The sequence below is a fragment of the Sminthopsis crassicaudata genome, chromosome 1 (assembly GCF_048593235.1).
Source record: "Sminthopsis crassicaudata isolate SCR6 chromosome 1, ASM4859323v1, whole genome shotgun sequence".
Taxonomy (NCBI): domain Eukaryota; kingdom Metazoa; phylum Chordata; class Mammalia; order Dasyuromorphia; family Dasyuridae; genus Sminthopsis; species Sminthopsis crassicaudata.
In genome coordinates this window covers 534,981,205-535,125,383 of record NC_133617.1, presented here as the reverse complement: position 1 = coordinate 535,125,383, position 144,179 = coordinate 534,981,205, and the positions used below count along the sequence as shown (strand labels likewise).

Sequence of the window (144,179 nt, the reverse complement as noted above, 5' to 3'; positions counted from 1 at the left end):
TTTTATCTTCTTTTTCATTTGGCCAATTGAGCTTTTACATTAGTTGTTTTGTTCATTGGGTTGTTTCCCTATTTCACAAATTCTGTTTTTCAATAAGTTGGTTTCTTTTTCCATTTCATCAAATCTATTTTTGTAAGGAGTTATATGGTTTTTACATTTCTCTACATCTATTTTAAAGTAGTTTTCTTCAAATCATTTCTGTTTCCTTTTCCAAACTCTCCTGCAAAGTTTTCATTTCCTTTCCTCATTTTTCTTTTAACTCTCTTTTAAGATATTTTTTTTTGAATTTTTCCAAGAGAGCTTTGTGCAATGGAGATAGATTCATATCACCTTTGAGGCTTCATCTACAGATTTTAAAAAAAGTATCCTCAGGTTTTGAGGTCTGCTCTTCCCTATTTCCTTATAAGCTATCTATGATCAGAGTTCATTTTGGTATTTTGCTTATTTTTAAAGGTTGAGGTCTACTCTTAGGGTAAAGGGACAGGTGACAATGACTTCATGCTGACCTTGAGCTTGTGCTGCTGACTTTCTTCTTGTACTGAATAGGTATGGTCAATCCTGCCTTATTCTAGGGTTCAGAGATCCACTATTTAATTTTTGTAGTTTTGTTGGATGTCACACAGCTAGTCTTCTGATTTACTCGCTTCTAAAACAGGACAGAGTACCCAATGTATTTTATTTTGACTAAGAGCCTTCTAGTAGATTCTCCTTATGGGCAGTCATCACACTGCCCTGGGCTCCTAAGCTGCACCTATATTCATCTGCCTTCTCCCACATCTTGTCCAATTGAAATAGACCTTTTCTGAAGTTCTTCCAAAATATTTTCTGCTGGAAATTTGTCACACTCCAAATATGTGTTGGTTTTCTCATTCCAAAACTAGTTCAAAGATTTGAACTGGTGTGGATCTGATGGAAGCCAGGAAGAGCTTAGACAAAGACCTATGTGTTCTGCCATCTTGGCTCTACCTCTGACAATCTAATTAAAAAGAATGAATATGTACAAAAAATAAAAATTTCCCAGCACATTTAAAAAAAATAGGATTAGTGAACAATTCAATTTTAGAAAAATAATTTAAAATCCATCAATGATTTTCCTAAGAAAAAGTCCCCAAGACCAAATGGATTCACAAATGAATTAGAACAAAAATTTAACCAAAAAAAATTACTTCTCATAATATATAAATTATTTGAAAAATAAAAAGGTTAAAAAAGGAGTCCTACTAAATTTCTCCTGTGACTCAAAAAGGGTGCTGATATCTAAAACAGGAAAAGTAGAAAAAGAAAAAGAAAACTATACTACAATCTTCCTAATGAATGCTGTTTAAAAAAATTTAAGTAAAATGCTGGGAAAATACTTACAAGAATATTTCACAAAAATCATAATTGTGAGCAGTTGGAATTTTTAGGAAAAGTACAACATAACTGACCATATCAATAAGAAAATTTAAAAAATAATATGATTATCTTAGGAGAAGTAGAGAACAGCTTTTGACAAAATATGATCCTAATTCCTATTAAAATATTAAAAAGCATATTTATAAATGGAGCATTTCTTAAAATGATAAGTAACAACTAGATAAATGACTTAGGAAGCATTATCTGTGATGGAGATATAATAGAAACTTGCCTAGTAAGATAAGACATAAAGAAAGGATGCTCATTATTGTTACTATCATTTAATATTATGCTACAAATGCCAACTATAGCAATGAGACTACTAAGAAATTGAAGGAATTTTTAAACATAATGAAAAAACAAAATTACCACTTTATTGAAATGTTATGATGGTATACTTGAAGAATCTTACAGGATCAACTAAAAACACTAACTGAAATAATTAACAACATTAACAAATTGGCTGTATATAATATTAACCCACATAAATCATTAGTATTTCTATTTAGCCACAAAGCTCAATAACAAGAGTTAGAAAAAATTCCATTTAAAATGATTTTAGACAATAGAAAATGTTATATAAACATGATTTCAAAACATTTTCACAAAAGGTCAGATCTAAATAATTCAAAAATATTAATTGCTTGTGAGTGGGCCAAGCCAATATAATAAAATGACATTTCTACCTAAAGTAATTTACTTATTCATTGTGTTACCATTCAAACTATAAATATATACAAACACACATTTTTTTAACAGAACCAGTGAAAATAACAAAAATTCATGTGGGAGAACAATTGATCAAGAATATCAAAGGAATTAATTGTAAAATAATATGCAAGATGATATCCTAGCCATAACATATATCAAACTATAGAATAAAGCAATATTCATCCAAATAATTTTATACTGTTTAAGAAATATAGTTGGAGTTCAGTGGAATAGATTTTTGAACACAATGCACCATAGGCAATGACCACACTAATCTAGTGTTTGATAAGCACAAAAACCCCAGGATTTAGAGACAAGAGCTTGCTTTTTGACAAATATTGGTGAGAAAACTGGGAAGCAATTTGGGAAAAGTCAAGTACAGAGCACCATCTCCCAAGATATAACAAGATAAGATCTAATGAGAATTTTTGATCTAGATTTTTTTGTTGTTGTTGAGGCAATTGAGCTTATGTGACTTGCCCAGGATCACACAGCCAAGAACTTTTAAGTGTCTGAGGCTGGATTTGAATTCAGATCTTCCTGTCTTTTTGACCAGTGCCCCTTGATCTAGATTTAAGGGATAATACTATATGTATTATGGGAAGCATGAAATATTTTGTGTGTCAAGTCTATGTATAAATAAACAATTTGTGACAAAAAAGTGATATGAGCTTGGCAATAAATGGACAATAAATTTTGAATAGACTAAACAAATATATTACCATAAGTAGACCTCTCACACGGGCAAGATTAGAAAGAAAGAAGAAACGGGGGGGAAATTTTTACTATAATTTTTCCTGATAAAGACATTTCCCAAATATATAGAGAACTGAATTAAATTTATCAAAATATAATGAATAAAGATACAACTAATAGGAACAGGCAATTTTTAAACAAAGTAATCAAAAATATCTATAGTCATGAAAAAATGTTCTAAATTACTATTGACAAAAGAAATGTGAATTAAAACAATGCTAAGTTATCACTGTATATATCTCAAATTGGCTAATATAACATAAAAAAGATATGTATGAGAGAATGTGGGAAAATATGATGTTAATGCATTGTTGATGAAGTTGTGAAATGATCCAACCATTCTGGGGGAATAATTGGAACTATATTCAAAGGATCTACAAATTTGATCTACAAATAAATTTACTAAAAATGTACCCCAAAGTGATCAAAGGAAAAGGCAAAGAACCTATATATGCAAAAATATTTATAACAGTTCTTTGTATGGTGGCAAAAATTTAAAATTGAGGGTTATGCCCATTGATTGTGAATGGCTAAATAATCTATGGAATGTGATTGTGCTGGAATACTAGTGTGCTTCAATGAATGATAATCAGGATAATTACAGAAAAAGCAAGAAAATTTTACATGAACTGAAATGAGCAGAACAAACACATCATACACAAAAACCAGGGTAAAGGAAGAAATAATGCCGAAGACATATAAGTGGTAAATGAGGAAGAGTATAGAAAAAATGTGCCCCCAAAACAGAGTACACTCTTTTGTTATCCAAGTACTTAGCACCTGAGGATAGTAGACTAAAACCTCAATGTGCTAATTACCAAACATTTACCTCACCACTTCTCTTCTGAGTATAGAACTGCCAAAAAAAAAAAAAAATGAGTCATTCCCTTTGATTACAGACTATAGTGGCTAGGAAAGCTGTTTTGATTATGTACTGGATGGAATCTATCAGGTCATTCTTTCACTAGTTCCATAATGGGATCAGATTACTGCATGTACTCTCAGACTTCAGATAGACTCTAGCTTTTAGACCACAGGTCCTTTCAAAGCTCACAAGGTCCTAACCTGGTCCATTACATCTCCAATATCCATTTAAGATCAGAAAATAATGCACAGAAGAAAACATCTGGGGTATAAAGAGTAGGAAGCTGCTGTACCTCTCTTCTCATCATGAGGTTTACAGATATAACAAGTTTTACCTTTTTCATCATTGAATCTTTTCTTTTAATGCCCAAGCTTGGCTCAGCAGTCCATTAACAAGTTTTTCAACTAGCATATAGCAAATAACATAAGGAAAAGAAGAATTTCTACATATGCTCTAGATAGAGGAAAAGAAAAGTTGGGATGAGAAATCTCTATTTTATGTTTAATAAATAATTCAAATACATTAAGGTCTTCTGATTAATTCTTCATATTTTCAAAATTATCCATTTTGTTGACATATACTGCCTACTACACAATGTGTACTAGACCTAGACTCTAATCTTTTTTTTTTTTTCTTCTCTGTTGGGATTTCACATAGTTTATTTCTTATGTTTAACTATCTTTCCTCCTTATTTTTGATCATTGTGAATAATGTTTGATTGATTTTATTATCTTTTTCAATACAATGTTGTGATAATATACACTTTTATTTTCTCAGCACATTTTTCTATTTCAAATTTCCCTTGTTTATTGTTATTTGCATTATTTATTTGTCTACATTCTATTTGTAAACATGTGCATATTAATCTTTTTCTCTAATTTTCTCTGCTTTGATAATGAATATTGTCAAAATGTTGGGGTTTTTTTATTCTCTTCAGAATAAATTTACCTGCTTCCCAGAAATTTTGTTATATTCAGTCCTTATCATTCTTTTTCAAATTATTACTACTTTTGAGATTTGCTCTATAATGCATTGATTTGTCAAGATAAATAACTTAGAGGGCAAATTAAAATCATTTGGACTATGAAATGTATAAATTTTGAGGGCAAATAAAAATTGATAAATCATCCTGATTACAAATATTTACCAGGATGGTATAAATAAGACTACATCTTTGTTTGCATTCTTTGTACTAATTATTCTTTTTATTATACTCTCTTGTTTTTTTTTTTTTTTTGTTTTTTTGTTTTTTTTTTTTTGTGTGTGTGTACATATATTTTCTGCTCTTTTACATTTGAAATTTCTATTTCTAGTCAATGGCATTAAAAAAGAAAAAAAAAAGTTACCATATTCTTTAATCTTTTCACATAGAAGTTAGCAAAAGACATTCTACTCTAAATCCCTTGAAAATTTTTAGTTTCATATTTTTCTTTAAACATAAACCATGTGGTGGGGCAGAGCCAAGATGGCTGAGAATAGACAGGTTTTTGTCTGAGCTCTTCCTGGTTTCTCTCAGATCAACAACAGATCAAGTCTCTGAACTGGCTTTAGAGTGACAGAACCCACAAATATTTGGAACAAATTTCCAGCAGAACATATTTTGGAAGAACTTCAGGAAGGTGTGTTTCAGTGGTGGGAGAGAGAAGAAAGTGGCTTTCTGCAGGAACAATGCAGGGAGACACAGGGCAGCCTAGGGCAGAAAAGCCTCCACACTGGGGGATTCTACTGGGAATCTCTTGGCCAAAATACAGCAATATTGGCTACTTTGTCCTTGTTCAGAAGCCAGTAAATCAGCAAACTAGATACAATATCTCCCACAAATCTACAGAAGGCAAATAGTAAACTCCTGAATTCCAGAATAATGTAGGACTTGGCCATGTCCACCCACTACAAGAAGAAAGGAAGGCAACAGGATTGGTTCCAGGGCTGTGTGAAGCCATTGTTATCTGTTGAGGAAGTTTGGGACAATCTCCCTTTTGATTCAAGAACAGGCCTCAGTCTTTAAAAATAAGCAAAAAAGCAAAAAAGAGATCCGAGCATAGGTTTTATGAAGAAAGGGAAGAACAGATTTCAAACCTTCTTCAGATGAAGCTCCAAACAGTTATATGAGTTATTTGTCGCCATCTGAGAATGCTCTTTCAGAAAAATTCAAAAAGCATCTTGAGAGAACAAAAACAGGGAAAGGAAATGAGAGCTTTGTAGGAAAGTTTGGAATAGGAAACACAGAAATATCTAAAGAAAACTACTTAAAAATAGATATGGTGAAATGGAAAAGGAAAACAACTCTTTTTTTTTTAATAATTTTTATTATATATTTTTTATAATATTATCCCTTGTATTTATTTTTCCAAATTATCCCCCCCTCCCTCTACTCCCTCCCCCCGATGACAGGCAATACCATACATTTTACTTGTGTTACAATATAACCTAGATACAATACATGTGTGTAAATACCATTTTCTTGTTGCACAATAAACATTAGAATCCGAAGGTACATGCAACCTGGGCAGACAGATATTAGTGCTAACAATTTACATTCATTTCCCAGTGTCTCTTCTCTGGGTGTAGCTACCCCTGTCCATCATTGATCAACTGGAAGTGAGTTGGCTCTTCTTTATGTTGAAGATTTCCACTTCCATCAGAATACATCCTCATACAGTATTGTTGTTGAAGTGTACAGTGATCTTCTGGTTCTGCTCATTTCACTCAGCATCAGTTGATTTAAGTCTCTCCAAGCCTCTCTGTATTCCTCCTGCTGGTCATTTCTAACAGAGCAATAATATTCCATAACCTTCATATACCACAATTTACCCAACCATTCTCCAACTGATGGACATCCATTCAACTTCCAGTTTCTAGCTACAACAAAAAGAGCTGCCACAAACATTTTGGCACATATATGTCTCTTTCCGCTCTTTAGTATTTCTTTGGGATATAAGCCCAGTAGTAGCACTGCTGGGTCAAAGGGTATGCACAGTTTGATAACTTTTTGGGCATAGTTCCAAATTGCTCTCCAGAATGGCTGGATTCTTTCACAGCTCCACCAACAATGTATTAGTATCCCAGTTTTCCCACATCCCCTCCAACATTCATCATTATTTGTTCCTTTCATCTCAGCCAATCTGACAGGTGTGTAGTGGTATCTCAGAGTGGTCTTAATTTGCATTTCTCTGATCAGTAGTGATTTGGAACACTCTTTCATATGAGTGGATATAGTTTCAATTTCTTCATCTGAGAATTGTCTATTCATATCCTTTGACCATTTATCAATTGGAGAATGGTTCTGTTTCTTATAAATTAGGGTCAGTTCTCTATATATTTTGGAAATGAGACCTTTGTCAGAACCTTTGCTTTTAAAAATATTTTCCCAGTTTGTTACTTCCCTTCTAATCTTGTTTGCATTAGTATTATTTGTACAGAAACTTTTTAGTTTGATGTAATCGAAATCTTCTATTTTGTGATCAAGAATGATCTCTAGTTCTCCTCTGGTCATAAATTCCTTCCTCCTCCATAGGTCTGAGAGGTAGACTATCCTCTGTTCCTCTAATCTATTTATTATCTCCCTCTTTATGCCTAAATCATGTACCCATTTTGATCTTATCTTGGTATATGGTGTTAAGTGTGGATCCATATCTAATTTCTGCCATATTAATTTCCAGTTTTCCCAACAGTTTTTTCCAAATAATGAATTTTTATCCCTAATGTTGGTATCTTTGGGTTTGTCAAAGATTAGATTGCTATAGATGTACCCTTTTTTGTCCTTTGTATCTAATCTGTTCCACTGATCTACCGGTCTATTTCTTAGCCAATACCAAATGGTTTTGGTGACTGCTGCTATATAATATAGCTTTAGATCAGGTACACTTAGACGACCTTCCTCTGAGTTTTTTTTCATTAGATCCCTTGCAATTCTCGGCCTTTTATTCTTCCATATGAATTTTGTTGTTATTTTTTCTAGGTCATTGAAATAGTTTCTTGGAAGTCTGATTGGTATAGCACTAAATAAATAGATTAGTTTGGGGAGTATTGTCATCTTTATTATATTCTCTCGGCCTATCCAAGAGCACTGAATGTCTTTCCAATTATTTAAATCTGACTTTATTTTTATGGCAAGTGTTTTGTAATTTTTCTCATATAATTCCTGACTTTTCTTTGGTAGATGGATTCCCAAATACTTTATACTCTCAACATTTGTTTGGAATGGAATTTCTCTTTGTATCTCTTGCTGTTGCATTTTGTTAGTGATATATAAAAATGCTGAGGATTTATGTGGATTTATTTTGTATCCTGCCACTTTGCTGAAATTTTGAATTATTTCTAGTAGCAGAAGTCTTTCGGGTTCTCTAAGTATACCATCATGTCATCTGCAAAAGGAAAACAACTCTTTAAGAAATAGAATTTGTGGGGGGGAAAAAAGAATGAAAAACCAACTCATTTAAAAGTTTAATTGACCAAATTGGCAAAAGGAGATAAAAAAGCAAATTGGAGAAAATAATTCTCTTAAAATAAGAATTGAACAAGTGGAAGTGAATGATTCAATGAGACATCAAGAATAAGTCAAACAAAAAATAAAATAAAATAAAAATAGAAGAAAATGTAACTCATTGGAAAGCCAACTGACTTGTAAAATAGATATAAAAGAGACAATATAAGAATTATTGGACTACTCATGATGAAAAAAAAAAAAAAGAGCCTAGACAATATCTTTCAAGAAATTATCAAGGAAAACTGCTCTGATGTGCTAGAGCTAGTGAGTAAAATAAGTCATTGAAAGAATTCACCAATCACCTCCTGAAAGAGATCACAAAATGAAAACTCCAAGGAAAATTCAGAATTATCAGATCAAGGAAAAAATATTGCAAACAGCCAGAAAGAAACAATTCAGATATTGAGGAGCAACAATCAGGATTACCCAGGACCAAGAAGATTCCACTTTAAAGGATCAAAAAGCCTAGAATATGATATTTTGAAGGGCAAAGGAGCTTGGAGTACAGCCAAGAATCAACTATCAGGCAAAATTAAGCATTATTTTTCATGGAAAAAGATAGACATTCAAAACAAAAGGTGAATTTCATTTACTTTTGATAAAAATACCAAAGTTAAATAGAAAATTTGATTTTCAAATACAGAACTCAACAGAAGCATAACAAGATTAAAAAAATCAAAGAAAAAACTAACTTTTTAATTCTTGAGAACTACATCTTTGTTAGGGGTATACTAAAAGAGTGCAAGTATAATTTGACTTTATTGTGATGATATAAAAAAGAAACTAAAGGTAGAAAGGGGATTGTACTGGAAGAAGAGGAAAGGGGAGGTACAATGGAGTAAATTACATCACATGAAGAGGTTAAAAAATAAACCCTGTTAGATGAAATCATTTCTAAAATGTGAGCATTAAAGTCTCTTACTATCATTACATTTTATATGTTTTATTGTTATTTGTAAGACTATATATACTCATATCTAGTGCATATAAGTTTTGTATTGATATATTTTCATTTTTTTCATGAACTATTTTTAACCATGATATGGTTTTTCCATATTTTCTTAAAATTTGGTGAATTTTTGTTTTTATTTGATATCAGGATTTAAATGCCTGGTATTTTTTTTTTTATTTATCTGATGCATAGTAAATTTTGTTAAAATCTAAGTTTTATAATTTATGAATTTTTACTTTTAGTGGTATTTTTAACAAATAACTAATTGTTGTTTTGTTTTGCTTGTATTATTCAATTGTCTTTAAGAATCTTTTTTTTTATTTTTCTGATCCTTTCCTTTCCATTATTGTATAGATCCTTATTCAGGACTGCTGGAATATTTTATCTCTTTCTTATTAGAAAATATGATGATTTACTGCCTGGAGTAATTTCTGGTAGAAGAGAATTCACTCAAGAATTTCCAATTCTCCTTCCTTCAAAAACGGTACTTCATTTCCCCTTAGCCTGTAGCTATCAATGCCTCATGTAGCATGTATTCTACCTTGTTTAATTTTTACGCTACTCCTCTTCATTTAATTTAAACAGTTGGCTAAAAGTGATGTATGACACTTTTTTTGTGTTTCAAGACACAGGAAGTTTGGACACAATAACTGTCATGAGGCATCTTTACAGCTAGACCTTGATTCACAAGTCTGAATATTTCCATCAGCTCTCTGCTGTGAGTCTATTTACTTGCATGGTGGGAGGAGATGAATACATAGAATTTTTTTTTTTTTGTATTGTGTGGAACAGGAGTATAGAGTTTTTATATTTTTATATTGAATTTTGAAGTCTGAAGAAGTTTAAAAATTGCAAATCATTCTGGTCATATTACAAATTAATATATCTCTTAAATTTTAGAATATGAAATCAAAACATTCCCTCCTTGCTCCTTTAATAATCCCCCATCTAGTTAATTTGTAATCTTTCTTGTTCCAATGACTCTTAACTTGCCTACACACACACACACACAATTAAAATTTAATACTGCAAAATTTGAAGGAACAAGCATGACTTGAAAGTAGAGATATATTAAGGAGAGAGGTTCATATATGATGCACATTGCCCATATTTTCAGGATTTTCAATGTATTGATTTAAAGATTGGTAGTGCTGATTTTTTCCTCTTTTTCTATTTTTTTTTTAATATCATGATCATATCATATCAATATCATAAATCAGATAGCCTTCTGATAGGAGAAAGAGGTTGTCAGGGGTTACTAATGATGTCAAAAGTCATCAACAAAAACAACAAAAATATGATTAGAAATTTTTTTTAATTCATTTTTCCAAATTATCCCCTCTCCGCCACTCCCTCCCCCCATGGCAGGTAATCCCATACATTTTACATGTGTTACAATATAACCTAGATACAATATATGTGTGTAAATACCATTTTCTTGTTGCACATTAATTATTAGCTTCCAAAGGTATAAGTAACCTGGGTAGATAGACAGTAGTGCTAACAATTTACATTCGCTTCCCAGTGTTCCTTCTCTGGGTATAGTTATTTCTGTCCATCATTGATATGATTAGAAATTAATTCCAGAATACATAATTTAATCCTAAAGATTGAGTAAAGCAAGGAATATAGCTGAGAAACAACCAACATTTTAATTAAAAACAATAACAACAATGAGGAAACATCTAATTTTTTTTAATACAGCAAAGGCAGTCTTTAGAGTAAAATGTATATATTTATAAACTCATAAACAAAAGAAATATTATTAAATATTTCATGAAACCATGAAATTAACTCCTAACTAAATACAAAAGTTGAAATTCTAAATATTAAAGAAGATATTAGGAAATAGGAAGCAAAAAAAAATTACATTGAATCAAAAATAAAGCAATTAGCCATTTAAAAATAAATTTATACCAACCAGATTGAAATAGATGACAAAAAAATAGTTATAGTAAACATAGTAAGAGTTTTGGTAAAATATGCAAACTGATGGTTTGTAAATATGTAAATTATTTGTATTTGGATTTTTCTTATTATTAGTGCCTTTGACCATTTATTTTATATGGTTGTAAATGTTTTGCAATTCTTTTGAACATTTTGGTCAGAATAAAATTATTTTTCAATCATTTCTTCATTGGCCCTTTAGGGCAGATAATTTTATGGCATTGTGGTACCTAAGAAAGAAAAAAAAACAAAATTATCAAATCCAAAAGAAAAATGTGAACTCATATTAATTAATAAGAAAAAAGAAAATTATAGGAAATTATTTTCCAAATTATGTGAAAATTAAACAAACAATTATATTAACAAAAATATAAAATGACAAGATTGACAGAAAAACAATATAGAAAAGTAAACCAATCTCAGGAAAAAAGTTGAACAAGTCATAAATGAATCTCCCCCCCCAAATATATATATATATATATTTTAAATCTAGGAGCAAATGCTATCAAAAATTCAAAGAACAATAAATTCCAAAATTATGTAAATACAAAAATAGAGAAGCAAATCTGTAAATTGCTCAGATTAACAGAAGAGGAAATATACTACTTAAACAATCCCATTTTAGAAAAAGGAGTTGAATAAGCCAGTAATTAATTCCCTAAGAAAAAGTTTCCAGGGCCAGATAGATTCACAAATGAATTCTATCAAATATTTAAAGAATAGTGAATTCCAATTCTATATAAATTATTTGGAAAAATAGACAAAGAAGGAGTACTGATAAATTCCTTCTATGACACAAATATGGTACTAATACCTAAGCTAGGAAGAGCCAAAACAGAGGGAAAAAAATTACAGATTAATCTCCCTAAAGTATATTGATGCAAAATTTTAAATAATATATTAGCAAAGAGATTATAACAATTTATCAACAGGATAATACACTTTGACCAAGTGGGATTTATATAAGAAATGCAGAGCTGGTTCAATATCAAGAAAATTATTAACATAATTGACCATATCAATAACAAAACCAAGTCTCAATAGATACAGAAAAAGTTTTTGAAAAAAAATATAGCATGCATTCCTATGAAAAACATTAGAGGGCATAGGTATAAAGGGAGATTTCCTTAAAATTATAGACAGTAGTTATCTTGTGAAGTATGGGCCAGCTCTCTGGAGGGCTTCAAGGTCAGCCAGAATCAGGATAAATCAGTCATTGGTCTTTAGGGGGAGAAGTGAAGGAGGCAGACAAACTACCCAGAGGCTTGCCAATGATGCATCCTAGATTCTTGAGATCAAGTAACCAATTTCTCTCCTCCTCATCCTTCTGCAAAGTGACTCTGGCCTGTCTCACCCCACCCTCTAATCTTTAACTATGATTATCTTAACATCAAACATTGAGCCAGGATCAATTGTGAGAAGAGCCATTTATCCAAACATATGCTAATAGAGTCATTGTCTCATATCAGATAGGTAATTAGCCTTAAGTGCTGGGTTATCTGATTCAAGTACATCTATTCAGAGTTTCAGCCCTCTACAAATCTAAAACCTTTCAGCAAGCATTACCTATAATGGAGAGAAGCTAGATGCATTCCCAATAAGACCAGTGGTGAAACAAAGATTCCCATTACCTACACTATTATTCAAAGTACTGGAAATGCTGGCTTTAGCAATAAGAAAAGACAAAGAAATTAAGGGAATCAGAATAGGTAATGAAGAAATAAAACTATCACTCTTTACAGTTTATGTGATGGTGTACTTAGAGAATCCTAGAAATCTATCCAGAAACTTAATGGAAACAACAGCTTTAGTAAAGTTCCAGGATATAAGATAAACTCCCACAAGCCACCAGCATTTCCATATATTACCGACAAGCCCATCAGCAAGAGATAAAAAGAGAAATTTCATTTAAAATTACTGTAGACAAAATAAAATACCAAGGGATTTATCTGCCAAGACAAAAATAAGAACCATATGAACAGTTACAAAACACTTCTCACACAAATGAAGTCAGGTCGAAACAATTAGAAAAATATCAAGTGCTCATGGATAGGCTGAGCTAATATAATAAAAATGACAATTCTACTTAAATTGTTCTACTTTTTCAGTGCCATACCAATCAAACTGTCAAAAATTATTTTCTAGAACTAGAAAAAAATTATAGCAAAATTCACCTGGAAGAAGAAAAAGTCAAGAATATCAAGAGAATTAATGGGAAAAAAATATAAAGCTGTGGTTTAGCAGTACCAAACCTAAAATTATATTATAAAACAGCAGTAATCAAAACCATTTGATACTGGCTAAGAAATAGAGTGGTGGATTGGTGGAAGAGATTATATACACATGATACAATAATCAAGATCTATAGTAATCTAGTATTTGATAAACCCCTTAACTCCAGCTTCTGGAATAAGAACTTGCTATTTAACAAAAGTTTCTGGGAAAACTGAAGGATTACAATGTCAGAAACTTGGAATAGACCCACATATAACATCTCATCCCCAAATTAGGTCAAAATGGGTACTTGCTTTGTATAGCGTCCCCTTAACGCTACCCTAACCTTGTAGCTCCCTTTTGAGCTGTCAACTGCACGGCTAGGCCACATTTAACCATTTTTGGGCACCAACCCGGATAATATAGAGACAGATACCAGGAGGTAGGGATGAGGGAAAGAGAACTTTATTCTTAGGTAGCACATATTTATACCCCCTGGTGGAAGGTAAGGTCCTCTAGAAACCTGGCATAATGGGATTAGCCAGAGAAGAGGGAGGGAGGCATGCTAGACTTTGAGAGCACAAAGGAGGGAGATGTAGTACCTGGGGTGGGGTCAGACACCACTTTTGGGGGCTATGCCCCACCTCCACATAGGACTTGCCTGTGCCTCTATTACCTATCATCCCTCGGGTCCTCCCCATTCCTTGAACTGCATTCCTTGCTCCTAGAGGCTTTTTAACCCTTACAATTTGGGCATAAACATAAAAAAAATTATGAGAGTAAGGGATAATTTACCTATCAGATCTTTGGAGAAGGGAGGTATTTATGATCAAAGAAGAACTAAAGAACATTATAAACGTCAAAATGGATAACTTTGATTACATTAAATTAAAAATGTTTTACATAAACAAAACCGACAGAAACAACACTAAAAGGAAAGTACAAAGCTGGGGAAAATCTTTACAGCCAGTGTTTCTGATAAAGATCTAATTTCTAAAATATATGTAGAAATGTGTCAAATTTATAAGAATACAATTCATTCTCCAGTTGATAAATGGCTAAAGGATATGAACAGAGAAGTGAAGCTATCTATTCTTCAATGAAAAAATGCTCTAAATAACAATTGATTAGAAAAATGCAAATTGAAACAACTCCGAGATTATTACCACATGTCTTTCAGGTTGGCTAAAATAACAGAAAAAGATAATGACAAATGTGGGAAGGGGATGTGATAAAACTGGGACATTAAAGCATTTTTAGTGGAATTGTGAAATAATCCAACCACTTTGGAAAGCAATATTCAACTATGCCCAAAAGACTATAAAAATATGCATAACCTTTGACCCAGCAGTGCCATTAATAGGTCTGTATGCCAAGGAAATTTTAAAGGAGGGAAAAGAACTGACATGTGTACCATGTTTGTTTGTAGCTGTGTGTAGCAGCTATTTTTATGGTAGCAAAAACTGGAAAATGAGTATATTCCCATCAATTGGAGAATGACTGAAAAAATTATGATATATAAAAGTAATGGAATATTATTGTTCTTTGAAAAATGATGAATAAATTAATTTTAGAAAGACCTGGAAAGATTCACATGAACTGATGCTGAGAGAAACAAGCAGAACCAGAAATACATTGTACACAATAATAGCAAAAATGTGCAATGATTAACTATGAAAGATTTCATTCTTCTCAGTGGTTCAGTTATCCAAAGTAATCCCTATAGACTCTACAGAAAATACAACTGCATTCAGAAAAAAAAGAACTAAGGAGATTCAATGTAAATCAACATGCTATATTCACTTCTTTTTTCTTTCTTTTTTAATCTCTCCCATGATTTTTCACTTTTGCTCTGATTTTTCTCTCCCAACATGATTCATAAAGTAATTTAAGATTAAATAAATTCACTAGATAAAAAAGAGAAGTAAACCTGTGGAACAGACTAAGAACAAAATATATAGAAGCAAAGCAAAATAGCACTGTTATTATTCAGTAATTTCTAACTTTTTGTGACTACACTTAAGGTTTTCTGGGCAAAGAAACTAGAAAAGTTTGATACTTCTTTGTCCTTTTACACATAAGGAAATTAGGAAAATAGGATTATACTCATCTAATGTGTAATGTCAGTTTTGAATTTAGGGAGATGAGTCTGGCTGACTTGAGGTCCAACACTGTGCTAGGTAGGCTACACACAAAATAGCCTAGTGTTTAATAAATTCAAAGACTAGTTATAGGGGCAAGTATTGCTGAATAAACTAGAAAGTTATTTGGCAGAAACTGGTTATAGGTAAATATCTCATACCTAATTCCAAGATTGCTCAAAATGGGTACCTGATTCAAACATAAGGTGATATTAAAAAAAAAAAAAAAAAGGAAGACAACTATGATGACAGCAATGATAATGATGACAACAACAAAGACAAAAAGAACAAAGATACAGACAGGGACAAGAACAACAAGAACAAATCCAATAGGAAGATATAGCAGAACAAAGAAAAAAATTACTTGTAATATCAATGGATAGAGAAAGAGTTAATGAGCAAAGGCTAGGATCACAGAAGATAAGACAGACATTATATATAATTGCACAAAATTGAATATATTTTGAAGAAATTAAACAATACAGCTAAAATTATAAGGAAAGCAGTAAAATGTGGAGGGTCTTTGCAGAAAATCTTGCAAATATAGATTACACACAATATATGTGTGTAAATCCAATTTTCTTGTTTCATGTTAAGTATTGGATTCTGAAGGTATAAGTAACCTGGGTAGAAAGACAGTAGTGCTAACAGTTTATGTTCAATTCCCAGTTGAACAGATAATTTTCAAAGAAATTGAAGCTATCAAGTTATGTGAAAAATGCTACAGAATACTAATAATTTGAGAAATGTTAATTAAAACAACTCAGATTCTACATAATACTCACTGTAAATAGTCATAAAAATTATAAATTTTGGGGAAAATTTGAGAAAACAAGTATATTAATGTTGTGTAGTTGGAACTGTGAAATAGTCTAGCCATTCAGGAAGACAATTTGAAATTATGCCCACAAATTAGTGAATGAGTCAAAACAAGAGAGGGTTCCACAATTAACTTTTTTAGCTGAAAACTGAGGGAACTTTTTTGTCATTAGGTGCTATTAAAAAAAAAAAAGACAGAAATGCTAACACCCTAGCCAGTTGCTAGACTAGATATAGGGATATGGAAATTTTGTTTATCAGTGGTTTGAATGGTATTATATATTGCTTCTTCAAAATGGGAATCATCCCATTGAAGTCAAACCCAGATGGAAACACTATAGATAACTACTAGTGTAATCAGATTTAAATCTGGCTCATGTTCAATGACTGTCTTTCTTCTTGGAGGATTGAACCCTCCATATGACCTAATATTTGTAGTTTGTGTAAATATTTCCTGTTAATGCTAATCCACAGTTCCACATGAAAACTTGAGTTAAGGGAAAATATTTTGGGTTTTAACAGACAAATACATCTTCTCTCTTCCTTCAAGAAAAAGGAAATAACTGATTCTTTGGGACCACATCAATCTCCTTTGACCAAACTATTGATATAACTTTCATTCAGAGATGATCCCCTCTATTTTTCTTCTCCTCTCTGCTGAGGAAATACCTTACTTAAAGAAAATAATTGTAAATTATAAGATCAAGGAATAAGCCAATGAGCTTTTTAGTCTAGGAAAAGATTTCTATTTCCATGTTAATTTCTCAAAAACTTAAAAATGCAGATTTTTAAATGCCAAAACTTTTCGAATCCCCTAGGAAATCAATTAATTGCCAATCCAGAAAGATAGTTTTCCAGTCCAGTTGAATCCCATGCAGACAATTAGTCACTAGATCTTCCCTAATATGTATTATCTAATCATAAAATCTAGTTCAGAACACAATAAAACTATCTTTCTCTTGAAAATTATCCTTGAAATGCAAACAACCATAAAATAAATTTAAGAGAAAAAACAGTTAATGGTAAGCGATGCTGACAGTATGCCGACAACAATGAAAACAATGAAACAAAAATAAAAAGGGAAATATGTGATTCATCATCATTCCAGCAATTTCTCTGATTATACATAGTTATTTTATTTTCTTCTAGGTTCTCTTAATAGGCCAAGTAGCAATTAAGGAAAAAAGCTAGGAATCTCTAGATGACAGAAAATTAAAGTCAGAATCCTGGAAAGCATTCTCCATTTACTATTCCTGGCTACAGTTGCTGTCATTCTCTGTCTTACTACTTTAGTCTTAACATTGTCTTTTTCAGGGCAGCTAGGTGGCTCAATGGATAGAGCACCAGCCTTGAATTCAGGAGGACTGGAGTTCAAATCTGGTCTCAGACACTTAACACTTCCTACTTGTGTGACCCTGGGCAAGTCACGTAACCCCAGCTTCAAAACAAAACAAACAAACAAAAAAAAACTTATCTTTTTCTATAGAGATTTAAAAACTGCAGTTGCAAAAGGAAATTACCATGCCAACATATTAATCCTGCAAAAGCTCACTTAATCTATTTTCTGCATGTGCAAGAACTAGAACTTTAGGTTTTTAGTAACAATCCTCTCTAGAAAGCAGCTAGTTCAGTCTTTGCCAGAATCACTGTTATACTGGGCACTAAAGGCTACCTCATTATAATATGGAATAAAAATATCGATAATTCACTGCTTGATTTCCACATGCTAAACTCCTCTTAGCCTACTCTTATAGGAAACTAAGGGCTCCGACAAGTTTTCAATTCCAAAACTTTTTGTTCTACTCTGCAAATAAATGGAAGAGAGAAAAATCCCTTAAACAAGATTATTGTCTTTCCATAGATAACAGAATTCTAGACCTTTCACACTGACATCTGCCTGGAAAATTCACAGGCTAGCCACCTGTGAAATTCAAAAAGAAAACAATAGAGAAAAACACAAGTCCAGCATTGATGCTTAATATCTATTTCTACATCTATATCTATATATTTATCTATCTATGTGTGTATATATGAGAAATATTTATATACATATGGACACAAATATATACATGCCTATATGCACATATGTATAAACACATATACATACATGTATATATGTGTGTATATTGATATTAGACAAAATAACTTGTTTTAAAGGAACTCTCCATGTCCTTATAATTATTTTTTCAACAATACTTGTATTTTCTTTCCCTTAGCATGTTATTTAAAAATATTCAAAAATAGTAACTAGTTTTATCAAAATGTACTAAAAAAATCAATCCTCAATTATTTCCCTGGTATCCACAAGTTATTAAAGGATTCAGAAGAAAGTTTTCATTATTTTGAGGCAACTTCTTCATGGAGATTATGGAAGGTTATGATTAAAATTCTTCATAATCAGAGATACAGATGGGTTATAATCTTCATGGTTTGGGGGAATACCTGAATTCATGAGAGTTACTAAGAACTTGGATATATGAATTCTCAATTTACCAAACATTAAAGTCCAGTCTATTTTACATTTACTACCTTTTTTTTTTTCCCAGCCACTGGAACCTTAGGCTAGCTAGGCTGTTTTTCAGAAGTGGTCTAATCAGGCTTGAGCTGAGGGCTGATGTGAGCCAGTCTGAATTGGTTCTGTGCCTCAGCAGAGAGAGTTCTGGTTTAGTAAGTAAACACTGCATTGACTTTCTGATATGTTCAGCTTAAGGAATGTTCAGTTTGCCTCCTGCTTGGCTGACTCAGATTCCTAGGTCAGTCTGGCCTCCTCTGGATAGTAAGGGAGCTCCTGCAAATAAGAGATTATTAAATTCACTAATCAACATCAAGGGCAATGTTATTGAGGCTAACCAGAATCTAAATAAACATATAAAATGCAGTTTTTGATCCCTATTTATCAAGATAAAAAATTACAATTCTAAAAATACATTACCACATAGACATTATTTTCACAATCAGAAATGAACCAAATTAAATTAAGATGTTCTCTGTTTCTTAAAACTGGAAACTCTTGGAGATTCAAAGTGTACATAATATTCTGAAAATACTAAATTGAGAATCAAAAAATCTGCGTTCAAATTCCAGCTATGTTACCTGTTAGTTATGTAAATCATTTCTAATCTGGCCTTGGTCTACTTACTTGTAAAATAATGAGAATGAAAAATAATTTTATGAATCCTTCCAGATATTAGTCCTCATAGCTACCTGTAGTTAACACCATTCTCAGAACTATGCATGATAGAGATTTAAAAGGCAATGTTTGTGAAAGAATGTAAACTGTAGAAAATTGCAATGAAGTTTGGAGTTATCATGGAAAGCTTCATAGAAATGATAGGCTCTGAGCCTATAAAGATAACTGGAATTTAGAAAGAAGAAAAAGAGAAAAGTCCTTACTGAAAAGGACAATATACATATAAATATATAAAGGAGAAAATAAGAATGACCACTGTAGATCTGTGGAACAGTAAAGAGGAAGTTGGCCTGACAGGAAATAAAGTTGGATAAATAGAATAGAATCATATTATGGTAGGCTTCAAATCCAGGTAAAAAAGGTTAAATCTGGTATAATGGAAAATGAAAATTTATCAAAGTTTTATTTTTTAATTACAAAATTGAAGTAATATGAATTGCATTTAAGGAAGATTAATATAGCATTAACATGCAAGATGAATTAGAGTGGAAAGATCCTAAAAGTATAAATAAGTGTAGAGAGGAGAAATAAACCCTAGGAAATGCAATAGAAAATTTGTCTTAACTGCTTACTGCTTAATAGATACCAGGGGTATTTGCCACTTATGAATTGGAGAAACATGAGCATCATTTCAACTTTTTGAGCCTCAGTTTCCTTACCAAAAAAAAAAAAATTAGAAGATTAAGTAAATTAAATTATTTCTAAGGTCTTAACCAATTCTAAATCTTGCATTTTAAAAAGAGACAAATCCTAATTTAGAATTAAACTGAAGGAATTTCAGTTTCTTGTGGAATTTCAAGTCAGATCATATAAGGTGAGAAAAGTTTATATCAGTGTGGGACATATTGAAAAAAATTATATTACCCCTCAAAGTACAATCTAACACTCATAGTGTGGTACATGAGTGGAGTGATATAACTGCAAGGGGTTGCTTACCTAGGTAATGTTATATCAGAAATTTTGTGTTTTTGAAGACTGAAAACAAAGCAGTAACCCAGAAATTATAGTAATTTCGGTCCTTCTTATAGCACTAAGTAGATGAGAAATTTGTAGGATGTGATGAAAATTTTCTTCAAAATAAGAGTTACATGTAAAGATGGTACATTATTGACATGATAAAGCATGTCAATTTCCCAATTCCTCCCTCTTTCATTGAAAAAAGAAACAAAGCAACTATGTTCCTTTTTAATTTATATACATACTCATATTACTCAGAGCACAGACTCAGATATACTTTGCTGCAGCCAGCCCTAATCAGCTTTGGAAAGATAATTGTTAAGTTTTTGGCATGAGCATCTACACTTTGAAAATAGGGAAATACTATAAATCAGGACAAGTTTTAATGTTCTTATTCTTTCTATTGTTTATAATTATTTAAAGCCTTAAAGTGATAAATTAAGTGTTAATGCAAAAAAAAAAAACCTTAAAACTTATTCACACAATTTAAGTTAGGCTTGGGGTACACTCACCAGGAAAGGGCGAACTCAAAAGTAATGCATAAAAGGATATAACAAAAAACTAAAACACTAAGTGGTTTATGAGAAAAATTAATAAAAGCCCAGGGTACAAGCAAATCAACAGAGAATATCCTAAAACAAGAAACGAATCACAAAAAGAACTACAAAGCTATCATTTAAACATATATATATATATATATATACATATATATATATATACACACACACATATATATACATATATACACATGTATATAGAAATATTTATATATATATATATATACATATATATATGTAAATAAAAGTGAGCCAGAGTGTCTTTCTCTTTAAAACAAAATGGGATAATAAGAAAAAGATTGTTTGTAAATAAAAATAAACAAAAGAAGAGATTGGATATGAATATCAGAATTTAGAACTTTCAAAGCACATTTAAGAAAATTGATTATCATATTAGAAAATTTTGAATCAGCAATGGAGAATTATCTTCAAAAGTGAGAGATTAATGCAAAACTATTGAATTGCAATGTTGTATGAAGATGTATTCTGATGGAAGTGGATATCTTCAACATAAAGAAGATCCAACTCACTTCCAGTTGATCAATGATGGACAGAAATAACTACACCCAGAGAAGGAACACTGGGAAGTGAATGTAAATTGTTAGCACACTGTCTATCTACCCAGGTTACTTATACCTTTGGAAGCTAATACTTAATGTGCAACAAGAAAATGGTATTTACACACATATATTGTATCTAGGTTATATTGTAACACATGTAAAATGTATGGGATTACCTGTCATCAGGGGGAGGGAGTGGAGGGAGGGAGGGAGGGAATAATTTGGAAAAATTAATACAAGGGCTAATATTATAAAAAAAAAATAAATAAATAAAAGAAAACTATTGAATTGAAAGAAAATCTGGCAGAAAATAAACAAAAGGCAATAATGCTAAAAGGAACATATATATAGACAAAATAACTTGCTGAAAATAGAAGGCTCAAAAATAAATAAATGAAAAAATAAAGGTTTGCCCATCAATTGAAGTATTGTTGAACAAGTTGAATCATATGATTTTGATGGAATTTATGGAACACTATTGCTATGAGCACACAATGAACAGAATGCTTTAGAATGATGATATGAATCCAACCAACAAAACAACTATCCCAATAGATAGTAGGTTAAACATTTGGTATATCCTATGTCTATCATAAACATACTCATTCTCCCATAATATTTCAAGATTTTCACCTAACTATTTGTATATGTATGCATACACATGTCTATAAATGGGTGGGGGTGGGGATATTGCCATGATGAAAATTATAGCAGAAAAGCTGGAACTCTCAAGATATTATCTTAGGGAAGTAGACTTATAGACTTATCAGAAAGTCTTGGAAATTTTAAATCAATATCTTCCTCACGCATTCAGTGAAAAAGTTAATTAAAAAAAAAAGAATTGTCAAATACAATCAAGGAAAATATTGAATTTTTTTTTATTTCCTTATTCAATAATTCAATAAAAACAAAAGGCTAAAGTGATGCAAAGAATTAAAGCATAGCAAAAAAAAAAAAAACAAAAAACAAAAAAAACTTTACCTCCAGTGAGGTACTCTCAAAAGAAATAAATAGTGAGCCTGAATATGAATCAAAAGTATTTTTATCATTGTTGGTGTTTGTTTGTTTGTTTGCTTGAGGGTTTTTCTTTTTTTTTTTTTTTCTTTTTCTTTGCATGTATTTGGAAAAATAAAATACTATTAAAAAAAAAAGAAAATATGGAAAGTGTCTCGTTTACCACATGATCATGAGAAACTCAAAACAACAAAATGCTATTTAGATCAAAATGGAAAAATTAGTAAAATGGTTGCAACTATAGTTTCTCCACAAATTTGGCAGATCTGGATAAAATCTGAAACTGCTGCTCAAATGCTTCTCTCTAGTGCAAGAATTAGTAGTAAGACATTTTAGTATATTTTTCTCAAACACAAACCTTGTCCCACCTTTCTTCACATAAAACATCAGATTTATCACTAAGAAAGGGGAAAAGAAATTAATATTTATATAACACCTTAGTGCCAGGCACTGTGCTAAACTCTTAAGAGATATTATCTGATTTGACCCTCACAACAACCTTATCAAGGAAGACCCTCACAACAATCCCTATCAAGGGAGCGTTGTTATAATCCCAACTTTATGTGGAAACCAAGATAAAGACAGGTTCAGACAGCCTTACCCAGAGTTATATAGCAAATGTCCGAGGCAGGGTTTCAATTCGGATAATTATGATTCTAGGCATAGTGCTCTATCTATTTATTGTGTCATTTAACTTTCCCTCACATCAAAATATGATAGTGACTTCCCTAAATTATGTACTTAAGGCACTTAATATATATAATTCAATCTTTCTTTTATCCCCTCAAAAATTCTGCTTATAGAATAGGATCAGACTGAGGCAGGAAAAATTCACATACTACAAATGCATGAAATAGATCCAAGTATAATGAAAATAATGAATGTCAGATGGAGATCTATTGAAAACTGTTTTCTACTTCAAACATATCAGTAACACAAGATGTCAAGAATAGTTAATATACAACAGGAGATTATTCAGAGAAATAATTTAAATCCATTTTAATTCTTTCTAACTTTACATCAATTTTTTTTTTCTCTTCTAAATAGAACTAATATGCTCTGAGTTAAAGAAGAAATGCAATTCTGTCTCTGTGTCTCTGTCTTTGTCTCTCTCTCTTTGTGTATGTATATAAATATATTCATTATACATATATATATCTGTCCCTGTGTGTATATATATATATATATATACCTATAAAGATACATACACATAAATATATACATATATGTATATATGTACATGTATTTGCATATGCATATATATGTTGCTTCATAAAATCAAGCTATACAATTAGTGAAAAACAACAGATGTCTGCAGAACATTAGATATAAAAGAATGATAAAATAACAAATGTATCTGACAGTTTTTATCTGAATCTTATAAAAATACAAGAAAGAAATAATGATTAACATTTTATAATGCCTTCAGATTGGAAAAGTGGTTTTCTCATAGTAATCCTGTGAGTAAGTAGTGAAATTTTTATTTTCCCCATTTTACAAATAAGGAAACAATTAAGGAAAAGTTAACTGCCTTGCCCTAAGTCAGAAAACTTATGTCAAAGCAGGAATCTGATCTCATGTCTCAAGGCTCCATACCACTATTCATTCAACTATGCCATAATCATGTCCCAACTCTATTCTGCAATAGCCATCTACAGATTAGCTCCAGTTTATAAAAATATACTGAACCCTATAGAAATTTGGTACAGGTTACACAAGAAGTTTGTGTACAACTTTAAATGGTTTAAGTACTTGGATCCTCAAATCCTTAGTGAAATACTTTCTTCACTATAATCCTTAAAGGAAGTTAGATGATTCACGAAAGCTATGCATGTGTGCTAATGGCAATAACAGAAGATGAAAAATGTGTCAATTGATAAGCTCAGAAAGGCTTGAAATTATTCAAGAAATATATAGTTTCATTAGATTCCTCTGCAAATAAAATTGTGGAGAGGGGTATGATCCATTTCTTCCAAATAAAAATTCCAAATTTCAATTCAGAATCTGCTAGAGCAAAATTACAAAAACCTTTTCTCCATGATTTCACACATCTGTGTAAATGGTCATATACAAATGCATATATTAAGATTGTGTATGCATAGTAATGACACATACATTGTGAGCTTTACTTGATGTTGAATTGCAACTATTTTCCATAGCACAGCATTTTTCTTAAGACATTATTGCAGAGGTTATTTTTAACATATGGCCTTTAAGAACAATTAGCCAGAATTACTGGTGCTGTAAAGTGTTTTTCAGTTATTTCCATTCGCAGTTGTTTTGCACATCACAGAATCTTTTGACATTCTTCTTGCTTAGGATGAATTATTGGTAAAACAAGGCATGAATAGAAAAGTAATTTAGATGTTTCTACTTAGAGATGTTCTTAAAACACTCCTAGGGTTTAAAAAGAAAAAAATTAGTTTCACAGACTGTGCTCAATTTCCCTGTGGAGCTTTTATTTCAGAAGCCAAGCTCTATTCAGTGCACCTAATCTAACAGCAGGAATGTTTAATATAGGTGTACACTAAGCAGCAGCTAGTCATAATCTGTATAAAGGAATAAATAAACATGACTTCAAATCAAAATATCAGCAAAATGCATTGAGGATCAGGAGATAAGGGGCATAAGGTTTTGTGAAGGATATTACGCACATATTTCAGTTAATTGCTAAGATGAAAAACAAATTCATTCAGTTCACAAGGTAATCAGTAGATAAATTTCACCTTTTTATTACTGATCCATTCAAAAAATTTAGCTATAGGTGCTTTAAAAGAATCCGAATGCACTACCTGTTATGTAATATTTATCTCCTAATGACAATATTTTTGCAAACTGATAAGCTGATTAATAAAAGACCCATATTTATTTCCTGTTAGGTCTTCATAATGACAAATTGCATGGGGATGTTTCATTTAACAGACTTGTGGATAAACTTAGATAAATTTGTTCTCTTTAACTGAGAGCTTTGTATAATGGTTTTATTTTGGAAGGTTTTTTTCCTTCATTCGTTCTTTCCTTCTTTCTTTCCTTTCTTTATTTTTCCTTATCTCCCTCCCTCCTTTTCTTTCTCTCTCTGTCCTTCTCTATGTCTCTGTGTCTCTATCTCTGTATCTTTCTGTATGTCTGTGTGCTATCTCTCCTTTCTTTTTTGGAGGAGGTAAAAGAATTACTTACTACTTCCTATCTCGGATTTGTTTTCAATGCACGTTTTTCAATGACTTAAAAAAAAAAAAAAAAAAAAAAAAAAAAGAAAAAACACTATGTTTAGGAAAGCATTTAGGGTCAGCCTTCTTTTTTCCCCCAGAAGGTAAGTTCTAGAATTACTTTTGTCAATTGCTGGTTGTGACAGTTCACGTAGCCAAAGGCATAAAGTAAACTTTAATCACTGTCACAACCATAAAGATTACATAAGCCACTCCAGCAGAAATCACTTGCAACTGTGTGATGTATATGTGTATGTTTGTGTGACTGTGTATGTGCAGCAGCTTTCTATCTACCTACCTATCTGGTATTGCTAAAATTGAATCTTCCTAGAAAGAAAGAAATGTGGCTTCACTTTGAAGAAGAATTAAAACAAATCTTAGAGCCCACATAAACTAAATTATTGAACAATTCAACAAAAATATTGGTTCAACTAAACTGATTATGTGTTATCACAAAGATGAAATAAACAATCAGCTGAACCTTTCATTTTTCAATTAGTTGTTTTGTTTTGTTTTGTTTTGTTAGATACAAGTAGAATTTTTTTCAAAAAAAATTAATAGCAGGTATCCAAAAATTCAAGAAATGTGTTTATTAATTTGTTGTTGATCCATGGTTGGTTGATTTGTTTGAAGTAGGACATGTTCACAGAGAAATAACTAGCTCACTTTCATATACTTGACATACATTTAGATAGGATATGTCATCTTTCTAAACTTGAAAATTATTTACTTTAACAGAATCTCTCTGGCAACAATTCTTATTTAAGTAAACCTAAACAGTTTGTGAAAGATTTCTGATTTTTTTTCTGAGTGCTAAAGGTATTTGAAGCTACTAAGTATGTTAAAGTCACTTACAACAATTTTCTCAAACCTACAAAGATAAATAAGCTATTATGTATATCATACTGAATATTGAAAAAAATTGAGATTAAATGATTTGTTTTTGACATATCAACTACAGCCATAAAGTAAATAGCTGTTTGTTTCAGTGATATGTAATGTTCTTTTTGATCAGCTGAATGTCTTCCTCCCAGCTGTTGGTAGTTTTTTTTCAGTTATTTCTGCTCTACATATACAATACATAGTTCAAATGCATCTAATAGTGGCACTCATGCAAAAATATTTTGAATTAAAAAAAGCTTTAACATTTTCTCTTTCAAAGCAACTTGTTTAATAACTTAAAATATAATAAGTGACAAACAAAACAAATTTATGAAAACTGTAATTAAATTCAAATTAGTTAAAATTTATATTTAATTCTAAATTGTTTTGGAAAGGCAATATAGTATGTTAGATCAAGAAATGGTCTTAGAGTACCCAGGCATTTCTGTAAGACAGGGATCCTGGTTATTTTTGCTAAAGCCTATATATGCTTTCTGAAAATAATTTTAATGCATAAAATAAGAATGAAGATTGCAAACTGAATTTTAATGAAAAACATTTATCATTTAAAAAAATTAATGGATTCTTGATTATGAACTCTTGTTAAAAAGATAAGTTGTAGGAAAAGTGCTTGTCTGCATTGGTAGAACAAGTTCCTTATTGGGAGGAAAAGAAGGGTGGAAAGAATGAAGGAAAAAAGAATTTGATAAGTGCCTACTATACTTCATGTATTGCGTTCCTTTACAGGAAGTGTTGTGACGTGGTCAGATTTTTTTTTTTTAAGAATATTATTTTGGCAGTGGTTTGGGGAAGTGTTTGAAAAGGAGACAATGGAAAGAAATGAAAACTGTGGAGGTTAACTGAATACTAACTCCTTTCAAACTACACAGAAATACTTTTTAAAGGCACCAAATAAAGTAGGGAATTAAGAAAAAGGAGAAATTTTTAAAAAAGAAATAGCAATTGAGGCAATCCTCACCAGAAGGAAAAAAATTATACAGTATCTTCTCAATCACCATTAAAAGTTGGGGCAAAGATCAACACTAATAGTATTCCCATCTCTTCAACCCTAACTACAAAATTTCCATCTCCACTTGTGTGATCTAATGCCGGATTTACTGAAGTGTTAAGTCCTGGCCCAAGTTTAGGATTTCAGTCCATGATTATGACAGAGAGCAGAGATCAGGGACCATCCCAGTCCCTGCTAACCTCCTCTGTCTTCAACTGTTACAAGGAACAGAGACTAGGAGTCATTTAATTTTCATTTTATCCAGACTACTCTCCTTCTATCCATGACCAAGATTAAAAGAGAGAACAAGACCAAGAAGCTAGTTTCTGAAGCAAGCTTTCTAGCTGCTCTCATTTGAGACTGAAAACTAGTTTAATCTGTTTTCCACTCTCTACTAAGAACTAGAATGGTAATAACTACAAAAATAGTATACTAATATAAGATACAGAATTTAAGTAATATATGATGACTATACTTGCAGAAATTACTGGATCTTAGTCAAAATATAGCAGAATTGGTTACTCTGTCCTGTTCAGAAACTAGTGGATGAGCAGACTAGCTGTGAGACATCCAATGCAACTACAGAAGGCAAAGAGTAGGCCACTAAACCCAAGAATAATGCAAGACTTGGCCATGCCCATCCAGCACAAGAAGGAAGGAAATCAGCAATAATGGCACCAATGGCTTCTAACATTTCTGCCTGATGAAATTTTGGATCTTTACTAGAAATCTGCATAGTTATCCAAATCCTGACAGGCCTATTTCTTGCCATACACTACACCTTTGACACCTAACTGCCTTCTCCTGCAGCATGAAGAAATTGTCACCTGTTGAAATTTGGGACAATCTCCCCTTTGCTCTAAGAGCAGAGTTCAGCCTTTAAAAATAAGCAAAATAGCAAAAAGAATGTTGACCACAAATATTTTCCCCCCCCTGAGGCTGGGGTTAAGTGACTTGCCCAGGATCACACAGCTAGGAAGTGTTAAGTGTCTGAGACCAGATTTGAACTCTGGTCCTCCTGCATTCAAGGCTGGTGCTCTATCCACTGCACCACCTAGCTGCCCCCAACCACACATATTTTTTATGAAAACAGCAAAGAACTGACCTCAAACTCTGTGGACATCAAAGGCAAAACATTTTCAGATGAAGCCCCATAAGGTGTTATGAGTTGGTCTCCTTAGTACAAAGTTCTCTTGGAAAAAAAAAAATCAAAAGAATTTTAAAAAGACAGAATGAAATGGAGAAAGGAAATGAGAAATTTTCAGGAAAGTTTAGAAAAGGAAAAATAAAAATTATCTGAAGAAAATTACTTTAAAATAGATTTAGAGAAATGGAAAACTGACAAAACAGATTTGACAAAATGGGGAAAGAAAACAACTTGATAAACATAATTTATGAAATGAAAAAAAAATCCAGTGAACACAAGTCATTTAAAAGTTCAATTGGCCAAATGCCAAAGGAGATAAAAAAAAGGTAACTGGTAAAATAATTCACTAAGAATTAGAATTGAATAAGTAGAAGTGAGTGACTTAATGAGACATCAAGAATCTGTCAAACAAAACCAAAAAATAATTAAATAGAAGAAAATATAAAACACATCATTGAAAAAGAGATTCAGGAGAGACAATCTAAAATTTATTGGACTATCTGAAAACCATGATGAAAAAAGAGCCTAAACATATATCTTTCAAAAAAATCATCAAGGAAAAGTGCCCTGATATGCTAGAAATATAGGGTAAAATATTTACTGAAATAATTCACCTACTGAAAGAGATCCCAAAATGAAAACTCCAAGGAATATCATAGTTAAATTTCAGAATTAACAGATTAAGAAGAAAATATTGCAAGTAGCCAGAAAGAAACATTTCAAATATCAAAAAGTCATGATCAGAATTACCCAGGACTTAGCAGATTCTACTTTAAAGGATCAAAGGGTCTGGAATTGGATATTCTAAAGGACAAAAGAATTTGGATTGCAACCAAGAATCAATTATCCAGCAAAATCAAGTATTATCTTTCAGGGATAAAAAATGGACATTGAATGAAACAGGTGAATTTCATTTATTTTTTATGAAAAAAATCAGAGCTGAACAGAAATTTTGATTTTCAAATACAGAACTCAAGAGAAGCATGAAAAAGAAAAAGGAAAGGGGAAAAAAACTATGTTTCTTTTAAAAATTACAAAGTTTACATCCCTATATAGGAAGATGATATGTTTAATACTCAAGAACTGTATCTCTGAGAGGGTATACTTAGAGGATGTAAGTATAATTAGATTTATTGTGATGTTATTTAAAAAAAAAAGAAACTAGAAGTAGAAAGGAAACTGTACTGGAAGTAGAAGAAATGGAAGGTACAATGGGGTAAATTACATCTCATGAAGAGACAAAAAAGAACTATTATAATTGAGGGAAAGAAGGAAGGAACGTGAGCATTGTGTGAACATTAATCTCATCAAATTTGGCTAAAGAGGAAATCTCAGATATATTTAGTACCATAGAGAAACATTTCTCACACAATATGGAGGTAGGAGGGGAAAGGGGAAAGGAAAGGAGTCAACTAATTTAAGGAAGAACAGAATTAGAAGAGGAAAGGGATAAGAAAGGTGGAGGAGCTGTAAATGGTGAAGGCTGTTTGAGGGCATTAGAGGTCAGAAACAAAATACTGATAAGAAGAAAAAGGGGAAAGGAAAAAAATATATAAAAGCAGGAAATAAAGAGTTAGAAATTTTAATTGTAAATGTTGAGGGGATGAATTGTCCCATAAAACAAAAGCAAATATCAGACTAGATTAAAAGCAAGGATTCTAAAATCTATAGTTTACAAGAAATGTATTTTTAATGATAAGGAATAAAGGAGAAAGGCTAGAGCATAATATATTTTCCTTTAACTGAAGTGGAAAAAGAATAACAGAGGTAGCGATCCTGATCTCAGAAAAAAAAAAAAAAAGCCAAAATGCATCTAATTAAAAGAGATAAGGAAGGAAACTATGTCTTGCTAAAGAATAACATAGATAATGAGATAATATCAATACTAAACACATATGCATATGCTATATGCATCCAGATTCCTAGAGAAGAAGTTAAGAGAGCAGCAAGAAGAAAGAGACAGCAAAACTCTACTAGTGGGGGATCTCAACCTTGCTCTATCAAAATGAGCTCTATCAAATCACAAAATAAATAAGAAAGAAATTATGGAGGTAAATGTAATTTTCAAAAAGTTAGTTCTAATAGGCATTGAAGAAAATTGAATGGAGATAGAATGGAGAATATGTACATTTTTTTCCTGGCAGTATATGCTACATTAAAACTGACCATGTATTAGGGCATTAAAAACCTCAAAATCAAATGGAGAAAACCAGAAATAGTAAATGCATATTTTTCAGATCATGATGCAAAAAATTATTACATGAAATAAAGAGCCAGAGAAAAACAGACTAAAAATTAAATGGAAACTAAATAATCTAATCCTAAATAATGAATGGATGAAACAACAAATCATAAAAAGAATTGATAATTTCGTCCAAGAGAATGAAAATAATGAGATAGCATACCAAAATTTATGGGGTGCCTCCACAGCAGTTTTTAGGGAAAATTTAATATCTCTAGAAATTTACTTGCATAAAACAGAAAAAGAGAAGCTCAATGAATTTGACATGCAACTAAAAAAGCTTAAAAAAAGAGCAAATTTAAAACCTTCAATTAAATAGCAAATCTGAATGCTGAAAACCAAAGGGGAGATGAATAACACTGAAAATAAGAAAACTATTGAACTAATAAACAAAACTAAGAACTGGTTTTGTGAAAAAACCAACAAAATAATATAAACCTTGTTTTACAAAAAGGAAAAAAGAAAATTAAATTGTTAGTATCAAAAATGAAAAAGGTGAACCTTCCACCAAATGAAGAGGAAATTAGAGCAATAATTAGGAGCTATTTTTCCCAATTATATCCCAATAGATAGTCTAAGTGAAATGGATTAATACTTTCAAAAATATAGATTGCCCAGATTAACAGAGGAGAAAATAGATTCCTTAAATGGTCCTGTTTTAGAAAAAGAAATTGAATAAGTGAAAAATCTCCAGACACAATGGATTTGCTTGTGAATTCTATCAACCATCTAAAAAACAATAAATCCCAATACAATGTAAATTATTTGGAAAAATAGTGAAAGGAGTTCTTGTGACACAGATATGATGCTGATATCTAAACTATGTGGAGTAAAACAGAAAGAGACGATTGTATACCAATTCCCCTAGTGGATATCAATACAAAAATATCAAATAAAATATTAGCAAAGAGATTACAAGTTATCACCAGGATAATACACCACAACCAAGTAGAATTTATATCAGGAATGCAGTGCTGGTTCAATAGTAAGAAAACTATTAGCTTAATTGACTTTTTCAATAAACAAATTAACAGAAATCACATGATTATTTCAATAAATGCAGAAAAATATTTGCTTATAAAAGAAAAAAATGAGAATACAAAAAAATCTAATATTTTTTCAAAGTTTTTTTGTTTGTTTTTGTTTTTGCTGGGATGTTACTTTCTTTTTACAAATTTTTACTATTGTGTGGACAGACTAGCATTGTCTAACAGTTTTTATTTATAGGTCAAAAGACAAGGTTACATTTTTGTTTTTCAGGATTTCTAATTTACGTATGCATCCTGGCTCTGTTCCTTCACAAAACTGTCTGCATAACATGTCAGCTATTCAATGAGTCTAAAGTCATTTTATTATACTAGTATGTATATCATGCTTCACATGTCAGAACATTTCAAAAACATCAACTAGTCAATCATTATTATATATTTATTAAACTTTCAGCAGCATATGTTTAATTTTTTAAGAGAAATAGGTTTCTACAGATAGTCTCTGAAAGATATTTTGTTGTTATATTTACATCTAGTCTATTAATGTCTAATAAAATGATTTGTAGTTCTATATCACATAGTGGATTGCAGCAGAATCCATTTTTTCTCCTGTATGGTACTAAAATTACAAGAACTTCAAGATTATTAATGACCAATAGAATTTATGCCAGGTGCAAATGTCCCAGGATACTTGATAACTACTATACATATTGTTGAAGCACATACCTTCTAGTACATCTAGTCTAAGACCTCAAATATTCTCCAAGGAAAGACATTTAGATATATTACTATTTTTTTATTTTCCCATATGTAGCAATAACTTCACTTGGTGGAGATGTAGGTATGACTAAATTGAAGCCAAACCTATATGAGTCCCTACATTCACATTAAATTCATGAGAATATATGGCCCAGCAGGAGTCTATCTACTATATTTTTTAAAGAATACTCTATAAATTTGGAGTTTCTCTCATGCAGGTCATGGATTTCTAAGTAAAATATGACTTCTAAATCAATTGGTTCTATTTTCCTCTTTTTAATCATCCCTTCATCTCATCAATTCTTTTAAAAAATATTTTTCCATATCTTCCCTGAATAGAATTCTTATAACTTACCAACATGTAGTTAGAAAGTTTTAAGTGGACCAAGAACACTAGGTTAAGAAAAAGGTCTATATGGAAATAGTCTAGTGAATTATCATCTCTAAGGTACAATGAAGAAAGATGTCATTATTCTATATGTAAGAAAAACAAGATTTGAGGGTTGATTATATGGTCTTGGTTCCAGAGACATATATTGAACTTGAATGAGTCATCCGTACAAAAAGACTCAATAATTCCACTCAGCAAGAGTTTATTAAATGCCAACCACAAATGATCAAAATAAAACTGCCTCTACTCTCAAGGAATTTGTATTTTACAGTATTACGTGGGTACAACATGTATTCCTGTGCATCATTTTGTGCCCAAGGAAGGTTATCTGTTGCTTGATGAAACTGCATTTTAAAAGAGACAATGAAACCTTTCTATGAATGAGAAGTCTCAAACTTCAGAGATGAGAGAAATAGATGTTGATATTGGAGAACATATGAAAGAAAACAGAGCTTCTGGCATTTGGGTATCCCCCAGAGATTAGCTGTAAGCCATGCTTGCCTCTACCTACCAATCATTGCAGAGAGAAGACCTTAAAAAGGAGATAAAATGTGTAACCTGGTGATTTGAATGTACTGATACCAGATGTTTATAATTATGTTACATCAAGTACTTTTCTATTCTTAAAAATTTGTTACATCTCTTTTCAATAAGGTAAAAGTATAGTAATCCATAACAATTTCTGATTTCAATGTGCTTAATTGTGGAGAAAAGGATATAAAAGAGAGTAGGTCAGTGAATGACATATTAGCCAGAAAAAAATGAGAAGTCAGAGAAAATAAACTATTATTTAGAAGTAGCTGGGATCCTTTCTTCCATTTTAGGGATTCTGTAACTAACTGAAACAGAATATTGATTAATATTTCATAATTTTCCTAAAACAGGGGAAATTAATGAATTTGAAACAATGAAACCATTAGGCAAAACTTTTTTGGCTCAAGTGGTAGAAGAAGGTGGATTAAATAGAAGTGGTAAGATATCCTAATTTCAAAAATTAATGGCAAAATATTGGAAAGAAGAGCATCTAGCACTATTATATCTCTGAGTATGGCACAAAATTGTTCCTATTGTTCACTTGTTTCAGTTCATGTCTGACTTTTAATGACCCCATTTGAGGTTTCTTTGCAAAGATACTGGAGTGATTTGTCATTTCCTTCTCCAAGTCATTTTACACATGAGGAAACTAAGGCAAACAGGGTCAAGTAACTTGCTCAGGATCACTGGGGCTTGATTTGAATTCTAGTCTTCCTGACTCCAGCTCCAGTGCTCTATTTACATATTGCAAAGCAATAATTATTAAAGCTGTTTGGTACCAGTTTTCAAAAGGACAGGTTGATCCATGGTACAAAATAAGCAAAAAAAAAAAAAAAAAAAAAAAAAACAAACAAACTCAGTAATCTGTCAGTGAATCAACAGATGTTTAATAAGCACTTATTAGGTGTCAGGTACTATGCTAAATGATGAGATATAAGCACCATTTTGTGGGAAAACCACCAAAAGGGAGCACCAAGTGCTACCATAAGGAATCACTTAATTAAAATGGAAATGATCTAACTGTTTAAAGGTGAACAAATAAACAAAATCTTTTTTCTTTTTTATTACAGATTTATATTTTCAAAACATATTCATGAATAATTTTTCAACACTGTTGCTTGCAAAACCTTGTACTCCAAATTTTTCCCTCCCTTCTTCCCCACCCCTTTCCCTAGATGGCAAGTAATCCAATATATGTTAAACATATTAAAATATATGTTAAATCTAATATATGTATACATATGTATAAAAGTATCATGCTGTACAAGAAAAATCAGATCAAAAAGAGAAAAATGAGAAAGAAAACAAAAGGCAAGCAAATAACAAAAAGAGTGAACATGCTGTTTTAATCCACCTTCAGTTCCCACAAGCCTCTCTCTGGATGTAGATAGCTGTTTTCACCACATGATCATTGGAACTGGCCTTGATCATTTCATTGCTAAAAAGAGCCACATTCATCAGAATTGATTGTTGTATAATATTGTTGTATAATGATCTCCTGTTTCTGCTCATTTGACTTAGAATCAGCTCATATAAGTTTCCCCAGGCCTCTCTGAAATTATCCTCCTGATCATTACTTACAGAAAAATAATATTCCATAATATTCACATGCCACAATTTACCCAACCATTCTCCAATTGATGGGCATTCATTCGTTTTCCAGTTTCTAGGCACTACAAAGAGGGGTGCCACAAAAATTTTGGCACATACAGGTCCCTTTCCCTTCTTAATTTTTCTTTGAGATATAAGCCCAGTAGTAACACTGCTGGATCAAAGGGTTTGCACAAATTGATAACTTTTGGGGCATAATTCCAGATGCTCTCCAGAATGGTTGGATTCTTTCACAATTCCACCAACAATGCATCAGTGTCCAAGTTTTCCCACATGCCCTCCAACATTCATCATTATTTTTTCCTGTCATCTTAGCCAATCTAACAGGTGTGTAGTGGTGTCTCAGAGTTGTCTTAATTTGCATTTCTCTGATCAATAGTGATTTGAAATACTCTTTCATATGAGTGGAAATAGTTTCAATTTCATCATCTGAGAATTGTCTGTTCATATCCTTTGACCATTTATTAGTTGGAGAATGGCTTGATTTCTTATAAATTAGAGTCAGCTCTCTATATATTTTGGAAATGAGGCCTTTATCAGAACATTTAACTGTAAAAATGTTTTCCAAATTGTTCCTTCTCTTCTAATCTTGTTTGCATTAGTTTTGTTTGTGCAAAGGCTTTTTTTAATTTGACATAATCAAAATTTTCTGTTTTGTGATCAATAATGATCTCTAGTTCTTCTTTGGTCACAAATTCTATCCTTCTCCACAAATCTGAGAGATAAACTATCGTATGTTATTATAATTTATTTATAATCTCATTCTTTATGCCTAAATCATGACCCATTTTGATCTTATCTTGGTTTATGGTGTTAAGTATGGGTCCATGCCTAATTTCTGCCATGCTAATTTCCAGTTTTCCCAACAGTTTTTGTCAAATAATGAATTCTTATCCCAAAAGTTGGAATCTTTGGGTTTGTCAAACACTAGATTACTATAATTATTGACTATTTTGTCCTGTGATTGTAACCTAATAATCCACAGATAAACTAATTTATTTCTTAGCCAATACCAAATGGTTTTGGTGACTGCTGCTTTATAATATAGTTTTAGATCAGATACAGCTAGACCACATTTGATTTTTTTTTTCATTAATTCACTTGAAATTCTCGACCTTTTGTTCTTCCATATGAATTTTGTTGTTATTGTTTCTAGGTCATTAAACTAGTTTCTTGGGAGTCTGATTGGTATAGGACTAAATAAATAGATTAGTTTAGGGAGTATTGTCATCTTTATTATATTCGTTCGGCCTATCCAAGAGCACTTAATATTTTTCAAATTATTTAAATCTGACTTTATTTGTGTGGATAGTGTTTTGTAATTTTGCTCACATAATTCCTGCCTTTCCTTTCGTAGATAGATTCCCAAATATTTTATACTATCGACAGTTATTTTGAATGGAATTTCTCTTTATATCTCTTGCTGTTGGATTTTGTTGGTGATGTATAAAAATGCTGAGGTTTTATGTGGATTTATTTTGTGTGCTACAACTTTGCTAAAGTTGTGAATTATTTCTAATAGCTTTTTAGTAGAATTTCTGGGCTTCTCTAAGTATACCATCATACCATCTGCAAAAAGTGATAATTTAGTTTACTCATTACCAACTCTAATTCCTTTAATCTCTTTCTCAACTCTTACTGCTGAGGCTAGCATTTCCAATACAATATTGAATAATAATGGTGATAGTAGGCAATTTTATTTCAGTTCTGATCTTACTGGGAAATTCAGGTTTACCTCCATTACAAATGATGCTTACTGACATTTTAAATATATGCTCCTGACTATTTTAAGGAAAAGTCCCCATTTATTCCTATACTCTCAAATGTTTTTATTAGAAATGGATGTTGGATTTTATCAAATGTTTTTTCTGCATCTATTGCGATGATCATATGGTTTTTGCTAATATGGTTATTGATATAGTCAATTATGCTAATAATTTTCCTAATATTGAACCAGCCCTGCATTCCTCATATAAATCCTACTTGGTTATACTATATTATCCTGGAGATGATATTCATTATGGAGATTGGTGTATAATTTTTTCTTTCTCTGTTTTCAACCTACTTGGTTTAAGTATCAGTACCATGTCTGACATAAAAGGAGTTTGGTAGGACTCCTTCAATCCCTATTTTTTCAAATAGTTTATATAGATTGGAATTAATTGTTCTTCAAATGTTTGGCAGAATTCACTTGTAAATCCATCTGGTCCTGGAGATTTTTTCCTAGGGAGTTGATTAATAGCTTATTCTATTTCTTTTTCTAAGATGGGACTGTTTAACCAATTTACTTCTCCCTCTGTTAATCTGGGCAAGGAATTATTTTGAAGGTATTCTTCCATTTCAATTAAGTTATCAAATTTATTGTCATAAAGCTGAGCAAAGTAATTCCTAGTTATTGCTCTAATTCCCTCTTCATTGGTGGCGAGTTCTCCCTTTTCATTTTTAAGACTAACAATTTGATTTTCCTTTTTCCTTTTTTTAATCAGGGTTTATCTCTTTTGTTGGTTTTTTCATAGAACCAACTCTTAGTTGTATTAATTAATTCAATATATTTTTTAATTTCAATTTTATTAATCTCTCCTTTTATTTTTAGAATTTCAAATTTAGTGTTTCACTGGGGGGTTTTAATTTGTTCCTTTTCTAGCATTTTTAGTTGCAAGTCCAATTCATTGACTTTCTCTTTGTTTATTTTATGCAAGTAGGCTTGTAGAAATATAAAATTTACCTTTATTACCATTTTGGCTCCATCCCACACATTTCGGTATGACGTCTCATTATTGTCATTTTCTTGGGTGAAGTTATTAATTATGTCTATGATTTGCTGTTTCACCCATAATTCTTTAGTATGAGATTATTTAGTTTCCAATTATTTTTTGGTCTATTTTTCCCTGGCCTTTTATTGAATGTAATTTTCATTGCATCATGGTCTAAAAAGAATGCATTTATAATTTCTGCCTTACTGCATTTGAATTTGAGATTTTTATGTCCTAATATATGGTCAGTTTTTGGATAGGTTCCATGAACTGCTGAGAAAAAAGTGTACTTCTTTCTGTCTTTATTTAGTTTTTTTGCAAAGATCTATCATGTCTATCTTTTCTAGTATTCTATTTACCTCTTTGACTTCTTTCTTATTTATTTTGTGGTTTGATTTTCTAATTCTGAGAGTGCAAAGTTGAGATCTCACACTATTATAGTTTTGCTGTCTATTTCTTCTTGCAGCTCTCTTAATTTCTCTTTTAAGAATTTAGATGCTACACAACTTGGTGCATATATGTTTACTATTGATATTGCTTTATTATCTATGCTACCCTTTAGCAAGATATATGCTCTTCTTTATCTCTTTTAATTAGGTCAGTTTTTGCTTTTGCTTGACCTGAGATCAGGATGGCTACTCCTGCCTTTTTGACTTTACCTGAAGCATAATAGATTCTGCTCTAACCTTTTATCTTTATTTTCTATATATCTCCCTGCTTCAAATGTGTTTCCTGTAAACAACATATTGTAGGATTGTGGCTTTTAATCTAGCCTGCTAACTGCTTCCTCTTTATGGGGGAGTTTACCCCATTCACATTCATGGTTAAAATTACCAATTCTGTATTACTTGCCATCTTGTTAACCCCTGCTTATGCTTTTCTCCTTTCCTTCCCTCTTCCCCCTTGCCCCAGCATTAAACTTGTTTCTCACAGCCCTTCCTTTTCAGTATTCCTCCCCCACCTTAGAATTCCTACCCCTTTCTTATCCCTTTTCCTCACAATTTCTGTATTCCCTTCTGCTTAGCTTACTCTTTCCCTTTTCCCTTTTCCCCTTCCACTTTTCAATGAACTGGAAGAAATTTCACCGTGAATCAAATATGTCTAACATTTTCCTCTTTAGCCAATTCCAATGAGAATAAGATACACACTGTGTTCATCCCCCTCCATCCTTTCTTTTAGATATAATAGGTTTCCTTTGACTCTTTGTGAGATGTAGTACCCCCATTTTACCCTTTCCTGGGTACAATTTCCTTTCCACCTCTAGTTTTTATATGTTTATATGTTTAGTTTTATACATGTGTTCTTTATATATCTTTATAGCAAAAATATAATTCTCAAGATTTATTTTTATCTTTTTAGGTTTCTCTTGAGTTCTATATTTGTAGATCAACTTTTTTTGTTTAGTCCCATTCTTTTCATCAGAAATAGATGAAATTCACTTATTTGTTCAATGTCCATCTTCTTCCCTGGGGGAAAAAAAAAGGCTCATTTTGGGTGGGTGAGTTATTTTTGGCTGCATTCCAAGTTCTTTTGTTTTCGGAATATCAGATTCCAGCCCTTAGATCCTTTAATGTGGATGCTGCTAGATCCTGAGTTATTCTTATTTTGGCTACTCCATATTTGAATTGATTTTTCTAGCATCTTGCAGTATTTTTTCTTTCATCTGATAGTTCTGGAATTTGGCCACTATATTTCTTGGGGTTTTGATTTCAGTAGGTATTCGATGAATTCTTTCAATGTCTATTTTACCCTCTGTTTCTATAATATCTTTGATAATTTCCTAGAAAATAGTGTCCAGGCTCTTTTTTTCATCATATTTTTCAGGAAGTCCAATAATTCTCAAATTATCTCTCCTAGATCTATTTTCCAAGTCTGCTGTTTTCCCAATAAGGTATGTGACATTTTTTTCATTGTTTCATTTTTTTGGTTTTGCCTGACTGATTCTTGGTGTGTCCTTGAGTCATTGAATTCTATTTGTTCAATTCTGATTTTTAATGAATTATTTTCTTCACTCACTTTTATATATCTTTTTTCTAATTGTACAATTGAGTTTTTAAATGAGTTGTTTTGTTCTATGGATTTTTTTTCCCATTTCACCAATTTTATTTTTTAGAGAGCTATTTTATTTTTCCAATTCACTAATTCTATTTTTCAAGGATTGGATTTCTTTATCCACTCTATCTTTAAATGAATGCAATGACTTATCCAATCTCTCTTGCCAAGATTCTCTTTCCTTTTCCCATTTTTCTTCTAGCTCTCTTGTGAGAGCCTTTTTAATTTCTTCTATGAGAGTCTTGTGTGTTGAGGACCAAATCATATACCCTTTTGGGGATTCATCTGGAGACAGTCTGTTTTTAGTTTCCTCAGGGTTTAAAGCCTGCTCTCTTTCAGTGTAGAAGCTATCAATAGTTAGAGTCCGTTTTAATTTTTTGCTCATTTTGTCAAAGAAGAGTCAAAGAAAACAAACTAAAAAAAAAAATGCAGTATGCTATTGGGGGGGGTGCAGCTGGATGATATTACCAAGCTTCCTCTACAGACTGTAGGGGACAGCAATGAGACACTAGCAGGACAGCAATGGCTGGACTGCATCTGCACTCTGAGACTCTGAGACTCTGAGAGTATGCTGAGACACTCCAGGTGGGTGTGACCAAGTCCCCAGAGACCCTAGCTTTTTGGGGTTTTAATCTTTACCCCCTGTGTTTACAACTTCTCTGCTGGTCTACTGGCTTGCTGCCAAGGCAAAGTAGCCACAGTGGGGTAAAATTATTTCTGCAGAATCAGCTGAGATTACACCCCACCCTGATCCAGTCTGTGCAGTGTGAGCTGCCTACCTTTCTCTCACTGCCTGTCCTCAGTCTGCACTAGATCTGACCTTCCCCATCTGTGAGCAAACACAGAACTTTTCTGGCAAATTTTGAGGATGTCTTCTGTTTGTAATTATTTATGGTTTTTTGTCTGTTTGTTTGTTTGTTTTTTTAATTAAGCACTAATTCCAAGGCTTATCATGAAATAAAGTATTCTGAGAACAAATATGGAGTTTAAGTAGATGTGTGTGTCCTCTCTCTGCCATCTTAGCCGGAAGTCCCTGCAGCCCATTGTTTCTTGAAGAAAACCTTCTTATTGACCTCCTTCCCATTCTCTAGAATTTTGAATTCAGCTAGATCTTTCTCTTTCTCTTTCTCCTTTCCCCTTCTGTGTTTTTCTTCAGCTATTTAAAAAACCTTACCAGCTATATTTCTTTTTTCTTCTTCTTTTTTTTTTTTTGTAATATTTTTGTTGCTGCCTCCTTTACAAAATTGTGACCCTCTGCCCATAGTTCTTCAGACATTCTATTTACCAGATCTAATCTCTTCAATTCATTTACCTCATGATGTCATAGATCCTCTTCAACAATGAAGTATGAAGTGACAGGATTCTGTGATAATGTTGGAAAAAGTCAGAAAATCTCAAGTTCTCCAAATTTGCTCCACAAATAAAACAAAATAGAACTTCAGGACAAATGTAAAGTAGGAAAAATAAGCAAGAGTAGGGACAGAACAGTGGTTCTCCTGGGATAACCAGAGAAGATTCAAAGAAAGATAGGAGGATAGAGGTTTGCCCCTTGTGAAGTATAAACACCTCTTAGCTAGCTCTGCTGAAATAGCTAGTGGTAAAACCTGGAATTAGCTCTTGGGTAGCTTTGGCCCAAGCCACAGGAATTTTCACCTCACAGAAAATAGGGGGGGATCAAAAGTCTGACCAGGGGGAAATTAAGATAATCTTAATAAAAATAATAATAACCTTAATAAGGAATACCAGACCCAGCTGTTCTTTGAGATATCTCCCTAAAATGGAAGGAACTAGCACACACTCAGTGAGTGCAGAAGCAGTGGCCCAGAAATGCTGCTACCTGTGGACTAGCAAGAGGGTGTAGTTCTTGGTCTTCTGTTCCAGGACTACAAGAAGCCAGAAGCACTATCTGTCACATCCCAGTATTAAATCTAATTATAATCATAAGCTGTTATTTTTTTTTTAAGTGAGAAGTCAAAGAAGGGAGAATTCAAACTTAGGAAGTTGAGTAGGGGAGACAAGAGTTCCTCTGCAAAGGAGGATACTGAAGCAAAAAAAAAAATTCATATATATATATATATATATATATATACATATATATATATATATATATATATATATATATATGTATACATATATATATATATATATATATATATATATATGTATACATATATATATATATATATATATATCCCCTCTGCTTCTCCAAAGAGTAATATTAAATGATCACTGGACTAAAAACAATTCAAAAAAGAACACACACAAAAGATTTTTAAATCCATTGAGAGAGACTGAGTGTGGGAAAAATAAGAAAAACACAAACATTATGAAAAGAAAGCAAACCAACTGGAAAAGGTGATCCACAATTTTAAGGAAGAAAATGATTCCTTGAAAATTAGGATTGGGTAAGGGGAAGCCAACAAAGTTGTAAGAGATCAAGAAATAATAAAACAAAATGTAAGTATGAAAATGTATGAAAAATGGAAGAGAATGTGAAACATCTCATAAGAAAAACAACTGATCTGGAGAACAAATCCGAAAAGAAAAAAATTAAATAATCATACTATGTTAAAGTAAAGATTTCAAAAAGAATCTAGATACAATAATATATGAAATAATTAAAGAATACTGTTCTAAAACCTTAGAACAAAGGAGGAAAGTAGAAATAGAAAAAAATTCACCAGTCACCACCTGAAAGAGATACTACAAGGAAAATCTACAGGAATATTATATACAAATTCTGATATCATCAATTCAAGGAGAAAATATTACAAACAACAAGGGAAAAAAGGCATTAGAATATTGTGCAATCACAATTAAAATCAAAGAAAACTAAAAATGGCTAAAATAAAAGATCACAGGTCTTGGAGTACTATATATTGAAAAAACAAAGAACTGTGGATGTAGACAAAATACATATCATACCTATCACAGTAAAGCATAATCTGAAGGAAAAGAAATGGATTTTCAATGACTTGCCAGACTTTTAGAAATTCTAAATGTATATGCTTGACTGAATTTAATAGAAAATTTGACACAAAAGATCTAAAAGAAATATAAGTTAAACATCAAAAACTAATTTCAAGAAATGCATTAAAGAGAAATTGTGCAAAAGTAAACCACATCTTTGAGGTTGCCATTAGTAAATGGGTATTTAGGTTAGGATAGAGCTGAGTCTGATGTATTTTTAAAAAGCAAAACTGTGGTAAGAAAAGGTAAAAAGAGTCATCTTATACAATAAGGTGCAAGCACAAGAAAGGAGAAGAGAGTTGGTAGTTCTGAAATCCTACTCATATTAGGAATGAGTTGAAGAAAGGAAAATACACATATATCTAGAAAGCTATGAAAAAAACCTTTTAAATTCAGAAAGAAACAAGACAGTAAGAAGATGGGGGAATTAAGAAGATAAAGGAGGGATTTTTAGAGGGAATCCTACTCTCAGAAGATCTGGAGTAAAGAGAGAATAACATATATACATTTAGAAGGTCATTAAAGTTTTCTAAAATGGAATAGGATAAGGTGGGAGTATGATAGAATAGTATATAAATAAGCAGGAATGGAATAAAGAGGGAACAACATTTTGTGTGTGTGTGTGTGTGTGTGTGTGTGTGTGTTGTATTTGGAAGGTTATAAAAGTCTTCCAAATTCAGATAGAAAAATAGTGCAAGGAAAAAGGAGGAAAGAGGTTAAAGGAGTGATTCTTAGAGGAAGGTAGGTTAAGTAATGAGAAGGCAAAGTAGCAGGTAGAAATAAAGCAGAGGTGTTAGGATGATAGGACCTAAAGATATATACACAATATAAAATAAAGATAAGAAGTAGAATTTATTAGGTTAAAAAAATCAGGGGTGATAATCATGATCTGTCAAAATTAAAGCCAACTCATGGATACACATCCAAATATATGTGTGTAAACATATGCATCTGTACATATAATTATTATAATTATAGCCCACTTTAGGAAGGTGAAGAAAAGGAAAGAGAAAAAGTAAAAAATACACAGTAGAGAACAAAAGAAAATCTATAAAAAAGCAAAGAAAAGATAGATATATCTGAACACAACGTGCAATATTTATTAAATAGGCATTCTTGAAATAAAATGTTATTGCCTCATATTTTGAATCCTTTATTCTGCTGTACACATAGAAATATTTTTCCTATTTTATATTTAAATTTTAAATAAATATTTTTTTCAAAAGAATGAAGGATGAATAATTATCTGTGAGTAGTAATAACTATCCCCGTGGATTTAATTTGGTGATTTGAGTTGGTCAATGCTTCTTCTTCTTTCTAGTCTTCTTAAATTTCATTCTTCTCCATGTATTCTATGATCCAAGGACAGAGCCCTTCTTCCTTTTCTCTTACGTAATAGTACACAATTCCATTCCTTTTTGCTAGCTGGAAATATCCCCTTCTTCACTTTCATCTTTCACATTTCCTGGCTTCCTTCAAAACTCAAATCAAACTTCATCTTCTGCAAAAGGTCTGTCTTAATTCTCTCTCTAACCTTCCCATTCATTGCTACTGATGTGGTGATCTTTGGTTTATCGTACATCTATGTTATGCATACAGAGTTGTTTGTTTGCATTTTTTCCTCCATTGGAATATGAACTCCTTCAAAGAAGAGTCAGTTTAAACCAAAGTATACCAGACTTTGAGGTCAACATTTTATCCATTATTTCATGCTAATAAAGTATTATATGAATACTTCCAGGATTTGTGATTTTCTTGGAGAGCATACTCCCTTCAACAATTCTACTCATAGCTTCTACAATTTATATGATCTTTAAGAACTATTCTAGTCACTTCCCCCTCACAAAAGTATTATTCTGCTGCCATTGTGATGATAATTCTCTATAAATTTAGCTACTCTTTGTTTTACACCATCAAATATTATTGGGCTAGCCAAATCCTTACTCTGATGTCTCATTATAGTATGGAAGTACCTGGAAAATGTCCCTGCTTTAGGCCCTTTCTGCCTCTCAACTGAATTTACACAAGGGAGTACTATAATGGAAGCAATATTCATTATTTACATCAGAAGATTTTTTTTAAATCAGAATGCATGTGGGTATATATATATATATATATATATATATATATATATATATATATATATACACATAAAATTCTCATATGAATTTAACAAGCAACCACAAACATGAAAACTTCAATGTACAAAAGTCACATCATTAGTTAACATATTTTTAATTAAAGCTTTTTTATTTTCAAAATATATACATAGATAATTTGCAACATTCACCCTTGGAAAACCAAAGTTTGCAAGATTATGTTGCAAATTTCTCCCTCCTTTTCTCCACCCCAACCCCTAGATGGCAAGTAATCCAATATATGTTAAACATGTGCAATTCTTCTATACATATTTCCAGAATTAACATGCTGCACAAGAAAAATCAGATCAAAATTGAAAAAAGTAAGAAAGAAAAACAAAATGCAAGCAAACACAAAAATAATGAAAATACTACTCCCAGTTACTTTACTAATTAATCTACCTATATATACACATGAAACAACACACATATAGTTTGAGTTGCTTTTATTTTCATTTACTATTAGTCTATACAATAAACCTAAAAGTAAAATATATTTTAAAAATGAGCATAATCTTATTAAAAATCACATATACATATGGATGTGTACATATACATTTGTTTATATATATATATATATATTTATATATATATAAACTTAAATAGCCTTTCATGCTTCCTAGAAAACATTTGTTATTAGTTGAAGACATGACACATTAAACTCACATCTATATAATATTTGCCCCATTACAAATCACTCTCCTCCCAACCATATACTGAGATAGGTAGTTTAAGTAATATAACCTCCATTTCATAAATAAGAATTCATTATAGCATATAGTAAAGAGTTGGCTAAAATGTACCATCTCTTTTACTAATCTCAATGTAATTCATTAGCATATTTCCCGCACAGATTTCACACTGATCCCAACTTCTCTGTTGTGATGCAAGTTTCTCAAGTCATGCAGAGTAATGATCTTTTGGAAGACAGCTCTGGATGAAGGCCATATAAAAGCAGAGGATGATACACCATTAAAGTAGAGTGATAAATTGATCAACTAGTAAATCTCCAAAAAGGAAAAGAAAATGATGGCCCTTACCTATGACTCTCTGTTAGTATAGCCCAGATTGTCTTGTGCTAGTTTTGTCTCTGAGACAAAGAAAACATCATTGAGTTTAGCAGTTGAAAGGCCAATTTCATTAGAATCTGGGATCAAAAAACAAATTCCACATAATTGCATAATGACAAATTGATGAGAACAATTTAAGACTAGGAATTTGGAAACAAAAAAGATTAAAGAGATATACAGAATAATCACTGGACAACAACAGGAACAAGTGAAGGTAAAGGTGTTTTACGATCAGGTGTCATGTGTGCTTTGGGCACATAACTTCCAATAGATAAGATGATAGAGGAGAGAGAGAGACAAAGAGATAGAGACAGAGCAAGAGAAAAAGAGAGAGATATAGAAAGAGAAAGAGAGAGAGAGATGGGAAGATAAGTTTAAAAACATATGGTAAAGGATTTACCTGGACAAGAAACAGCCCCTCTTCTTCAGAAATTAAAGCAAAGAAGGAAGAACAGATAAATATATACAACAGTTTTGATAAGTGGAAAAATAAAGAATAACAACAAAGTGAAATTTCCTTGAAGATAAAACTAAAAAGGTCTTTCTTACCTTGGCATTGGATTTAACCATGACAATAGTTCAGAAGCTTAAAGTTTACTGTGATTTATATTTTAAGTCTTTCCAGTTTTATCACTTTACAATGGAAAAATGGAATGGTCACAATTTAGATCTTCCAAACAAAATATAACACATCTCATGGGTCAACAGGTTAAAAAAAAAAAAAGGACATAAAAATAACTTTTAGATTTGTGAGCAGCAGAGACTATGTGTCCTCCATTGATTTAACCAGAGAATCATATTTTTTTCTGAATTCTTTGGGGGGAGCTTCATTGTGTGATGGATCACTAGAGAGCTTTAAAGTTGAAACAAAACTACTGGGTTTTGCAACATAAAAAGTGTGGATAGACCAGAATGATCTCACAGCATCAATCAATGGAAATTTATAGTCTTATCCCACAGTGATACCAAAACCTGTTAAAAGCTTCAGGCTTCTATTCTCTGATAAAACTTTGAAAGCTCTTTAAATGTCAATCTAAGAGAAAATATAACACAATTCATCATCCTTTATTCATTTTTTTCAGTACTTAATCTACATTGAAATGTAATACTATATTTTTAACTAAATGATAGTGCAATGTTGTGTTTTTTATTTTATGTCTTACTAAAATTCTGAATATTATTAATTAGACTAAAGTCATCTAAAATTTTGATCAAGTGTCACTGAAAAGGGTTGAATGTTATAGGTGGGTGTTTTTGCACATGTTTTCTAAGAAGAAAAAAATCTATAAAGGTAATGAATTTGAATGCTAAGATTCAAGAGGTCAATGTCAGCAATTCTGGTAAATGGTCTGCAGGTAAAAATACTTCATATAGGAAAGAGAATCCAAAGATATAATTTACATCCTTTATAACACATTTAAAAAAAATTCTATCTCACTTTATCATCACTCTTTTTCTCCCAGGAAAAAGATCATTTAAACAGTTGAAATTTCTTTACATTATATCTACTAATAAATGGAGATAGGTGATAACAGACCAAGACTAGCATTGTATGTTGGCAGAGAAGGCATCCCAGTGATAGTGTGATTTGCCCTCTTACACAAGAGTTCAGACAAAATGCTTCTTTGTACCTTCTAATTGCTCAGAAATGCATAAGATTCCATAATCAGAAATTAAATATTACATCATAAAGCCTTCCTCCCATTGGAATGTAAATAGTTCTTCAAAGCCTTGTCAATGAAGAACACTGTAGTATAAAATAATTTAATAGATCTTTTTTATAGGGGGGGTGAGAAAAGATAGAGAAGTAAAAGAGAGACAGGAAAGTGGGAATAACTTTGGATGACCAGAAGGAAAGAAAAGGAATTAAGCATTGGGTAAATATAGGGAACAGCAGAAGACTAACTTCATCCAATAAAGACTAACTTGACAAGTCATAAAGGACAAATCCACCTTTACTTAGGGCTGTTTCTGCCCTGGCTATAGCTTATGTAAGATTTATGAATAATGGCAAGATTTCTATAGCTTCTACACAAATCTTGCCTGGGGTCTGACGTTTATTTAATAAAATGTGAAACAGCAGGAAAGCCATGTAAGCCAAATAGTAGTCTATTTTAACAACTCAGTGTTAGGAAATTTTTCCTCATGTCTAATTTAAATCTGTCCCTGCCAGATAAGACTTTTAAGCCCATTCCCTCTTGTACTATAAGTTGGTACATTTTCTCTTTTTCTGTTGGTCAGAACTTTGTATTTTTGAAGTACATTTCAACCAATTTTACAAGTTATTTTTCACAATTAAGGTCCTGAGATATGATTTAATGATTTTTTTTTACCACTACTTTACAGGTTAAAATATTGAAACACTGAGACATTGAGTGACACAGCCAAGGTCACACAGCAAATTAGAGGCACAGCAGGAAATTGCAATTCATAACACCAATATTTCAAGCCTGCTGCTTAGCCAACTAAGCCAAGAACACCATGAATATTTTAGGGTGGAAACTGAATTCTATATAAATGGAATCTATTATTAGAATCACAATTTCATTTCCTAATCACTGATCTAAGCAAATCATCTTGCAATGCTTCTCCATCTAGCTTCTGGTCAGCTCTGGGAGACTAACTAATCAGATATTTTTTAAGCCCAAGTTTTTGCATCTATTACCACTGAGCCATAAAATGACACAGAATATAATGGGTGGTATGTCCATAAAGAGAGTTCTGTCCATTTCATTGTCCTGTCTATCATTTTAAGAAATATTTATCTGTGACCTCTTTCTGAAATTCATAGTCTTGCTTGTCAGCGACAGTGTTTGTGCCTGACTTCCCTTACATGCATCATACACTTCTCCATGTTTCTCACCATAGAAGAGTTTTTTAAAAATGTTTATAGATGTGGGACAAAGCATAAAGTTTGGGAACCAGGACTTGGAAATAAGTTTCTGAAAATTGAGAGGCACATAGGCCTTACTTATAGACCAGATCAACAGACTCATGAGGTTATCCAGTAGTTTGGTTCTTAAAACAGGAATGAAAATAGTATTAATTTGCTAGTAACTTGTTAAGAAGTGCATATCTTTAATAGATTACTTTTAAAAGATATATAACAATCAAGTAATTGGTAAACAATGCATAATCAGAATCAAATTTCTATTATATCCCCTATAGGTAATGCAAAACCAAATTGAATTGTCATTATTTCACAGCAGAAAACATTTTTATAAATGCATTCTCTATTATTTGTGGTTATGGGAAATAGATTGCATTGCATTATTTTAAATTTATGTTTGTATATTTTAATTGTGTTTATGAATAAGCATGAGGAACAGTTTTGATTGAACCATTTAGGAAAAGACAATGAGAAACGAGAAAGACAATGACTAGAAAGAGAGCCTGAAGCTAACTTGTAAAAAAAAAAAAAAAAAAAGCTTTAGCTTTGAAACACAGGAGTATATACTTGATCCTAGAAACAACAGAAGCTATGGTCAGAATTGAATTTAGGAAGATCACTTTGTCGGTTGGAAAGGGAAAGAATATGAGAGAGGATAGAGGAGCAGAAGGACAAATGCCAACACATAAGCTCTAGTACAGATGAGAAGTTTCAAAAGTCTGAACTAATGTGTCAACTGTAAGAGTGGAGTAGAGATACTTTTCTAGGGATGAATTGAAGATTTGACAACTGTTTGGACATTTTGGAGGTGAGTCTAAGTGAAGAGTTGAAAAGTAAGCCAAAGTTGTAAACCTGGATAATTATGGGGACTTTTACAGAAATAATGATGTACAGAAGAAGGGTAGGCTTAAAGACATAACAGTATTTTAGCAGTTGGATGGTATCATGATAGAAAGTCCATCATGGAGTTAAGAAGACCTTATGTTAACTGAGTCAGATAATTTATACTTATCAGTCTCAATTTCATTATCTATAAATTGGCAAGATTAATAGTAACAATTTCATAGATTGTTGGAACTTTGAGTGAGATATATAAGTAAAGTGCTTCGCAAATCTAAAAGTGCTATATATTAGCTAATATATGATAAAAATCTGTGATATAGGTTGCAATCCCTCCATGTCTGTTCATCAAATGTCCAAATCAGGAAGAAAGATCCTAAGTCAGGACTGTTAAACTATTGGTCATTTCTCTCAACTGTTATGCCTATTCTATCCAGCTCTATTCACTATATGGATTGAGAATCCAACTATTCATTTGTTATTTCACTCTTGAACCTTTTTTGAGCTTTCTTTCAAATAAAAAGCTCTGGGAAATAGGTATGATAAGATTTTTGATTATGGCTTTTTCTGTGGGAAAAAGATAGTTTTGTGATCTACAAAGTCATCATTGAACTTAGCTAGCAAATAGTAATATTTATTAAGTGTGCATTATGTGCTTGTCACTAAAATCAACATAAAGAAGTAAAAGTGATGAGAATTAGATAAAGGGTGCCTGAATGAAATTATGGTTAATTGAGGTCTAGTGGCAGGTTCTGGGTACAAGGTGTCAAATAGAGATGTCCTGCAACCCCTTTGGATTCAGCGCAAGGATACAGAGTTAAATTTGGTCTAGTAGCAGCAGAGTCCCCTGTAAAGGAATTTACAGGCCCGAAAACCTAGATTGATAAAAGAAGTTTATTGTGGGGTTTGGAAGTAAAGTTTAGTTAGTAAAGTTAAGGGTAGAGATAAGAGGGCACCAGAGTTACAGGTCTGGTGGGCAGAAACCCTTGACATCGTAAGGATGCCATATTTGGGATTTCTGCAGAGTGGACTCCAGGATTCCTTTTTTATAAAGGGGCTCCTGGGTGGAGTCCCAGGTTGCCCTCCGGCTTGAGCTTCAGCCAGGGTTAGAATTTGAATAGAATTCAAAGGATTTTTAGATAAGGAGGAAGTTGTTTGTGGAGGTTGGGGAAATCTGAGCAGATCATTAAAATGGGGGCTGGGACATCCCGAGTTAGCTCAGATCCGATGGGGCTGGGAATTAGAAAGGAATCTTAACCCACATTAAAAGATTTTGTGACATCATGCCTCCTGGCTTGAGAAATGGATACAATATATTCACTGATAAATAATATCAAGCTATGTAAAACTGAATATGAAGTGATAAAATTAAGGAACAGGCACTAACAAATGGATGGAATGAGGAAAGAATCTTTAAAGGAGGTAGCACTTTATATGAGAGTCTTCAAGAGGACTAAAAATTCTGAGGTGCAGATGAAAATGGAGAGAGTCAGAGCCAAAGTCAACATGACAGAGTGAAAGCAGAAATTTGTTCAACCTCTCTTCTAAACTGCTCACTCAATATGAAAATAGATATCTACCTCACCCTTCAGGAAAGTAAGAGGGGAATGATATAAGCAATGAGGGCAGAATGATAAAAGAAACAACATCTTGGGGTTGGAACTAGTAAGTTACAAAATATTTTTGAAAATTGACAGGGTAAAAGGAGAGGAAAAAAAATAAATGGAAAATATAGTTAGCAATATAAATTGTAAAAAAGAATTGTGAAGCACATTTCTCTAATAAGACTCCATTTCTCAAACATAGATGGGGCTGAGTCAAATGTATGTGAAAAAAAAGAGCCATGCCCCAATTGTTAAAAAAAAATTATGATCTGTTCCCCAAAGGACATATCCTTTGACCCAACAATTTCACCACTAGGCATGAATTGCAAAATGTATTTTTTTTTCCCAAAAAGTAAAAGGACCTACATGTACAAAAGTATTTGGAGCAGCTCTGTTCTCAGGGCAAAAAAATGGAAATTGAGGGAATGCCCATCAATGGAGGAATGGCTGGATAAATTGTTCTATGAGATTATGATGGAATGTTATTTTTCTACAGGATATGGTGAGCAAAATGCTCTCAGGAAAAAAAAAAAACATGGAAAACTCTCTATGAACTCAAACAAAGTGAAATCTATTGTATACAATGCAATAACAATGTGATGATCAATTGTAAATGAATGTTACTCTCAGCAGTACAATGATCCATGGCTACTCTAAAGACTTATGATGAAAAATCTTATCCCATATCCAGAAAAGGAACTGTTTGTTTCTGAATACACAATGAAAAATATTCTCTCTCTCTCTCTCTCTCTCTCTCTCTCTCTCTCTCTCTCTCTCTCTCTCTCTCTCTCTCTCTCTGTTTTTCTCATGGTGTTTTTTCATTTTCTTTTAATTTTTTTTAGAGTGGGGAATTTTCTTTCACAACATAACTTTTATGGAAATGTTTTGCATAACTTCACATGTGGTTTCTTAATGGAGACTTGAGATAGTGATAAGGGGAAATGTGAAAAAATTTTAAATAAATAAATTATAGCTTTAAAGAAAAAAAAATTAAGCAAGAATTATGGAAGCCTGTGTAAAGGCATAGAGGATTCATTATCATGTATGTGGAACAAAAAGTTGGTCAATGTCTAAATATGGACTATGAAGAGAAATCATTGTGAGGTACAAGTCTAAAGAAAGAGGAATGATTCGTTGTGAAAAACTCTTAATGCTATTATTTTCATAAACTGTGGCCTGCAGGAGCTAATATTCTCACTTTTGAAATGGTAATTGTCAGACATTCCATAAAACAAAAAGAGATAACAATTTACTCTTCAATTATACATATTATATATATAATAGCTATTCCTAGGTAGAGCTATTGACATATCACAAACACATGTATATATATAGATATAGATATAAATATGTATGCAAATATAAATAAACATATATATCCTTATGCATATACTTATTCACACAATTTTAAAAAGTGATTGTATATTAAGTTTATCTCAGTCTTTTTTTAGTTTAGTTTCTTTAAATTATTACTTCCTTTATTTAAAATAGACACTCTTTCTTTTTATATCTCTCACAGACTCTACATAGTATAGCGATTCTCTTGAAAAAAGATCATAAATTACTGTTTAAATAAATGACACAGCTATTTTGGGACTCTCAAAGAAGGTATTAATGGACTTGATGAGAAATGAATAGTCTTCTACAACTGAGGTGTTAAGCCATTTAAAATAAATGGAGAAATGAGTTTTTCATTGTGGAAACTTGTGAATTATAAGTTATTTATCTGTTCTTCAGGGATTTTTTGATACTCACTTCTGCAGCTGGAAAAGCTATGTCAACTATATTTGTGACTCCACTTAGAATAGTATTTCCCTTTCCTCTCCTTGTGGAATTCCCATTGTACTTCCCTTTAAAAAAAATTGCCATCACTTAATTGAATATCTCCCTTTGGAAATAATGAAAATGACCATCTTCCTTAATACATAGCTTTTTTTTTTAATGCTTCAACAAACAGGCATATGTGTACATTTTACTAGATTATTAAATGGTCTGTGATTGAAAAAGAAATATCTTTTCCCAAGACTCAATTGGTAAATGTTAGTTTTTCTAGAGTCATTAAAAAGTCAAGTATAGAACTACTTAACTGGTCCTAGATTTCATTTCCCCTACCACTCAACATAGAAAAAGAAATAACTACTTTAAGGAATTGTAGATTATAAGGTGGATTGCACATCGATACCAAAAGCAATATAGTCATCAGTTACCTCAGAGGTCTTCCAATTAAACCTCTATATTTAAAAAAATGTATTTTTTAAATTTTATTTTCTTTAATATGATTTAACAGTAATAACAATCACAAACATCTCCAGAGATAAATAACAAGGAAGAGGCAACTTAAAAACAGTCAATAAACGTGTAGAATAAACCAGTGTTTATTATGCAGCAAGGCTATGTGCTTGAGCTTGGTAAAGTAGAATCTCAGACTTACTTAGATTTTCATTTTATTTACTGAACTGATTTTTTTGTTTTGTTTTGTTTTGTTTTTTAATAAATTGTTGATAAATCATATTTCTTCCCTTGGGAACTGCCTATTTGTATCCTTTGGCCTTCTTTTTTTTTAAGCAAAGCAGAATGAAGCCCAAAAGCGTCAGGTCATATTGCCAAAGGAAGTAAAGGATATAGCTTGGATTCAAATTCAGTCCCATTATTCTAAGTTCAGTCCTTTCATATTATGATTCCTAACAGAATTCATATATTTCATTTGCTAATCATTCATTACAAAGCATATAAATATGCTGTTATATGCTACCCACCCATTTTCATGTTCTCAATATAAACAAGGCAAACATTAACTTGCAGTGATAATTTCTATTATAAACTGAAATGACAGGTTTATTGGGAACCTTCAGGAACAGACCTTCAACTATAATTTCATAAATTCAATAAATCTGGATTTATCACTTGCATTTTTATTCCTTTCCTTACCCCCAGCTACTACATAACAATTCAGTTATCAAACTCCATCATCCACAAAGTACAGTTGATTTCCAATAATTCTTATTCTGTTTGTGCTCTTCCAATCCAATTTAACACATAATATTTGATGGTAGCTGAGTTAAAATTTGAAATCAACTTGGTTCTTTTGGGTGTATGAGTAGGAAATATTATGAAAGTTAACAAAATAGACTTTTGAAATGGAAATATGATTAAAGATGTCATTTCTTTTCAAATGGATGTATTTAGTCTATACACATAAATAATAAAACAAGCTCAGATGAAGAGAAGAGGAATGCAAGAAAGAATAGAAATAAAAATATGAGGAGGTAGGGGGTAAGTTTTTTAAAGGAAAATTTTGAAACTTTCAGAAAGTAAAATACCAATTAACAGATCAAATGGATAAGTAAGAAGTATTAAAATAAATCAGTGATAACCTAAGCATCATGAAGGGAGATAAAAATGGAGGTGATTAAAAAAAAAAGTCTTCAAGAAACACTAGAAATCCTTTAGAATTTTAAGGGAATTTCTTAAAAGGTGAGAAAATGAATGTAGGAAAAACTGTATTATGTCTCTGCGTGTATTTTCAGGCAAAAATTGTCCAACAAAGTTTTACACATCCTCTAAATATTACAATACCCTTTTCCATAGATCTTTTTTATTCCCCTTTTCTTTTGGTATTCACTGACCTTGTGCTTTTAGAAATATATTTTTTCTTCAATGAAAACATTTGCAATGGAGCTATGTGTGCAAACTGGAATGGAAGTAAATGCCTGAGGCAAATAAATGAATATTTAAATATACTACATTATCATAAGCCTGAAATTACTACTCTAATTAAAACCAGGGGAGAAAATTCCTTTCCTTTTCCATAGAGTGGGAAAAAGAGGGGGAAGTGAACAAGCACTTATTAACACTCTATTATGTGCCAGACTCTGCACATGAAGAGAAATAAAGTTCTTTTGAATAATTCAAGTTCATTCTTTTTATTTTTTTATCCTGTATACTCTGAAAGGTAGTCCCTGGTTACAAAGTCTTCTTTACTTATAATACATAAGAATCTCAGTAGAGGAGTTATACCAGTTTGAGAGTAGCACACAGGCCTCAAATCCATTGGTGAGTTAGAGGGATAGCTATTTCAAATATTTAAAGGCTTCTCAACAGAGGAATGGGTAAATGAGAACAACTTGTTCCAATAGTTATGAAAGTAGTTGGAGCAAGCTCTGTAGTATGCTTAGAGCTTGGTCAGACATAGAAGATAACAGGGTCATCCATTCTTCCATGGACCATTGTCTGTCATCTTGATTTTTGTCTTGTCACCGAACTTTGATCACTAAGGAAGAGAGAATGAACTTGATAACTTTGCACCTCTCTGCCTCACTTGAAGCCAATTCATAATCATGATGCCATTCATGATTCTTCTTCAAAAATGAACAGCTCATAAGATGTATTGTGGGTTACAAGCTGAGCTGGTAAGAATACCCTTAAAATAAATTCAGAGATTCTCAATGTATTAAATTTGCTAGATGATCAAGTGTTATGTAAAAAAGCCGGAGATGTCAAGTAAGACTTGGGATTGAATCTCTTTTTTCCTGCTGTGTGACAATTAGTTCTAAAATGAGGTGGTAAAACTGAATGATACCTAAGGTAAAACTCCAAATCCTCTAATCCTACAATCAAATAATTCTCTAATTGTATCTTTACTCTTTGCCTCAATAACATATAACTTTAGTTTCAAATCCTGTCTATGCAAACATCTAAAATATTATCTAAGTTAATTGAAATTGCATAGCAACTATTTTGGAGTCATTTTAATATTACACAAAGAAGAGAACAAATATCAGCTTCTCTTCAGGAAAAGAGAATGAAATACACTTTTAAGATAATTAGTAACAACTTATTTCAGAGAATTATAAGGATTATTTTCTTATTCTAAAAACTATAATTGGATTTTATATAGGACTTTTATAGAGAAAAGAAGAGAAGCATTATAGAAAAGAGATGAAAATAGGATTTTAATTCTAATTCCAATCTAGATGGATAATCATGTCTAGGGCAGGTGAAAAAAAATTAACTAAATACTACTTCCTTATTTACATAATTGTCTAACAATATCAGAATCTACAAATTGCAAAAGATAAAAGCAACATTTTTCTTTTTTGTTCTAGAACTATAATTTCATCAAACTAAAGACGTCTTGGGATGAAAACTTCCACCAATACACATCAGAACTTAAACTGTAGTTTATAAGATTAGGTTTTTCTGGAAAATTGAGACTTTCCCATGATCAAAAGCTGAACTTAAACCAAATTGTTTGTCACTTCAATTATGTGCTTCCTTGCATGTTTATCACTTATTTATAATTGAAAACAAGATAAATGCTCTTAAAATATATTTTGTTTTGAAAATTGAAACCAAAAATTAATATTAGCACATTGAGATCATTATCTAAGATTAATATATTCATATGAAACTTTTCAGTCCACAATAGAAAAAAAAATCAGTTTTTGAAGGAGGAGGAAAACTTCAATTTTGGTTTTCTTTGGAGAGAACATTTAAGATTCATTATCAATTCAATTTAGTTATGGATATCTAAATACAGAGATTAACAGAAAATGTTGTGTTTGGGTTACATTAGTCAAAAAAACCATCAGATTCATTCATAAAATCCAATATATTCTGTTGGATGAAAACTGCTTAGGATGTTAAAATAACCCCATTCTCCATTATTGATTGTATTTTTAGTAATTCAATACATAGAGCAGAAAAAAATATTAGGTGTGAATTCACCAATGGAAGTAAACTCTGTTTGGTAAAAATCCATTGTACTAAATTAGCAAGGACCAATTAGCACATTGCTATGGAAATCTTCCAAAACTAAAAAGAAAAAAAAAAGTGTTTTTCCCTACATTTTGATACCTAGTGTGCAAATACACTTTTGAGTATTGAAAATGAAAGTGTTTACTTGAGAAAAGTTACATGTTAGCTCACAAAATAGGGAAAAATGAGAAAAGGAGGGAAAAAATGTATAACAAAGAAATGATATAGCAGCTGTACAAATAAAGAAAGTGGGATATACAACAGTTCAGCATTCCCCTGATGGATCAATGAAAAACTTCTATGTAAATAGCCAATGTTCAAGTCCAGTTGAAAATTAAAGTCAAAGAAAATATAAACAGCTGAGAAGCTATAGAACATAATAGAATACCTAGCTCTTTTCTCCCCACAGAAACCCACAATCTTTCCATTAATTTAAATGAAAAAAATCAGGCAGGAAAATGAAATCCAAAGGTAAGGACAAAAGGCAGTTGTTTTTAAACTTGGCTGAAAACTAAAAAATCAGATTGTGATAGGAAGATAGTCCTATCGAGCATGGGTGTAACAGGAAGGATTGTGAGATGGGTCTGCTTCTAAAAGGAAACAAAGACAAAGCTTTGTGTTGCCTCCAAATGCACAACTTTCTCTCACCTCAGGATTTTTAATAAAATAAAGTAGCAAAAGTTAATGGTCTGCCAGGTGTTTGCCACGGGGAGTTTGTTTCACGGAAATTGAAGAAGGAACTTAATTTTGAATTTATGGGAATGGTTTCTCTCCATTTTTCCCCTTGTTTGTCCCTTGTTGATTTTTCAGCTTTGCTGACCGGTGCCAAAAGTACCACACTGGGACTATAGCACTGCTATTCATCTCTGCATTAGAACAAGATGTGTTTAACTTTCCCTTTATGTTTTCTTCTCCTCACCAGGGTATAGCCAGAAGGAGTAATAAAAGGATCCAGAAACTGACTGATAATTGCTCTGACAATTTTTGATCAGTTCAACAGAAAATGAATCAAATACCAAGTTCTTGAGCATAGTCAGACACTATAGGCCTCCAAAAAGTCAAACACTTTATCTTTCATGACTTGAAAACATTTAGGGCATGTGCTCAAGTGTGTTTACCATTTAACAGGCATTTTGAAGATAAAATGAACCAAAACAAAGTACCTAGGTGGTCTCCAGAATGATATAACAATATAGCAGGTGAAGAATCTGTATTCCAAAGTTAGTTCTTTGAAAAGGAGACTGTGGGAAGTGAAGCAAAAATAAAAGATATAGGCAGATTTTCACCAAGCAAGAACTCTATGTATTATCATTTTTAAAAGCGGATTAAATTTCCATCTGTACAGGACCTGCTGAAGAGAAGCAAAACAAGACAAGACTTTTCTTTTCCTAGAATTTGTCATTTTAAATTAAGCAACCAGGCAGCATAAAAATATCTAGTTTATTTAATTTCAAATTATTTGGAGGTGATTTTATATTTCCTGATTCCAGTCAAAATTAGGAGGAAAAATGCCACAAGATAAGTTTGGGAATTCATTCAAAGAAAAAGATATTTAAGCATGCGGTCAGTCAAGATAGTCAATTCTTCCACTTTGTGAGGGGAGAAAAGAAGGGAGAAGAGAAAAGGTATATATGTAATTATTCAAACTAGGTTAAAAAAATTTAAGACACTTGCATGGTTTCTGAGTTTATACAGATCTTTCTTGTGGTCTGACTCAAAATAAGTCTCAGAAATAAATTAGATAATCAGAAGGAACAATAACAATGTCTGGTTATTCTTTGGTAGCAGATATTTTGCACAATAACTAAAGGCCAACCACTAAACAGCCTTTTTAATTATGGTGAATGAAGCAAAATACTATTAACGGAAATCTTTTTTAAGGCTAGAACAGAGGAATGTGGAATATATATATATATATATATATATATATATATATGTATATCTATATATGTATATCTATATATGTATATATACTGAGCAAACATTCAACAAATACACCACAAGAGTAGTTCTTCAACTGAATAGATCCTTTGGTTGTCTCCATCAGCAGCAGTAGATTCCCGCCCCCTACCCCCCCCCACCCCCAACCCACTGACTGAAATTTGTTTTGAAGCTTAAAATAACTTTAACCTGTAAAACCCTAAATATCTGCAAACCTCTCCCTATTGACCACTGACATATGGAGTCTGTATCTGATGGAAGTTAGCACTGTTGGCCTGGAAAAGTGAAGTACTGGGTCAGATCTCCCCAGGCAAAGTCAAGTAGGAGATTGAAGCAATTATCAAAATAACTCAGGCAAAAGAACCATACTTTTGTCTGAATCTATGTGAATCACCTTATCAATCTACTTCAGACAAAAATTTGGTAGCCATCCCCTGCCTTCCAATTAGCAATATAATCATATTTATCAGTTTCTTTGACTTGCTCAAGGAGACCCTGCTTTAGAATAGTCACATTTCTATTTTTAAAAGATTCAGTTTCCAACAACTTGAGTCTGTGACTAAAATATCTTGCAAGAAAATAAATGGTTGGACAAACTTTTAAATAAATATCTATTACAAAAGGATATTTCATATATTATATATTGTTTTCCTCCATTTCTCATTGTCAATCAAAAAAGAATTTATATGCATTTATTAAGCATCCAATATCTGCGAGCCACTACCCTATGTTGAAGAAACAGAGAAAGAGAAATAGGATTTGCCCAATTTTTCATCGTTTTTTTAATCTATTCTACTATTCACCTAGTTTGCACTATGCTAAAAAGTAAAAAGATATCATAAAACTACAGCTATTTGAATATCATAATACAGGAGTGTTTTCTTTTTATGTGGATCTATGACTAGCTTTCCAACGGTGCCAAATGAATATAAAATGCCATTTATGTTTAATTAAATAAATAATTTAGAATTTTTCTACATAGATGTAACTTTTATCAGCATTATCTTAATTATACAGCAGTGAATTTTTGCATAAATATTACACCCACTTATATATTATGACTAAATTGTAAAGTTTTTTAGTTATTCTGAAATTTACTTGATCAAGGATATGTCTTTTTTCATGTTTTTAGATGTCAGTCATCCTCCAAGAGGCAACAAATATGAAGAATAAACTACAGAGAAGCTCTTTACTATGTAAGTTAAAAAAAAAACTATTATCTTAATTGTACAGATATCTTGAGAGTTTCTCATCTTTTCATCCTTCAAGAAACTCCAAAATAATTGTGTTACAGAAGGTTTGCATTAAGTTGAATTACTCTTGGATTATACAAAATACTTTTCTCACACAGTTAAATTGAATATAGATTTTTAAAAATCTAACAATTTTAAATTGCAAAGGCATCTCAAATCAACTATACATTTTTCACCACATCCAAAGACTACTTCTGTGTTCTTATATTGTGTCAAAGCCTAAGAGACAGAGACAAAGATGGAGATAGAGGGAGAGAAACAGAGATAGAGAGACAAATAAAGCAAAAATAGTTGATAAAAGCAACAAACATACAAACAAATTATGTCCTCTTCCCACTTTGCCAAGAAGAGATAAAGATGTATTTTCTCACCTCTTCTCTGGGACCATTTTACTAGTGTCCTCTGATACCTATGGAGCAAGTCTGAGTTCTTAACCAATAGATTGGTGCAGTAGATAAAGCAGTAGGCCTAGAAAATCTCAGTACAAATATAAGCTCAGAAACCAGTTCTGTGACCTTGGACAAATAAAGGAATTTTTGTCTTAGTTTCCCGAACTGCAAAATAATAAATAATGCCCAACTTCCAAGATTGTTGTGAAAATCAAATTACATAATACACACACACACACACACACACACACACACACACACACACATACATACATACATACATATTTATAACACCTGGAACATGGTAGATGCCTTTTCTTAAAAATAGCATTTAAACCTTCCTTATTTTTGTTATTATTTTTATATTTTAAAAGATTCATGAGACTATATCATAAAAAGGAACTTTGACTGCTTAGCAGTAGACTAGTAGGTACTTTGTTGTGAGATTCATGAATTAATTAGTGTAGGTATATCAAATGAATACATCAATGTTATGCTATTTCTTCCTCCTTTAAACAAATAAACAAAAAAACTTACTATTTGTAATATGGGATGACTCCTAACCACATGGATTCATGGGATACTATGGTCATGAAAAAAAAATCATTGAGAAAAATTATTTCAAAATTAATTCCCCTGCAATATGATCTATTTCCCCTTTATTTTTGATATAATATTTATTATTTAGATTGTATTTCTATTTTGCTTATTATAAAATATGACACGAGATGTTGGTTCAAATACAATTTCTGTCAGAACTTGTCTAAATTTTCCCAAAGTTCTTATGAATAGGGAATTATTTTCTAGATGTTTTATGTTTTTGGATTTATCAAATACCAGATTATTGAATTCAATTATTTCTTATTTTTCCTTCTTAAGTCTGTTCTACTTATTTACTTTTCCAATTTTTAATGAAAGACAAATCATTTTGATAATTAGAGAAAGGGATTGAAATGTAGAAGAGATGTTATCATTTTATTCTGACTCTTTTCACCATTTTTCCTTGAAATTCTAGCCTATATTTTCCTTTAAATAAGTGTTGTTATTTTATTTAGAGCTGTAAAGTATCTATTTGGTACTCTGAGTGACACAATTGTAAATATGTACATTAATGTGGATGGTGTTTTCATTTTTCTTATTATAAGTCTTTGTTTTGTTCAGGAGCATTTAGTAATTGTGTTTATAGAGTTTTGCTCAGAAATATTATATAATTTGTAGTCTTCAATCTTAGCCAACCTATTAAATTTCTCAGTTTTTCTAGGAAATTTTCATTAAAGCTTTTTATTTTCAAAACATTTCAAAGCTTAGATAATTTTCAACATTCAACCTTGCAAAACCTTGTTTTCTAATTTTTTTTTCCTCTCTCTTCCCCTCTTACCCCCTCACCTAGATGGCAAGTAATCCAATATGTTCAACATATTCAATTCTTCTATTCACACTTCCACAATTATCATGAAGCACAAGAAAAATCAGATAAAAGGGAAAACATGAGAAACAAAATGCAAGCAAACAATAACAAAAAGAGGGAAATATTATGTTGTAGTCCATATTCAATTCCCACTGTGTTCTCTTTGGGTGCAGATGGCTGTCTTCATCACAAGACTATTGGAACTGGTCTGAATCACCTCATTCTTGACAAGACTATGTATGTCCATAATAACTGATCATTGTATAATCTGCTCATTTCACTTGTATCAGTTCAAGTAAGTCTCTCCAGGCCTTTCTGAATTCATCCTGCTGATCATTTCTTATAGAACAATAGAACAATAATATTCCATAACATTTATATATATACCATAACTTCTTTAGCCATTCTCCAACTGATGGGCATCCACTCAGTTTCCAGTTTCTTGCTACTACAAAAAGGGCTGCCACAAACACTTTTGCACATATGGACTCTTTCTCTCCTTTGTGATCACTTTAGAATACAAGCCCAATAGAAATACTACTGAATCAAAGGGTATGCACAATTTTATAGCCCTTTGGGCATAATTCCATATTGCTCTCCAGAAAGATTGGAGCAGTTCACAAATGTTAGATGATACCAACAATGTATTGATGCTGCAGTTTTTCCACATCATTCCACTCCAACACTGATCAATAACTTTTTTCAATCTTTGCCAATCTGAGAAGTGTATAGTGGTACCTCAGAGTTGTCTTAATTTGCATTTCTCTGATGAATAATATTTAAAGCCCCTTTTCATATGCCTAGAAATGATTATAATTTCTTCATCTAAAATTTATTCATATTCTTTAACCATTTATTAATTGGAAAATGACTTGAATTCTTTTTTTTAAATTTTTTTAGTGGACTGTAATTTGAAAATTGATCAATTTAAATAATCTTGAGAATAGAGATGAGTTTTTCATTTAGGAGAGCTATAGTGAAGAAGTCAGTGTTGGAAGCACATTTCTGAGTGCACAGCTCCCAGTGGAGGTCACCCTGGCTTCAGGAGGCAGAACTGCAGCAGGGCTCTGGCCCTGGAGAAGAAGTCCCTAGGAAGACTTTCCATTAAGCAGTTGAGCTGCTCCTGGCCTAGTTTGATCTTGTCATCCAATTTCTGCTGTTCGATCAGAAGTGTTGACTTCATTTTCACAAAATGTTGGTAATCCTGGAGTTGCTTTTTAGTGAGGTAATTGGATAAGATGTCCAAAACCACACGCTCTCTCCAGTCCAGATTCTCCTTGAGCTTCTGAGCATCTTCATGCTGGCCAGCCAACATCTTTTTCTTCTCATTTAGAGAGCTCCACTCTTCATTATTTGCATCTTCACGCAATCCACTGAGGACATTTTCTACTCAGGCCAATAGTCTAGAGAGGGAGAGCAAAAGGTTCACAACCTTGTCCAGGTCTCCTATGAACATCTTGTATTTGTCAAATTCATTGGACTTGCAGAGTTTCCTGATCGAAATTTCTACTTGTTCTCCAAGGGCATTATTGAGCTTGATGTCCATTAGCAAACTTTCCTTTGCTTCTTTCAGAGATTCCAGTTTAAGCTTCAGGCTTCCGATGAGTTTTGCCTTCTTTTCATTGACATCTAGTTGGTCATCATCCTCATTTCCCTCTGCAGGCATGGATTTGAGTTTATTTAGAAGCTCCGCCTTCGGTGCAGACACATTATAATAGGCAGGACAGTTGATCAACATTCCCACTTTTTCTTTCTCTGTGCTCCTACTCCCTTCATATACTGGGAAACTGGTACTTCTTTGCATTGCCTTTCGCTGTGTGTTGCTTTCCTTCAGGGAATTTGGGCTCTGTGGAAACAAACCTTCCATCAGGTCCATGGTAGTCTTCATTCTAGAATCTGGATCCAAAATACCTGCGAGGGATTTGTCTTGGTGAACAATCTGCTTGACCAGACTCGCTCTCCTGATGTCCTCTGGTGTTTTCTCAGGGTTGGAATTGCTCTTTTCCAATTCCTGAGTCAGGTTGCCAAACTTCTTGATGAGACTTTGGGCCTGTGTGGGAAGCATCTGCTCTGGGCTAGACTGCTCCTCAAGAGTTCCGGATGTCTGGTACTGGCCATCAGAAGTGGATAATAAGCCTGTCTGCTTAGCTCCTAGAGCTTTGATGAAAAGGTTGGATTTAGAAGCTGGAGTTGGGCTGCTCCTTTGAGAATCTGCAATCGTCAACTTGGACAATCTTGTGGAATTGCTGTTACAGGTGTCTTCATAAGTTTCATTGCTTGGGGCTCCTGATGCTTCATATATAATTGGGGAAGGAGGAGGAGGAAACTCTTCCAGGTTGTTCCTCAGTGCCTTCTGGTCCTCTGAAGGAGGTGAAGGAAGTGAAGGAGGAAGAGGTGGTGGGGGTGATGGTGAGGGTGGGGGTAACATGGACAGAGTTTTGAAAGTAGAACTGGGTCTCAAATCTTGCACAAACACCTCATCATCACCTTTGTCCTAAAGGGATGGGATGGCTTGAAAGGCTGATTCAGATATTCTGAGGGAGGTCTTTCCAGGCCCAGTGAAGATTCCTAGGGGACTGTTGGGGTTAGATGTAGTGTTTGGGTTGGGCAGGCTCTGGCATTACTCATAGTGCTTCTGAGCTGGTACCACAGAAGATGAAGAGGGCTCCATTGAGTTGTCTTCTCTGAGTGAGTGGGCCCATTTCACTCAAGGGGGAGGAGGCTTCTGAGGTAGAGGGCCCTTATTTTTCTTCATTACATTTTCAGCTAAACTTTCAAGGCAGTTGTCTTCAAGGTCTCTTGGATTATGGGACTGTGTCAGGATGTGACCATTACTTCTGAAGACAGCTGCAGGTATGTCCATTGGAGAAGGTTGTCTACCAGCCGGGGCATCTCTGTCCGAGTACAGGTAAGACTGAGGAGAATAAGTGGAGTTGGTCTGAGCTTATTTAAAAGGGTTAATCTGTGAGGATTTTGTGTCTATGAAAGGACTTTACCTTCCTCCTGGTGATAGCCCAAAGGGTGGAGATCTGTTGATAAGCCTTTGAGGTTCTAGGGTCTCGGAACATTCCAAAAGAACAGATGATCCATTTGGTACTTTGTGAGCCCCTGGGTGATGTGTAAGGGATGATTTCTCTTCATAGCCTTTTTCTGAATAATTGAACTGCCTGGATCCAGGGCCAGCTGTGCAGGATGGAGTCTTTCCCATAAGGTTGTGGTCAGAAGCAAATCCTGACATTTCTTATCTGAGATGGGGGATGATCTGGGCCTCGAATGGAAAGGGACAGTCAGAACATTTGACCTGTCTAGCAGATCTTCAGCTGACATGGACTTTCCTGGCCCCTTGGTTTTAGTTACCAGGGCAGCTTGCTTCTCGTGATCCCAGGTCACTTTCTGTGGAAGATTGGTCTGGCCACTACCCTCTCCAAGCCAATCCACCCGTGCTGATTCCCTTTTGGGATGCAAGTGCCTTTCAGCACAGAGATGGTTGTTGGCAAAGGAACTACTCCGATCTCATATACCCCACATTTCAAGGCTGTTTCTGTCCAAGTTTCTGACCAATTCTGTGGGCAGGGTGGCAGACCCTCTCCTGGGGGAAGGGGTTTTGTTCCTGCAGGGAATTCATACTTGAAGTTGCTGTGAGGCTGTGGTTTTCCCGTAGGTGACTGGCAGAAGAGGACAGCCTCTTCCCAGTTTTGCATTGAATGTAGTCAGCCAGGGCAGTCTGCTGTAGCTGCTTCAACTCGGGCCTGGAGAGGTTAAGGGTGGAGCAAGCTTTTCCCTCTCTCTCAAAGACGCAGCGCCTGTCTGCCACAGTGTTCTCTGGGAAGCCAAATATCAGGTCCTTCCTCTGGGAATAGCAGGGGGATGGCTCTTCTGCCCCAGATACCCCCACTTCATTCATCTTCTCAGGTTCTGAATAGGAACGCTTCTTTTGTTCAGCAGTCAGTCATCTCTGGCCTCCAACCCGGGTGACCAGAGCTATTGGGTCTTCCCTGAGGGGGTTTCCCTTGGCTAGATTGATGCTATGTCTTTCCTTGAGGATATGAGGCAAAGCAGGAATCGGTGTTATTTCTGGGCTCTTTAGCCCCAAGTGGGCAGAAACTGGTCTCTGCCTTGCTCCTCGCCTTGACTGAGATGGCATGAAGGAACCCAGATCAAAATCCCACCGTTGGAATGAAGTGGCTCCCAGGACATGGGACTGAGCATGTTTGATACTGTTACTATAGCCTTGGTTTAAGGAGACCTCGAGAAGCGGTGATTCAGGACTATTAGTCCTCTCTTCTCTCCATGGGGTTTCCTCTTCCATCTTGTTGGAAAGCTGAAAGCTGCTCTGGCTGCGTTAGAAGAGGAGTACTTCTGAGTAGCTTATTCTCTGGGTGTGTGGGTGCATAGCCACCATTTCCACCCCTCCTCAGTTGATGTTCAGCTGGATGCCATGAAACCCCTTCAGATTTTTTCTTACCCTCTTTGACCAGATTCTCCTCAACACATCCAGTGGATGGACCTGATTCCAGGAAACTTATTTCACCCTGAGGGTCTTCAAGGCTGATTATGGAGCCTCTATTACTGGGTGTCTGTTCTAGCTTGTTGGCTCTGTGGCTGTAGCTGCTCACATTTGAGGGTCTCCGGTTCCCTTGTTCATGTTGTTCAATCTTATTGACCTTCTCCAACACAGAGCAGTGGAGTTTCCCCAAATGAGAGTTCTGGAGGGCATTGCTTGAACTACGCCGCCTCTCGGTCAAGGTTGGATGCCTACCCATGGGCCTCATGTCTTGGTTCAGAATTATGGAAAGGGGGTGATCCTTTAGTTCCTCCCTCAGACCTTACATGGGGAGCTTGCCAGTCTGAATGGTCCCATTGTTCAAGTACTGTCTTTTTGGGCTCTTGTTCCATTTTATTCATTTTGATCATACAGGCTGGTCTACTGTCAGGGTTTCCCTCCTGAGGTCCCATCTGTCCCATCTCTAGGTTGTCTTGACTTCTGGTGTTTTCAGAAATAGTCTGGAGAGATAAAATGTTTGAACTTCTTTTGCCAGAAGTGCTCCACCAGTCTTCAGTGAGGTCTTCTCTTTCTGGTCTTGGTTGAAGGCAGACATTTTGATTTTCCTGGAATTCTGCTCTCCTGGGCTCTGAGGGTCTGGGAAGTGGCTTGCCTTCATTGACTTCCTGAGCCTGGATCTGCAAGGATTGGGGGATGTAATATACACTGTCATTCATGCTTTCTCTCCCATTGGGGAGCATAATGTTGCTTTCCAAAATCCTCGACTCATCTTTCCTCAGGGAGGTGCCCCTGAGTTTCTCAGGCTCTGGTGTGATATGTGGCTTATATGGGGAAAACTTGTCTCTGGTTTCTGCTTTTTCCACCAGAAATGCTGAGATATACTCCGGGGCTTGGTAGAAAATTGCAGCAGACTTGCTGGGGCCATTCTGATTCCCATTCTCAAGAGTAACCATCTTGTCAGAAGTGCTTAGTGAGGCAGGATAATCGTGTTCCTTGACAAGTGCCGGGTATAACATCCCATTGCTGCTTCCAGAAGGCTGGGGCATCTGGGCAAAGTGTGGTTCAGGGGAAGGTACAGGGTAGATGCTGGTAGGCATTGGCTGGCCTGGTTGGGTTGCTTGGATGTAGTTTTGCTTGGGCTTCACTGGGGGACTATTCTCTAGGCTTTTTTCGAGGAGAATATGAAAATGTTTTTCTGGAAATTAAGTCTTTAGGGATCCAGGGAAGCTTGATACCTGTTGTACTCAAAGTTAGACCAAGAGCTGGGCCTTTCATAATGCCTGAGAACTGCATAGCTTCCACTCCGGGTTGGGGGCATGGGAGCATCCACTTTGTGGTTTACGTTGTTGGAGTCTGCTTCGTGGGCAGCGCAATACTGTTGGTTGCAGGGTAGCAGTGGCATCCTGCCACCTTTGGGTTGATTATGCCACCTGTCATAGTTCTGACCATCCATTGATTCTTGGGATTCTCCACTGAGGAGAAGCAATGCCAAAGAGTTCACCTCATACTCTGCTGAGATGCCCTGCTTGGTATCATAGATTGTCTTGATGTACCGGATGTCAGCCTGTCTCATTCCTTCCAACAGGTTGCCTTGTGCAGGTATTGTGGCCACCGTGTCTGAACACTCCTGAGCAGAAAAGCTGGTGGGGGGATACTCGAGAATGCTAGAACATGTAGAGAAGGAACTATAAGCAGGGTCTCTCTTGTTGTGGAGGTGGGCAAGCTGATCAATACTACTAGTGGATTTGGCCGAGAGAGGGTGGGGCAGGGAGGATAGTTGCCATTGTGCTCCAAACTCTTCATGCTTCCCTGGGAGCTGTACTGATTGGGACTTCTTCTTGGAAAGGCATGATTATAATTGGAGACATCATTTGTGGAGGAACTGGAATAATAATTTTGGTGCCAAGGAGTACCAATCGTGCCCTGAGATATTTGCATCACACTGGCATCAGTCTGGTCCTCTCCAGATTTGGCTGAATACCAGGAGTGCAGTTGCCTCACAAGTTTCCTGCATCAGTTCCTCAAAATCGGTTGGATTTCTCCATCGGTCGTTATCCTGTGCTGGAAAACACAGATGAAATACCTTGGGCTGCAAGGGGGAGAAACTTCAGGCTTCTGGTCTGCATCAGCATTCCAAATCTAATCCCCTTGAGCTGGGACCTTCGCCAGGGATGTCTGGAGGGAGAGCTAAACTCTTCCAGAAGCCCAAGTTCAAACCCCCTGCAGTGGAGGAAAGCTCAGAGTTGGGACAGCTCCAGTAGCGGGAGCAGCATGTCCTCTGAGCGCCTGACAGTAATAATTAATTTCATCCCGCCTCCTGGCAGAGAGTCCCACCCAGCAACTGACCAGCGGCCCAGGTGGACAGCACTGGTCACGAGACTCCTCGGCACTAGCTCCAAGAGCCTTCTGCAACTACAAATCATGACTTGAATTCTTATAAATTTGAATCAATTCTCTATATATTTTAGAAATGAGGACTTCTCCGACTCAGAAACCTTGGAGATAAATTTTTTTCCCGTTTTATTACTTCTCTTCTACTCTTGTCTGCATGTTTTTTTTGGTACAGTTTTTAACTTAATATTATCAGAATCATACATTTGGAATTCCATAATGTACTCTACTCTTCTTTGACCACAAATTCCTTCTTTCTCCACATATCTGAGAAATAGACTATTCTTTATTTTTCCAACTTGTTAATACTATCAGTCTTCATGTATAAATCATGAACTGTTTTTATATAATGTTGGTATAGGATGTTAGGTGTAAGTCACTGCCTCGTTTCTGCAATACTATTTTTCAATTTTCCCAACAATTTCTGTCAAATAGTGAATTCTTGTAAAGTCTGGACTAGCTCTCTGGAGGACCTCAGGATCAGCCCAAGTCCTTGGTCTTAGTGGAGGGGTGAGAGAGGAAGGAGAGCCATGTGGCTAGTCAAAGATGGAGTCTGGTGTCTTCTCTTTTGTCTGTGGCTGAGAACTGGGGCTGACAGATGTGGCTGAGAATGCTCTGTGTCTGAGACTTCCTTTAAATACTCCAGTAAGATTACATCACTACATCACACTGAGTTTACACAATCAAACTGGTCATGTGCCACTGTAGAACATTACATCACCATGTTACCTTAAATATATGCCTATTAGATTGATTCACATTAAGTATGTGCTTAGAGAACCATTATCTCGAATTGAGTAGGTACTTAACTATAAATACCCTACTATTCTAGATTTAAGTATACCTTTTCAGAGTTCCTACCCTCTACAAGTTCTTATTCCAGAAGCAGGAGTCTTTGAGTTTATCAAACAGAAGATTACTATAGCAATTGGCTATTGTGTCTTGTGAACATAAAGAGTTCCACTGATTGACTACTCTAATTCTTAGCCAATAACAAATAGTTTTGATGACTGTTGCTTTATAATATAGTTTTAGATCTGGTACAATTAGGACACTTTAATTTGCATTTTTTTTATTAATTCCCTTGAAATTCTTGACCTTTTGTTCTTTCAAATGAAATCTGTTATTATTTTATTTAGCTCTGTAAAATCATTTCCTGGGAATTTGATTAGTATGGCACTGAATAAGTAGGTTAGGTACAATTGTCATTTTTATTACATTAGCTCAGTTTACATATGAGCACTTGATAGTATTCCAATTGATTAGATCTGAATTTATTTGTGTGAAAAATGTTTTGCAATTGTGTTCATATAGTTCCCGACTTTGTCTCAGCAGGTAGACTAACAAATATTTTATATTATCTAAAGTTATATTAAATGGAATTTCTCTTTGTATATCTTGCTGCTAGATTTTGCTGGTAACATATAGAAATGTTGATAATTTCTGGGGAATTTATTTTATATCCTGAAACTGCTAAAGTTGTGAATTGTTTCCAGTAGTGTTTTAATTCATTTTCTAGGGTTCTTTAAATATACCAGCACCTCATCTACAAAGAATTTGTTTTCCTCATTATCCACTCTAATTCATTTAATTTCTTTTTTTTTCCCTCTTACTGCTGAAGTTGACATTTGTAATATAATATTGAACACTAATGGTGATAGTGCACAACCTTGTTTCACCCTTGACTTACTGGAAATTGTTTTAATTTATCCCCATTAAATATAATATTTGCTAATGATACTGTACTATCTAGTGTTTTTAATAGGAATTAGTGCTGGATTTTTTCAAATGCTTTTTCTGCTTTTTTCAATTTTTTTCAAATGTTTTTTCTTAATGTAAACACATTATTTTTTTTTAGTTTGCTTAGTGATATAGTCCATTATGTGAAATTTTCCTAATATTAAACTAGCCCTGCATTCCTGATATAAACCCAACTTGGTCATGGTGGATTATCCTGGAAATAATTTACTATAATCTTTTTGAACCTACCTGGTTTAGGTATCAGCATCATATCTATGTCATAAAAATAATTTGACTGTACTCCTTTTTTCCCTATTTTTCTAAATAGTTTGCATAGCATTGGATTTACTTATTCTTTAATTTTTAGTAGAATTCATGTGTAAATCTATCCTGGCCTAGAATCTTTTTTCTAGGGAATTGATTAAGAACTTTTTCAATTTATTTTTTTCTAAAATGAGACTATTTAAGCAATTTATTTTCTCTTTTGTTAATCTGGGCAATTTATATTTTGGTAAGCATTCATCCATTTCACTCTATCAGATTTATTGGCAGATAACTGGTCAAAATAGCTCCCAATTATTGCTCTAATTGCCTCTTCATTTAGTGGAAAATTCACCCTTTTTATTTTTGATATTAAGAATTTGATTTTCTTTTTTCTCTTTCTAATCGAATTAACTTAAGGTCTATCAGTTTTGTTGTTGTTATTTTTCATAAAATTTACTCTTAGTTTTGTTAATTAAATTAGTTCAATAGTTTTCTTACTTTAAATTTTATAAATCTTTTTTTATTTTCAGAATTTCAAATTTGGTGTTTAATTGAAGGTTTTTACTTTGTTTATTTTGTAGCTTTTTTAGTTGCATGACCATTTCATTTACCTTTTCTTTCTCTATTTTATACAAGTAAGCTTCTAGAGATATAAAACTTCTCCTAAGAACTGCTTTGGTTACCTCCCATAAATTTTTTGTCTCAGTATTGTCATTGTCTTAAATGAAATTATTGATTATGTCTATGATTTGTTGTTTTACCCACTCATTCTTTAGGATTAGATTATTTAATTTCCAATTAAGTTTTGGTCTTTTTTTCCCTCATCTTTATTACATGCAATTTTTATTACATTATGACCTCAAAAAGATGCATTTACTATTTCTGCCTTTTGGCAATTGATTTTCAGATTTTTATGCCCTAATTACACAGTCAATTTTTGTGTAGGTTCCATGTGCTGCTGCTGCAAAAAAAAAAATATATATATGTATATTCCTTTCTGTCTCCATTCAATTTTCTCCAAATGCCTATCATACCTAACTTTTCTAAAACTCTATTTACATCCTTAACTTCTTTCTTATTTATTTTGTGGTTCAATTTATCTACTTCCATGAGAGCAAGGTTGATATCCCTCACTACTATAGTTTGCTGTCTAATTCTTGCACCTATCTTAACTCCTCTAAGAATGTGGATGCTATACATATATGTTTAGTATTGATATTTACTTCATTATCTATAGTACTCCTTAGCAAAATGTGATTTCCTTTTTTATCTCTTAATTAGATCTTTTTTGGCTTTTGCTTGATTTAAGATATTATGTCAGCTGAACATAGTAGATTCTGCACCAGCCTTTTGCCTTTACTCCATATGATACATATGATTTAAATATGTTTCTTATAAACATCATATTATAGGAATCTGGCTTTTGAATCCAGTCTGCTATCTGCTTCTGTTTTAAGAGAGAATTAATTTCATTCATGTTCACAGCTAAAATTACTAAATCTGAATTTCTGACAATTGTATTTTCCCCAAGTTACTTTTCTTTTTTCTTATCCCCCTTTCCCTCCTCCCTTCTGACTACCACTTCCCTCAGGCAGTCCTCCCCTTTTTGCAGTCCCTCTCCCTTTCTAATCCTTTTGCACTTATACTATAGTTCTCCCTTCTATTAGTCTTCCCTTTTCCTTTCCCCTTTTCTCTCTTACTTCCCTATAGGGTGACACAGGTTTCTCTGTGAGGTAAACATACCTGATATTCTCTCTTAGAGTCAAATCCAATGAGAGTGAAATTCACACAATATATATCCCCTTCCCTCCTTTCTCTCAATTTCAGTAGGTCTTTTTTGCTTCTTCATGAGATGCAATTGACCCCATTTACCTCCCCTTTCTTCTTCTTCCAGTACAATGCTTTTTCCACCTCTAGTTTCTTTTTTATTATCATTGCAATAAAATTAAATTAAATCTACACCCTCCAAGCATAGCCATATCTAAAATACAGTTCTCAAGAGTTAAACATGCCATCTTCCCATATAAAGTTATACACTTTTTAACTTAAAAAAAAAAATTATTTTTTCTTTCCTTTTTATTTTTTCTTGACTTGTACATTTGAAGATCAAATTTTCTGTTCAGCTCAGGTCTGTTCATCAGAAATAAAGGAAATTCACCTGTTTCATTGAATGTCAATCATTTTTCCCTGAAAGATAATACTTTATTTTGCTGGATATTTGATTCTTGGCTGCAATCAACATTCCTTTGTCTGTCAGAATATCATATTCTAGGCCTCTTGATCCCTTAAAATGGAAGCTGCTAAATCCTGGATAATCCTGATGGTGATTCCTCAATGTCTGAATTGTGTCTTTCTGACTACTTGCAATATTTTCTCCTTGACCTGATAATTCTGAAATTTAGCTATGATATTCCTTGAAGTTTTTATTTTAGGGGTCTCTTTCAGGAGATGATCAGTGAATACTTTTCAATGGCTATTTGCCCTCTAACTCTAAGACATCAGAGCTGATTTCCTTGATGATTTCCTGAAACATGTTGGCTAAGCTCTTTTTTTCATCATGGTTTTTAGAAAGTCCAATAATTCTTAGATGGTCTCTTCTAGATCTATTTTCTAAACCAATTGTTTTTTCAATGAGGTATTTTACATTTTCTTCTATTTTTTTCATTTTTTTTTTGTTTGTTTTGCTTGACTGATTCTTGATGTCTCATTAAGTCATTCACTTCCATTTGTTCTGATTGTTAGTGAATTATTTTCTTCAGTTAGCTTTTTTATCTCCTTTTGCATTTGGCCGATTGAACTTTTGAATGTGTTGTTTTGTTCGTTGTTTTTTCCATTTCAAAAATTCTGCTTTTCAAGGAGTTTTTTTTTTCTTTTTTTGTTTTATCAAATCTATTTTGTAAGGAGCTATATATATATATATATATATATATATATATATATATTTTTTTTTTTTTTTTTTTTTTGCATTTCTCTAAATCTATTTAAAGGAGTTTTCTTTAGATGCTTTCTATGCTTCCTTTTCCAAACTCTCCTGAAATGCTCTCATTTCCTTACCCCATTTTTCTCCTAACTCTCTTTCAAGATCCTTTTTTAATTCTTCCAAGAGAACCTTTGTGAGATGGAGACTGTATCACTTTTGGGGGCTTCTGTCTTTGTCTCCATAAAAGTTATCCATGGTGAGAGCTTGTTTTGCTTTTTTGCTCATTTTTAACTGTTGAGATCTGTTCTTAAGGAAAAGGGAAAATTATCACAAGCTTCTTCTACAGGGTACAGGAGCTTCATGTTGCCTTGGAGTCAGTGCTGTTGACTTCCTTCCTGTGCTGGTTGGACATGGCCAAGTCCCATGTTAATCTGGGGTTCAAGGGCTCCCTATTTGCTTTTTTGTAGTTGTGTTGGGTGTCTCACAGCTAATCTGCTGATCCACTGGCTTCTAAACCAGCACAGAGTATTCAGTGCTGCTGTTTATTGGCTAAGAGCCTCCCAATAGATTCCCTAAGGTGTACAGATACCACACTGTCCTGGGTCCCTGAATTTTGCCTAGGTTACACCATTTCCCCACATATCTGATTGGTAATATACCAAAATATCTTCTGCTGGAAATTTGTTATACTCTAAATAGTTGTGTGTTCTGTCACTACAAAAGTAGTTTAGAGGCTTGATCTGGTGTTGATCTAAGGGAAATAAGGAAGAGCTCAAAGACCTCTCAACTATCTGCCTTCTTAAATCTGCCACCATTTCTAGGATTTTCTAAGTAAACTATTTTACATGAAGAGGCAATGATGATTTTGTCTTTTTTTCTGTATCTCTGTGTCTTTAAACTTGTCTACTTATTACTATTGGTAACAATTCTAAATTCAAATCAAATAATACCAAGAAAAAGGTGGATCATTGTTTTACTTTTATATTAATTGGTAAACATTCTAATATTTCCAAATTGCCCATAATAATGATTTTAGATTTTAGCTGGATACTTTTTGAAATATATATATTTAAAACTCTGCCTATACTTTGTAGGTTTAAAAAAAAATGTTTCACCTTATCAAGTGGTTATTTTTATTGAGATAATTAGTTCAATATGGATGTTTTTGTTTTTAGAAGAACAATGGATTTAGAGCTAGAAAGCCGAAAGAGAAGGGAATGAGCTTGTACATAGTTTCTACTGTCACTGTGCTGCATTTTATGAATAAAATTTCATTTGATACTCAAAGCCTCCCTGCAAAATAGATGCTTTTATTATCCCTCATTTTATAGTTGAGGAAATTGGGAAGGAACTTAGAGCTAAATGAGCTCAACACCTTCATTTACTAATGTATTATTAAAAAAAAAAAAAAAAAAAAAAGTGTGGCACAGGTCAAATGGTCTGCCCAAGGACATACAAGTAAAGCATATGAAGCAGACTTTGAATTCAGATTTTAGACTATGTTCATTGATTTTACTGATGTTAAATCATCTTTACATCCCTGATAATAAAGTGTACTTTCACCTTGGTAAGTTAACCTTTTTTCTTTTGGAGAGGCAATTGGGATTGTGACTTGTCTGGAGTCACACAGTTAGTGAGAATTAAGTATCTAAGACTGGATTAAAAATCAGATACTACAGATTTCAAGGCTGATGTTCTATCTACTGTGCCATCTAGCTGCCCCTAGTAAGTTGTCTTTTAGATAAATTACTGCAAAATAAATTTGCTGGTATTTTACATTAGGATATTTATGAGAAATGCTGGTCTATATATTTTCTCTTTATTCTTCTCTAATTTGGGTAGTAAAACAATATTTTTTTTCATCTAAACATTTGGTAGAGTGCTTCTTAGCTTTTGAAACTGGTTTGTGAGCTATATCAAATAATGATTCTTTAAAAACTTTATTAGAACTATACTATAAATCAATTTGGATAAGCTAGCCCTCATTCACATTGTGATAATACATTTATAGCTAGTTCAATTTTCTTTTTTTTTTTTTTTTATTGAATCAGTGGTTAAATGATATGAATAGGCACTTTTCAAATGAAGAAATTAAAGCTATTTTAGTCATATAAAATTTCTTCAAATCTTTATTGATTAAAGAAATGCAAATTAAAATCACCTGACTCCTACCATATAATACAGGAAAATGATAAGTGTTGCAGAGAATGTGAGAAAATTCAAATACTGATGTGTTATTGATGGAATTATGACTTATTCTCTTATTTCAAGGGTAATCCATCCAAATAAGAGAAAATAAATGAGAATAGTATGAAAATCACAAGGAATATGAACTGATTCTATTATTTTTGCTTTTTGTGTAAGCTGCAGCTTTGCACTAATATTTTATAAAATGAACATCACTACATCATGTCAGTTCCAGGTAGTAAAATTCTATAAGGCTTCTTGCTTTTGTCAGAAGGATTCCTGGCTTGGCAAAGATAAGAATCATTGTTGATTCTCCTTGGCAATGATAAATATGGAAGATCACTTCTCAGAAGCATTTGTGTTTTATACATAAGATCAAAATTTTTTCTTGGCACTCAACATAAATAAGGCTAACAATAATAATGTTTAGATACATATTTGGACATATATTTGTAAATATGCAACTTTAATTTCTTTCTAATTATAATTGAAAAACATCCAGGCACTTTTATTTAGCACCATTATTTACAGTATTTTATAAACATTTTATCCACCCTAACCATTCCTTCTCCCCAGAGTTCAGACTTCATCTCTCTAATAAAGAGTGGAAATTAGGACATGAAAGAAAAAAAAAAACAAAAAAAAAAAACCACCATTTTGAAAAGTCATAAATGTTCTGGTACAAATCATTTCGGTACCATAAATCTGAAACATTTTACAAAACCACTAAAATGAAGAGGCAAATCAAAATACTATTCAAATATTCTTTAATATTAGTGATCTTGATGAGATATAAAAGTATGGCACCTACTAAATTGGATCAGAATCAAATAAAATGTTGCCACCTTTTTAAATGGACATTTTCTCTGAAAGGAGCTCAAAATAAATATAAGGAGAACAAATATAACAGAGGAATTTTCTTGGTGAAAAAGAGGAAAGATAAATTTTGTCTTTGTAACAGATATAAAATCAATTCTCTTCCTTTGCATTTTCCTTTTCATTTCTGAGCACTATAATAAACATTTAAGCAAAAAACCTTTGACATTAAATCACTTCTCCATATCCCCCACTCTATTGTGGCTGTTCATCGTACAGCTTTTCTAGTTTTTAACCACGGACTAAATAGCATTGTGCTCACTCTTGAGCAAGAAAGAGTATAACCTAAATATATTTTACGCTTGTTAAGCTAAATACTGTATCCTGAAGAATATACACTTAGCATTGGCTTAAGTAACTCAAACTGGATCCTTGAAGCTGCAAGGATCCAGTTAAGAGGAGTTACTCAATGACTGGATGCTTATTTGTGGAGAACTGGAACTATGTGCAGCTTGGAAGCAACCTCCCTTAGGATATGTACCAACTTAGCTTCAACTTTCATGAAAGAGTAATACATTTTGAACCAACTATTATCAAAAGGCTGCTAACAGGAAAAGTTAAATATGTTATAGGTGTGTGTGTGTGATTAATGATTAGCTATGAATTTTTTAACTTAATGATGTCAAATTAATGATAGATGAATTATGACCATTCATTAAAAACAAAATAAAATGCTGCACACATGTCATGTTGAAGCAAGCAGAGTCATAATCCTTAAAAAGCTTTTCTAAACTTTTGTGGTCTAAAAATCTCATCAATATCAACTATAAAAAATTTTACTTGCTTCTTTTATTTTTTTTTGTAATTCAATAGCAGAACAAAGTCGTATAGGTAATCTTTGAAAGCACTTATCATTCTTGCTTCTCTTGTATATCTTTCAGTGTTTGATTTAAAACTACTTTTGGGTTGTAAGTTCAGACATGAGCTTATTGTTTAAAAAAAAGAGTTTCTAGGGGCAGTTAGTTAGATGGTGAAGTGGATAGAGCACCAGCTCTGAAGTCAGGAAGACCTGAATTCTAATCCACCCTTAGGAGTGGATTTCCTAGCTGTGTGACCCTGGACAAATCACTCCCACCCAAAAAAAGTCACTAGCTTATATTTATTAGCATAATAAATAAAATCAAAAAATACCTAACATAAATATAATATTGATCTAATGAAAAATACTAAATTCCAAATTTATTTTAGTGATCAAATTATTTTATGACATAAATACTAAAGTATTGATTTAAAAAAGGGGGGGGGGAACTCAGTGGCACAAATGTAGAATTCTAAAATATTTTCAGCTTTTGCTTAGATTTTTTTTTTATCTTGATAATATACATGGAAAATAATTTTCTCCAAAATTACTTTTGCAGGATCCTCAAAAAGGCTAAAAATAAAAACCCAGAATCTTGTATTTTTCTTTCTCTTGGAGTCACTCCTTGATCATTATATTCTTTTAAATTCTTTGAAGTTTGTGTTTTATTTGTTTAATTTCTAGATAACTGGAAATAGAACTGTTTTGCTAACCACCAATTATGCCTTGAATTATTGAGTTATACTATAGTACTTAATAACTGTCCTGTTTATTATCTACATTGTTTATTAACTGAGCTTTAATACTCAATGCATTGATTATACTGAGAAACTTTTCTTTGAGGATAGAAGCAATAACCTTCAGTAGAATGCTAACTACCACTGAGAATTATGTTTAGCTCAGACTTCCATTGCCATAGGCAGAAATAATTGATTTTAGACTTGGTGAGCTAGTTCTTAATACATATGCCTAGAGGGAGAATGTCATTTTAATAAGGTAACTTCCATAATATACACATAACTTAAATGAGAATGCTTTCCCTTTGTTCTAGAAAGGAAAGAGCCCTTACCTTAAAATTAATAATAAACTGAAGACGTGTACTAATGTATCTGCAAATTGGTTCTGTCAATTTAGCTATATATACCATTACTACATCATGTCAGTTCCAGGTAGTAAAACTCTATGGGGCATCTTTCTTTTGTCAGAAGGATTCCTGGCTTGGCAAAGATAAGAATCATTGTTGATTCTCCTTAGCAATGATAACTATATAGATTTCATAACTGAAGAAATCACTCTCTGATACTGAGAATATCTGAGTTTTACTGGTTATATATTTACTTGTAGCAGCTATGATTTTATATAGCAGCTATTCCCTTGCTCTAAAGGTCAATTATTCTTATCTACTAATTCAGGTAGGCTATTATCAATCCGATATTATCAAAATAAGTAAAGAGGGGAGAAATAAAGCAAACATTTTCAATAATTCGGGTTGGAAGTAAGTGAGCTTGCCTAAGCATATCGAAACTATTAAATAAAATTTTCATGGAACAATAATAATACTAGATACTAGTAGATAAAAATCATAGATAGCTTTAAGTAGTTTATCCCATAGTTACACATTATTTCTTTATTTTATTGATCTTATTCAATCTAACTTGCTGTCTATTGTTAACTAATGGGCATACTAATTTGTTAACAAACTCCAAACTAAGCAGTTCCTACATCCATTTCTTTATTTGATAAACATTTATTAAATCACTGCTATATGAACAGTTCTTTTTTCCTGTGGGTTGTGGTATTTGTCTGTAATCCCACCTAGCAAGAAAGTCAAGTCTTGTGAAACTTTTGAGTTCAGGCACTTTGAGCCACAGTGGGCTATGCTAATTGGGTAGTTACACTAAATTCTGAATTAATATGCTAAGTCCCCAAGATCAGGAAACAAGCAGATTGAGTAAAGAATAATGATTTGGCCCAAATTAGAAATAGAGAAAATTCCTGTCACAGTCAGTAATGAGATTAGGCCTATGAGTAGCCACTGTACATCCAACTCAAGTAAAATAGGCAAACTCAGTCTTAAACAACTACAACTATTGGGGATTTCCACGCTTATGATGTGTGAGACAAAGTGCAGGTGAAGTAAAATAATTTACTCAATTTTCTAAAATAAAAAGTAAAAGTTTATTTTAAATCACTGCGAGATCTCTGTCTCTCAGTGGACAAAAACTCTAAGATGGGATTAAGAGAGTTCTGCACTTGGTATAGTCAGAGTACTTAGTTATGTGATCAGAGTTAGGTCTTGGGGGCTTTGGGGACAATAGAGAAGTTTTTAGGGTTGAATAAGTTTCAGTAAAGTTATAGAAAGTTTAATTGGTGGTAGTTCAAATCTACAGAAAACTTAAGTGGTGGTACTTAACATTAATTAAGTTCTTTTGAAAGTTAAGTAGGGGTACTTAGCTTTAGTTCAGCTCTATAGAAAACTTGGTTAGTGTCAGCTGAACTCTATAGAAAGCTTAATTAGTGGTACTTGATAGAGGTGGGATTGACTTCTAGGGCGAGATAGGGTTAAGGTCAAGGTGACTGACTTCTGATTTTTCCAAGTCACAATTACAACAACTATCCTATATCTAGTTAAATTTAATCTCATTACCTCAAAGGTTATATAAATATGGCAATAAATACATTTTTCTCTATGCAAGATTCTCCACAGCAATGTTAAATTATATGAAATTGCCACAAATCAGAATAGTGTGTACTTATTTGCATATAAAAAGATGTGAAATAGCATTTCCCAACAAAAGAAAGGTTTTTTTACGCCCAAATACACAGTCAATTTTTATGCAAGAGTACTGCACTGAAAAATGTGTATCTTTTCTGTCATTAAATTTTCTCCAGAAGTCTATCATATTTAGGTTTTCTAGGATTTGCCCTAGTTTCTTTCTTATTTATTTGGTGGTTAGATGTGTCTGATTCTGAGAAGGGAAGTTTAAGGTCCCCCACTAAAACAGTTTTACTATCTATTTCTTCCAGTAACTGGCTTAAAATATTTTTTAGGAATTTGCTTGCCTTACTACTTAGTAGATATACATTTATTATCCTTACTATTTCATTATTTACAGTACCCTTTATCAAGATGTATTTTCCTTGCTTATCTCTTTTTACAAGATCTATTTTTACTTTTGTTTTATCTGAGATCAGAATTGTTACCCCTGCTTGTAATGTTTTTGTTGGTTTTCTGGATGTCTCTGAACCAGCCTTTGTTTCAGTAGAGTAATCACCAGGAGAATAGCCAGATGTTAAAATCCAAATTCTTTATTGTCTCCTTCCCTGGGACTGAGTAGCTTTCTGGAGAACCTTTCAGACTGGACTTGGTCTCAATGGGATAAGTGCAAGAGGCCAGCTACCATGGTGGTGTGAGATGAAGTGAATGAATCTGGCTCTGAGTCCCGGGGCTTGTGCTTCAGCCTCCAACAACCACAAAGGTGGATGATGTAATGAATCTGTCTCTGCATCCCAACCTGGCTGAGTTTGTCCCAGTTTATATGCTCTATTTGAATTATATCATTATAGGTGTGAATCTTGTAGAACTATATTAAGTACTAGGTACATGTATTGAACTAGAGAATTATTAATCACAAGGCTGAACTAGATAACCATTGTATTATCAATTCCATTGACTTAACACCTTGTAAGAATCCTGGTTTCCGAGTTCTGGCCCATAACACCTGCTTTTTTTTTTTTTTTTTTTTTTTTTTTTTTTTTTTTTGCTTCACCAGAAGCATAATTATGTTCCAGCATTTTACCATTACTCTGTATGAGTCTGTGTCAAATGTGTTTCTTGCACACGGCATATTGTAGGATTCTATTTCTAATGTACTCTGTTATTTGCTTCAGTTTTATGGGAGAGTTCTTCCCAGCCACATTCACAATTATGATTACTAGCTCTGTTTATTTACCTCCATCCTATTTTCTACCCTATATATACTTTTGTACTCTTTCCATCCTTTCCTTAGTTGTGTGTTTTTTACCCACCCCACCCACTACCTTATTATTTACTATTCCTCCTTGCTCCATTAAGTAGTGTTTTTTTTTTTTTAACCCACTCCACTCACTACCTTGTCTTCTATAAACCATTCCTCTATTCTCTTACTTTTTTCCCTAGTAATTCTGCCTTCCCTTCTATCCTGTCCCTCCCTTTTCTTTCCTCTTTCTCCTACTTCTTTATAGGGTTAGATAAATTGCTACACCCAACTGAATGAATAAATATTCCCCTTTAGAGCCAAAACTGATGAGATCAAGCTTCAGACAATGCTCATCCCCTTCCATTCTTCCCCTCAATTATAATAGGTCTTTTGCAATTCTTCATGTGAATTAATTTTCCCATTTTAGCTCTCCTTTTCTCTTTTTCCAGTACAGAACTTTTTTCTACTCCTTAATGTCTTTTTCTTCGATGTCATCACATCAGAATCCCTTCAGAATCACACCCTCAGTCCATATGGTGCCCATCTCTCTCTGCCCCAGTGACAGATATAGTTATCAAGAGTGACAGATATTGTTGTGTCACCTAGGAATGTAAACAGTTTAAACTTTAAATAATATATATTTTCCTCTGTTTACTCTATGCTTCTCTTAAATCCGATGTTTGTAGATCAAATTTTCTGCTTAATTTTGTTTTTTTTCAATAGAAATAATTGATACTCTCTTAATTCATTGAAGCTCCATTGATTCCCTTTAAAAATCATGCTGCATCTATCTCTCTGAGTAGTTAATTCTTTGTGGTAATTGCAGGTCCTTTACCTTCTAGAATATGATATACCAGGCTATTCAATCCTTTATTGTATTAACTGACTGATCCTGGGTAATCAAGGTTACATCTTGATATCTGAATTGTTTTTGTCTGCCAGCTTGCAGTGTTGTTTTTTTTTTTTCCTTCAGACTGTAGTTTTGGAATTTTGCAACAATATTTCCTGGATTTTTCCTTGTGGGATCTTTTCCTAAAGGAGAACAACAGATTATTTCAATCAGTATTTACCCCTCTCTTTCAAGAATATTGGGAACATTTTCCTTAATGATCTCTTGTAGAATGCTATTCAGGCTTTTTTTTTGTCATGGCCTTCAGATAGGCCAATTGTTGTTAAATTATCTCTTCTAGATCTATTTTCAAAGTTTGCTGTTTTACCAAGGAAGTATTTCACATTTTCTTTCATTTTTCATTCTTTTTGGTTTGTTTGACTAATTCTTGCTATCTCACAAAGTAATTAGCTTTCCATTTGCTCTATTCTAGTTTTTACTATGTGATTTTATCCATTTAGCTTTTGTATCTTTTTTTTTTTTTCCATTTGGTTAATTCTGCTATTTAAGTAGTTGTTTTCTTCAGACAATATTTCTTTCCTTTTCCAAATTGTTGGCTCTCTCATGCATACCTCTCATTTCCTTTCTCATTTGTCTTTTGTCTTATTTGCCTTTTAAAGTCTTTTATGAGCACTTCCAAGAAGTTGAGATTTCTTTGTCAATATTCTGTCCTTGTCTGAGTTTGTGTTTTGGTCTGCTCTGTCATCATAGTAGCTTTCTATGGTCAAAGTTATTTTCTGTTTCTTGCTCATTTTCTTTTCTTTCCTTTTGGTGTTTCCTCATTTTTTTTTTTAAATGATTGAGCTCTGCTTCAAGGGTAAAGAGAGCATTTTTCCAAGTTTCCTGTGCCTGCAGCTCTGAGCCTTGAATTTTAGCACAGGGGCCCCTTGTGTTTTTAGGGGATAGCTTTGCCTGTTCTATTCAAGAAACAACCTGATTTCCCAGAGTTCGCCTTCTGAGCTGAGACTGAAAGCTACCCCACTGATTTGTTCTTCTACTGAGCTAGAACTGAGGATCTCAGTTGCTGATTTGTTGTGATTAAGCCCATCTTACTGGCTTTCCTAGGGTATATATGAGCAAGGCTGAACACTTTTCACTCCAATGAGATTGAAGTTCTATTGCAGTCTATCTTGAGCTGGAGAGGGCTTTCCTTTTTGTCAAACTCTGTTCAGAATCTTGATTTCATGTGGGTTTTGAGAGAAACTGGGAGAACTCAGTTTCTTGACTTTCTTCCACCATCTTGACTCCACCCCCAGAAGTCCACTCCAACAAAACAAAGGATCAACAGATCACCCTACTATGTACTCTCAAACAGTCAAAAAATATTAAAACAATTACCTTGCTATAGTGCATTGGCTTTGACTATTTGTATATTGATTTAAAAATATGGAGGTTACCTGCCTGTTAGATTTATCTCATTGCAAAATTCATTTTTCAAATTTCCTCATTTTCTCTGACTTCATTTGCATTTTTTTAAATTTTCAAAGTACATCTTAATGGACTTATACATTTAGTGCTAGAGAAAAGAATCATCTAATATTTTATGGAAACATAAAATCAATGACAACAAATCACACAATCCTTTTCAATTCCCATAGCACATGATGTGGAGTTCTTGCTTCAATAGATAATCCATTTGTAAATAGTGGCTCACTGTCAACAACTATAAGAAAAAGAATTGGAAATTCCTAATTTTAAAGTAAACCTTTTTCATTTATTTTACCCACCAAAGAACAATATTGGGTTCATAGATTTCATTTTTCAAAGCTTTCCAGAACTCCAAGTGCTATAAACTATTTTTCATTGTGCCCCACTAATAGAAGTCAGACAAAGACTTCCAAAAGCTTTTCATTGGTGGGGAATAAAATATAAGATATTGTGTAGTCTAATTAATTTTTTTAAATTATAGTTTTATTTACCAGATATATGCATGGGTAATTTTACAGCATTTACAATTGCCAAACCTTTTGTTCCAATTTTTCCCCTCCTTCCCCCCTCCCCCCAGGTGGCAGGTTGACCAGTACATTCTAACTAATATTTTTAAATCTTAGAATCAGTATAGTTGTTTTCAATAACTTGCATTTTGAATATATCATGTCTGTAAAAATTGGGAAGGATTTGTTTCCAAAGCAGTCTAGGCTTAAACAAAATTTTAAAGACAAACTAAATTGTTTTGCTCAGAATAAAGCAATTCATGGTGTTCTGACTTAATTTACTAAAGAGTATAAGCATCATTTTATTTTGCCTTCATCTCTGTTTCACCCCATCAGTGGGCCACTGAATCAATTTGAAATTTTGCCCCTCTCTGAATCACAAATTTTGCTTTTGTCCTTTTTCCAATGAAGAGATTAATGATATAAACAATAACAATAATATTTAGCACTAAAGAGCACTTTAACTTTTGCAAAGCATTTTTAAAAATTCATTTGATCTTAATTCTATGAAGTAGGTGCTATTAATATCACTATTTCACAAATAAGGAAACTGAGGCAGATAAAAATTAAGTTATTTAGCTAGGGTCACTCAGTTCATAAATATGTAGAGTAGGATTTTAACTCAGGTCTTCTTAATTCCAAATGCAATGTTCTATATAATATGCCTCCTGGCTGCTAGACAATACTTATATCTTTCTGTTTAGTACATATATATATACTACACACATACATATACACACACACACAAGACTAGAGTTAAATTACACATAATGTATAGTATATTTGAAACAAAACGGAAAATATTGTTTATTGCCATTTTAATCAAATTTATTAGTCATTAGAAAAGGTTAATATTATCAGTTTTCACTTATCCAGGTATCTATGAATTGTCCACTGTTTTACTTTGTCTTTTACATATTTTTACCTATTTTTATCTTCTATTTCTAATTTCTCTTCAATCAGAGAAGAGGAAAAGAAAGGAAACCAAAATATTCCATATTCTATATTTGACCTTCATCTAAAGGATGGGTACAGTATAAAAGGCATAGCAATAACTAATAGTGAAAGTAAAGGATGTTTGATTTTCTTGCCATGAAGTCTTGAATAAACATCCTGAGGAATTGCTTACATGTTTGTTAAGAAAAAATAGATCTTATATTCAAACCTAAATACAATGTCATGGAAGTTGCCAAGACAGAGGTCACTAAAATTAGTATTCACTTAGTAGAGTTTTATCTTCCAAGCCCTGAAAAGATTTTCTGGGAGTAAATTCCCCCCTCCTCCAGGCATTTTGGCCAGTAAATACAACTAGAACAATTAAATGGCATCTATTCTGTTCAGCTGCCATATAATTTCACTTTATTTTTTCAAAACAATAATTATTCATGTAGAAATCCACTTAAAAGAGGGTATATAATTATTATGAAGATTTTATGTAATTGACACTAAAATTAGATGTCACTTATTTAAAGTCTCATATTTTGTTCATGGGAAGGAAAGGATTAAAACAGTAAAGTTCTACCTATCCAATTAAATTGAGACAAGAGTAATTATGAAGTACTTTCCTTATATAGATGCAGAAAAAAGTCTTGTAAGCTAATCCCTCCTTCCCCCCCCCAAAAAAAAAAAAAATTAAAAGGCTCCAGGTCTTCCATTTCCAGCAAAAACTCAAGAGAGTATAAATCAAATGTTACTTTTATGACTTACATTCAATTTTTAAAGGAGATGAGTCATTCTATTCATGTAATGTTTCAAGTCAAGATAACACAGCAAGAAAAGGGCACTAAGTCATCTTTACTAATGAAGCTAATACAAGTGCAACATGACAATTGTAACACATGATCCTTCTCCATTAGCTCCTTTCCAAGGAAAAGTAGATTGTATACCCACATTGGATTTGTTGTACTATAAAAATTGATGCTGTTGATTCTCAAGTTTGGCAGGGTCTTGCCTAGTGCATCTAATTTAGACCACAAAATCTATATCATTACTGGAGCAGCTTTTTAACTTATTTAGTGATGAGATAAAAATTATCATAGTAATAATAATATGCAGACATTTATATAACACTTACTTTTTGTGTCAGGCACCATATTAAGCACCCACAATTATCTCATTTGATCTCACAATAACCCTAAGAAATAGGTGCTATTATTACTCCTATTTAACAGATGAGATAAACAGAGGTTAAATGACTTGCCCAATGCTTTTAGAAGTGTCATTTCATCGATATTAGGAATTCCCAGATAAGGAATTTTTCTCTTACTAATGCAGGGGGGGAGAGGAGAGTGTTTCTTGTAATTTGTCACATTAGAGAATTTTCTGTAGCAATAAGAAGTGAAATGACAGTCAATATGTGTTGTGGGAAAGAAATGAAGGGGTGAAGCATTTGTTAAGTGATTACTATGTGCCAGCCACTGTGTTTTACAAATATCAATTCTTTGGATTTCACAACAACTCTAAAAGTTGAGAACTATTTTCATCCCATTTTATAGACAAGTATGCAGAGATAGGTGGATGTTAAAAGTCTTGCCCAGTTTTATACAACTTTCTTCAACATGCATTTTCTATAATTTTTCCCCCCTGAGGCTGGGGTTAAGTGACTTGCCCAGGGTCACACAGCTAGGAAGTGTTAAATGTCTGAGACCAGATTTGAAACCGGGTCCTCCTGAATTCAAGGCTGGTGCTCTATCCACTGCACCACCTAGCTGCCCCCCACCCCAGTTTCATACAACTAATAAAAGTCTGAGCCTACATTTGAACTCAGGTCTTTTCTCTAACACCAGCTTTCTATCCACTGTGATTCAACCTCAGAATGATTATTGCAATGTTTTATGAAGAGAGGTTAAATTAACTCCATATTCTGTTAGTTATAGTTTTCCCCTCTGCTTGTCCTTTAGACTTCTAAATGTTTAATATACAGCATAGTGGATTTCATTTTCCTTTCTTCCTCCATGTTCCAATTGAATTGAATGAACAATAAAAGAGGAGGAAAATATGCCAAGAAGGAGTAAAGGAACAGGAAAGGCAGTAGATAATTCAAAAGTGAAGTGTCTGTCCCTAGATAATTGAGAGCTGACAATATTAACCTTCTTCTTTTTATGACTGATGGGTTTGACTAAAATGGTAATAAGCTACATTTCCTATTTTGGTTGAAACATACTTCATATCATGTGTAGTGTGGTTCTGGTCTCAAGAGGAAAATGGATAATCAGTAGAATATTTTTCATTGTCTCTTCTTTGTAAAGATTTACTGAGTCGTCTCTAATGTACACTCACGGCTCTTGAATTAAAATTAGAAGAATGCAGACATTGATATTTTCAAACTAAAATAGTCCCTCTCTATTCTTTTGCATTCCCCCAAAATAAATGAGGTCTATATCTTTTAATATTTTATCTAAATCTTTCATTTATGAAGGTCAGTGGGACAAAAGAACTTTTTAAAGATTAAAGAGATCAAAGAAAAATGGTAGCTAATTGATAGATCCCAGTAACCAACCAGGAGCTGTGTTAAAAATCCCTGACACAAATCTATGTTATTGCCTGTGAGAGAGTTGAAGAAGTCACTTAATATGAATCCAAATCCTTATTACTGACCCTATTAAAGGGAACAAGAAGAATGAAATACCTAATACTACACCTTAATGCAAATATGACCGAGAATATGGCACAAATAAATGTTTCCTTTCCTGAATTTGTATGGTGTGTTCCCAAGATCACCAAAAACAAAGTTTCTCCCTAGTATTCTGAAACAAATTTTCCTTCTCCAGTGGTTCAGGGCAGAATATTCAGGTTGTCATTTTCTTTAGTAATAGAAAAACAATCTGGGACCTGTGATGTCAGATCAGTTCTGAATTTTTTTTTTTTGCCAGTGGTGACAGATGAATTGCTTCATACTCCATTTTTCAGTCTAACACATGTCAATCTATCCTCTGCCTAGGACTTTGAAAAAAAAAAGTATGTGATACAACTCTGGTAGGTAGATGTTACTATTACAATACCCATTTTTTTTTTTTTTACAGATTAGGAAACTGAGCCAAACATAGGATAAAGAACTCATCCAGGCTTACATAGCTACACAGTGTTTAAGGTTGGATATGAATTCAATTCTACTTTAAAAAATACCTTTTATTTTTTCCCCAGTTTATTTTTTCAAGATTTTGGAGTTCTAATTTTTTCCTTCCCTCACTACTCCCTTTATAAAAATGGTAGATAATTTGAAATAAGTTATACATGAAATACGATATATATATATATATATATATATATATATATGTATGTATATATATATATATATACATACATACATATAATCATGTAAAACATGTATTCGTATCAGTGATGGTTGTGAAAGAAAAAACAGATCAAACAGGGGAAAATATGCAAAAGAATAAGTATGAAATGAAAATATATGCTTTGATCTGCATTCAGAATCCTTTAGTTCTTTATCTACATGAGGATTGCACTTTCCTTTGTGAATCTTTTGTACTTGTCTCAGATCATTTACCATGTTTCTGTGAAGAGCTAAATCATTCATTGTTGATCATCACACAATGTTGCTGATGCTGTGTATAATGTTTCTGTTCAATTCTGCTTACTTTACTTTGTGTTGGTTCTTACAAGTCTTCCCAGGTCATGATGAAATCTGCCTGTTCATCATTTTAATAGCACAATAGTATTCTGTTACATTTATATATCCCTGTTTGTCCATCCATTTCCAACTGATGGACATCCTCTCAATTTCCAATTATTTGCCAACACTTAAAGAGCTGGTATAAATATTTTTGCACACATGGGTTCTTTTTCCTTTTTTATGATCTCTTTGGGATACAGAATTAATAGTGGCGTTGCTGGATCAAAGAATAAGCACACTGTTATTGTCCTTTGAGAATAGCTCCAAAATGCTCTCCAAAAGAATTGTCAGTGGACAGCTCCACTCAAAGTATATAACTGTATTATTATTATTATTTAGTTCCTTTTCTTTTGGTCAATTGTATTTTTAAAATTATTTTCTCAAGTGGATTTTTTAATCTCTTTTTTACATTTGACCAATTCGACTCTTTAAGTATTTTTTTTTCTTTTTCCAAGGTGTTAATGCCTTTTTCATAATTCATTTGCATCACTCTCATTTATTTTTTCAATTTTTCTTCTACCTTATCTGATTTTAAGCTCTTTTATGAGTACTTATATAAATCTCTCTGAACTGGATTTTCTCCATAGGTGTTTTGATGTCCATTCCTGAGTTTTTATGTTGATGTTTCCTGTCACCATAATAACTGTCTATGGTCAAGAGTCTTTTTGTTGTTTTGGTCGTTTTTTACCTTTTCACCTTCATTTTAGATTTGAGCTCTGCTCTCAGGGTGGAAGGGACACTATCTCAGGCTTTTTGTACCAAGGGCCCAGGAGGGGCCTTTGTACCCAGGAGGTTTAATCTAGTGCTACACTGATGTTGCCTTGGGACCCACAGAGTACCTTTGTGTCTGGTTCTGAATTGACTTGCAAGTGAATTGGATTTAAGTGAGGGGTGGCTGTACAAAATCACTAGCCTATTTTCTCCTTTTGATTCATCTGAGTCTGGTGACAAGATATAGATCAGGATAACTGAAGATAGTCCTGGATGCAGGTGGAAGACCTTTGTCTTTTTATGCTAAAGTCTTTTACACTTCTCAGCTTGACTGGGGTATCACTAAATCAATGATTGAAGTTAGATAAGAAATGAGGCAGAGAATAGTCTCTTTTACCTGTTTAAAAAAATAATTAGCCTTGGGGAAAAAGATCTTTAGTTTCAAAATAGAAACAATAACTATTTATATTCCCTCTGAGCCAAACAGGGCCAAAACAATTACCAGTGGAATTTCACTTAGAACTTATTGTTGGCCAATCAGTGAGAATCAGAATAGTTTGGATTTAAGGCATGGACCTAAAAAAAAAAAAAAATTAAATCCCAAGATGTCTTGGAAGGTTTTAGAGAACAAAATTTACATTCTTTGAACAAATTACCCAGGGCTATGCTAAAGCATGTAGTAGTTCTCCAAGCTGGAGTCTGCCTATTCCCCTGGCTATGCTAAGGCATATAGTTGAGGAGGGAGAAAGATCCTGGTGTTAGCTTTTGCTTACTCCATTGTACTGGGGCTCAGTATCTCTGCCAAGAAATGTGCTGGCTGCTGAGAATACAAAATGCAAATTGAAATCATTTTTACACCTAGGCTAATTTACATTATACTGGGGTTTATATAAAATATACACCTTTAAGTTAATGAAACATTTATATAAAGCAAATAAAATTAATCAGGTGGGATCAGTTCTTTTGTTAGACCTTTTGTTAGGCTTCTTCTGTGGTATGTACTCCAAGAAGCAAAGGTGAAAAGGGAGAACCTTCCAGACACTGGACACTGATAAATATATAGACACAGGAGATGGAATGTTATTCATGAAGAATAAGTCAGTTTGACTGGAGCATAGCCTCTAGGAAAGAAAATGATGTGATATAAGTTTGACATATAACATAACATATTCTAATATAGAATAATAGATTAAAGACAAATTCTGAAGAATTTTGAAGGAAAAAAATTAATTTCTTCCTAGTTTCACTTATCTTTAGTTGCATCTGAATTTGGAATATTCAAACCCTCATATTTGATAAGAAAGTAATTTTATTATTTCTAGCTGTATTATTTATTTTCCATACTTCAAGTAAAATGAAATTCTGAGTTATGTCATGCCATGCCTTACTCTGACGCCTCCCTCAAAAAAAGGTTTTCCCCCTCCTGATGTGTGATAATTAATTTCTAGTAAAAGCAACAAACAACAATAACAGAAAGTACTATCTTACTCTTCCTTCCTATTTCCTATCTTTTCCTTTGCCTTGTGTCCAATTTTACATTTAGTGTTAAGCTGGGTTTTTTTTTTTTTTACTTCATTTTATTTTTACCTTATTTTAATCATTCTCAATATTGGCCTCCACTTCATTTATCTGCCTTTAATAGTATTGACAATAATTCACATGTATAGAGTGTATTTTTAATTACAAAGTGTTATCTTAAAAACAGATAGTGCAAATATTATATCCATTTTATATATAAGGGACTTGAAGAATTTGCACAACTCATTAGTTTGAAGACAGTTTATGAAACTAGGTCTTGCTCTAAATACAATGTTCTTAACATGGCAGAACCTGCAATGAAACCAAACATCTGCTCATGTACACAATGACATTCTATGAAGATATTAGGTGACAAGTATTATTAAAGTTCATGGATTTGAATTTTGGGGGGAATAACTAAAACTCAGAAACCAAGGTGGAGAATAGCTGATAATACTGAAAATACTAAGTAGTTACAATGATAAAAAAATGAAATAGGAAGGGGGAGGAAATGAAAATGAATTAAGCAAGACAAGATGCAATAGAAAAAAACAAAATTAATAGCCCATGGTAATTTAATTAAAATTGGTCTTTAAATAAAGTTAGAGTGGAGGGATTGAAGGATTGATGGTAGATATTTAAAGCTGGAAATTTAGGTTCCTTAAAGTTCCAACTTATGAAAATAGACAGAAGTGATTTCCTTGGTTTAAGGGCCTAGGGTTTGATGTTAACTCTGCTCTCTCTTCAATCATTTTTCCATTCTTTTTGAGGGAAAATTGGTTCTACAAATAGGACTTATTGTTGCAATTAAATATTTTCAGGTGATTGATAGAATTTTTATTTGGTGTTTTGTCTTCTGAGATAATTATATGCCAGTAATTCATTGACATATAACTTGTATGTAAAATTAACCAATGAAATTGTGCTCTCATCTTAATTACCTTCTAACTAGTATTGGGAGGATTACAAAAAGACATTTGTCAAATACTCAAGAAGCAATCAGCAAGCATTTGGTTTATTGAGTGGTTATCCGAATGTTTCTGGATAGAAATGTGAGAAGACTTTATTGGGCAATGACAGCCTTTTTCTGAATGTGTATAGTATGACTAAGTTTCATAGAATCATTGCTTGACAACTTTCCAGTTTCTCATTTTCTTTCACAAAAATAGGACCTATATCGTCAATTCTTTCTCATAACTGTAATTCCATTGTTCAGATATGATGACTACATAGTAGGAACAGTACTAATATAATGTTAAGTCATAATCCAATTATCTTGGATTTAGAATGTCAAAAATAATAACATTAATAACAATTTTCCTAAGAAAATATACTTAAAAGCTTCTACCTGGATGAGGAGAGCCAATTGTAAGTTAGTTAGTTAACCATATAAAGCTTTTTTATCACATAGCTTTGTTATGTAAGATCACAAAATTTAAATGTGACTAAGAAAGAATTCAATTTCTTCAGGCTCAGCATTCTCTTGTCACAAATGCAGGAGTAACACTGTCCCTAAATAGTTCTTCAATATCATCTAAAACTAGGTCTAATATAGTTCAATAATAATATTATGAACCAAATAAAAATGGATATGGAGAGAAATATGATATGTCATAGAAATAATGCTTTAGAAAAAGAAGAACCTAAAATCATAATCCACCTAACAAATCCTACAAGTGAAGTTCTGAAAAATGTTAAGTAGCCAAGAAAAAGCAAACTAATGTCCATAATATTTCTAAGAAACAGACAAAATGTCCTATGATCAATTCAACAAAATTTGAAAATAATTTCCTGATTATGCGTACCCTTCTTTATTTATCTATTGATCTGAGATTATCATAGTTCATTCAAAGAATAACTCACTCATTCTCTCTAATATGTACCTAACATGATTTTGGTGACTATCATCTAAAATAATAATAATAATTAAGTGAGTAATTTCATAAGTGATGTGGAATAACATGCATAAAAATACATATATCTAAAATACCTAATTTCAAATAAGATATAAAAAGTACATATTAAATAAAGTGTCCATAAATCAGATGCTGTTTAATTTTATATGGTAATTTAAAAGTCAAGGCCATTTGAAACCATAATTCATTTGTCATAAGCTCTTAGAGATACCATTGACCTTGCTTAGAAATTTCTATTATATAATAAAGAATGAATCTGAATAAATAATATTAAACTATATATCACTGCAGACAGTTATCCACTTCAAGTTAATTTAGCTCATTTTAACAAATTCTTAACAATTAATCAAATTTTCTCAAATATATATTTCCTATATGTTAAAGTTGCAAAGCTAGTATCATTGCATAGATATGTGTGTTTGTATGTATTAAAATTGTCTTAAAATGCATGTTCCACCATGCATTGAGTTTACCATCCCAAGAGAGACATTGTGTGTTCAATGGCTAAGCTGATATATTTTTTTCAATTAATATTGAGCTGGATGTTTCAGTATTTTCAAGGAACAACAGAATGATTTAGAGCTATAATTTTTGAAGTCACATCTTTGTATTAAATTAAGAATGTATATATTTTTTTCTTGGTAGTTTAACATTTATTATTAATAAATAGCAGAGAACTAACAATATTGCTTGGCTGCATATCACTCCAAAATGAATTATTCTATTAAAATGGTGACTTTCAGTGTTAAGCCTGAGGTAGGAAATGGGCTTGAATATAAATTTATGTTATTCACTGATGCCTATGGTACTTGGGACCAAAATAATTCTTTTCAGAAGGCAAGTTACAGAACAATCTGTATTTTCTGTTCATAAGAACTACTCAACTAGAAAAGAATATATATCATTAAATCAACTCTACTTCCCATTTGTTATAATTTATTTGATAAATATCTATTTTTGTTTTATTGGTTAATGGTGATTATTTCACCAGTATCTCTCTCAGAAGATAAAGAAGATTAAAGATTATACTAAAATGTATAAGCTAAGCAGTTTTACTTTAATTGGAGATGAGAAAATCCATGAAGTTTGTGCGTGTGTATATTTAAATCAATGCATTTCAATATACTTGGTTTGCTTTATTATCCTATATTCTTTATTTTATGCATTTAAATATATTACTGTGAGAATAAGTATATAGTTTTCACCAAAATGGCAAAAGATTCCATAACAAAAAAAAGAGTTAAGATCTCTTATCACAGAGGATGCTAGTGACTACCAAACAGATTTTCACTGTAGAACTAATAGTGACAGATGGTAGCTATATGAAGTGAGCTCAATCTCTTAGGACTGTTCAGCTTATTCAAACACCCCAGTCTTTATTATCTTTTTCCAATAATAAGGAAGTTGTCTTTGTTTTCTTATTGGAGGTCAAGGACAATGGAGTAGAGTATAGGAAAATGTTAGCAAATAAAAATTGATAATAATATGAAAAAATTTATATAAGCTCTTTAAGATTTGCTAATCATCTTACAAATATTACCTCATATTATCCTCACAACAATCCTTAGAAGTATATGGTTATAATTTTACACCCATTTTAAATGAGGAAATTTAGACCAGTATAAGTTAAATGACTTGCCACCAAGCAAGTTACTGATACTTTTCAGAGTCTAGTCAAATGTCATAAAAACAGGTACAAAAACAGCATGTGTTGGAGGCCAGTTCTGAACTCAGGTTTTTCTGACTCTGGATGTAGCAATTTATCTGTTGTTTCCTGTAGTACAAATAGACTGAGATTCTAAACTATTTCTAGTAATATTGATGGCTTTGTTATCCATTCAGGATCTTGATTTCTCATTTTTAAATCCCAGATTACACAGTGTTTTGAGAGTAAAAAATAACATAATATAAATAACAAATTACCTCAAGTTCATAATAGGTTGGAACCTATCTAGCAATAATCATGGAATCCCTTTTGCTTTCATGAAATAGATGTCACTTCTGGAAATATATATATATATATATATATATATATATATATATATGTATGTATATGTATATATGTATGTATATGTATATGTATATATATATACATATACATATACACATACATATACATATACACATACATATACATATATATATATTCCTTGCCCAAGAAAAAAATCTCTCATTTCTATAGATTTACTCTTTGGAATAAAGACACAATCCATTTATTGTTCCTTCAGCCTCATGTCATAGACCTCATGGATGTGGAAAATGTGGGACAATAACAATTGGCCACTCAGAAAGAATTATCCATTTAGAAAACTAAAAGAGGGGAGTCACTTCTGTTCTCATTCTGCCTTCTCATTTGTCAAAGTTGTAGAAATTCTGCAAGCTTTTCACCTGTCTTTCCATCAAGGCAGAGAGATGGTGTTTCTTCTCTCCAGTTGGGTCAATATGCACCTCTTTATATATGGAAACGAGCATTTACTCATCTCAGTGAACTGAATTATATCTTAAAGCCTTTGCTAAATGATGTTCCTTTTACTTTCTGTCTTTTCATACAAATCTTCTCATGTTTCTTTGAATTTCTTCTATCATCTTCTATTGCACAATATTTCATTTTACTCATATGCTGCAAATTTTTTCAACTATATTTCAACGGATATACCTACACTTTAGTTTCAATTTCTTGATAAGACAAAGAATACTGCTATGATTATATTTGATTATTGTTCTTGATATGATTAAAAATCTAGAATTTGAAGAGACTTTAGAAGCCATTTATTTCAACAAGACTCAATGCCCCCACTGAGGCCAAGGAAGGTTATTTTCTTTGCCAAAGTTGCAAAGTTGAGTGGAATTTTATCCCAGGGTCCTCTGATTATAATATCCATATATATTTTCTGATTTAAGAAAATTTGGTCACTTTTTAGGTATAATTTCAAACTGATATACAAACCGTCTAGATTACTTCACATTATTACCAAACGTATTTAAGATAAGTCTGCCAATATTATTATTTTATCCAATTGCTACTTTACAGGCTTTGAGGAGAAATTTTAAGTATTTTAACTTGCATTTATTTTATTATTGGAGATTTGAAACAACTATTTATATGTTAATTAATGTTTTACAATTTGTCTTTTGAAAATTTCATATTCTTTGACCATTTACCTAATATGGAACATTTCAAGGCACTGATATATTCATCTGAATTTCTAAAGCTCTTTTTCTGATGCACTGTCACTTTTTGTCAAGAAAAGTAAGCCACTAAGCAAGTTGCTTATGCTTTTCAGAGTCTGGTTAATGTCATTGAAAACAGGTACAATAATTTTATAAAGATTGTGGACTTCTGGCAGAGAAAGTTATGCAAGAGTTTCTAGCCCAGAAGAACTCTGTTGAAAAACAAAAGAGGGAAGTGGGAAAGAATTTTGGAGTAAACAAAGATTCAGCAAAAACACAGAAAAACCAATGTGTTTCTTTATATAATAACGGACTATTCCAGAAGATAGCCAAAAGTCTGTAGATATTCTGGGATAGAGAAAGTTGGGGAAGTTGTAAACAATGTGATTTTGCATAAAAAGGGGTGTGGGGTCAATATAACTTCCAATGGAATACTATTGTGGCCTTATCTAGGAATAAAATAAAAGTATGCACTTTGGGTTAGTAATTACAAAAGAAGACATGATCTGAAGTCACTTCAACCCCCAACTTAATAGGTTGGAAACCAACACACTCTTAGGTCAACACTAAGCTAATTCCCGAAATGTAACATACAAGGAGATGGTGGGACTGAGCCCAGAGTTGATGATGGGAAACTTTATGAGATAGACCCTGAAGCCAGCATGAGCTCTGCTATTTGTTTAGCATAATAATAAACCAACTCCTAGCAGAAAAGTGTGCAAGGATGTAGAGAAACTGTTGTCAGAGCTAGAAATGGAAACCTCAAAGGGATGGGTTTTGAAGCAAACCTGACTGTAGTCAGAGTTAGAAATGCCAATCCTCAAGGGGATGAGTTAAGAATGAGTATCACACTTGATCTTTGTACAAAACTTGTCAAGGATAAATCTCAAAGTGCACTGACATGCTAGGAAATAGTGATGGGGTCAAAATCAATTGTATGTTGGACTGAGAAAGATAAGGCAGGGAGTTAGTTACATAAAGGGAAGACCCTATTCCCAGTACTATGTCCAGTCTCTCCTTCCAGGTCAGGACATGAACTTTGATTCTATGATTCCAAATCTAACACTCTTGTCATTGCAACATACTGCTTTCTCTTCCTGAAGTGATATTTTAATCTTTTCTCCCTATGCCCTTCATCTATGCAGCCTTAGAACTATGTATTCTCAGGGAGCCAGACTTTACCTGGAACAGGAAATTGTTGTGAAAGCCTTTTACAAGGCCCAAGTGACTGATATTCTTCCCTTCATTTTTCTGCCTTCTCTGGGTGCCAGGTTGAATTCTCAAAGACTTTTTACTGAAGACAAACTGCTTGATCTTTTGATTTAGTAGTGTAGTTGAAATTTAAAAGAATTGGCTGAATTATTAGAAATATGCCAGAAGAAGAAATATAGAATAAACTAGAAGAAGATAGAGGAAAAATGTGCCAGAGTAGGCAGAGTATCCCATGAAACATAGACTATCTGAATAGTCACTTACTGAAGCCAATTGTCCCAGTCCTTTGGGCAGTATTGGTTAACATTAGAGATGGCAATAAGACTTCCAATAATCCATTAAAATTGCAGGGAGCATAAAACGTTCATCCTTATGGATTGAGAAGGAAATAATTCCCATATCTAAAGGAGTAAGTATAAAAAAGAATGGGTATGAGACTTTATATCAATAATTTAATATTCAATAAGTCCTACATTGTGCCAAGTACTGTCCTAAGTACTTTTTGTTCACAAAACCCTCACAAGTTGATTTTATTTATTATCCCCATTTTATAGTTGAAAAAACTGAGGCAATCAGAAGTGATGATCACAGTTACACAGTTCTGTTTATCTAATTAATGCCAATTAGCTTTTTTTTTAAATAAAGCTTTTTATTTTCAAAATATGTACCTGAATAATTTTAGATATTCACCCCTACAAAACCAATTATTCTAATTTTTTCCTTCCCTTTCCCCACCCTCCCCTAGACAAGTTATCCAATATATGTCAAACATGTACAATTCTCTAAACATAGTTTTCACAAATATCATGCTGTACAAGAAAAATCGTATCAAAAAGGAAAAAAAAAAAAAGAGAAAGAAAACAAAATACAAGCAAACAACAAAAAATGTGAAAATACTATGTTGTGGTCCACATTCAATTTCCACTGTGCTCTCTCTGGGTCCAGATGTCTGTTTTCATCACAAGACCATTGGAACTGGTCTGAATCACCTCATTGTTGACAAGAGCTATGTATCTCTATCAGAACTAATCATTGTATAATCTTGCTATTGCTGTGTATAATGATTTACTGGTTCTGCTCATTTCACTTAGCATCAGTTAGTGTAAATCTTTCTAAGCCTTTCTGAAATCATCCTGCTGATCATTTCTTATAGAACAATAATATTCCATAATATTAATATACCATAACTTGTTTAGCCATTCTCCACCTGATGAGCATCCATTCAGTTTCCAGTTTCTTGCTACTACTAAAAGGGCTGCCACAAACATTTTTGTGCATGTGCACTGTTTCTCTTTTATTATGATCTCTTTAGTATACCAAACCCAAAAGAAATACTACTGGATCAAAGGGTATGCCTTTGGGCATAGTTTCAAATTGCTCTCCAGAATGCTTGAATCAGTACACAACCCCACTAACAATTTGTTTCCTCATTATCTTTTCTTGTTACTTCAGACAATCTGAGAGGTGTGTAGTTGTAGCTCAGATTTGTCTTAATTTGCATTTCTCTGATCTATAATGATTTAGAGCACTTTTTCATATGACTAGAAATGATTATGATTTCTTCATCTGAAAATTTCCTGTTCATAGCCTTTGACCATTTATCAATTAGAGAATGGCTTGAATTCTTATAAATTTGAATCAATTCTCTATATATTTTAGAAATGAGGCCTTTATCAGAATCCTTGAATATAATTTTTTCCAGTTTATTGCTTCCTTTCTAATTTTGTTCACATCAATTGTGTTTGTACAAAAAAGTTTTTAACTTAATATAATCAAAATTATCCATTTTGCATTCAATAATGCACCAAAGTTCTTTGGTCACAAATTCCGTCCTTTACAGATCTGAGAGGTAAACTATTCTTTGTTCTTCTAATTTTCTTATATCACTCTTTATGTTTAAATATGAAACCATTTCAACTTTATCTTAGCATAAGGTGTTGGGTATGAGTCAATGCCTAGTTTCTGCCCTATTAGTTTCCAATTTTTCTAGCAGTTTTTGTAAAATAGTAACTTTTTATCCCCAAAGCTGGGGTCTTTGGGTATGTCAAATATTAGATTACTATAGTTATTGATTATTTTGTCCTATGAACCTAACCTATTCCACTGATTACCTATTCTATTTCTTAGCCAGTGCCAAATGATTTTGATGACAATGCTTTATAATATAGTTTTAGATCTAGTACAACTAAGCTACTTTCAATTGCATTTTGTTTCATTATTTCCCTTAAAATTCTTGACTCTTTGTTCTTACAGATAAATTTTATTATTTTTTCTAGCTCTCTAAAGTAATTTCATAGGAGTTTGATATGACACCGAATAAGTAGATTAATTTAGGTAGTATTGTCATTTTTATTATATTAACTCGGCCTACCCATGAGCACTTGATATTTTTCCAAGAGAATAGATCTGACTTTATTTATGTAGAAAGTGGTTTATAATTGTGTTCATACAGTTCTCGACTTTACCTTGGCAGATAAATCCCAAAATATTTTATATTATGTACAGTTATTTTAAATTAAATTTCTCTTTGTATCTCTTGCTGCTCATGCCAATTAGCTTTTAAAAGGGGGTGTTTGTTATAAAATGTAGCAAGAATAGAAGTATAAACATTTGTCCTCCCAGACCAGTGGCACATGTTTTCTCTGTATTATTTCATTCTCTAGCTTAGAATTTACTCACCATCTATATAACATTTTCCCCATACATTTCACTTCCAAATGTGACACGGCTGATGAGTAGATGAGTCAATTTCTGCTAGTGGTAGACTGGGAAAGGAAAATTACTAAGGACTTTATATAAATGGGAAAGGCCAGAATTCTAGTGACTTGCTTTCTTGAACTTTAACATTTAAATTTTACAGCCATTTTCTGGCTCAGCAAAGACCAAAGGAAAAAAAAGTAAAGAATATGAGCCCAATTTTATGGGCAATATATTGACCCTGAAGTCTTTCTCCACACATAAATAATGTCTTTCTCATAAAGTGTGATCAAGGAGAAATTACAACAGCAAGCACCTTGCTTTGACTGGTTAATGTGAATGTACCCTATTTCTGGTTCCACAATTAATAGCCTGCCTCATTGATCATGTGTTTATTTATATATTTCTATGGTTTTATTCATTCTATGATTATGGAAAAATATAATTTATTCAATTATAAGCAGGTGAGACATAGTCAATTGAAAAATAATATAGAGTGGTTTGCAAATCATTTAAAGGATAACTCAAAAATATAAGACAAGTCAAAAGATAGATTTCAAAAGTGTATTACTTAAACTTAAAGCAAAAACTGATGGATGTTATAATTGTGCTTGAGGAATAACTCCAGCTGAGGAAAGAAATGGATTTAAAGCAGAGAATCTGAGAAGTTATTCAGAGGAATTAACTGAGATGTCAAGCCTATAGATGTGTTAGTTAAGCACTAATCTTAGCACTGGAAATATAAATTCAACAAATACTAAATTTATCAAGGAACTTTAATGTACAGTTCTTATGCTGTTGTTTTTCTCTTTCATTCTCGAAGAGGCCCATGACATTGGGTAGATGATGCCATGACATGCAAGTGAATTGTACTTGAGTAAGGGAGGGCTGTGCAAGATCACTTGTCTCACTTTCCCTTCCAGTGGAAAGAAACAAATCAAGATGACTGGAGATGGACTTGTATGCAGTGGGAGACTTTGGCTTTTTAAGCTAAGTTCTTCAACAGGTCTCAGTTTCACTGAGGACATACCCATTCAGTGGTTGCGGCTAGGTAGCAATGGAGGCTAAAAATTTCCTTTTTCACCTAATCCAAAAAAAGTCTAAATGAATGAAAAAATGAATGAATCTGGGAGGGGAAGACCCTCAGGATTTCTGGACTAAGCAGAAATGACAGCTAATTACATTCAATCTGAGGATCAGGCCTTAAACCAAAACCAGTCTGAGTTATGACAGAACACTAAAGTTTATAGTTCCAAAGTTTTTAGTTATATTTCCTACTTGAGTTTTCCTTGCTCATATATTTCTTGGGAGATTTCTATAATTATGTGCCCACTTTCCCCAATGCCAGAAAAATAGATTCAGTAGAGCAGAATGAGTAGAAACCAAATTGTCAGATATTAAAGAGACTGAATAGATTTGGAGACAATAAGTGCATAGCACTTGTTTACTTAGTTTGACTATAATAGAAATTATATAATAGCTAGAAGGGGTAGAAGGATCCAGGTAAAAATTACAAAGAAAGATGTATCTGAAGGCAGATTACAAGCAAATAAAGCAAAAGAACTTGGAAATATAATAAATTACTTCTACTACTACTATTACTACTTTTCCTGCAGCTGCTGCTACTACTACAACAATGGAAAAATACCAAGAAAAGTAATTATTATTCCTCATAATAATGATGTAATATTTTTAAAATGTATCCTAACCTATTTTGCATTACATTTTTGTTGCTGATGATGTATATTTTCACTCCTTCCTTCTAAAGCATGCAGAGAAAAGAGAAAAAAATGTAAACAAAAGCAATATAGTAATAATGTTTTTTCTCCATTCATAAAAACATGTCATCTAAATTTTCACTACGAGTGGTAAAGCAGACAAATAGAGCAGAGGTACAGTGATGAATCTCCACAGGATTTAGGACTGGACCTAGAATAGAATATAAAGATGACCACCCTTTAGGATGATTTCAGACCATGTAAGGTGTATTTGGAATGGATTTGCTTAGCTCCCTGAGAATACTTGTTTCTGAGAATGTGTCCAAATCCTAGGACCAGGATTCAAGTCAAAAGATAGATTTCAAAAGTGTATTACCTAAACTTAAAGCAAGTTCTGGTTCTGTTGTTGACTATTTTTGCAACCTCAGGCTTCAAGATCAAGATCACAAATTATGTTTGGGTCTCAATTTATTCAACCGTTTAGTGAAGTTTCAACAGTTTCTTTAAGCCTAGGATCATCTATCTAGTAAGTGTCTGAAGCCAGATTTTAACTTAAGAAGATGGCTTGCCCATGATCAAATAGCTTGTAAATATCTGAATCCAGATTTGAACTCAAGAAGATTAATCTTCCTGACTTGAGACCTGGCACTCTATCCAGTATGTCATCCTATAACCAACTACTCTGACTCTGGATGAATAGTTACATCCATCACACCCTACTTTTCCATTTATGAATTAATATTTTATCAAGTTTTATCAAAATTTAATATTTTTACTCAGAATATCCCTCCCCAAAAAAAGGAAATAAAGAAGAGATCTATGGGAAAAGTCCATAATCATATTAAAAATTGGACTGGACATATTTTAAGCAATGCTTTTTTGCCATAGAAAAAATAAAGAAAAAAATTTAAAATTCAAAGTGTGAATGGAAATTTAGAACTGAGGATACCCTTGAAGGGAAAAAGAAAAAGTAAAATATCAAATTAAAATATTTCTAAAAGATTGTTATAAAAGAATAATTTTCCAAATAAAAGAAACTATAATGAGAACTCAGAGAGGATTTTGTTTTATTATTATTTAGTAGAGAAGAGGAAAAGTTAATATAAATATTTTAAAATTCATTATGAATAATTTTGGTTTATTTTAGGGATACAACAATGTCATAATCTTAGGAAAAATAATATTATAAACATTCCTTTAGACAACAAAGACATTATTATAACAATGGACTCAAAAATATTGAACTAAATATACCACATTTTTATATTTAGAGCCTTGAAAGGGATAGACAGATATTTACATATATTTTTGTTTTTATCTAATGTGATCAAAACCATATATCAAAAACTGAGTAAGTATTATTTCCAAGAAATAAACATTAAAATTAATACCAGATAAAGAAATTAAAGGGGGGAAATGCTAAGAAAGAATAGGTAATATTATTCATATTTGCATATTATATGCCAGTTTATTTAAAAAATCTCAGATAATCAGAAAGAAACTAATTGAAACCACTAATTGCTAAAAAAAAAAAAAAGCACCAAAATACAAATTGAATCCACAAAAATCATCAGTGCATATATTTTTCTAAATAGCATTCAAAGTAAATACTAAAAATATAAAATGTTTATGGCTTATCCTAAAGAAAAAAGGACATTTTTTATAAATATAACTGTAACATAGGAAAATTCTAATTCTAAAATGAAAACTCAAATGACTTTATATATCGTATTATAGTTTCTCTTATATATATATATATATATATATATATATATATATATATATATATATATATATATAAAATGACTAACTGAAATAGCTTAGAGATATACTATTATATCAATCAAACTACCAAAGGTTTGCTTGTGAAAATTGGAAAAATAATAACTAAATTCATTTTAAAGAAACAAAAGGTTAAAAAAATTCAAATGTAAAAATAAAAAAGAGTAACAATTGGCGGAGGGAATAGGACCTAACATTGCCAGATATAAAATCACATTATAAAGCAGTAATCATCTGAACTACTTAGCACAAGTTTAAAGATTAAATAGACATTATTAAAAGATTAGGCAAAGAAGATAGAACCTATTAAATATGTCTCGGAATACAAACTATTGAGAGTAAGACTTATTAATTTTAAGAGATTTGCTGGGAAGAAACCATCCCAATAACCTGAAAAGGTATGTAAGTAAGTACTCACAAATGGACACATACACATACAAATAGATGCAATAGTGGAATATAAATATAAAGATATATACATGTATGTGTGCACATATATCTGTCATTCTGATTAGTAGGAGATCTGTATATATCTAGATCTGAACCTAAATGACAAAAAAATCCTTTAGATATAAATCTATTGACTAAAGCAGTTTTTATAGTAGAAATATTTTTAAAAAATCTAATCTCAGTAACTCCATTTACTCTCCTTTCACTCTCTTCAGTCTCTTCAGTCTCTCTTCAGTCTGATTTTCTGTAGCATCATTTGTCTGATAGATGGATAGATAGATAAGCAGTGAGATAAAGACAGAGAGAAAGAGAGAAAGAAAATTAGTTTTAAAAATAATTTGCATAGGAATAATAACTGACCCCATGAAAGCTGATAAGGCCACCAAAGTACATAGTATGGAGAAAGAAGATAAGAAGATGACAGCCTTGGGAGAAGTCATAGTTAAGAACATTTATACATTTTTTGGCCAGGAAGTTTCATATTTAAAATACTACATATAACATTTATACATAAATATTAATATTTTCTAGGAAAATTTTTACATTATTCATATCAAAAGCTATCTGAGTTTGGACCAAAAATTTCTAAGCATCCTTTTCTACAGCAGCTACACCAAAATTTCTCTAGGAGTTCCTGTACCTTAGGGGAGTCCCTTAATGTTCTAGACAAATTTTCTCTGGTGTTTTCCAAAGGTTTCTTCAATATGTGTCTGTTACTTTGAAGGGCAATCCAAATGAATTTCAAACCAACCCAATAGGGCCATTAGACAGTTAAGACAGTTAGAGAAAATAACAAACAAGATCAAATGTTTCTGATTACTTGGCACATAGACAAACCTTATTTTATGGATTTGCAAAGCATAAGGATTTCACAATAATGAAATAATCTATGTCTATTTTAAAGGAAAAAAAGCATTTCTCAACTAGGCACTCCAGCAATTTTCAGTGTTAATAAACATTCAATAAATCAAGAAATGCACAGTTTGCTAAATTTCCCAATTGGGATTTAATTGTGAGGGACTTATATAATGAAAAATCAACTACATTCTTATATATTTTTTTATTTTACCTTTTATTCAGGATACCACAAATTAGATTATCTAGAAACAAAGGTCCTAAGTACATAGTTTCTCTAGGGGCCCCCACAAATTGTCCAGTTTTAACTTGGACAAATATATACATGTAACATGCTACTCTGGCTCCTTCTACCTGAAGTACACTTCTCTAATGCTCTCTGCTTTAGTCCCCATTAGGTTCATTCTGTCACCATCCCCTCAACATTATTAGGTACCAGTAACTAAAATCTTAATTCTACATAACCACTCAATATCAATTGGCTTTCACAAAAGGTTATTTAATTCAAAAACAAAGCAAAAATAACATTAAAATGTATGCCTCAAAACTTTTGTTTTAGTATCACTGTCACTCCTACCAAATTCATATCCAAAGACTAAAATTCTATCAGATAATTCTTTGTCTCATTTCACTAGTTTGGATTTCTGAAGGCCACTCCTCTAGAGATCAATTTGTTCCTCTTGAAACCATTTCTTAGCCTATACTCTAACTTCCAAACTCCGTGGCTTGCTAACTTAATCTTTCAAAATTCCCAGTGTCATGGTCTCCATTCCCATAATATAAAAAAAAAGCCAAGGAAGAAGACCTTTTTCTGAATGTCACATGATTTCAAATTGGTAGAAGCCCCTGAAACCTCTCCTCTTATAGAATATAGGCCCTTTTATGCCATAAGGAAAAGAATGATCTTTCCTCACTCCAAAAAAAGATTGAAGCAAATTGAAGCTGATAAGTCTTTTTATGTCCAAATAAAGAGCCTCCTTTTCAACATAAGTCAACTGAAACATCCCACAGTATGTCGAAGGTACTTCTCATACATCAGCAAAATTCTTCTAGAATTCTTTTCTCACTGTGTATTACATACATACATGCAAACACACAAACACACACATAGAGACTCTCATATATTATATGAACTATATATGTATATCAGTATGTGTCTACAAACAGTATGTGTATATAAACACATATTATTTTTTAAATACACATTATTATAGTAATATTGAAAGTTATATTGACTCTAACTCATTGCTCCTTATCCTGCTTCTCATTTAGTACTGGGGACCATTGATACCAACTATGCAGCTTTTTGGGTTACCTTCTCTTTGTCAGACACCCACATGTAATCTTTGTAATCTTACTACTTGCAAATTGTCGTATTCTTATTACCTTGGAATTGAGGCAATTGAGGAATTGAGAACTCTTTTTCTGAGCTGGACCTATCTGAATTGTCTTGAAGTTGTCTATGAAAGCTAGGCTCATCTGGAAGTCATTGCTGATCTTCAATGACCAATGTGTTGCTACCATTGCATATTTATAATAAATTTATTTTAATTCTCCTTGCCCTAAGTTTTGCCTCAATAATCAGGATGATAGCCCAAATAAAAAATTTCCCTTTCCATAGCAAAATATTTCATTAATGATTGAAGTAAAGAAAGAAAGAAAAATTTGAGAATGTTAGGAAGATTGCAGAAGGCATAATATTACCATGCTTTCCCACATTCCCCTACAAATAGTGGCTCCAAGTAAACTCTAAAGCTGTAAAAATAACTAAGTGCTTTTATAAAGCAGTCATCCAGCCTAGAACAATTTGAGAGGAAATTAGACAAGACAACTTCCTGACTTTATTAACTGCAGATAGCTTGGGCAGTTTCTATTGAATCAACAAACAAGCTTTAGCAGCAGTTATGTTAGCAATAACCTTAGCTTACATAACTTTTGCCACAAGGAATTTGTGGGGGTCAGGTGGCTGAATAGGGGAAGATTGCATAGCACTCTGCTGACAGTTCTGGTATCTGATAGTGGCTATGGGCAAAGAGAAGAGCATTCATAATGCTGAATATAGGTAAAAAAAAAAAAAATAGGGGTCCTGCTGGCTATGGCCAATTACAGAAGAAAAGTTTTTGGTTATGGTTCCAGAAGAGAGATGAAAGCTGAAATTTGCAGCAATTACAGAGACCAAATGAAGTAAGAACATTCAAAGTGACAGTATTGTTGGAATATGATCAGGGCTCAGGAGAAAGAAGTACTTTAGGTTAGATCACCAAAAGGGAGATCAAAAAACAATAGCACAAAAATACATGAAGACTGAGGTATTAGGACAAGAACCTGATTTTTATATAGAATTAAAAGCCAAGAAATGAACTGCTTTATCAAAAAATGAGTAAGCAAAAGAGGAAAAAACCCTGGCCATAGATAGCTAGGTGATTTAGAAGATCCAAGTTCAAACTCAGAAGACAGTGAAGTCAAAACAGCTACTTCTTAAACTTCAAAGAAAAATGTAAAATTGTCAACAAATCTAGAAAGAGTTCTTGGAAGAACTATAAGAGGATTTCAAATATCAAATAAGAGTGATTGAGAATGAAGTAAGGGGGAAAGTAGCAATGAAAGAAAATTAAAAAAAAAGAAAAGAAAAGAAAAAGAAGCTAAAAATAAAGAAGGTAAAGACTATAACCCCAAAAAGCTAGCTCCTTAAAATAAAATTGGCAGAACAGAAAAAAAAAAACTCCATAGAACAAAACAACTCACTTAAAAACTCAACTGGACAATTAGAAAAAGATATTGAAAAGTGAGTGAAGAAAATAACTAATTAAAAATCAGAATCGAAGAAACGGAACTGAATGACTTGAGTAGACAACTAAGAATCAGTCAAGCAAAACCAAAAAAAAAAAAAAAAAAATGGAACAATGGGAAAAATGTCAAATACCTTCTTGGGAAAACAACAGACCTAGAAAATAGAAATAGGACAGATAATCTGAGAATTATTGAACTTCCTGAAAAATAGGAGGAAAAAAAGAGCCTGGACACTATTTTCCAAAAATTATCAAAGAGAACTGCCCGGAAGTTATAGACACAGAGGGTAAAATAGACATTGAAAGAATTCATTGATCTCCTACTGAAAGGAGCCCTAAAATCAAAACTCCAAGAAATATAGTGGCCAAATTCCAGAACTATCAGATGAAGGAAAATACTGCAAGGTGCTAGAAAAAAAAATCAATTCAAATACAGAGGAGCCACAATAAGGATTACACAGAATCTAGCAGCATCCACATTAAAGGATCTAAGGGCTTGGAATATGATATACTGAAAGGCTAAGGAACATGGTATGCAGCCATAAATAACTTACTCAGCCAAAATGAGCATCTTTTTCCAGGGAAGAAAATGGACATTCAACAAAATAAGTGAATTTCATCTATTTTTGATGGAAAAAAAACTAAACAAAACTAAACAAAAAAATTGATCTACAAATACAGAATTCAAGAGAAACCTAAAAAAGTAAAAAGAAATCTTAGGAACTGTATTTCTGTTATAAATATATATAAAGAACACATGTATATTTTGTTCTAGAAACTAGAGGTAGAAAAGAAATTGTACCCAGAAAAGGGTAAAGTGGGGGTACTACATCTCACAAAGAGGCAAAGAAAACCTATTATATCTGAGAGAAAGAATGGAGGGGGATGAACATAGTGTGTATCTTACTGCCATCAGAATTGGCTTAAAGAGAAAAATATTAGACAAATTAGATTTATGGTGAAACTTCTCCCACCTCATTGAAAAGTGGGAGGGGAAAAGTGAAAAGGGAAGGAGTAAACTAAACAGAAGGGAACACAGAAATTGTGAGGAAAAGGGAAAAAAAGGGGGAGGAACTCTAAGAAGAGGAAGGGATACTGAAAAGGAAGGGCTGTGAGAAGCAAGTGGTGTTCACAAGTTTAATACTGGGGAGGTAGGAAGGGGGAACCCTGCTTATGCAGGGGTTAACAAGATGGGAAGTAATACAGAATTGGTAATTTTAACCATAAATGTGAATGGGGTAAACTCCCCCATAAAGAGGAAGCATACTGGATTAAAAGCCAGAATCCTACAATGTTGTTTACAGGAAACACACTTGAAGCAGGGTGATACATACAGAGTAAAAGTAAAAGGTTGAAGCAGAACCTACTATGCTTCAGGTGAAGTCAAAAAAGCAGGGGTAGCCATCCTGATCTCAGAGCAAGCAAAAGTAAAAATTGATCTAATTAAAAGAGATAAGGAAAGTCACTATATTTTGCTAAAGGGTAGCATAAATAATGAAGCAATATCAATATTAAATATATATGCACCACATGGTGTAGCATCTAAATTCTTAAAAGAGAAAGTAAGAGAGCTGCAAGAAGAAATAGACAGCAAAACTATAATAGTGGGAGATGTCAACTTTGCACTCTCAGAATTAGAAAATCAAAACACAAAATAAATAAGAAAGAAGTCAAAGAGGTAAGTAGAATACTAGAAAAGTTAGACATGATAGATCTTTGCAAAAAACTAAATGGAGACAGAAAGGAGTAGACTTTATTCTCAGCAGTTCATGGAATCTATACAAAAATTGACCACATATTAGGAAATAAAAACCTCAAACTCAAATTCAGTAAGGCAGAAATAGCAAATGCATCCTTTTCAGACTATGATGCAATGAAAATTACATTCAATAAAAAGCCAGCGGAAAATAGACTAAATTAATTGAAAAATAAATAATCTCAAATTAAAGAATGATTGGGTGAAACAGAAAATCATAGACATAATTAATAACATTACCCAAGAAAATGACAATAATGAGACATCATACCAAAATGCCTGGGATACAGCCAAAGCAGTAAGAGGGGAAATTTTATATAACTAGAGGTCTACTTGCATACAATAGAGAAAGAGAAGATCAATGAAATTGGGCTTGCAACTAAAAATGCTAGAAAAGAAACAAATTAAAACCCCCCATTTAAACACTAAACTTGAAATTCTAAAAAATAAAAGGTGAGATTAATAAAATTGAAAGGAAAAAAAACCTATTGAATTAATTAATAAAACTAAGAGTTGGTTCTATGAAAAAAACCAACAAAATAGATAAACCCTTAGTAAATCTGATTAAAAAAAGGAAAGAGGAAAATCAAATTGTTAGTCTTAAAAATAAAAAGGGAGAACTCGCCACTAATGAAGACGTAATTAAGAAATAATTAGGAATTACTTTGCCCAGCTTTATGCCAATAAATTATGTAACTTAAATGAAATGGAAGCATATCTTCAAAAATATAGCTTGCCCTGATTAACAGAGGGAGAAGTAGATTGGTTAAACAGTCCCATCTTAGAAAAAGATATAGAACAAGCTATTAATCAACTTCCTAAGAAAAAATCCCCAGGACCAGTTAGATTTACATGTGAATTCTACCAAACATTTAAAGAACAATTAATTCCAAAGCTATATAAACTATTTGAAAAAATATGGATTGAAGGAGTCCTACAAAATTCATTTTATGACACAGACATGGTACTAATACCTAAACCAGGTAGGTTGAAAACAGATAAAAAAAATTATAGGCCAATCTTCCTAATGAATATTGATGCTAAAATCTTAAATAAAATGTTAGCAAAAACATTACAGAAAAGCATTCCTAGAATAATACACTATGACCAAGTAGGATTTATAGCAGGAAATGCAGGCTGGTTCAACTTTAGGAAAACTATTAGAATAATTGACTATATCAATAACCAAATTAACAAAAACCATATGATCATCTCAATATATGCAGAAAAAGCATTTGATAAAATCCAACATCCATTCCTTGTAAAAAAAACTTTTGAGAGTATAGGAATAAATGGACTTTTCCTTAAAATAGTCAGGAGCATATATTTAAAACTGTCAGTAAGCATCATGTGTAATGGGGATGTACTGGAAGCATTCCCAGTAAGATCAGGATTGAAACAAGGTTGCCCACTATCACCATTTTTATTCAATATTGTATTAGAAACACTAGCCTCAGCAATAAGAGTCAAGAAGGAGATTAAAGGAATTAGAGTAGGTAATGAGGAAACCAAATTATCACTCTTTCCAGATGATATGATGGTATACTGAGAGAATCCCAGAGACTCTACAAAAAAACTATTAGAATTAATTCATAACTTTAGCAAAGTTGCAGCATATAAAATAAATACACATAAATCTTCAGCATTTTTATACATCACCAACAAAATCCAGCAGCAAGAGATACAAAGAGAAATTCCATTCAAATTAACTGTTGATAGCATAAAATATTTGAGAATCTATCTATCAAAGGAAAGTCAGGAATTATATGAGCAAAATTACAAAATACTTTCCACACAAATAAAGTCAGTTTTAAATAATTTGAAAAATATTAAGTTCTCTTGCATAGGCCGAGCGAATATAATAAAGATAGCAATAAACTCTAAACTAATCTATTTATTTAGTGCTATACCAATCAGACTCCCAAGAAATTAGTTTAATGACCTAGAAAAAATAACAATAAAATTCATATGAAAGAACAAAAGGTCGAGAATTTTAAGTGAATTAATGAAAAAAAAAATCAAATGTTGGTGGCCTAACTGTATCTGATCTGAAACTATATTATAAAGCAGCAGTCACTAAAACCATTTGGTACTGGCTAATAAATAGCTTAGTTGATCAGTAAAATAGGTTACTATCATAGGACAAAATAGTCAATAACTATAGCAATCTAGTGTTTGACAAATCCAAAGATCCCAACTTTTGGACGAGAATTCATTATTTGACAAAAAGTGCCAGGAAAATTGGAAATTTGTATGGCAAAAATTAGGCATGGACCCACACTTAACACCATACACCAAGATAAGATCAAAATGGGTTCATGATCTAGGCATAAAAAATGAGATTATAAATAAATTAGAAGAACATAGGATAGTTTACCTCTCAGACCTGTGGAGGAGGAAAGAATTTGTGACCAAAGAAGAACTAGAGATCATTATTTATCACAGAATAGAAAATTTTGATTATATCAAATTAAAAATCCTTTGAACAAACAAAACTAATGCAAACAAGATTAGAAGGGAAGCAACAAACTGGGAAAATATTTTTACAGTTAAAGATTCTGATAAAGCCTCATTTCCAAAATATATAGAGAATCGACTCTAATTTATAAGAAATCAAGCCATTCTCCACTTGATAAATGGTCAAAGGATATGATAGACAATTTTCAGATGATGAAATTGAAGCTATTTCTACTCATATGAAAGAGTGTTCCAAATTACTATTAATCAGAGAAATGCAAATTAATACAACTCTGAGGTACCACTACACACCTGTCAGGTTGATTAAGATGACAGGAAAAAATAATGATGAATGTTGGAGGGGACATGGAAAAACAGGGACACTGATACATTGTTGGTGGGGTTGTGAATGAATCCAACCATTCTGGAGAGCAATCTGGAATTATGCCCAAAAAGTTATCAATCTGTGCAAATCCTTTATCCAGCAGTGTTACTACTGGGCCTATATCCTAAAGAGTTATTCCTAAAGAAGTTATTAGTTCTTAGCTATTAGTTATTCCTAATAACTAATAACTAAGTTATTAGTTCTTAGCTATTAGTTATTCCTAAAGAAGGGAAAGCAACCTGTATTTGCCAAAATGTTTGTGGCATCCCTTTTTTCTGGTGGCTAGAAACTGGAAAATGAATGGGATCAATTGGAGAATGGTTGGGTAAATTGTGGTATATGATTATTATGGAATATTATTGTTCTGTAAGAAATGACCAGCAAGATGAATACAGAAAGGCTTGGAAAGACTTACATGAACAAATGCTAAGTGAAATGAGCAGAACCAGGAGATCATTATGCACTTCAATAACAATACTATATGAGTATGTATTCTGATGGAAGTGGCTATCTTCGACAAAGAGAAGATCTAATTCAGTTCTGATTGATCAATGATGGACAGAATCAGTTACACCCAGAGAAGGAACACTGGGAAATGAGTGTGATCTGTTTGCAGTTTTGGTTTTTTAAGGTTATTTTTATCTTCTGTATCCAATTCTTCCTGTGCAACAAGAGAACTGTTAGATTCTGCACATAAATTGTATCTAGGATATACTATAACATATTTAACATGTATAAGACTGCCTGCCATCTAGGGAAGGGGGTGGAGGGAGGGAAGGGAAAAGTTGGAACAGAAGTGAGTGCAAGGAATAATGTTGTAAAAAATTACTCATGCACATGTGTACTGTCAATTAAAAAGTTATTTAAAAATAAAAAAGGAAAATAGTAAATCGGGGGAAAAGGCAAAAATTTAAATAAGAGAACAATTTCTCAAAAATAGAATTGTGTAAGGAGAAAATCATGACTTCCAAAGACAACAAGAAATGATAAAAAAACCAAAATCTTAAATAAAAAAAAAATAAAAAAATGGAAAGGAATATGAAATATCCCATTACAAAAAGAAATAACCTGGAAGTCAGATTAAGGGAAGACAACATAAGAATTGTGATTTTAAAAAAGCTTGAACACTAATATCTTCAAAAATTATTAAGGCATTGTCCTGAATTTTTAGAAGAAAGGAGTAAAATAAAAATTGAAAAAAAATTCACCATTACCACCTTAAAGAGATCCCCAAATGAAAACTCACAGTTATTTTATAGCTCAGATTCAAATTTCTGAGTCAAGAAGAAAATACTATAAATAACTAGGAAGATACAATTTAAATATTGTGGATCTACAGTCAAGATAACATGAGAATTAGATGCATCTACATCAAAAGCCCAAAGATCATGGAATATGATATTCCAAGGAACAAAAGAGCTGGGTTTGAAGGATAAATAATTAAAGAAATATAAATTGTCCATGGGACAACACAGTCAACATAATAAAAAATGACAATTCTACCTTATTGATTGAATCAGTGTCAAAAAATTAAATTCACCCCAAAAAACTGTTGAGCTATTTAAAAAAATTATTTGGAAGAACAAAAGGTCAAAATATCAAAGGGGTTAACTAAAAAAATGTAAAAGAAGAAGGTTTATCCATACCATATCTTCAACTGTATTCTACGATGATCATCATTAAAATTATCTGGTACTGAATAAGAACTAGAAAGATGAATCGATAAAAAAAATAGGCACAATATACAGTAAATGATTATAGCAAATTTGGATTTGATTATGTAAAGATTTAAGTTTTTGAGATAAGAATTGATTATGTTTTAACGTTGGGAAAATTGTAAAGCAGTTTGACAGAAATTGAATATAGAGAAATATTTTATACCATTTACCAAAATAAGTTGAAATTGATACATAAACTAGATACATAAGCAAATATCACATGTAGATTAGAAGAACATGGAACATATTAGCTATTAAGCTTATGGATAGGAGAAGAATGTATGAATAAAGATGAGATAGCATTGTGAGGTACAAAGCATTATTTTATTATGTTAAACAACAGGTTTTGTTTGCACTAATGAAAATGTAGTCAAGAATAGAAGGGAAATAGAAAATTGAGGTGGGGGAATGGATTTTATAGACAGTTGCCAAGGTAAAGGTCTTAAATCAGAAATCTATAGAGAATTTGTTCTAATTTATAAGATGATGAGTCATTCCCTAGTTGATAAATGGCCAAAAGGTATGAAAAGGCGTTTTGGGAGGAATAAATCCATATAGTCTCATGAAAAAAAATGCTCTAAATCATTATTGACTAGAGAAATGAAAATTAAAACAACTTTGAAATATCTCACATGTATCAGATTGGTAAAAATGATAAGGGGAGAAATGAAATTCGGAGGGTATGTGGGAAAATTGGGAAACTAATACATTTTTCGTAGAACTGTGAACTGATCCAATCATTTTGGAGAACAATCTGGAATTATTCCAAAAATATTATAAAAATGAATATAAAATAACAACTCTCTTTGTGATGACATAGAACTAAAAATTGAGGGATGCCTATCAACTGAGGACTGACTAAACAAACTGTGTTATGTGATGGTGATGGAATACTACTGTGCCATAAGAAAAACTTGAATAATGTAAAGTGAAGTGAGCATAACCAAGAGACCATTGTATATGGTAATAACAATATTGTTCAAAGAATTACTGTGAAAGACTAAGTTGATTATTAAAAATACTCAAATCAACTACAAAAGACCTATTAGGATGCTATTTATATTCAGAGAAAGATTTGATAAGTAGAGGTATACAAGTATGTACTTATATATGTGTACATGCATATATGTGCACGTGTGAAATGATGGTCTTTTTAGTACAAGATGGACAGGCAGGGCATCAGTTTAATCACCAATCTTTGGTGATTCTTTCCCTTACCCAGTTACTCTTCTCCTTTCTAGGATTCATTTATTCTGCATGCCCCATCACTGCCAGACTAATTACTCCCTGAAATCCCAAAGGGATGACATCTAGATCAGGTAAATTTTTGAAGAAGAATAATTACAATGGCATCTGTTAGGTAGGATCACAAGGAACCTAACATAACCCTAAGAATAAAAGCATAAACAAGAGTGAAATGTTCAATAATTGGTTATGAACAATTGTATCTTTTCTTTAATCAACCAATGATAGAGCTGAGAAAACATTTCTAGGAAGGTAGAAAATTTCAACTATTGAGATTTAAGGGTCTTACAGAATAAAATCCAAAAGATCATTATAAGACCACATCTTTGTATAATATTTGGACACAGTTTTTTTTAAAGATGCTTCATATATGATCAAAAATCTATTGATAAGGGGAATAAGTTCCAGTCTATCAATCAGCATGTAATTATTAAGTTCTAATTATGTACCAGGCACTGTGCTAAATATCACACAAACAATAAAGAAAAAATTCAGCCTTATCCTCAAATAGAGTGCATGCTAGTGGGAGTACATGCTAACATGCAAACTATGTACCAACAAGATATACACACAGGAGATGGAAAGTAATAACAGAAGGAAGGCACTCCTAGTAGCAGGAACTGGGAATAACTTTTAGGAAAAGTTCGTATTTGAGCTGAATTTTGAAAGAAATCATTGGGTGGAGGCAGGATCATAAAGTATACAGAGGGGAGTAAAATGTTTAAAGACTAGAAAAAAGATTGGGAAAAACAAGGTTGTGAACAATTTAAAATGTCAAAGTATTTTACATTTGATAATGATAGTATTAGGTAACCATTGGAGTTTATTGAGTGTATGTTTGGGAGTGGGGGGCTAGGGTGTTACATGGTCAGGCTTGCTCTTAAGGAAATTTACTTTGGCATCTTTGGAGGATGGAGTGGAGTACAAAAAAAAAATATTGTGTCAGGCAGACCAACCAGAAGGCTAATTCTAATCATGCAGGCACTTGGTGATGACAGAATACACCAGGTGGTGTTCATGTAAATAGAAAAAAAAGCAATCTATATGACAGATTTTAGAACAATAGCCCTAGGAGATCCTCTCAGCATATTTTTCTTGCAGGATATTTGTGTTATCAAGAAATAGGTAACTTCTGGTTTCCTCATTAGAGAAAGAAATGTTGCAGAGATGCTTTTGACAAAATACCCTGAAGCCTAAAGACTTAAATTTAAATTTTCAGAGATTTTATTTATATGACACTGTGTGTCTTGGTGCAAAATATTTTTACTTAGAGTCTGAATGTCCCTGCTCCAGTCCACCTTCACCATGTCAAATCACGTTTCCTAAAGCTCAACTAGATCTGTCCTGGGCTTTTAGAGGTATCCCTAATATGTTGAGTGTGTCTTTCTCTAATGCTACTAGTTCAGACCCTGGTTTGTTTTTCCCAATGTTAACAGCCAGTAGTTAGCACCTACATTTAATTTAATCAACTGATGGCATTTGAAGATATAGAAATAATCTTATAAAATATCTTTCTTAGCCCCAATTCCTGGGGCACACTATTTCATTTATCACCTGGAAATCTGGGAAGATTGGGCTCTTATTTAAAACATTTGCATTGCCTAAAGAGTGGGCAACTAGTTATTTTAAAGTTTTCATTCTTTTAAGATGCTATTCTCCTGCTTTTTTTTTTTTCTTATCTGACTGATGTCTCCTCAGTTTCCTTTGTTTAATCTTCATCAAAATAAAAGTAAGTGACCCCTTTCCCACCCCCAGATTCTCTCCTTGGCCTTCTTTATTTCTGCAATACTATTTCAATTGATAATGCCATCAGCTCCTATGATCATCTGTCCTGATGATTCCCAGACCTACATATCCAGCTTTAATCTCTCACCTGACGTCTAGAGGTTATCTTCAACTATCTATTAGACATTTATTAGACATACCAAACTTGATGTCCCACAAACATCTCGAACTCAGCATGTTTAAAACATGTCTTTCTGCTCAAATCCTTGCCCCCTTGCAAAATTTTATATTCTATCACCATTGTTCTAGTCATTCAAGCTCTCAACCTAGGTGTGATCTTTCACTTCTTACTCTCTCATCCCTTATATCCAATCTATTGCCAAGTAATGTCTATTTTAAGTCATTACATCTCTCGTATACTCCCCTTTCTCAGCTCTGAAACCATTCTAGTACAGGTCAACATCACTTCTTACTAGAATATTTCAATAGTTTTGTATTTGGTCTACCCACTTCGTCTCTCCCCATTCCAGTCCATTCTCCATTTAGCTATCAATTGGTCCACCAAAAGTGCAGATCTGCCCATATCTTTCTACACTATTCATTAAAGTCGGGACTCTAACTTCTAGGATCAAGTAAAGCCCTTTTTGATACTTAAAACCTTTCACAACCTCAACCTCCTCCACCTTTTCAATATTCTCCCTTACTCCACATCACATACTCTAAAATACATCCTTACTATTCCTTGAGCAAGACACTTCATGTCCAGATTCTATACATTTTATTGGCAGTTCCATACATATAGAGACGAATAGACAGACAGAAATACATAAAGACAAGAGTATATGTAAGAAGGATTATACTTTGTATCTCCCTCTGTCAAATACCTCTTTTTATTAAAAACATTAAAACTTTCAATGGTCTAGACAATTCTAAAATTATAAGGTTTAAAGAAGGTATCTACATATATTGGTAGAAGGAGTCTCCTGATTTTAGAGTTTTCTCTGTCAATCATCTCATAATTCTTTGTTGTTTAGTGAATTAGTTATGTCTGATTCTACATGAACCCATTTAAGATTTTAACAGCAAGCATGCTGGCATTGTTTACCATTTTCTTCTCCATGTCTTTTTACAGGTGATGAACTAAGAAAACAGTTAAGTTTTTTGCCTGTGATTAGATAGCTAATTAGTCTGATTAGTCTGAGGCTGGCGTTGAAATTATATATTCCTGAATGCAAGTTCTACACTCTATCCATTTGTATCACCTAACTGTCCCTATGATATCACAGATCCAATCCTTATCTCTCTCTTGGAAGTTCTCAGAAAACTGGATGAAAACCATAGAAGATAAATGATAATTATCACCAAAAATATCCAATTATATAAAATGTCAGATTTTAGAAGAAATTTACACATACTTTTCAACACTCCTAAAGTGATATCTTAATATCAAGCAGATAAACACATATGCTTGTGATGTTTCTCGCATATTTCCCCCCTTTTTTCAACTTTTATGCATAAATATTATTTAATGAAGTGATAATATTTCCATTGAAAAATACTCACTGCTTTATTCAGGAGGTGAATTCGTCTTCTATTTCCACAGAAAATTTATGTGAAATATGTATTCATTTTGAATAATAACCTGGTATGACTAGGACTTTTACATCTGGGGTCATCTGTCATTTTCTAGTTATCATCTATGCAGGTGCACTCACATTTAGTTTTTTTTTTTTTTTCTTTAACCAAGACCCTTCCATCACGGAGGCTCTAAATGACATTTTGCCACTGTTATTATTGAGACAATTATGATTCTGTCTTTTCTATCAGTAAGTTGTATCATATTTTCAGTGCTAGCATATGAGTTCTTAAGAACAAGGAGTTGTAGAGAGTAGTAAATTATAGAATTATGGACCTTTGATTTAAAAAAGGAAGGAATCTTAGAGATATTCAAATCCATTCTCTTTTTATATGTAAATAAACTGAGGCTACAGAAGTTAAATGGTAGCTCAAGGTCACAGAGAAAGTAAATGTGTAAAATAAAGAATTGGGCTTGAAACCAATTTTTGGTTAAATACCTTAATGTATTCCTAATAAAGAATAAAAGCATTCTGTTTATAAGCATACCAATAATATTATAATAAAAGGTACACATTGTAATAAACAATGTTACAACTGGCGTCAGGAAGACCCTGACATTGCTAGGAATATTTTAGGATATTTGATCTAAAATTGGTACTTGGTTGCTTGGATATTTCTTTTAGTAAGCAAATAAAATTATCAGCATATCAGGGGTTATAAAAGCTTCATACATAGAAAAGAAAATACATGCTGAAACAGTGGCATAAAACAGGAAAGCAAAGCATGCTCCTATTTTAATTATTTTTAATTAACTACAAAATCTGGCACATTGATGCCAGAGAACCACAGGTTCAAATGAAATTGGCCACAGTTTTGCTAATATGGTATTTTCTAAAGGATGAAATGTTCTATGGTGAATTTCCAGATTTTTAAATATCTCAGTACTGAATAAATATATCTGCAGGATTACATAAATGTGGTACCTTGATCTACTTCAGCCTTGAGAATCAGATTAGAAAATATATTTTATGAAGGGCATGAGACACAGTATAATTATGATTCATAGAACTTAAGGACTTTAGAGGACTTCAGAGGATTTTACTTTAAAAGATCTTTAGAATACTTAAGAGATCATGACCATTTTGCAGATGAGAAAATTGAGCAAAGTGATACAACATAAATATCATAAGCTCTCTACTCTCCAACATGTATGGAATGTATCCTGGAGAGAATATCTTCTATTCCCTACAACTTCTTAAGATTCTTAGTTCCTTCAAAATATCAACTTAGCTAATTTATTGGAAAACTTTTCCTGACATATATATATATATATATATATATATATATATATATATATATATATATATATGTATGTATGTATGTAATTGCTTTAAAGGAAAGCTGTCTGGGGAAAGGGAGCATATATTGGGAAATGAAGGTAAAATGAAATAAAATATATAAATAAAATTATTTTAAAATCCAATATTTTTTCCAGCTAATAGAAGTTGGAGTAAAACACAAAAAAATTAAAATAATTAGAAAATTATTTCATATATTTATATGGTGCTAAACAATAACAAAATACTGTAAAATTATTTAATTTGATCCTCACAATAAGTCATTTATTTAGGTAATGTAGGTTTTTTAGGCAAGGAAACTAAGGTTAAGAAAATATCTACCACATGTACAAAATGGTTTGTGGCAGCCCTTTTTGTAGTGGCAAGAAACTGGAAATTGGGCAGAGGTCTATCCGTTGAAGAATTATGGTATATGAGTGTTATGGAATATTATTGTTCTATAAGAAATGATCAGCAGGATGATGTCAGAGAAGCCTGGAGAGACTTACATGAATTGATAATTAGTGAAATGAGTAGAACCAGGAGATCATTGTACACAGCAACAGCAAGATTATACAATAATCAAAACCCAGAAAGAGGACTGTGGGACTGAATGTGGATCACAACATAATATTTTCACTCTTTTTGTTGTTGTTTGCTTGCATTTTGTTTTCTTTTGTTCTTTTTTTTTTCCTTTTTGATTTGATTTTTCTTGTGCAAAATTATATTTGTGAAAATAGATATAGTGGAATTACACGTTTAACATATATTGGATAACTTTCTGTCTGAGGGAGGGAAAAGGAGGAAGGGAGGGGAAAATTTGAGGCACAAGGTTTTATAAAGGTGAATGTCAAAATTATCTGTGCATATGTTTTGAAAATTAAAAAATAATAATAAAAAAAGAAAAGGAAAATTTCCAAAAGTATATGGCTAATGAATGGCATCCTGAGAGAACCAATTCTCTGATTTTGTCATGTGTTTTTCATATTTTACCATGGTACATTTCATTTAGAATTTAAAATTCTGCAGGTGTGATTTATCCAAGTTATAATTGTTCCTTATTTCTATAAATATAGATTTAATTATACCCTGGAGTGGAGAGAAGTTGACTCAAATATTTAAGAAATAAATGCTTTATCTTATCACTTCTTTCTTCTTTTGCCATTTAGCTAACTAAAAGCATTATCCAAATAGAGTTGGAGGGAAAATAATATAAATTAAGATTAATGAAATCCCCCCAAATTGCAAGCATATAGAAAATTCAAAAAAAAAATGTTTTCACATTATAGGTATGATAAGTTTACTTGAATAAATTACTGCAGAATTCTTAGAGAGATTGTTGATTTGAAAGTGTTTCTTTGCTTGAATTACCAAAATAATTAATATAAACAGGTATCTGGATCCATCTAAATATCAAAAGTCACCAGATGATCATTAATCTTCCCTTTTCTTTGACCTATGTATATCATTGATGGGGTATTCATTTATGGTTAGTGAATAAAGAACAGAGTTGGAGCTGGGTCCATTCAAAGAAAAAGAGTTTTAAGGAAAGGTCAAGGATGACTGATTTTTTACTTTGCTGATTAAATTGGCTGCATGCAGAATAAAAGCCCTTGAAACATCCTTATTACTTGAGCTGCTGTGGAAAAATACAGCTGCATCAACAGTAAAGTTTAGAAAATAAATGTGAACATGAAAAAGTCTTATAGCTTATGAGTTAAAATTTTTCAATTTTGCAAATAAAGTTTGCAATAGAAGGTCTTAATGAAGCATAAACAAAAACTAAATTACATTTGATCATTTACTGTAGTTAAAACACAGCTTTCTTGCTTTAGCAGTTTTGACATAAAATTTGTTTTCCAGAAGCAAATCTAGGTGATTCCATCAGCTCCCATGAGTTCAATTATCATCTCTCTTCATATGACTCCCAAATCTAATTATCTAGGCCTTATCTCTCTCCTGAGCCTCAATCTCACATCACCAACTGCCTCCCAGACATCTTCACTTGGATGTCCCATAGGCATTTCAAACTTACTATGTTCTCAAAACAAAACTCATTATCTTCCCCCTAAAACTCATCATTCTTCCTAAATTCCCTATTTCTGCCAAGGGATCCACAATCCTTCCACTCAGCATCCCAACATCAGAGCAATTTTGCCTTTTTACCGTCCTTAATTCACTGCATCCATCAGTTGCCAAGATTTGAGGTTTCTCTTCCTCTTCCACATTTCTTGTATTCATCTGTTCCCTCTTAACTAAAACCCTATTTTAATGTACTTACCATCTCTTATCTGGAATACTGTAATAATTCAGTTATCTCCCAATCTCCAGTCTGTCCTGTTTAATTTCTTTTCCCCATAAGTTCTAAACTCATATTCCTAAAGTACTGATATGAGTATATTACCCTTTCTGTTTAAGAAGTATGAGTGGTTCCCATCATCTTTCTCCTTCCACCAGTGCTCCATTATATATTAACTGAACCTAAGAATTTTTAATAGTAAACATGCCTGAATCATTCTTTACCATATGACCACCACTATCCCACATCCCAACTAATAAATCTTTCATTCTTTGTAGATACCGAAATTTTCTAGTAATATTTGTATGGATGTTGTAAATATATCTTAAAAACAAAATTTTCTAAAAGACTTATTCTGAATTTTATGCAAAATGTTTTTGCTGAATCTCTCTTCTTTTGCCTACCTGGCCATTCCTTCCTCTGAAAAAAGAGGACTTCATTTGGTGCAACAACAAGCTCTGATTGTCTAGCTGACTTGTCTTGAATCAAATCATTTTTGACATAGTTCAAATCCTTAGGAAACTATCTGTAGCCAATTCAAACAAATAAACACTCAAATAAGAAAAGTAGAAAGAAGTCCTGCTGTCTTACATTTCACTTAATAGTTGTTTTCCTGATGTACTCTAGAAGAGTTTTTGCAAGGACGGTATGTATTTTCTAGTTATGTCAAAATGTCAATTCAAAATCTATCTGTTTTAGTAAGAAAGTAATACTTTGTCATAAATGAAACCTAAAAACCTGTAGTCTGCCTGGCACCCAGAGGAGACAGAGAAAATCCTCTATTGTCCTAGGATAGTATTAGTTATTATTTATAAAGTTCAATAAGAAAAATATTTGTCTGACATTTATTTGAATTTCTTTGGGGGGATATTCTTTCTATCAATGGTATGCCATGGTAGCCAAGAATATTTTATAATTATTATTGAATTATATTTCTTAGACTGGTTGTTGTAAAGGATTCTAAATATTGATAAGATTCACTTGACTTTTGCTTTCATATAAATGACTGAAAAAACAGATGTCAAAAATAACAAAAAACATTTCTCCCACTGTGCTATAAATACATTTTATTCAAACATGATGTGAATACTCCTTTCACAAGTCTCTAAACCCTTAAGACTAGGAGTGTGTCAAAACTTAGATTGTCAAATTAGTACCAATTTAGTGCAATTTAAGGATATGTAATCTTGTAAAAGAGAATGCAAGCTGAGCCTTTTTTATTTATCTAGTGACATTTATAGATGCTTCATTGGTCTTCATTGTTTCGCTGTTGCAGGAATGGTAAACATATTTTTGAAATATCATGTGGTTTTCTGGCTAGGAGAAAGAAAGAACTTTTGTGAGTATTTGTTTGGCTGGCATGTATTCATCTTTCAGAAAGCAAAAGAATTATGAACTAGCCAAAGAGACCAATTTATTTCCAGTAAATAACTGTTAGACTCTATCCATAATGATGTGTCCAAGATGTGATGAGAGTATGACAAATGATCCATCTAAATGTGTTTTACAAATAAAATTTAATAGAAGTGTTCTGACAAGAGTTGAATAGTGTATCATTCAAAAGAATGGAAATTTAAAAAAAACAAATGGAGCATTTTCCTAGATTTCTGACAATTAATTTAAGACATTTGAAAGAAGTTTTTATTTCCTCATGTTTTCTTTTTTCTTTTCCAGTAGTATAATATAGCACAGTATAGTATATTAACATACTGTATAAATAATACTATATTAATACTATTTTGCAACAGTATATACATTTCTACTTTTTATTTCTTATTTAGTGATCATTTAGTACAGAAATAAGACAAGTGAGTCACTGAGTATGAACTCAACTCACATAATACAACACAGCAAAATTAAGACTAAACATTGGTAATATTATTGCTACACTCAAGTGAAATGAGAAACAAAAACTTTGGCTTTTCTATTGTCATAGTATAGTTGCCATTCCTAACAGTTCTAGTTTAATACAGAATACAAAGGAACCATTTTAATGCCATATACTTGATAGAAGAAAGGAAAAAAAAAAAGATCCTGTGACCATGATTTTTGGTGATTAAGGTGATCCAGCTGCATGCTTACTCCAGAGCTGTGCCTTTCAGTGATCATGGTTTCAAAACAAATATTTGTCTCAACATAATCCATATAGAGGGGAACTACCTAGATAGTATTTTGGACTTGTTGACTTAACAGTTATGTTTGGCTACTGGCAGCCTTCTACTGTCACCAGGAACTTACACTGAGAGAATTGTACAACATTAACTTCAGTAGTTCCAGATAGAAGAGAAGCTTATGAAAAATAGCAAAGTGAGTTTTTTACTAGACAACACAAGTAGAGAAACCAAAAAGATAGGGAGATAAACATTTTATTAAGCACCCACCATATGTGAAGCACTATGCTAAGTATTTTACAATTATCTTCTTTGATACCTATGACAACCCCATTAGGTATCTGCTATTATTCTCATTGTAGAATTCAGGAAATGGAGGAAAGGCAATGATAAACTAACTTGTCTGAGATATGAGTAGGCAAATTTCTAAAGCCAAAATTGAAATAGTCTTCATGACTTCAAGCCCACCATTTTTCTAGCTTTCTAGCTAGTTTTCCCCCACTTTCTAGATTGGTTTTTTCCTCCCACGTTCTAGAGCTTCACACACACACACATACACACACACACACACACACACACACACACACACACACACACACATACACACACACACACACACACACACTTTATAATTGCGTCAGGGAAAAAATTAAAAATTAAATATACAATATAACAAAGAAATATAATGGATTAGGAACTCTTTAGGAAAAAAAAAAAGCTCCAGAAGAAGTACATAATCTGTCAGTTATCATAAAAAAAAAAAATCCCATGTCCTGGATCAGGATAAAAAAGACTGCATAGAAGATTAGAGTCAGACCAGTTTAACTATAGATAATTAGCCCTCATTTCATTTCTTTATTTTCATTTCTTTTTTTTTTTTTCATTTTAAGTGGAGAACAAAGGGCAAAGGACAAATATGTAGTATATGATGGAAGGAAAAAGAAACCTAAAAATCATAATCATGAACTCAGTCATGCTTCAGAGGATAAGAACTCAAAACATATCATTTATATAAAACGTATTCATAATATTCATGCAATATGAGTCGTTGAAGTTAATATCCATTATACTTTAGCTCAGAAATTCAAAAGTGATAATCTTGACCTCATAAAAGGCAACAGTAAGGGAACTAGGGGGTGAAAAATAAAAAACATAGAAACACCGATTTACATAGATACACACCATAGATTTTTAAAATTAATTTTATAATTATAACATTTTGTTGACAGTACATATGCATAGGTAATTTTTTTTTACAACATTATCCCTTGTACTCCCTTCTGTTCTGAATTTTTCCCCTCCTTCTCTCCACTCCCTCCCCTAGATGGCAGGCATTCCCATACATATTAAATATGTTATAGTATATGCTTGGTACAATATATATGTGCAGAACTGAATTTTGTTGTTGTTGTTGTTGCAAAGGAAGAATTGGATTCACATAATCTGTGAAGAAAAAAAAATGCTGACAGGTTACACTCATTTCCCAGTGTTCCTTTTCTGGGTGTAGCTGATTCTGTCCATCATTGATCAATTGGAATTGGATTAGTTCTTCTCTATGTTGAAGATTCCATCAGAATACATCCTCATACAGTATCATTGTTGAAGTGTATAGTGATCTCCTGGTTCTGCTCATTTCACTCAGCATCAGTTGATGCAAGTCTCTTCAAGCCTCTCTGTATTCCTCCTGTTGGTCATTTCTTTCAGAACAATAATATTCCAGAACATTCATATACCATAATTTACCCAACCATTCTCCAATTGATGGACATCCATTCATCTTCCAGTTTCTAGCCACTATGAAAAGAGCTGCCACAAACATTTTGGCACATACAGGTCCCTTGCCCTTCTTTAGTAGTTCCTTGGGATATAAGCCCAGGAGTAGCACTGCTGGGTCAAAGGGTATGCACATTTTGATAACTTTTTGGGCATAATTCCCGATTGCTCTCCAGAATTTTACCCCATACTGGGGTAAAAGTCTTTTTGCAGAAACAGCAGAGATTGCACCCCTCCCCCCTCCGGTCTGAGCTGTGTGCGCTGCCTGCCTTCGCTCTCACTGCCTGCCGTCAGTCTACACCCAGTCTGTTTGTCCTCTTCCCAAAGCAAACACAGACCTTCTCTGGCGAATTTCATGGATGTCTTCTGTTGGTGATTATTTGTGGGTTTCTTTTCTGGTGAAGCATTAATTCCTAGGCTGGTCAAGAAGTAAGTCCTGAGAGAAAACGCCCAGCTCAAGCAGCTGTCTGCCTCCATGCTGCCATCTTGGCCGGAAGTCCCCATACCATAGATTATGAACTTAAAATTTAAAGAACATTCTCCCCTAATTCTATAGATAAGTACAGATAAAATCCATAGCAGTTCATCTTCCCATTCAGACTTAAGCAAATCTAGTCCAAAAAAAGGAATAAAATATTAAATAAAATATTAGAAAAATCAAATATGATGGGATTTTGGCACTCACCAAACAAGAATAATGAGGAATATTAATGTATAAACATGTATATACATACATGTTTCTATATACATATGTTTTGGGCTATAAATAACATATTTTGAAAAATTTTGCATGTCTTAGGATGTGAAGAATGCTTACATAAATGTAGAACAGCAAGCATGTTAAGAACATCATTTACTTATAACAATGTAAAAAAATATCTATAATGAAAAAAAAAAAACTTTGAAGAAAGCAACCAAACCTACTTAATCATATAACTTAATCTTAAATAATAAGTGGGTCTCCAAAAGTAATACCAAGTACCACAATTAATTAAAATAAAAATTAATAAAAATAAAATAAAAGATAATAGTACAAAACAATTTTTGATATGAAGAAAGCTTTAACAAAAGAAGGCATATAAATATTCATAAAAGTCTAAAAAAAGATAATTTTGATTACATGAAATTGAGGAGCTTTTGCACAAGCTAAGAAGAGAAACTAACAAGAAAAATTATTGCAATACATATATAGGCAAGACTGTTTAAAATTATTATCTACTGCATGTTATAAAGGGATGCACAATATACTTCCCAAATGAAAAACTATAAACTATTAATGACATGAAATACAGCTCTAAATAACATATAAAATACAAGTATATAAAATAAAATCTATGTTTCATCTCATACTCAGCAAATTGATTTAAAAATGATAACTGATATATATGGATAGTCAATTTTGGAAGAATTCCAGAAAAACACGTACATAAATGCATAAGTTGGTAGAGCTATACCATTCTGGCAAGAAATTTGTAATTATGCTAATATTGTCTTGCATATCTTACTATGTCAAAAAATGACTCAATTTAGCCTATGTATGGTGTTAATTTCATATAGTTCTTTCTTTCTGCAAAGTTAGAAAATAAAATAGAATTTAGTAATAAAAATCATAAAGAACTGAGTTTCCAGGCAATTATTTTGATTGGTAGGCTGAAATAGGGATTTTTGAGCCAAATTAATTTGATATAATGAATTACCCCTAACTTCTCTGGCATGTCCCAACCCAAAACCATATAGATAGAGAAAATCACTAATTATCACTAAATGGTTATATCTTTTTCTAGAAAAATTATAATTTAAAAATTTAATTGGCCAATAATAAAACTTTGGAATCACAGAGAAATATTTCATAATGAACCATTCCTTCACATTGCATATTGCATTAAAAAATGAGAAACATAGAGTAAAATAAATGCAACATTCCAGTATGGTTTCTCAAAGCAGTGCAACTTAATCACTTTCTGAATTATTTTATTAAGCTGAATATCCAGGCAAGGAAAGGAAAAGACTGTAGTATCTTCAAGGTTAGGATCATTATCCTGAAATGTCAACTCCACAAATGTCTGCTACTGCAACTGAATCTCTCCAAATCTTTTCCCCAGTTTAAAAAAAAAAAGTATTCATTTGAAGGAAAAAAAATTAACTGTATAATCATAATCTTAATCCCTCTTATAGGTTTCTTATATATTTCTTTCTTTCTGATCTGGGAAGAAATAGAGTACTGAAGTTTTTAATTGGTTTATCCAACTCCCTCTGCAAAACATTCATCTCAATCCCTGTTTGAATAACTGCTACATCCCTCTCTGTGGCTAAGCCTTTTTAAAATCCTTAGTAAAATCAATTATTATAAATCTGGCATCTGGATTCAAGCTGCATTGAATCAAATTATACAAGAATCCTTAACATACAAGGATGATTAGATGATTATCTTAGGATGCTATCAACAGTACATTAATAGATATAGCATAATGCAAAACTTTACATGACAAATTGTTTCAAATGTCATAGTAGTAAACGCAAATTCTTATAAAACAAGCAAATATGTATAACCAGCAAAGTTAACCTCGCAATAATATGTGTCCTACAAAATAAAATATGCAAAACAACATGGGTACATATTTTCAAAAATGCATGATTAACAAATTCATCCATCTATAAAACATGCAAAATGTCAACACAAATTAGATAAACAGAAATGTTAAAAATAATAAAACAAAAATTTGTTTAAATATGCAGGAATTAGAATGTGAGTCAATTATCAAGGTCAATTGCATTCAACACACACATGGATGAACATTAGCATTATCATAGTGTTACCTTTATAATTATTTGACCAGCTTCACTTAGGATAGTGTAAGATACTATGGTCTGATTGATTAGTCTGAGCTCTTCAGTCACCCATCGATCTGTCTGTCCTTCTATTTTATGGTTCTTGATGGAATGGACTAATCATATCCGCATCAGAAAAAACTAATCCTAAATTTATTTAGAAGACCCAACCTTTTAAGATGTATTACTGTTTTCAGAAGGGATGTGTTTGTACTTTAGAAATCTCTACCCAATTAGAGAAATACACCTTAAAGCTATTCTGAGGTGTATTTAATAATACCCATTGGACTAGCAAAGTTGAGTTACCCCCCCCCAAAAAAAAAAAAAAAAACAGACATCAGGTGAAAGAAAAAAGTGGTTTATATGTACTGTTGGTGGAGTTGTGAACTGCTTCAATCATTCTGGAAAACAATTTGTAATTATAACTAAAATGATATCTCTCTGGACATAACTTTGATCCAGGAATATTATCACTATCAATAGTTGAAAAAAATTAAAAAAAAAAAGAACAAAAGAAACATTTATTAAGTGTTTATTATATGATAGGTAATGTACTAAGCACAGGATATGCAAATAAAGGAAAAATAAAGTTGGTACCTGAATTCAAGGAGCTTACTTTTTTTTTTTAATAGTTTTTTTTTTTATTTACCAGATATATGCATGAGTAATTTTACAACACTGAAAATTGCCAAACCTTCTGTTCCAATTTTTCCCCTCCCCCCATGGCATGTTAAATATGTTAAAGTATAAATTAAATTCAATACATATGTCCAAACAGTTGTTTTGCTGTACAAAAAGAATTGGACTTTGAAATAGTATACAATTAGCCTGTGAAGGAAATTCAAAATGCAGGTGGACAAAACTAGAGGGATTGTAAATTCTATGTAGTGGTTCATAGTCATCTCCTAGAGTTCTTTTGCTGGGTATAGCTGGTTCAGTTCGTTACTGCTCTATTGGAACTGATTTGGTTCATCTCATTGTTGGAGAGAGCCACATCCATAAGAATTGATCATCATATAGTATTGTTGTTGAAGTATACAACGATCTCCTGGTCCTGCTCATTTCACTCAGCATCAGTTTATGTCTCAAGGAGCTTACTTCTAATGGAGGAACCTAATATGCAAATGGAAGCTAAATGTTGTTCCCAGATGAGAAGGTCCTTTACATTGAGAAATGTTTCAGGACAAGTTAACAGTAAAAGGAGATTGTTTTTTAAATTCCAGAAAAAAAGCCAAGAACAAGAAATAAAGTGGAATGGTTACAGACTGGACTGGATCAAGGACACTTATAGCAGCTTTTTTTGTAATGGAAATAGTTGGAAAATAAGCAGGTGTCTATTATTTGCAGAATGGCTAAATGAACTTTGAAAAATGAATATAATAGCATGTTGGTATACAAATAAAAATGAAAGATGCAATTTCAGAGAAACTTTGGAAAACATGATACAAAGTAAAGTGAACAGAACCAGAAAAACAAATTATACAATAACAATAAAATTTGAAAATTGATCAATTACAATAACAAAAGACTGATGATAAGGTATGCTACCCATATCCTGACAAAGGGGTGATGGATTAAAAATGTCAAATAAAACATGTATTTTTAAACACAGCTTACATAAAAATTTTCTACAAAATCCTAATTGCTTTTCCTTTTTCTCAATTTTAAGGTAGTCAGTAGGAGGGGGAGAGTAATTAGGAGTATCTTAATCAAACAAAGAAGAAAAACATAAAGGAAGAGTAAGGTAATTGAAATTCTATTCATTATTAAAATGACAAGAAAAGAACAAAAGGAAATTCATAAAGAATCAAAGAAAAGCAGGATAATTTTAAAAGCTGCATGTTGAATTTATCATATTAGAAGTGAAGAGACAGAGGAGATTCACAGTTTAATGTGTAGTCCTTTTTCTATGTTTCACCAAGTATAGGAAAATATTAAATTAAAACAGAATAAAATAAACAGAAGAGGTAGAAAAACGAATGGGTTTAATTAGGTAACATCTAAATTACTTTCATCCATGAATTTATGATCCTTGTTTCTTCACACTAAACTCTAGTCACCTAAGATAAAGCAGCCATAACAAATAATAAAATCATCCAATAAATTCTTAAAATGAAATATAAATACTAAGGGCATAAGTAAACAAGTATATCTCACAATTCTAGCCAAACACAATTCATATGTGCTGATGGAAACTCAGAAAAAAGTCAACATTTTTAGTGACATGAAAACTGCAATACTCTTAAAGGGGACTTTTCTTTCCATTAGATAATACAATATTTCGGATCCATTACTACAAATAGTCAAAAGCATATAAAAATTGGGATCTGTATTCTCTAAACTGTACTAAAAAGCCCACTTCAATTTTGCCTTCACATCTGTGCCTTCAACTTTTTCAGATGCAAAAAGACAAGAGCAAATTTCCCTTTGCTTAAACGACCCTGGAAGCCACTGCATTCAGAAGATCACTTCAGGAATTGTTCACTTTGTGAACATGGACATCATTACTGACTGAACAACTTAACAACTATAATCAGAAAAGTCGTTTTTGAGCTATCTCCCCTTTCTACTTCTAAGGGAAATCATTTGTGACTTTCTTCAGGGCAATGCTTATCAACCAAATGCTCAGGTTCATCTTCAAATGTTCCAGACCAAATGTGCTGTAATAGCAATAACTGGCCTTTCAATATTCTGGTCTTTTTTTAAAATGCTGTACATCTTTTCATTTATTTCCCCATTTTCACTAGGTAGAAGCCAACATTTCAATGAACATACATGGGAGTTTCATATATTTTCAAAAATAATTTTATTAATCATACTTGAATATTTATAAGATCTTCCTCACTTAAAAAAATAATCATTTCCTACTTTTGTACCAATTTTGTGATTGTTACAAATTTCAAACATTCAAAATAAAAGGAAGAATTCAGTTCATAAAGACATCTAGTTTTCCTTTATGGTATTTAAAAAAAAATTGAATATATTCTTGAAACTCTTTCCCAGGATTTTTATTTAAAAAGAAATCTCTTGGTTTTTTAAAATTCAGACATTTTAAGTTTTTTTATTCATGATACTCAGGTAAAGATATTTTATTTATTACTTTGCTAATAAGCACTCAGATAAAAGTTATATTCTCAAGATAGGTATGTTCTGTTTATTATGTAAAATGCTCTACAATGTTCCTACCTTTTCAAATTTCAAATAAATTACTCACTTTTATATATTCAATTTTATAAACTAACCTATTTCTTATTTCTGGGAGCATGTCCTTCTGCTTCTGTGATTTTGCACAAGCTGACCAAAATGCTTAGGATGTATTCTCCTATATTTTTTTAAAAAATTATATTTACTTTTAATAAATTGAATAAATATGAATAAATAAATAAATAAATAGCATAATAGAATAGAATTTGGGGGAGATGATTGCATCTGAAACTGCAGATTGATTCCAACTTGCTCTTTTTAAATATTTAATAAAATCATCATGTAAAATTTTCTCCTTTTTTTCTTCCCTCCCCTGCTGTCCTAAAGTGTGTGCATACATGCGTAAAATCATTCTTTACATACTTCTATTTATCAGTTCTTTCTCTGTATGCACATCATGTCTTACTTTATATGTCATGTGTAGTTAATTTGGGTATTTATACTAATCAAATTGCTTGCTCAAGGATGTTCTTAAAACAACATTATTGTTATTATATACAAGTTCAGTGTTTTAATATCTTGATTTCCTAGCTTTCATCAATACTTTTCTCCAATACAATCTCTTAAGGAAAGATATTTCTGATTTTCTTTATTTATTATTATTTTCTCTCTCTCCTCTTCAAAGTATCACATTCATGCTTTTTATTGTACTTCTATCTGGTAGAATGAAGGCAGGGATTAGTTTACATTTTTGCCAACCAAGGCCATTTTTCTTTCCATATTAGATTGAACTGAATCTGATGCTTAAATACGTGATTCATACTTATAGACTAATTGTTTCTGGTTCTATCAGAAAGTCACCTCATCATACTTTAAACTAAATAATGGCCAAGGAAGATAAAATATATTAATAAACAACCACCAATTAAATGCCAGGCACTGTGCCCAAATGCATCTACATATATAGGTATATTAAAATAAATATGAGATTGGGCTAACATTGGGGTAACCAAAAAAGCATTGATGTACAAAATATCACTTGACTTCATCATTGAAGAAAGATAGTGGCAGTACATGTGGAACACTTTACAAAGGGAAGGAGACTGGAGAAAAATATTTTCCTGTTTTTAGTTTCCCTCTTTAGCCTCAAATCCTTCTGAGTTTTTACTTCCCTGATACAATTTTTATAAGATAGTATGAGGTTACCATATTTTTTTTTTCTGTTATTAGCACTTAATTCCATCTCCTATATATTTTTTCTTAAAATTTAAGTTGGTTGGTGAGTTTCTTGCTTATTCACATTGGTCTCTTGAAAAAAAAAAGTTCAATACCTCTTCTGATTGGAATTGTTTCTCTTTGCATCTTTAGAATTTCAATCATTAGTATCTCTTATATCTTCTGAGCTAAATTATTCTGAATTATTTCAATCCGTGGAACTTGACTTATCTTTCCGTTGAACACTTTGCAATCAATTTTTTTTCCCTAAAATCTAGAGTACATTTTATATTATTCCAAGATTTCTTCTTCTTTACAGCAAATCCAAGGATGGCATGGTCATTTCCCCCTAAAGTTCTTATCATTTCTACCCCAAAAACCAATTCCTCTATATTAATGAGAATAAGATCTAGAAAAGAATTTCTTCCTCTTAGTTCTTCTAACTTTTGAAGATAACATCATCATTAAGACAAATCAACAATTTATAAATTTTTCTACTTTTGTGTGTTTGTGGGTATGAGAGAAAAAGGGGGGAGAGAATGATTTTAGAGACATAAAAAGACAAAATCAGAGATAGAAAAAGAAGACACAGAGAGAGAGAGAGAGAGAGAGGAGGGGAACAATGGAGGGGGAAGGAAGAGAGACAGAAAGAATATTTAGCATTTTAGCAGATATGTTGAAATAAATGAAGTCCCATTTTTACTATAAAATGCCTCTCTGTCAAATTTGTGATGTTTCCTTTCTTCTTTTTTCTCTTTCTGATCATATGGATTATAATATAAATCATGAAAAAATGATAAAATCAGTTCTCATCCTTTCTTTGTTCTTCACCCAAATATATTCTAAGATCTCCCCTCTCTTGTTCCTGAATTTTCTCCATTAAATATATTTTCTTCATATACAATTATTATTCCGTCTATCTGTATTGATTTTTTTCTTTCTTTGGAATGAAATATACCCACGACAGCCAAAATCAAGTTATAGGTTTCATCCCATGAGGTTTTAATGATATATATATATATATATATATATATATATATATATATATATATATATTTATTTATTTATTTATATGTAGCTGCAAAAATTACTTCTGCTTATTTTATAAACACCAAAGTTCATGCATATCTTTAATAGAACAAAGAGAAATTGAAAAGAATTTTCTTTAAATTCTACTTTATCATAACAAAAAGCAAAAAAGGCTGAAATACATCTTTTTTCTAGACAATAATTAAATAAGAATAATAATTAAAAGAACCATGTACAAAATAAGGTGATAAAGTAATGTAATTCTGAATAAGTGAATCAAAAAAGCAAATCACAATAACAAAAAATAGTTATGTTAAAGTGAATAATAATGTGGAGAAATATATAAAAAATTATGGGATACTGAGACATAATGAAGCCTCAGAAGAAAATGTATGTGTCTGACAAGTATTTTTTGTTTAATCATTTGAGTCACATGCAACTTTTCATGATTACTTGGGAGAGTAGAGTGGTTTTTTAACAAACATATTGGAATGCTTTGGCATTTTCTTCTCTATTTCATTTTATAGATGAAGAAATTGAGGCCAAAAGGAGTCAGATGACTTCTCAGAGATGACTTCTAAGCATCTAAGGTAAGATTTGTATTCAGGTATTCCTGACCCTAGACCTAGTATTCTATTTACTGTACCACCTAAATGCCCGTATAATTATAAACTTTGTTATTTAATCTTTTTTGTTCAGTTGTATCTGATTTATTTGAAACATTTTGGGGGGTTTTCTTGGCAGAGAAGCTGAAGAGGCTTGCCATTTTCTTTTCCAGCTCATTTTACAAATGGGAAGACTGAGATATATTGGTTAAATGACTTGTTCAGAGACACACAGCTAATAAAATAATAATAATAAAATATATTAAATATATAATGTATAAATACATATAATAAAATAATAATAAAATCTAAATCTTGGTAGACGCGGGGGCGAGCCCGTTCTCGTTCGTTTCTCACTCATCCAAGGCTCAGTTAGCAAGATGTCATCTGCTGCCTCTCAGGGTCACAACTGGACACGTTCTCAGTCAGCTGCAGATGACAACAGTGAGGACCCTGTGGATCAGATGATCTCACGCACAGGTTGCATAGCTTTTCACCACGCGGTGCAGGATTGTATGGCTGAGCACCAAGACTGGAGGAAGTGCCAGGCCCAAGTGAAGGCCTTCAGAGAGTGCATGAGCCAATACCAGAAGCAAAGGCTGGAAGAGCTGCAAAGGAGGCAGAAGCAGATCCCCACTGATGGCTGAGACACCCAGAAAACTAGACTGAGGAAGGCTGAATACCCACCTAACTCAGGATGACAATCGGGAGCTGGGGAACTAAGAACATATAGAAGATGCTCCTGGAGAGGAGACAACTCAGAACAGTCAATTCAGTGCAAATTCGCCAATGTTTATTAAGCAGATGTAGGCTTAGAATCCACTGCTTAATCCAGGGTTGGAGGGAAGAGAAATGAGGAGGGAAAAATGTGTTAAAGAAACTCTTTAAGGCCTCCACCCAAGGCTATGTTCCTGTGCTTAGGATTATATTGATTCTTTGGAAACTTAAATGAAAAATAAATTCATGACCTAAAAAAAAAAATAAAATAAAATAAAATAAAATCTAAATCTTGATTTAAACTTAGTTGCTCTTGACTTTGGTACACTATCCATTGAACAACCTAGCTGTCTTTGTGAAAACTTAGATGAAGACAATAAAAAGATGTTAATATCCTGAGAGAGCAATTTAAAAGTCTAGAAATTTTCACACAAATAACCCAAGAGAAGTAACGAATCTTAGGGCAGAGGAAGAAATATTCAAAGTTATTAAAGAAGTAATGCATAGAAAAGGTTCTAGAACTGATAAAACTAAAATATTTTAAAAAGATACAAAATATTAATAATCTAATAAAAAAAAAGACATTCACAGTACTTCCATGACCAGGAGTAAAGATACTATATAGAAGTAGGAAGCAAACTTCCAAAATATCCTTTTCTTTATCTCCAAAGAATTATACCTCCACTGAAAATTTCACCTTGGCCAGCACCAAAAGTGCATCATCTATGAGCCATTATACTTCTTTTTGTAACACCCAGGCAGCCAGATCTGATGTTCCCAAAAACTATGAGCACAGCAGATGAAATTCTTGCTTGAACAATAGACTACTTTTGTCCATGCTATTATTTCAATGGAAAATGACTTTTCTAACTTTGCAAGAATTACAGTGTACCATGACAGGCAAAGGAAACAGTCTGGTGACAAGAACCATTATGGCCTCAAAATTATTTGTGAATTCTAAAGCAGTGTGGGTTTGCAAATAGGTTAATCTAATTGAGACTTTCAAAAGGAAAAAAAATGGAAAATCATTAAAAACAAAGTGAAATGATAAAGAAGTCCAAGACCACTAGTATTTTGTTGTTATTGTTGGTGTGAGGGAAAAGTGTGGGTGTGGGTATAACTAGTAGCCTTTTGTTTCAGAGACACCAGATAGGAATGGTATTTCCAATATGGAGATATAGGAGATAATATAAAATATTGGAATTAGACAAATATGATCCCATCAAAAAGAATGGACGTGATGCTAATTCTAAATAAAAAGAGTATCTTAAGTTATGGCTAATATTTTAAATGAAATTATTTTCTCCTAGGGAAGAGAAAGGAAAATCAAATTACCAAAATAAAAAATGAGTGAGGTGAATTCACAAGAAGCAGAGAACAAAGAGAAATATAAGAAACTACCATGTGGAATAATGGTTCAGAAAAAAACAGAATTCAACTGAAGTGGAAGAGTATCTACAAAAAAAGAAAACACTCAAATTTTAAAAGTGGGTAATAGAGACAAAAACAGAGAGAGACAATGGCAGATATGTATGTGTGTATGTGTGTGTGTGTGTGTGTGTGTGTGTATATATATGTATATATATATATATATATATATATATATATATATATATATAGAGAGAGAGAGAGAGAGAGAGAGAGAGAGAGAGAGAAAGAGAGAGAAGAGAGAGAGAGAGAGAGAGAGAGAGAGAGAGAGAGAGAGAGAGAGAGAGAGAGAGAGAGAGAGAGAGAGAGAGAGAGAATCTTAATCCATTCCAGGGGGAAAGAACTGAGTAATCCATAAATGGAACCTAAAGTAATTATAATAAAATTCTATTAAAAAGTTAAAGAGCAAGTAGATTAAAATTGGTTTAAAATAGAGAAAGAACACATCTTTTAAACCTGTTAAAGACAAATATATAGCTGATATCCAAATCAGGATTAGGGATCAATTTAACTAATAAATCCTTATATGTTAAGGACCATGCCTAAGTGAAGGGGCAGGTCAATTGTCCAAGAGCTTCCACAACTGTGAATCATAACACTTGAAGGAGTTTCAGGGTGGCCTTTGCTGATGCAGATGTTTCTTGTGGATGGGTAATGAAATAAATTGGAGGCAAGAAGGAAAAGGAGAGAGGTCAGACTGCCTCTCAGTCTCCTTGTATCATCATCATCCTCTCACATGAAGAGAGCCATTCTGCAGATCTGAGTTAAAATGTCCAGCAGACACTGGCAGGTGGCTCCCATATCGCAACACTTATGCAAAATAAACTTTAAAAAAATCCAACCCTAGAAAGGATAATAATATAAGAAAACAATCACTATGAAAAAATTAGATGAAGATCAGGTATTTAGGGATTTAACAAAAGGGAAATAATTAGCACAATCACAATAGGAGAAACAAAAAAAAACATAACTATTTCAATAGATGGAGTAGAGAAAACCATTTAATAACTTATAGCACTTATTTACACTAAAATTCTAAAAAGCATGGGTATAATTCTCATGCAGTGGAATATGCCTGAAGTTCATGATTCATCAGAAGTCTGAGACTGGTAGACTTCTTTAGTTTGGTCATTCTGAGATTGCTAGACTAAAGCCAATCAAGCATCTATATAAATTAAGTCTAGCACTGATATACTAAGCATGAGAACAAAGGGCCACAAATCTGATTAAGAAGAAACAAACCAGCCTTGGTCAGGAAAAAAAAAATAATTGGTTAAATCTTCTCTGCAAATCAGTGATAAATTTAGGATTGTGAAGTTACCACTCATTACTCACTACACCTCCAGCCTGGAAGAATTAAGAAAACTTGGTCTCAACAAAACAAAAAACAAAAACAAAAACAAAACAAACAAACAAAAAAACCAACCAAACAAAAAATAAGGATATAGCAATAGAAGATCGCTTATTTAACACAAACACAAACACACAACCCTTGTTTTCTTTTTTTTAATTTTTTAAATTAATTTTATAATTATAACATTTTTTGACAGTACATATGTATAGGTAATTTTTTACAACATTATCCCTTGTACTCCTTCTGTTCCGAATTTTTCCCCTCCTTCCCACCACCTCCTCCCCTAGATGGCAGGCATTCCCATACATATTAAATATGTTATAGTATATCCTAGGCACAATATATACGTGCAGAGCCAAATTTTGTTTTTGTTGTTGTTGCAAAGGAAGAATTGGAATCAGAAGGTAAAAATAACCTGGGGAGAAAAACAAAAATAATTCTAACAGTTTACACTTATTTCCCAGTGTTCCTTCTCTGGGTGTAGCTGATTCTGTCCATCATTGATCAATTGGAATTGGATTAGCTCTTCCCTTGTTGAAGATATCCACTTCCATTAGAATATATCCTCATATAGTATTGTTGTTGAAGTGTATAATGATCTCCTAGTTCTGCTCATTTCACTCAGCATCAGTTGATGTAAGTCTCTCCAAACCTCTCTGTATTCATCCTCTTGGTCATTTTTAAAGAACAATAATATTCCATAACATTCATATACCATAATTTACCCAACCATCCTCCAATTGATTGTGGTCCTGGCAGTGGATCTTTTTGATGCAAGATACTGATTCACACAATTTCCAAAATAGTACTTTTCTCTAAAGCCTTTAGCAAAAGGATTGTGCTTAATTTTGAGTTGGGAAACCTAGAAAGAAGAGAAAAAGTCAGTGAGTAAGAGCCATTTTCCCTTTTGGAAACTGAGCTACCTAGTGGAAAAATGCAAGGACTTAATCTTTATCTCAGCTCCAATTCACTGGGTGACCTTAGGGAGACCACTCACTGTCATTCATTTTCCAGTTTCTAGCCACTACAAAAAGGGCTGCCACAAACATTTTGGCACATACAGGTCCTTTTCCCCTCTTTAGTATTTCCTTGGGATATAAGCCCAGTAGTAGCACTGCTGGATCAAAGGTTATGCACAGTTTGATAACTTTTTGGGCATAATTCCAGATTGCTCTCCAGAATGGACACAACCCTTGTTTTCAACATATAAGTACAAGATTTTTTTTAATGGTCTCTCACAACTATCATTCAACATAACTTGAGAAATCCAAGTTACACCAATATGATAAAAGGACAAAATTAAAAATCTAAACATAAGCAAAGATGCAAAAAAAACTAATATTATTTTCAGATGACATAATCATTTACTTGAAAAATTCCATAGAATCAGAAAAAGAAATAACTGAAATAAACATTTTACCTAGTATAAAATTATTCACAAAAATACAAATAAATGAGCTCTATCAAATCTTATGATAATGTACTTGATACATGTCACAGATGCAAAGTAAAAAAAAAGAATACAATAGATCAATTTCACTAATGTACATATGCAAAAATAAATTACAATATTAATTAACATTTCTATCCAGACATCACACAATCAATAAGAAACAATATAAAATAAATTCCATTAAAAAATTAAGGAAACATATAGGAGGTAATTTGCAAATATACATATATAATTTCTACAAATACAGTCAAAAACACTCATTTGAGAACTAAGGAAAGACTTAATCAGAAATATTTCTCTCTGGACATGATAATACAATAAAAAGAGATGATAGACTACCTAAACAAACTTTATAAACTGATCCCTGCCTATCTTTTCAGTATTCCTAAATCTTAATCTGAAATCCAATAACACTAATTTTCTTTTTTTTCCTAAAAAAAAAAAAAGACATTGTTTCCCAGATTGTGCACTTTTGCCAATTGTTCTTCATATTTGGAATTGTGTTCATCTTTTGTCTCCTGGCTTCTCTAGTTTCATTCAAGCCTCTGCTGAAATCCCAATTTCTGGGGGGGAAAAAAAAAATTTTCTCCAGCCTTTCTTATCTTCAGTTTAGCATTCTTTCAGATTTTATTTTTTTTAATTGCAGTAAGTTTATTTATTTTAATACATTGCTTTATGAATCATGTTTGGAAAGCAAAATCAGTGCAAAAAGGAAAAAGCCATGAGACAGATTAAAAAAAAAAAACAGAAAAAAGAAATGAACAGAGCATGTGTTGATTTACATTCAGTCTCCTTTGATCTTGTTCTGGATGCAGATGACATTTTCTGTCCAAAGTCTATTAGGATTGCCTCAGACCACTGAACCACTGAGACGAACCAAGCCTTTCATAGTAACATTCTTGCTGTTATCATGTACAATGTGTTCTGCTTACTTTTCTCAACATCACTTCATATAAATCTTTCCAGGCCTTTCTATAATCAGCTTGTTCATCACTTTTTATAGAATATTTACCTTCACTTACCACAGCTTGTTCAGTCATTCCCCAATTGATGGTATCTACTCTTTTTCCAATTCTTTGCTACCACAAAAAAAGCTGCTACAAATATTTTTACACATGTGGGTCCTTTTCCCTCCTTAATGATTTCCAGTAATAGCACTGCTGGGTCAAAGGGTCTTTCTAAGTTTATCTTTAATTTTATGGTATATTTCTTATTTATATATAGTTAATTGCAAGTTATCTCCCTCTTAAAAGTGTGAGATCCTTGAAAGCAGAAACTGTTTTTGTTGTTGTTGTTCTTTTTCTTTGTATCCCTAGCTCTTACAATACTACTTTGGAAATAGTAGACAATTAATACTTATTTAACTGACAAAAATATTGTGCAGGTTTAGTATTATATTTTCTAAAACTGAGTAAAATGATAGCAAAATAATTTCTGGAATATTTTGGGCAAGAGAAGAATGTGATATAGAAGTTGGTCTCAGAGTCAGGATGAATGGTATCATTAATTATCTTAGAGCTGATGCCAATTTAGCTTTGATTTGGATGCTAGAAGGAGAATTTGCTCTTCAAAACATATCTAACTTTATTTGTTGAGCAAATAAATTAATAACATTTCTGGAGAAAATGTGTCCCTTCTGCTGCCATCTAGGAAAGGCTAAGTAAAACAGTAAAAAAGGCAGATTTGAAGCCAAATAAACATAGTTTCTTCCACAGTATTTTTTTTTATTTTAAAGATGTTAAGTATTTTTCTGATTTCTCATATTTCCTCAAAAAGTTTGCAACTTATATAGCTGCAAGATTAAAATTGTAATAAAATTGTAAGTACTCTTTGCTCTTCTAATGGTGACATTATCTTTAGAATCTATGCTCCAACAGTCTTGCTTATTAGTAAATGGATAACAAATTGAAATGCCTGCTATACTGCTCTGTGGAAGTATGACTTCTCAAGGTTATTGAATATTAAATATTCATAGTTATTACTCATTAAAAGATCCTAATTGTTCTTTAGTATTCATATGAATTACAAAACTATAAATTTATCTCATCCTTAAAAAGAGTAAACCCAAGTAATATTGGATTAACAACTAATTAGAATAAAATTCAGACCTTTTTGAGTGTTTCATTTGCATATATGACTAGCAAGTTATAGTCTTCATCTCAGAAAAAGAATATCTCTGCTTTCATAGCTGTTTGAATATATTTAAAATACTTTCTTGGGGTTTTCAGATAGGCCAGTGTTATGAAATAAAGGAAACAGCACAGCAAAAATAATATAAATAAAATATAATTTAAAAGTTTTATGCCTTCTTATTAATACTCAAGTGCTTGCAATTATCTTAGCACAGTATAAACTACTGAAATATAGTTCCTCACTTTAACAACTTCAATTTCTAATAACTTACTCTATGAACACTTATTTTCCAAGAAAAAATTTAATGTCACAAATGTATTAGAGATGGAAAAGATTATAGAGATAATCATCTCATCTTACAGATGAGAAAAATGAAAATCCAGAGATTTTCAGTGCCCAAGTTTGAGACCTCTATGCCAAACCTAAGATCTCTTCTTGTTGAACTGAACAATTGAGGTCAGGTCTTTTTTTAGTCCTTACTTGAGAAGGCTCTGTGTGGCCTCTCTTGATTAAACTCTATCTCCAATATTTTTAGACATCTTTGTCTTCTTTTTGTTAACATGGTCTGAAAAAATGACAATAATTTTTCCCTTGAATTTCCTGATCAGTATTTAATTTTATACATTTTTTAGATCTTTGTTGAATAGTTGTATGTTAAGAACCATGCCTAAGTACAGGGGCAGGTCAATTCTCTGAGAGCCTCCACAACTGTGAATCATAACAATTGAAGGAGCTGAAAAGTAGCCTTTACTAATGCAAATGTTCTTTGTGGATTGGGAATTAAATACAGTGGAAGCAAGTGGCAAGACTCATAAGAGTTAATGTGGAACAAAGTAAGTAGAACCAATAAAACAATATCCACAGTGACAACAATAATATAAATGGAAACAAAACCACAAAGTAAATAAAAAAAGAATAAATGGTGTCAAATTACAAAAAAATATATTTTCTGAATTTCAATATACTTTCATAATTCTTTGATATATTGATTGATTTTGCTAATTTTCAATCTTCTTTCTCTCTTTCCTTTTTTCATTAGAATTTTTTTTTTTCAAAATGACACTCTAGAAGCAGAGAGGGGAGGCAAAGTGAAATAAATTTAGATTATATAAAAACAGGACACCAATGAAATGCATTTGTTTTTTCTTCAATATTTTATATCATGTTCATTTGCATTTGCAAAAATATTTATTCTTAATTAACTAATAAGATAATTCAATTATGAAGACATAAAAAGTTATACAGAATCACAGATCTTTATTTGGTACAACTTATTTTTCTTTTAAATGTAAAAATCATTTCAGCTTTCCACAACCTGAAATGGTGCTTTTCAAAAAGAAAGAATTCAGTACCTACTTTCGATGCCTGTCAGTTGAATAGATGAATTTTTTGGGGAGATTACTATTCTTTCCAAGAGAGTATTGAGATTTCACTATGTGCAAAGTATAAAGTAGGATACAAACTAAATTGGTATAATGTATTGTCTACATCTTCTAAGAACTTAAAATCTAATTGTAAAGATGTGCACAGATAAGTGTAAGCCATATATGCCTCACTTCTCTTCTGCATCACCT

The 144,179-nt window shown here is 32.5% G+C and overlaps 1 protein-coding gene and 1 pseudogene across 1 annotated transcript; one reads left to right on the top strand and one right to left on the bottom strand.

Annotated features, from left to right (window-relative positions):
• Positions 1–63,370: 63,370 nt before the first annotated feature.
• LOC141550844 (protein Shroom3 pseudogene) lies at positions 63,371–122,756 on the bottom strand (annotated as a pseudogene).
• A 13,088-nt stretch (positions 122,757–135,844) lies between these two features.
• LOC141555243 (cytochrome c oxidase assembly factor 4 homolog, mitochondrial-like) lies at positions 135,845–136,521 on the top strand. Its single transcript, XM_074287950.1, has one exon. The coding sequence runs from the start codon at positions 135,901–135,903 to the stop codon at positions 136,165–136,167; it is 267 nt and encodes an 88-aa protein (XP_074144051.1). The 5' UTR covers positions 135,845–135,900; the 3' UTR covers positions 136,168–136,521.
• The last annotated feature ends 7,658 nt before the right edge of the window (positions 136,522–144,179 follow it).

Excerpts from the sequence above, each read along its gene's own strand:
- LOC141555243 (XM_074287950.1), top strand. The coding sequence starts at position 135,901 with ATGTCATCTGCTGCCTCTCAGGGTCACAACTGGACACGTTCTCAGTCA.